The sequence below is a fragment of the Erythrolamprus reginae genome, chromosome 6 (assembly GCF_031021105.1).
Source record: "Erythrolamprus reginae isolate rEryReg1 chromosome 6, rEryReg1.hap1, whole genome shotgun sequence".
Lineage (NCBI taxonomy): Eukaryota > Metazoa > Chordata > Lepidosauria > Squamata > Dipsadidae > Erythrolamprus > Erythrolamprus reginae.
Window position 1 is genome coordinate 93,272,252 of NC_091955.1, and position 108,314 is coordinate 93,380,565.

At 42.4% G+C, this 108,314-nt stretch overlaps 3 protein-coding genes across 7 annotated transcripts in view; 2 read left to right on the top strand and 1 right to left on the bottom strand.

The window, feature by feature from the left end:
• ITIH5 (inter-alpha-trypsin inhibitor heavy chain 5) overlaps positions 1–28,853 on the top strand; it is a 43,748-nt gene extending 14,895 nt beyond the window's left edge. For both annotated transcript variants that reach the window (XM_070754425.1, XM_070754426.1), the window contains exons 6-14: positions 25–194; positions 8,773–8,889; positions 15,634–15,805; positions 16,601–16,910; positions 19,933–20,489; positions 20,947–21,000; positions 21,751–21,867; positions 24,108–24,485; positions 25,916–28,853. In XM_070754425.1, coding sequence (XP_070610526.1) covers positions 25–194; positions 8,773–8,889; positions 15,634–15,805; positions 16,601–16,910; positions 19,933–20,489; positions 20,947–21,000; positions 21,751–21,867; positions 24,108–24,485; positions 25,916–26,214 — 2,174 coding nt within the window. In that variant the 3' untranslated portion in view covers positions 26,215–28,853. The remainder of the gene's footprint in view (positions 1–24; positions 195–8,772; positions 8,890–15,633; positions 15,806–16,600; positions 16,911–19,932; positions 20,490–20,946; positions 21,001–21,750; positions 21,868–24,107; positions 24,486–25,915) is intronic.
• A 3,389-nt stretch (positions 28,854–32,242) lies between these two features.
• LOC139169076 (store-operated calcium entry regulator STIMATE-like) lies at positions 32,243–63,383 on the bottom strand. 3 transcript variants are annotated; one of them, XM_070754881.1, is made up of 8 exons: positions 62,926–63,383; positions 60,218–60,266; positions 57,807–57,902; positions 56,950–57,071; positions 43,665–43,777; positions 39,870–39,953; positions 36,049–36,162; positions 32,243–32,775 (listed from the first exon to the last, which is right to left on the bottom strand). In XM_070754881.1, the coding sequence occupies exons 1-8, from the start codon at positions 63,071–63,073 to the stop codon at positions 32,683–32,685; spliced, it is 819 nt and encodes a 272-aa protein (XP_070610982.1). In that variant the 5' UTR covers positions 63,074–63,383; the 3' UTR covers positions 32,243–32,682. The 3 variants fall into 3 exon arrangements, with proteins under 3 accessions (XP_070610982.1, XP_070610983.1, XP_070610984.1); XM_070754882.1 differs by lacking the exon at positions 39,870–39,953 and having other exon boundaries at positions 62,926–63,150; XM_070754883.1 differs by lacking the exon at positions 36,049–36,162 and having other exon boundaries at positions 32,599–32,775; positions 62,926–63,150.
• A 3,413-nt stretch (positions 63,384–66,796) lies between these two features.
• On the top strand, positions 66,797–99,153 carry SFMBT2 (Scm like with four mbt domains 2). 2 transcript variants are annotated; one of them, XM_070754427.1, is made up of 21 exons: positions 66,797–66,881; positions 74,490–74,645; positions 78,047–78,144; positions 79,954–80,194; positions 81,399–81,487; positions 82,567–82,813; positions 84,010–84,107; positions 84,998–85,099; positions 85,985–86,132; positions 86,500–86,582; positions 87,303–87,429; positions 87,977–88,093; positions 89,113–89,155; positions 91,228–91,295; positions 92,436–92,575; positions 93,123–93,232; positions 94,632–94,807; positions 95,620–95,801; positions 97,786–98,013; positions 98,169–98,294; positions 98,766–99,153. In XM_070754427.1, the coding sequence occupies exons 2-21, from the start codon at positions 74,537–74,539 to the stop codon at positions 98,904–98,906; spliced, it is 2,673 nt and encodes an 890-aa protein (XP_070610528.1). In that variant the 5' UTR covers positions 66,797–66,881; positions 74,490–74,536; the 3' UTR covers positions 98,907–99,153. The 2 variants fall into 2 exon arrangements, with proteins under 2 accessions (XP_070610528.1, XP_070610530.1); XM_070754429.1 differs by having other exon boundaries at positions 78,050–78,144.
• The last annotated feature ends 9,161 nt before the right edge of the window (positions 99,154–108,314 follow it).

The following is a 108,314-nucleotide window of genomic DNA, read 5'->3' on the forward strand; positions in this document are numbered from 1 at the left end:
TGCTATGTTATGCTCCCTCAACAGATCACCCCACTCCACCCCCTTCAACTGTGGTTGGCCAGACAAAGACCTTGGCTAAAGTAACCTTCAGCCCCAGCTTGATCGTACAAGCCAAGATTTCAAGGAATGGCATTCTAGGAGATTTTACCATCCGATATGATGTCAACAGAGAACTGAGTGTTGGGGAAGTCCAGGTACGTTGGGGAAGGTCCTTTGTCCCATTTCTATCTCTCCTTCCCTGGGGAGGAACTCCAGGCCCACCAATGCTTTTTGTTGGGTGTGGGAGTAACCTCTCTAGCGGTAGCCCTCAATTCACAGCCATTTGTTTAGTGATCGGTGGAAGCTACAACAGCACCGAAAAAATGAACTTATGACCACTTTCTACACTTAACGACTGTTGCAGCATCCTCATGATCAACATTTCTTTTTTTTCTTTTTTAATAAATTTTTATTATTATTTAAAAACAAGACACAACACGCATACATAAAAATACAAAACAAAACACATAACAAAAAAAGGAGCTACAATCGCTCCGCTCAGAATAGAAGTCTACATATTAAGAAAAGAAAAGAAAAAAGAAAGAAGAAAAAAGAAAAATATATCTACTTCTTTTCTCTATTTAAATACACTTCAGAATAATACATTTATATAACCTTGAATTCATTGAGAATTTCTTTTATTCAACCAAATATAGACCCTATCCCAGATTTTATAGAATTCCAACTCTTCCTGGTTCTTCAAGAGAAGAGTTGAAGATCAACATTTCTATACTTCTATAAGAGTTTTGACGGCATGTAATTAACCGATTTTTCCGGATGGATCCCCATTTAGGATTCCAGATTTAGGGACTTGCTGATATTCAAGATTTGGCGGATCAAATCCCTGAATTTCCTCTCCTCCCAATCATTTGGGGAAAGACTTTGCTTTTTTCCTGTGAAAACGTTTCGCTTCTCATCTAAGAAGCTTCTTCCGTTTGGAGCGAATGGTGGAGGATGGAAGGGTTTATGTTCCTTGTTGCAGTCATCTGGTCGTTAGTACTCTCTCTAAGAACCGCTGAGGCCCCTTGGAGGTTTAATTTGCCCTCAAGGTCATATGCTGCAATGTCCTGCCTGTCAATGACTACTTCAGCTTCAACCGCAGCAACACAAGAGCACGCAACAAATTCAAACTTAATATTAATCGCTCCAAGCTTGACTGTAAAAAATATGACTTTAGCAATCGAGTTGTCGAAGCGTGGAACTCATTACCAGACTCAGTAGTGTCAACCCCCAACATTTCTCCCGTAGACTATCCACGATTGACCTCTCCAGAGGTCAGTAAGGGGCGTACATAAGTGCACTAGTGTGCCTTTCGTCCCCTGTCCAATTGTCTCTCCTTATCTCATATCTCATACAGTGGTACCTCGAGATACGAGTTTAATTCGTTCCGGACCTGGGCTCTTAAGTCGAGCAGCTCTTATCTCGAACGACTTTTCCCCATAGGAATTAATGTAAATAATTTTAATTGGTTCCAGCCCTCAAAAAACTCACAAAGTTAGTCTAAATTATGCAGAAAGACATGTTTTTAATGAAGAAATGTACATGTACATATAAATGAATAATGAAGTTTCTTTCACTTAACTTGTAAACTTTCTTAAACTTTTAAATTTACATATGTTCAACTTCTCTGCCACCCAATCCTGTAGGACAGAGGTCCCCAACCCTTTTTGCACCAGGGACCGGCTTTAAGCGATCAAGAGAGGAATGGGTGAATGAATGGATGGAGGGTGGGAAGGAAGGAAAGAGGGAAGGGACAGGAACAGAGGAAGGAAGCAAGGAAACTTATGAAAGGGGAGAGTAAGAGAGGAATGAGTGAAGGGAGGGAGGGAGGGAAGAAGGTGGGAAGGAGAAAGAAAAGAAGAAATAGAGGAAGGGAAGGTAAAAGAGAGAAAGAAAAAGAGCAAGAAAGAAAGAAAGAAAGAAAGAAAGAAAGAAAGAAAGAAAGGGGGAAGGGACAGGAACAGAGGAAGGAAGCAAGGAAACTTATGAAAGGGGAGAGTAAGAGAGGAATGAGTGAAAGGAGGGAGGGAGGGAAGAAGGTGGGAAGGAGAAAGAAAAGAAGAAATAGAGGAAGGGAAGGTAAAAGAGAGAAAGAAAAAGAGCAAGAAAGAAAGCTGCAAGCACCCCCCCGAGCCCCCCAGGCTGGCTGCAACCTTTTAAAACACGCGCGCCGCTTCGCAGCTGTCTCCTGAAGCCGAACGCGGAAGTTAGTGTTTGGCTTCAGGAGACAGCTCCTTGGCGCTTGTATCTCGAATTTGGGCTTGTAAGTAGAACAAAAATATCTCTCCCCTCGCAGCTCTTATCTCGAGTTGCTCTTAAGTAGAGCAGCTCTTATGTCGGGGTTCCACTGTATATCTTTTCTCCCTTTCATATATCTTCTCCTCTACTTTTATATCTTTTCTTTATATATAATACTTCATGTCTATTCTCCTCAATATGTATTGTGTATTGGACAAAATAAATAAATAAAGGGTCACCTAAATATTGCGAATGGGTGTGGGCAGTCATGGGCTCCTTCCGCCCCCCCATGTGGGGGGACGGCATCCGACCAGTGGAAATGGCCTGGGAATGACACGACCGATGGATTTTCGGCCCGAAAATAGTATGATGGATCAATTCCCGGCGAAAATCATTTGTACTCATGAGATTTTGGCTATTTTCACCATTTTTGGCTCTGCGCATGCGCAGAAGCAAAAATGTTGGTGAACGTAGCCGAAATCTCATGAGATTTGGCTTGCTGAGCATCCGCAGAAGCCAAATCTCATGCAGGGCATGTGGTATGTGAAGTAGACCCAGAGACAGGGTTTTGAGCAATCGGTACTTTTATTCAGCTCAGAGAACAAGTGACAGCTCAGCAAGGTAAAGTGACAATTCAGCGAGTACCGACTGGCTCTGCAGGGAGAAACCGCTTCTTTTATACTTTTGCGGTTCCCGCCAAAGCGAGAGCCGGCCGCGTCTGAGCCAATCAGGAGCGACTTCCTGCTTGGGCTCAGACAGCGCTGGAAAAGAGGAACAAACTATTTACAGCGTTACAAGGTAGCCATTCCAGGATACAACACCCCTCCCCTCATAGTTGGACTCATCCATCAAGAAAGCCACGTGACGAAGTCGTCCAATCGGTGAGGCCTTCGAGGCTCTCGCGCTGACCTGCGCAGTCCAATTTCTCCTTCGCCACTGACTGTGGAGGATGGCTCGCCGCTGCTCTCCCGGTGCGGCGGACTTGGCCTGGCGGGCCCAACGAAGGCCTCGGAGGACGAGGATGGCTCGGCGTCGCTGGATGGTTCCCCCTGGCCCGATAAGTCTCTTTGCGTGTTTCTTAGTTCGGGCAATGTACTAAAGTCTGTTGAAGGGGGAGAGTCCAAGTCAGCGGGTTGTTGCAATTGGTTTTCAGTTCGTTTCCGAATGTGGTCTATGTGTCGTTTCCACAAACGACCATCCTCCAGTTTAACAATATAAGTCTTGGGTGCGTTTTGCTTAACAATAATTCCCTTCATCCAGTTTACATTTCCATCAAAACATTTTACATATACATTTTGACCCAAATACATTTCTCTTTCTGGTTTCATGCACATTTGGTTATTATTCACACAGAACCTTGGATTTAACCTGTCTAATGGTGACCTCAACTTTCTCCCCATCAATAACTCTGCAGGGCTTACATGTGTGTGCGAGTTAGGGGTAATGTGCTGGGTTAATAAGAATTGGTCCAAGTTCTGTTGCACATCTCCAGGGCCTGACCTGTGCAATGCCTCCTTTGCCACCCTTACGTAACGTTCTGCCAACCCGTTAGCCCAGGGCGAGTAAGGCGAGATGAGGGCATGCCTGACCCCTAGGCCATCTAGGAATAATTCGAATTGCCTGGCTGTTAGTTGTGGTCCATTGTCAGACACTAATAGATCAGGGCAACCATGGGATGCAAACAGTCTGCTCAATACCTTGATAGTGGCACTTGTGGTTATGTTGTTCATTGCTATTATTTCCAACCATTTGGAGAAAGCATCAACCACTATTAGGAAGTACTGAGACCCCACTGGGCCAGCAAAATCAATGTGGATCCTAGACCAAGGGCCAGCAGGCTGTTCCCACTCAGCCGGAGTTGTTTTGGGGGGACTGGGCCTTGACTCTTGGCACGGGTCACACTTTGAAACCCAACTTTCAATATCAGCATCTAGTCCTGGCCACCATAAATGCCCCCTTGCTAGGCTCTTCATCCTGACAATCCCAGGATGGCCCACGTGTAACATTCTGAGTACCTTTTCCCTTAGGCGTTTGGGGATGATCACTCTATCCCCCCACAGCAAACAACCTTTTACATATGATAATTCAAGCCTTTTGTTCTTAAAATCACACAATTCAGGTTTAACAATATCATTTTGCCATCCCTTTAGAACACAGTTCACCACTTGTTTAAGGATTTGGTCTTGCTGCGTGTGTGCAGCTACCTCTTTTGCTGTGATTAGTGGGTTTTCCTCGAGTTCTATCATTAGCACATCTGTGGCAGGAACAGGGTCTTCTACCAAGTCTGCTATGGGGCATCTGCTGAGGCCGTCTGCATGATTGATTTCCTTCCCCCCCTTGTGGGTGAGCTCATACTGATACCCTGAGAGGAAAAGGGCCCATCTGATTAGTCTTGGAGACATAAAAGGTGGAGTGGGCTTGTTGGGGGCTAGCAGGCCTAGTAGGGGTTTGTGGTCAGTGACTAGCTCAAAGCTTCTTCCAAAAATGTAATTGTGAAACTTCTTTACCCCTGCCACTAATGCTAGAGCCTCCTTGTCTAACTGGCTGTAATTCCTCTCCGTGCTGGTCATGGTTCTTGAAAAAAATGCTATTGGGGCCTCTGTCTTATTGGGTAGAACGTGAGCTAAAACTCCTCCTATGCCGTACGGTGAAGCGTCGCACGTGAGCCTAATGGGTAGTGAAGCACTATATTGGACTACTACGCTTTTAGAAGTTAATAAGTTTTTTATTTGGCAAAAAGCTTCACGTTCAGTTTTCCCCCATGTCCAGCGGGCTTCCTTCTGGAGTAAACGATGGAGAGGCTCTGCTACTGTTGCCTTCTGCTTTAAAAAAACGGAATAAAAATTAAGGAGGCCCAAAAATGCCTGCAACTCACCCTTATCTTGTGGCTCTGGGGCTTCTCTAATTGCTCTCAGCTTCTCTGATGTGGGGTGGATACCTTCTTTATCTATCTTATACCCAAGGAATTCAATACTGTCAGTTCCCCAGACACATTTATCAGGCTTGATTCGTAACCCTTTGTCCTGTAGCCTCTTAAGTACTTCCCTTATTCTTTTGTTCACTTGTTCCTGGTTTTCCCCTGCAATTAAGATGTCATCAAAATATGGAATTGCCCCATTTACCCCTGACAATAGGCGTTCCATGATGCTCTGGAATATTCCTGGGGCTATGCTTACCCCAAACTGTAACCTCGTGCATTTGAAAGCCCCCCTGTGCGTTACAATCGTTTGAGCGTTTGCTGTTTGTTCATCGACCGGAAGTTGCTGGTAAGCCTGCGCCAGGTCGATCTTTGCGAACCTTTTCCCCTCCCCCAGGGAGTGTAAGAGTTGTTGCACAACCGGAATGGGGTAGGGGTGGTGTTGGAGTGCCTTATTCAGGGTTGATTTGTAATCAGCGCAAACTCTTAAGGAGCCATCTGGCTTCAGGGGTGTCACTATGGGAGTTTCCCATGGCCCCTGTTCCACAGGGACTAAGATACCTTGACTAATGAGTTTGTCCAGCTGTATGTCTAGCTTGGGGAGAAGCGGAAGGGGGACCCTGCGAGGTTTCAGTCTAACCGGTGGGACCTTGGGGTCAATAGAGAAAGATATAGGGGGTCCCTTATACAATCCCAAGGTGGGGCTGAACACTTCAGGGAACTCTTTCACAAAGTTAGGCATAATATCACAGTTTACATTACACACACCCGAAATTTCGATCCCCAACGGTTCCATCCACGCTAGACCTAGCAGGGAGTGTTTGGCCCCCGTCACAATAAGTATGGGAAGGGTACATTTAACATTCTTAAATGCAATAGGTACATTTGCTGTTCCCAGGACCGAGATTACCCCCCCTTGGAAGTCTCTGATCACCAACGAGGTTTGAATTAGGTCAGCCTTAGACACATTAGGCATATATAGCTTAAATTTTTCCCAGGGCATGATGGTATATCTCGAGCCCGTATCCAGCTCCATTGAGCAAGGCTGGTTATTTAGTAACAATGAGATAACAATTTTAGCCCCCTTTTTGGCTGCCGTGTTATTCACGGAAAATTGAGAGTTACCTCTATTGTAGTCTCGGTTAGCGGTGGAGTAGTTCCTTTGACCCGAGTTGCGGAACGGTCTCCTTTCTCGCGATTGGGGGGGGTGGTTTTGAGGTCGCTGGTATTGTTGTGTGGCAAACGTTTCTTCTGGTGCCGTTGCCCTGCATGCGATGGCGATGTGGCCTCTCCGGTTGCAACGGTGGCAAGTAGCATCTCGGAAAGGGCATCGATGGCGCTGGTGATTTCCCCGGCAGCCCGCGCAGGGGGCTGGGTGAGTAGCTCTAGGGTGTCTCGGCTGGTCTTGCAGGAGGAGGCAGTTGTCCCCGTTGCTAGTTGGCTGGCTGCGGTCGTCTGTTCCCATGGCGCTGGGAGACTCGGCGTCGATTTTGGCAATGGTTTCTCGCCTTCCGTGCTCTTTTAATTCTCTTGCCGCTGCGTCGGCTGCTTCCGCGGTTTGCGCTAATTTAATCACGGTTTGTAGAGTCGGCTCTTCTTCGGTGAGGAGTTTATTTCTCACTGAGTTGCTCTTCATGCCGAAAACCAAGGCGTCGGTGAGGCGAGCTTCCGGGTCTTGAAACTTGCATTGAGCAAGTACCGTTCGAAGCCGCGTTGTGAATTGGCTGATCGACTCGGTTTCTCTCTGAGCCATCATGTGAAATTGATGCCGGTAAACCATGGCTGGTCTGGTTGGTTTGAAATGGCTCGCTAGTTTCTGTTGAAGGACGTCCCACGCTGTGGCTCTTGCTTGTTCTGGTTCGGTGAGAGTTTGGGCGAGTCTACGGATCTCTGCGCCGCAGTAGTTGAGAAAAATAGCCCGTCTGCGATCGGCTCCGGCGTCCTGCATTCCCGCCGCCTCGAGGAATATCTCGAAGGTGGCCATGTACTCGTCCCATGTCATTTTCTCGGAATCGAAGAGTTCTGGAGCCTGGCCGATCTGGATTTTGTCCATGTTGCACGCGAAGTTTCTTCCGTTCGTTCGTCGCCAGTGAAGTAGACCCAGAGACAGGGTTTTGAGCAATCGGTACTTTTATTCAGCTCAGAGAACAAGTGACAGCTCAGCAAGGTAAAGTGACAATTCAGCGAGTACCGACTGGCTCTGCAGGGAGAAACCGCTTCTTTTATACTTTTGCGGTTCCCGCCAAAGCGAGAGCCGGCCGCGTCTGAGCCAATCAGGAGCGACTTCCTGCTTGGGCTCAGACAGCGCTGGAAAAGAGGAACAAACTATTTACAGCGTTACAAGGTAGCCATTCCAGGATACAACAGTATGCACAGGTCAGGAGTTTATGTGCCTGTGCCAGCCACTGAGGACCATCCAGGCAGCACGGCAAGTGGCTGCCCAATACTGGGTGTGGGACCTTCTTGGAACGGAGTCTACGGAGAGGGGCGGCATACAAATCTAATAAATAAAATAAATAATAAATAAACTGTTGAAAGGACTGTATTGTAAACAGGAGATAGGTGCAGGGGGGTTGCTAAGGGTTCACAGGGGCTTGGGAAAACTTCTAGCTAAGATTCTGTGCAGTTCGAAGAACTCCCAAATCCCACTCCTGGCTGGCCCCGCCCACCCCACTCCGCCCCTCTCAGCAGTTGCCAGGCAGCCATTTTGGATGAAGAGCACGTGTGGAGGCCCTGAGAGGGCGAAAAACGGGCCTACCGGAAGTTTGGGAAGGCCGTTTCTGACCTCTAGAGAGCCTCCGGAGCCTGGAGAGGCTGTTTTCAGCCTCCTGGAGGCTCAGGGAAAACTTCTGGAATCAGGGGAGGGCAAAAATACCCCCCCCTACCCACTGTGGTGCAGGAGGCCAAATAGGCCACGCCCACCATGGCCATGCTCACTTAGCAACCAGGCAGAGAACCCCTTGCTAAAAACGTTGAAGTGCACCGCTGCATAGATGGTGTCATATCGCTCCCTATAGATGGCCTCTTTGACCAGGCGGAGGTTCCTACTTGCCGCCGTTATTGGTGTGGTTGTGTGTGGAGCTCCCGGTGACCGGTGGGAACACGTGCACGTTCGGTACATATGCGCACCCGTCAAAGTGAGATTTCCCTTCTGCGCATGCACAGAAAGCAAATCTTGTGAGAAGATGCGCGGGCTGGTGAGATTTCGGCAATTTTTGGCAGAAAAATCACCGAAAATCACCAAAATCTCACACAGGTGCACTCTGCACATGCACAGAAGCAAAATTTCAGTCCGATGCGTGTGCCCGCCCATTTATTACCTGAAGTTGTGTGTGCAGCTCCATTTTCGCTACCAATGCAATGGCATCGGCCACACTGGTAGAAACCCAATACTGTCTTTGACCCCTCTTTCAATGGTCCTCTCTAACCAGAATGTGGACTTTGGTGCCTTGAAAAGAATGACTGTTGAATCCTGTCCCCATGCGTTTGTTCCCATGAGTTGTGCCGTGCATGTGCGAAGTGGCAGTGTTGATTGCGAATCCCCATAGACATCTCTCCGTTTTTTGTTATCTCACCAGGTTTTGGATGGCTACTTCGTGCACTATTTTGCCCCCAAAGATCTCCCTCCCCTGCCGAAGAACATTGTCTTTGTCCTCGACCGAAGCGCGTCCATGGTGGGCACCAAAATGAAGCAGGTGAGGAACTTCATTGATCTATGAATCATGAATCCATTCATTTATTTATTTATTTATTTGTCAAACAATTATGGGGTGGTGTTCTGCCAGCGTGTTTCAACCGCCTGTAATTACAGGGTAATTAGTCCAGGAAGACACACACCACACGATAAAAGGAAAACCCAAAAGTTTTTATAAACAGAAAAACAGAAACAGCTCCCTTTTTAAATGTCAAAGGGATTTTCTGGTACACACAAGGCACAGGTTAAATGCAGTTCAATTGCTCACCCAATAACTGGGAAATGGAGTCCAATTCTAAAGTCCAGAGAGTCCACACACAATCTTGAACAGCACAAAAACCATGATCTTGACAAAACAATGAATCAGATAAGCTGCCATGAGGCTAAAACACGAGGCTGCACTTTTATCTGTAGCACTAATTACAGCAGCCCCACCCAACCACAGGTGGCCTCATTTTCTCTTATAATAATCCTTCAGTTGTTGCCTCCTATGTATCACTCTACGCATGAGTGGATGTGTCATTAATTCTTGTTCAAAATCCAAGGATGATACAGATGATTGATTTCCTCCTGAGCTGTCTGCCAAACTCCCTTCTTCCCTGTCACTCACGCTTCCTTGGTCAGAGGAGGCTTCATCGGCAGATTCCATCGGGAACAAAACAGGCCTGCGGCATGTGGATGTTTCCCCCACATCCACCTGCACATTCCTTGGGGCAGGAGCTGGGCCAGAGCTAACCACAACAGGTGGTAATTTGTACAAATAAGTTAAGTTTAAGTTTTATTAGATTTGTATGCCGCCCCTCTCCGAAGACTCAGGGCGGCTCACAACAACAGCAATACAATATACAAAGTACAAATCCAATATAAGTTAAAAGCATTTTAAAACCCATAAATATTTTTAAAAACGATCATTACTACACAATCACACCATTCTCATATATTACAGTCAGAAAAAGGTGGTGCTTGGGGGACACGATAGTTATTCCCCCCATGCCTGGCGACATATTTTTATTGACATGGCGACAATAAAATGTTAGATAGAAAACGTTAGACTTTAGGTTGGGGTTAGTTTTGCCTCACTTTAGACCAGGTATCGTGTCCCCTCAGGATGCTCGAGTACCTCAGCAACATCCCTGATTGGCCAGAGCGGGAACTGTTTGGAAGCGGGAATTTAAAAGCTTCCTATTGGCTGCCACGTCTGACAGCCGGCTATAGAAGTGCAGGTTGCTGGCTGTTTCTACTGAGCTGTTGCTAGTTGTCTTTTGCTGTTACTCTGTTAGCCTCAATAAAGGCTTGTCGGTTCTTGATTCATGTTGCCTCAGTTATTGTGTCCTCACCAGGTGGGGGTTTCCGCTACCGCTGCTACCATATGCACAATCCCAGCGACTGGTTAGGTCCCACAGAGTTGGTCTCCTCTGGGTCCCGTCAACTAAAAAATGTTGTTTGGCGGGACCCAGGGGAAAAGCCTTCTCTGTGGCGGCTCTGATCCTCTGGAATCAGCTCCCTCCAGAGATTAGAACTGCCCCCACCCTCCTTGCCTTTCGTACACTCCTTAAAACCCACCTCTGTCGTCAAGCGTGGGGGAATTGAAACATCTCCCCCTGCCTATGTAGTTTTTTGTGTATGATATGACTGTATGTATGTTTTCATATATTGGGGTTTCTTGTTTTTTAGACTTTTAAATGTATTATTGTTATTTTAGATTCTAACTATTAGATTTGTCATTATATATTGTTTTTATCATTGCTGTGAGCCGCCCCCGAGTCTACGGAGAGGGGCGGCATACAAATCTAATAAATAATAATAATAATAAATAATTTCAGGTCTCTGGCAAGCACGCGCACGTCCAAGCGAGATTTTGCTTTTGCACATGTGCACGAAGCAAAATCTTTTGAGGGGACACATGCACGCATGAGATTTTGGCATATATATTTTATTTTGCTTCAGTTCTGGAGACCTCACCTACAAAAAGATATTTACAAAATTGAACGGGTCCAAAGACGGGCGACAAAAAGGGTGGAAGGTCTTAAGCATAAAACTTATCAGGCAATTGTAACGGCCTAGGGGGAGAAGAAATCTTAATTCCCCCATGCCTGGCGGCAGAGGTGGGTTTTAAGTTGGTTCCAGAGGGTCAGGGCCACCACAGAGAAGGCTCTTCCCCTGGATCCCACCAAACAACATTGTTTAGTTGACGGGACCCGGAGAAGGCCAACTCTGTGGGACCTAACTGGTCGCTGGGATTCGTGCGGCAGAAGGCGGTCCCAGAGATATTCTGGTCCGATGCCATGAAGGACAAAACCAGACAGTGATAGAGGTGCAGATGACAGACTCAACGATTCCTCTCCATTGTGTTACAATCAAATATTACAATTTGTTGAGAATCAAGAGGCAGGATTGCAAGGGGCTACAACCAGGGATCCCATGGACTGCCAGTTGTGCATTGCTATTTTACAATTTGGGGTGACTTGGAAAGGAGTGAACCCTGCCTCTCCCCCCCTTCTTGAAGATCTCCTGAGCTTTGGAACCAAGCCCTCCCCACCTGCCATAGGTCTTGGCCTGCCCGCTCCAAGAAGCTGAGATCACTTCGCAGACACAGACTAAGAAGCAGTGACATTTCCTTTTCACAATCCCTCCCTTGTTACCCAATGTGGGTTGAAAGGATGCCCACAAAACTCAAGCCCAATCTGTTCCAGCAGAAGACAAGGCTCAACTGTTCAAGCTCCGACCCATAGCAGGCTTCCTACGAACTTCTCGGCTGGCAAGAGTGATCTCATTCTGGGGTAGTTCCAGGTTCAGCTCCCCCTTTGCCATTTCCACTGGGCACCGAGTCAGTCTTTAGCTTGGGATGTTTGTGAACTCCGACCTAACGTCTGCAGAGGGAAAACCCATTGAAGGTGTCTGGATATATACATAGAAACATAGAAGATTGACGGCAGAAAAAGACCTCATGATCCATCTACTCTGCCCTTGGTCAGGTTGTAAAAACATGTTGCAAGGTGCCAGAATAGAAGCTTTATTTCCTAACACCATGGGAAATTTTCCTTTTCCCATGGTCTTAGGCGACCCCTGTGAAACAGTTGTTTGACCCCTAAAGGGGTCCCAACCCCCAGGTTGAGGAACACTGATCTAGATAGTACTTGACTGATTTAAAACAGTCCATTTAGTGACAACAGCACTGAAAAAAGCATCTTATGCACTTTTAAAAACGCACTTAAGACCATTGCATAGCATCCCGCAATAATGGGATCAAAATTCAAATGCTTGGCAACTGGCAGGCACTTGTCAGTTGCAATACTCCAGGCTTACATGGATTGTATTGTTCATATTGTTAGAACAAATAACCCGTGGAACAGCTTGCTTACAGAAGATGTGAATATTCCGACACTGGAAGATTTTAAGGAGATGTTGGATAATTATTTGTCTGAAGTGGTATAGGGTTTTCTGCCTGTGCAGGGGGCTGGACTAGAAGACCTCTATGGTCCCTTCCAACTCTGTTACTCTATTCTATTCTATTCTATTCTAATCCATTCTATTCCATTCCATTCCATTCTATTCCATTCCATTCCATTCTATTCCATTCCATTCCATTCCATTCCATTCTGTATTTCTATTCTGTTCTGTTCTATTCTATTCTGCAAACTTCTGACAAGCAATGTCCATGGACAAACCAGGTTCACTCAACAACCGTGCTAATAACTTAACAATTACAGTGATATCCTTTAAAAATGCAGCAAGTAAGGTCGTAACAGTGGAGCAAAACTCACTTAACAACCATCTCACTTAGCAATAGAAATTTAGGACTCAATTGAGGTTGTAAAGTCAATTACTACCAGTAGTCGAATCTATTGATTCAGTTTGCTTATTTTTAATGAAAGATAACATTTGCTTAGGTTTCTTTTTTCCTTTTCCTTTTCCTTTTTTTTTTGGAGCAGAAATCTGGCAAGTCACTCCAAAACCAAATTTGGCCAGAGACCCCAAAGTTTTTGGCTTACAGATAATGGAAAATATCGCAGCTGTTCCCTCTTTAACAATAGGACCAATGGGGTTGGAAACAACAAGTAATTCGTGGCCATCTAACTACCACAAGTATGAATTTTAATCGAAAGAAATGGCCTGGGTCTGGGGTCGAGGGGTGGGTGGTTCCCCTTTATCTCATGTGGACTAGAACTAAAAAAAATGTATAAATAAAACCTTGGCCTTAATAGTTCTCGGATGTGATGGCAAGGCCACCAGCTGGAAGACTGACTCTGAATTCCACTGGGGTGGATAATGTATTTAATCATGATGTTCCTAACTTCCGTGCATAATTACAAGGGAATAAAATCTTTGCAATCTTCTCCGAATTGATTCATTTAAACTTAATATTAACCGCTCCAAACTTGACTGTAAAAAATATGACTTCAGTAACCGAGTTGTCAAAGCGTGGAACTCATTACCGGACTCCATAGTGTCATCCCCAAATCCCCAACACTTTACCCTTAGATTATCTATGGTTGACCTATCCAGATTCCTAAGAGGTCAGTAAGGGGCGAGTACAAGTGCACTAGAGTGCTTTCCGTCCCCTGTCCTATTGCTCTCCTATATCTCCTATACCTTTCTTCTCTTCCTATATCTCTTCTTCTATTCTTTCATTATGTTCTATTACTATACCTTCTTTTCTATTCTTTCTTAGATATATTTATAACCTTCATCATGTATTTTACTATGTGTATATAGATATATACCCACTAAAACCCTCATTGTGTATTGGACTAAGTAAGTAAGTAAGTAAGTAAGTAAGTAAGTAAGTAAGTAAGTAAGTAAGTAAGTAAGTAAGTAAATAAATAAATAAATAAATTTCCTTATGGAGCTCTCTTTGTCTAACATTGCTGATGTGTAGGTGAGAATAGGCCTTTGAATCATGGTTGTGCTTATGTGGGTGCATAGATCTTTTTGCAAAAAATAAATGAACTAAAGTTGTCATGAATCCATGATGTTGAAAGCAGAATTTAAGAGTTTAAGTTAAGCAAAATTGTTTTGTCTCTGAAATGTAAGCTAAATTGGGATGGAATTCAAGCCGATAAGAAAAGTGCTGAGATGTTGTTTTGTGAGGATATGAGAACATGAACCAGCTGCTGTGGCCTAGGAGTAGAGCTCTTACCTCACATATAGGAGGTTGTGAGTTCAATCCTAGGTAAAGGCAGATGTACGGTTGGACAGGGGGTTGGACTAGATGACTAAATGACCTGCAAGGTCCCTTCCAACTTTATTAATTGAGAAATGAATCAATATTTTATTTATTTATTTTATTTATTTATTTTTATTTATTTATTTTGTCCAATACACAATACATATTGAAGAGGATAGACATGAAGTATTATATATAAAGAAAAGATATAAAAGTAGAGGAGAAGATATCTGAAAGGAAGAAAAGATATATGATATATGAGATAAGGAGAGACAATTGGACAGGGGACGAAAGGCAGGCTAGTGCACTTATGTACGCCCCTTACTGACCTCTTAGGAACCTAGAGAGGTCAATCGTGGATAGTCTAAGGGAGAAATGTTGGGGGTTAGGGGTTGACACTATAGAGTCCAGTAATTAGTTCCATGCTTCGACAACTCGATTGCTACCATTAGTTACCATTAGAAATGTAGCTAAACAATGTTTGAACGATGTCTCCTTTTGAAGATAACTCTTGTTTCTTTAAACTAAGTAAAATTCATAGCATAGATAGTAATGTATCGCTATAGAAAGGAATGTGTTGTTACCCACCTCACCAGAATAGTTGACAAGGAATGGGGTTTTTCTTTGTAATCAAGGTATATTAATCAGCATCTCGCTTCTGTATGGCGTTGCTCCATGAAGGGGACCCAATGCTTTTGGCCAAAAACATTTAACATCTCAGACATTAACACCCTTGAAAATGTCCAAAGATACTTCACCAGAAGAGCCCTTCATTCCTCCACTCGAAACAGAACACCCTACGAAACTAGACTTACAATCCTGGGTCTTGAAAGTTTAGAACTACGACGCCTTAAACATGATCTAAGTATTGCCCACAAGATTGTATGCTGCAATGTCCTGCCTGTCAAAGACTACTTCAGCTTCAACCACAACAACACAAGAGCACACAACAGATTCAAGCTTAATATTAAGCACTCCAAACTTGACTGTAAAAAGTATGACTTTAGTAATCGGGTTGTCGAAGCGTGGAGCTCATTACCGGACTCTGTAGTATCATCCCCTAACCTCCAACATTTTACCCTTAGACTATCCACGGTTGACCTCTCCAGATTCCTAAGAGGTCAGTAAGGGGTGTACATAAGCGCACTAGAGTGCCTTCCGTCCCCTGTCCTATAGTTTCTCCTATATCTCGTATTTCTTCTCTACTATATCCTCTATAACCTTCATTGTGTATTGTTGTGTATTGGACTAACGAACTAACTAACTAACTAACAAAATAAAATAAAATAAAATAAAATAAAATAAAATAAAATAAAATAACATAAAATAAAATAAAATAAAATAAAATAAAATAAAAAAATAAATAAATAAAATAAAATAAAATAAAATAAAATAAAAATAATAAAATAAAATAAAAAATAATCAAAGAGAATAAAACTATTCTGTTCTCTTTGCCCAAACGTTTTGTCTGGAATTATTTTTATAAAAATTCAGCAACCAATGTCACAGGGCTGTAACCAGCCCATTGTATGAGCCACAACAACATTCTCTTACTGCCTTCACTCCATTTCATTCCAGACCAGAGATGCCTTGTTCACCATCCTCCATGACCTCCGGCCTGGAGACCACTTCAACATTATCGGCTTCTCCAATGAAATCAAAGTCTGGAAAGAAGAGCAGTTGGTACCTGTAACTCCTGAAAATATACGAGATGCAATCTTCCACATCCATCTCGTACCACCTAATGAAGGTAATCTTATTACTGATTGATTGATTGATTGATTGATTGATTATATCTCTCCTTCATAGAAACATAGAAGATTGACGGCAGAAAAAGTCCTCATGGTCCATCTAGTCTGTCCTTATACTATTTCCTGTATTTTATTTTAGGATGGATATACAGTATGTTTATCCCAGGCATGTTTAAATTCAGTGACTGTGGATTTACCAACCACGTCTGCTGGAAGTTGGTTCCAAGGATCTACTACTCTTTCAGTCAAATAATATTTTCTCATGTTGCTTTTGATCTTTCCCCCAACTAACTTCAGATTGTGTCCCCTTGTTCTTGTGTTCGCTTTCCTACTAAAAACACTTCCCTCCTGAACCTTATTTAACCTTTTAACATATTTAAATGTTTCAATCATGTTCCCCCTTTTCCTTCTGTCCTCCAGACTCTACAGACTTAGTTCATGAAGTCTTTCCTGATATGTTTTATGCTTAAGACCTTCCTCCATTCTTGTAGCCCGTCTTTGGATCCGTTCAATTTTATCCATATCTTTTTGTAGGTGAGGTCTCCAGAACTGAACACAGTCTTCCAAATGGGGTCTCACCAGCACTCTATATAGCGGGATCACAATCTCCCTGCTTGTTATGAAACTAGGTTACAACACCTTGGTCTCTTCAGCCTTGAAAGATCAAACAATATGCTTAAATTGTGCAATCGATGGGCCACTACCAGAGTGGCGCACCGGACTGCAGCGGTAGGAACTGCTGGTTGCAATCTGGCACTGCTAACCTCACCTTTATTTCCATGGCATTGTCACAGGTACCAATATCAACGATGCTCTTCAAACCAGCGCAAAAATCCTGAACGATTACATCACCCAGAACGAAGCGGAATCACGAAGCGCCTCCTTCCTGGTGTTCCTGACCGACGGGCGCCCCACGATGGGGGAGACCCAGACAAGCAAGATCATCCACAACCTCCAGGAGGTCATTCGCAACCGGTTCTGCATCTTCACTATTGGCATTGGGAATGATGTCGACCACCACTTGCTGGGCAGGTTGGCCCTAGAAAACTGCGGGATGATGAGGTTGATCCCGGAGAATGAAGACGCTGCCACACACCTTAAAGGGTTGGTGAGAAAAAAATCATTCCCTGCCATCTCTCGTGCTGGGTCCAGTGAAGGGCTACCAAAAATTTTACTACCACACTGTGTGGGGCATGGCTTATTGTGTGGGTGTGACCAGGTGGGAGGCCATGTGACCAGGTGGGAGTGGCTTGACAATCATGTGACTTGACCAAGGATTTTCCAAGAACCTCAAAACAATCCCCATCTCAATGAACTCAAAATGAGCTGGTCATTTAATTCACCCACATCCTAGAAGTGAGCAGCTATAGAACAGTAAAATTTATTGATTTATTGATTTATTGATTCAATTTTTATGCCGCCCTTCTCCTTAGACTCAGGGCGGCTTACAACATGTTAGCAATAGCACTTTTTAACAGAGCCAGCCTATTGCCCCCACAATCCGGGTCCTCATTTGATCCACCTCGGAAGGATGGAAGGCTGAGTCAACCTTGAGCCGGTGATGAGATTTGAACCGCTGACCTTCAGATCTACAATCAGCTTCAGTGGCCTGCAGTACAGCACTCTACCTGCTGCGCCACCCCAGCTGTTATATGACAGAATGACAGAAACTTCTCACTTAGAATTTGGAAAGCACATTTTCAGCATTGTCATAAAAGTGCCTTCATGATTAACATGGCCACTCACAAAATAATCACTTACTCAAAGGCAACAATCTGAAGGGTTCCTTGCTACTTTCACAGCCTAAGTGAATATCCCAAATGCTCCATTCCACATCACAGTCTTAACCCTCCTTCCTGCAGACTCCCAAACAAACGCAAGGTTTCTGGCAAAATATTAGGTTTCAAGCATTATTTATTTTATTTTCTAGAGCAGGGGCAACTGTAAGACTTGTGAATTTCAACTCCCAGAATTCTCCAGCCAGCTATGGAGACCTCTGTTCCAGAGAATACTCTAGCCATTCGGAAAGGAGGAGGAAGCAAAACCCAGATCACATAGAATTAATTCCAGATCTTATCAAATAATTCCCTCAACACTGTCAGACTTTCTGCTAAATCTGCACTTCTATTCTACTAGTTTTTCTCATCATTCCTATCACCCATTTCCTCCCATGTTGTCTGTATGACTGTAACCTGTTGCTTATATCCTAAGATTTTTATTAATATTCCTTCTTTATTGCTTATTTGACCCCTATGACAATCATTAAGTGTCGTACCACATGATTCTTGACAAATGTATATTTTATTTTATGTACGCTGAGAGCATCTGCACCAAGACAAATTCCTTGTGTGTCCAATCACACTTGGCCAATAAAATTCTATTCTATTCTATTCTATTCTCTCCTTATACTTTTCCTAGACACTTTTGTTCGTAGCAGAATCGCTGGCTTTGGGGTTTTTAAATGCTTTCGGGAAGAACGCAGAGGCTGCCCAAAGAAGACGCCCTGCATTTTCTTTCAACAGCTCTCGGATGGAGCTCCATTTTCGCTAGCCGACTGTGTTCCCCCACAACTGGGCAACAGCCCAACCTTGGCTGGGCCCACTGATGACTTGCTACCAGAACATTAAAGTGCTATGTTCCGGTAGCAATTTTCAGGGGATGCACATGTAGGTGCGCATCCTCAATGCACGCATGAGATTTGTACATGCACAGCAAGCTCAAATCTTGCATAAGACTCTCACGTGATTGAGATTTCGGTGATTTTTGTCGATTTTTTGCTTCTGAGCATGTGCAGGAGCAAAAATATCACCAAAAATCACCAAAATATCGCTCGCGTGCACATCCTTACACAAGATTTCAATTGCTGCACATACGCAGAAGCCAAGTCTCGCAATGATGGGCGCACCGATTCCTGATAGATGTGCATGCTCTTGAGACGGCACACCCTTAGCGCTGAAGGTGGCAGTCCTTCGATGGTCCCGACCCCCAGATTGTGCACCACTGCCTTAGGACCTGCGCTCATGTTTTCAAGAGTTTTTTTAAAAAAATATATTTTTATTGATTTTGTAAGTATGGTTACATAAAACAAACATAAAACAGTCCACAGTGCATGTGCCCATCACCCGACCGACAATAACCATCACCACCACCATAGAAACATAGAAGTCTGACGGCAGAAAAAGACCTCATGGTCCATCTAGTCTGCCCTTATACTATTTTCTGTATTTTATCTTAGGATGGATATATGTTTATCCCAGGCATGTTTAAATTCAGTTACTGTGGATTTATCTACCACGTCTGCTGGAAGTTTGTTCCAAGGATCTACTACTCTTTCAGTAAAATAATATTTTCTCATGTTGCTTTTGATCTTTCCCCCAACTAACTTCAGATTGTGTCCCCTTGTTCTTGTGTTCACTTTCCTATTAAAAACACTTCCCTCCTGAACCTTATTTAACCCTTTAATATATTTAAATGTTTCGATCATGTCCCCCCCTTTTCCTTCTGTCCTCCAGACTATACAGAGGGGTTGCGAGGGGTTCAAATATTTACTAGTTTATATATATATATATTTCCTTGGCTCTACTTTGCATTTGTTATTATTGAAAGAGCGATTGGAGTTTATTTTTCACATTTTCATCACAGATTCTACTCAGCATATAATCTTTCACCTTATTCCATCGTACCATCAGCTTCTCCAGTTTATTTTCATCAAAGTTGTTTAATCTTATTTCCATGATTTCAAAATGAATGTGATCCACCATGTACCAGTACCAGTTCTGTAGTGTCCATTTTATAGACTCTTTCCAACCCAATACCACTACCGCTAGAGCGCTTTCCAGTGCTGCAATTTTTATTTCTCTAAAATCTCTTAGTTCTCTTTGTTTAATTAATATCGCTATTTCTTTTGTAATTGTCCAATTAATATTTAACATTTTATTTATTTCGTTCTGCATTTCCTTCCAAAATTTCTGAATTTCTACACACTCCCAGAACATATGCATGAAAATTCCTTTCTTTTGGCAACCGTGCCAACAATTACCTTTCTCTTTCCCCTGGAAGTGTGCAAGTTGTGCTGGTGCATAATACCATTCATGTTTTCAAGAGTAACCAAACGTGTCTCTTGCAGATTCTATGATGAGATCGGTACCCCACTTCTGTCAGACATCCGGGTCGATTATCCCGTCGACAGCGTGGAGAAAGTGACGCAGCATTTCTTCCCCAACTACTTCAACGGTTCCGAAATCGTCATCACGGGGAAACTCTTCAACAAGACCGCCCACAGCTTACACGTAGAAGTGACCGCCAGCAACAGCGACAAGCGCGTCGTGCTGAAAACCGACGTGGCCATCGATCTTTCAGGGCACAACCTCCTTGAGGCGAGTTTTGTTGGTCCGCGGGACTCTTCCACCGATCAAAACTACATCGAGCGGACCTGGAGTTACCTCACGATCAAGGAACTCTTGAGCTCCTGGTGGAAGAGCGACAACCGCAAGGAGAAGGCCTTTCTGAGGGAACAGGCCAAGAACTTGGCCCTGGCTTACAATTTCGTCATGCCCTTCACCGCCCTGAGGATGAAGACCCTCCCGTTTCAGGTGGAACCCCCAATGGAGGTCCACGCTGGTCCTTCAACCGAAGGCATTGGAGAAATCGTGCAGGGCCTTCAAGGCCACCAGGTGCCCTCAGGTAAGGACCACCTCAGAAGAGTCTGCAAGCTACCAAGTGGGAGGCACCTTCATTGTGTATTGGACAAAATAAATAAATTAATTAATTAAATTAATAAAGATTGCCAATGGAGGGAGACCTTCCCAGCCACCTCCTGACCAGCAAACTCAATGGGGGAATTTGGATTCACTTAACAACTACAGCAAAGAAAAGTTTGCAAAATCGGGTGCAGGTACTCTATGTGTTGACTCATTTAATGACCTCATTGCTTGGCGACGGAGGTTGCCCAGTCAGAATCGTGGTCTTAAGTTGAGGACTCTACCTATATGGACACCGTTGTAAATAACTTGTTTAACATGTAAACAAACCATGCTTCTTTCCTGGGGGAGGCATCATTGTACTTTGGCCTGGGGAGGTAGGTGGGCTATGCAAGTTTGGGTCACTTGGTGTAAAGTCACTTGCCTTCGTCTTGTTTCAGGCTCTATTCCTGAAAAATCAGAGGAGCCAAAAATCAATGTAACTAAAACTTCAGGTAAGTGGTCCAAGATCCTGAACTACTGAATGGTCAAAGCAAATTGATAGTAGATAAGAGCCTTTTTCTTTCTTTCCTTCTCTTTCTTCCTTCCTTTCTTTCTTTCTTTTTTCTTTCCTTCTCTTTCTTTCTTTCCTTCTCTTCTTCCTTTCTTTCCTTCTCTTTCTTTCTTTCTCGCTTCCTTCTTTCTTTCTTTCCATCCTTCCTTCCTCTTTCTTTTTCTTTCCTTTCCTTTTTTCCTTTCATTCTCTTTTTCCTTCTTTTCTTCCTTCCTACCTTTCTCTCTCTTTCCTTTTTTTCATTCATTCATTCATTCATTCTCTATATCTTTTGTTTTTCTTTCATTTCTCCCATCTTTCTTTCTTTCTTTCTTTCTTTCTTTCTCTTTCTTTCTTTTTTGTTTTTCATTCATTCAATTTCTTTTGGTTTTTTTCCTTTCTTCCTCCCATCATTTCTTCCTCCCATCTATCTATCTATCTATCTATCTATCTTTCTTTCTTTCTTTCTTTCTTTGTTTCTTTCTTTCTCTTCCTTTATTCCTTGCATTGTTCCTTCCTTCCTACTTTCCTTCTTTTCTTTCCTTTTTCCCTCTTTCTTTCATTCTCTCTTTCTCTCTCTCTCTCTTTCTTTCTTTCATTCTCTCTTTCTCTCTCTCTCTCTCTCTCTCTTTCTTTCTTTCTTTCTCTATTCCAAATCTGTTAATCTAAACTAATGTTTTCCTTCCTGTTTTGTTTTTAATTGTCTCTCCAGCGGATGGGGACCCTCATTTTGTCATCGATGTGCCTCGGAACAAGCTGACCATCTGCTTCAATATCGATGGGGAACCTGGGGATATCCTCAGATTAGTTTCGGATCACAAACACTCAGGTAGGGTATAACTAGGGTATAACTATAGCTAGAAGTATAACAAGCAGGAAGAGGGAGATTGTGATCCCGCTGTATAGAGCATTGGGGAGACCACATTTGGAATACTGTGTTCAGTTCTGGAGACCTCACCTACAAAAAGAGATTGATAAAATTGAACGTGTCCAAAGACGGGCTACAAAAATAGTGGAAGGTCTTAAGCTTAAAACATATCAGGAAGGACTTCATGAACTCAATCTGTATAGTCTGGAGGACAGAAGGGAAAGGGGGGGACATAATCGAAACATCATTTAAATATGTTAAAAGGTTAAATAAGGTTCAGGAGGGAAGTGTTTTTAATAGGAAAGTGAACACAAGAACAAGGGGGCACAATCTGCGGTTAGTTGGGGGAAAGATCAAAAGCCACATGAGAAAATATTATTAGTAGATGCTTGGAACAAACTTCCAGTAGACAAGGTTGGTAAATCCACAGTAAATGAATTTAAACAAGCCTGGGATAAACATATATCCATCCTAAGATAAAATACAGGAAATGGTATAAGGGCAGGCTAGATGGACTATGAGGACTTTTTCTGCTGTCAATCTTCTAGGTTTCTTATGTACTATTCTACTGGTGGCAGGCCAAAGTCTTCAACTCAAAACGATGGCTTCGGCCTGACGGTATGGGAACCCCAGAGCTGATGGGACTATTGACTTGTTCTGTCAAGAGAGTTGAGTAAAAGTTTGGCCTGGCCTGAAGCAGTGGACGGAAAGGTTAAAAAAAAGGGGGGATGATTTTCCACCTCCCAATCTGTTTAATAGGACAGGGCAAAGTTTATAGTCAGCTTGGGACAATTTCAAACAAGCCTCGGAAAAAGGAAGCAAATATTAAATGGCGTTTCCTCCACTGTTGGTTTGAAGACCCGCAATTGTTGTCCAACTGTGTCAAGAACAATACGTCTGTTTCTAGGAGGCAACAGTGGCCGCATCAAAAATAGGAAATTGCTAAAGATCCGTTGGAAATGCACAACAAGCCAGACTAAACTAACGTGCGTTGTTTTGTCATTCGGCGGGTTGTGGGAACTCAGCCATTGTCTTACCATGGGAAACAACAGATCATCCGACTCTGTCCTGTTATGATACAATTTGTGGCTCTTTCCTTTGCATTTTTTAAAAATAAAGTTCCTTACCATACTGACAAGTGTAGCATGCAAACAGGGGGGTAAATGGCAACAGATTGTGTATAAAAACTCTGGTCCAAAATCATCCAGCTTGCTTTCATGGTTTGAGGTGGTTCTAGAACTCACTGTCTCCTGGTGATTGGACCATGATCACTCAGATGGCTTTCATGTTTAATGCAGGACTAGAACTCACTGTCTCCTGGTGATTGGACCAAAGTCACCAAGTTGGCTTTCATAGCTAAATCGAAACTATAACTCACTGTCTCCTGGTGATTGGACCATGGTCGCTTAGATGGCTTTCAACGCTAAGGCAGGACTAGAACCCATTGTCTTCTAGTTATTCATTCAAGGCCACTCAGGTGGCTGTCATGGCTAAGGCAAGACTAGAACTCTCAGTCTCCTGGTGATTGACCCAAGCCATGAAAGTTAACCAAGCTGACTTTCATATATAATTTACTTATTACTTATTTACTTACTTACTTACTTACTTACTTACTTACTTACTTACTTACTTACTTACTTATTTGATTTCTATGCTGCCTTTCTTCTGTGACTCAGGGCGGTTCACACCTTGTAGAATTAAAAGTTAATACCACATTCATACATCATCCATCACACACTCATTCATTGGGTGGGGCAAGGTGTTAAAATTTCAGTGGCCCCAGGCTTTAAAAGTTTAAAAGCAGGGAGGGTGGGGGCAATATGGATTTCTGAGGGGAGCTCACTCCATAGGGCCAGGGCCATCACAGAGAAGGCTCTTCCCTTAGGCCCTCTCAGGAAACATTGTGGGACCTGACTGGCCGCTGGGATATATGAGGCAGTAGACAATCCCATAAGTAATCTGGTCCCATGCTGTGCAATGTGCGACTAGAACTCTCAGTCTCCTGGTGATTCATTCAAGATCGCCTACTTGGTTTCCAAAGCTAAGGTGGGACTAGAACTCACTGTCTCCCGATGATTGGCCCAAAGTCACCCAATCTGCTTTCATACCTAAGGCAGGACTTGAACTCAAAATATCTTGTTTTCCAGCTTGGTTCCTTAACCACTAAACCAAACTGTTTTACATTTTTGCTTGACCCTTAGGAGTGACCGTCAACGGTGAGCTAATCGGGGCACCTGCACCACGTAATGGTCACAAGAAACAGCGGACATACTTCAAGAGCATCACAATTCTCAGCAACAAACCTGAAAGATCCTACCTGGAAATTTCTCCCGCCAAGGTCATCTTGGATGATGAGAAGAGGCTGGTCTTTCCCTGTGACCGCAATGCCGTGGTGGCGGGCAGGAATCTACAAGTGTCCATCGTGGCCCACGCCAACGTCACTGTGGTCCTACGAGACTCCATCAGTTTTGTCATTCTGATCCACCACTACAAGAACCCTGCCCGGTTTCAGAAGAACCACTTGGGTTTCTACATCTCTAATGGTCAAGGACTTTCAACAGCTTCCCACGGGCTGATAGGTAAGGGAGATCTCTGTTCTGACCTGGACTTCCTGATTTATTTATTTGTTTGTTTGTTTTGTCAAGTACGTATAAGATATAAGAATGTTTATATACATGATACTAGTAAGAGGGAAACATTAGGACAGGGGACGGAAGGCACGCTGGTGCACTTATGCACGCCCCTTACTGACCTCTGAGGAATCGGGAGAGGTCAACAGTGGATAATCTAAGGGTAAAGTTTTGGAGGGTTAGGTGATGATACTACAGTTTGGTAGTGAGTTCCATGCATCAACTACTCTGAAAAACAGCCCAACAGGCTTACCAGAAGTTCATTTCCAAACTTCCGCTAAGCCTGTTGGGCCTGTTTTTCACCATCCACAGGCTCCAGAGGCTTTCCTGAGGCCTGGGAAGGGTGAGAAACGGCCCAACAGGCCTACTAGAAGTTCATTTCCAAGCTTCCAGTAGGCCTGTTGGCCCTGTTTTTCACCATCCACAGGCTCCGGAGGTTTTCCTGAGGCCTGGGAAGGGTGAAAAATGGCCCAACAGGCCTACTAGAAGTTCATTTCCAAACTTCCGGTAGGTCCGTTGGATCCATTTTTCACCAACCACAGACTCCTGTGGCTTTCCAGAGGCCTGGGGAGGTAAAAAACAGACCAAGAGTCCTACTAGAAGTCCGGTGGTTTCAGTGAGGTTTGCGTGCATGTGTGGGTGAGGCAGCATGGGCTTGTTGGTGTTGTATTATGGGTGTGGGTCCATGCTCGAGCACTAGTGTACACGCACGCCCTTTTGGCACTCGAGCAAAAAAAAAAAGGTTCACCATCATTGCACAAAATTATCGCCTGACAACGATGGAAATCCTGGTCCTAGTTTAGTCATAAGCTGATAGCTGCCAAGAGTCTCATTAATTCACTTGCTCACAAATTTATGGGACCGCCTCCTCCCTCATACCTCACTGCGGCCACTAAAGGCCCACAGAGTCGTCCTTCTTCAGGTCCCGTCCGCCCAACAATGTTAGTTGGGGGGACCTCGGGGAAGAGCCTTCTCTGTGATGACTCGGACCCTTTGGAAACAACTGTCCCCAGAGATTCACACTCTTCCCTACTAGTCTTCCGGAAAGCCGTCAAGACCTGGCTTTTCTGGTAGGCCTGGAATTAGGATTGACTTAGTACACATGGTTTTTTTTAATGATATAGTAGTTTTTATGGTATTGTACATTTTATCGATGTTTTTATTGCTCTTATAATTGTATTGTATCTTTAACTGTTGTTCGCTGCTCAGAGTCCGTTTTGGAGCAAGTGGCATATAAATGCAATAAATAAAATAAATAAAATAATATCTACGGAGTCTACGGAAAGATGCGGCATACAAATCTAATTAATAATAATAATAATAATAATAATAATAATAATAATAATAATTCCTCTCTTTTTTGGGGGTTAATTTTGCAGGCCAGTTCTTGCACCAAGACGTTCAGCTGCTGACCGAGCCGTTCTCAGAAAAGTGCAGCCCGGACGACTGCCAGGAAATAAATTCCGGGAACTCGAACTCGGAGCACGCCCTCAAGTTGAAAGGGCGTTTGGTGCCGGTGGTGTGGAAGCAGAGAAAGATCAACAATGGCAAACAGGAAGTGGATTGCTGGTTCGCCAAAAACAATGCCGAAAAACTGATCGACGGGGCCTACAAAGACTACTTGGCCTCCCATCCCTTTGACACAGGGACTAGCACCTTGGTGGAAAACAGACTTTGAAGAGAGGAAAAACTCCCTTGCTCTCCTCAGGGAAGAATTTCTTCTTGCTCTCAAGAGAACTTTTGTGTTTTAATTGGGCTTCATTGTGCTGAAGGAACACACTTTTTTAAAAATACAGGTAGTCCTCGATTTACGACCCACGTTTGAGCTCAGATCTCTGTTGTTAAGGGACTTTTGCCTCGTTTTATGGCCTCTCTTGCCAGAATTGTTAAACAAATCAGTGCAGTGGTTAAGTTACTAACACGGTTGTTAAGTGAATACGACTTCTCCAAAAACTTTGCTGGTCGGAAGGTCCCAAAAGCAGATCACATGATTCCAGGACTCTGCAACCGTCATAAATGTGAGTTAGTTGCCAAGGGTCAGATTTTTTTTATCACGTGACCACTGGGATGCGGCAGTGGTCGCAAGTGTGAAACACGGTCATACGTCACATTATTCAGTCACGTTGTCACTTCAAACCGGTCACTAAGTGAATCGTCGTAAGTTGAGGACTGCCTGCATTTCTCTCAGCCTCGACTTACGAGCACAACATTTCTGTTGTCAGTGAGACGTTTCTTAAATCAGCTTCGCCCCATTTTACGACCTGTTAAGGAAATCATTGACGTTGTTAAGTTCATAACACGGTTGTTAAATAAATCCCGCACCCCCATTGACTCTGCTTGCAAAGGTCGCAAAAAGGGATCATAAGTATCCCGGTCATAAATAGGAATCATTTGCCAAGCACCTGAATTTTGATCACATGATAGAAACATAGAGACATAGAAGACTGACGGCAGAAAAAGACCTCATGGTCCATCTAGTCTGCCCTTATACTATTTCCTGTATTTTATCTTACAATGGATATGTGTTTATCCCAGGCATATTTAAATTCAGTTACTGTGGATTTATCTACCACGTCTGCTGGAAGTTTGTTTCAAGCATCTACTACTCTTTCAGTAAAATAATATTTTCTCACGTTGCTTCTGATCTTTCCCCCAACTAACCCCAGATTGTGTCCCCTTGTTCTTGGGTTCACTTTCCTATTAAAAACACTTCCCTCTTGAATCTTATTTAACTCTTTAACATATTTAAATGTTTCGATCATGTCCCCCCTTTCCCTTCTGTCCTCCAGACTATACAAACTGAGTTCATTAAGTCTTTCCTGATACGTTTGATGCTTAAGACCTTCCACCATTTTTGTAGCCCCTCTTTGGACCCATTCAATTTGATCAATCTCTTTTTGTAGGTGAGGTCTCCAGAACTGGACACAGTATTCCAAATGTGGTCTCACCAGCGCTCTATATACAGCGAAATCATAATCTCCCCCTTCCTGCTTGTTATACCTCTAGCTATGCAGCCAAGCATTCTACTCGCTTTCCCTATGGCCTGACCACACTGTTCATCCATTTTGAGACTGTCAGAAATCACTACCCCTAAATCCTTCTCTTCTGAAGTTTTTGCTAACACAGAACTGCCAATACAATACTCAGATTGAGGATTCCTTTCCCCCAAGTGCATTATTTTACATTTGGAAACATTAAACTGCAGTTTCCATTGCTTTGACCATAGAGAGGCTTGATCATAGAGAGGCTTTCAAAGGTTGTAACTATGAAAAATGGTCATAAATCACAATTTTCAGTGCCCTTGTAACTTTGAACGGTCACTAAATGAATCATTGTAAGTCGAGGACCACCTGTAGTTCTTTATTTGCAAACAGCTGCTTGACAATTGCTTAACCAAAGACATCACCATAAGGGACTGTAGCTAAAATCTAATGTATGATTATTATATAGTGAAGAAATTGTTCTTGAAAAGTCACTCATTTGGAACAGGCAGATAGAGGGAACAGCATGATAAAAGTTGCACACAATCTTTTTTCTTTTTCTTCATATTTGTACTGTTTGTGTAGTGTGCGAGTGAGTACTCCTAGTGGGAAATTACGCTCAGATATTAAATGGTAATCAAACAAGGAAGCTATTTTCATTTCAATGGAGACCCATTAAGAATGTAAATTATCTTCTCCGTTGTATTGTAAATACTGTTGTACTGTAAATTTGTTAATTTGTTGGAATCGTGTGTTTCCATTCACACAACTTTCTAAACTCGGCATTCTCTGGCTTAGCCCATTACCCAGTACCTACTGTATTTTTCGGAGTATTAAGACCCACCTTTTTCCTCCTTAAAAGAGGTTGGAAATTTGGGTGCATTTTATACTTTTTTCCCCCAGCCCTGACCTAGGTGCTAACAATCTTCCCAGCTTACTACTCACTCCAAAGAATGTTTTTTTCCAGCCCCAAGTTTTTGCAGGCTCGTTTTCATTGCTACTCCTTTTGAAAATGGCTTTTTCAGACCTAACCAGGGGATAAAATAACGTGCTGAAGCTGACCAGACTAAGGTCACTAGCTAGATGAATACCTGGTAGGAAGATTCCCCCCGCCCTATTTTCCTCCCCCAAAACTAAGGTGCGTCTTATACTCCGGTGTGTCTTATATTCTGAAAAATACAGTATGTTGTATTGTAATGCAGCAGGATGGATATGGATGGATATCACACATACACTCACAAATTTAACAGTTTGCAGAAAGTAGCTGCCTTAATATAGGAGTAAAATTTTTGAAATAGGGTGCTAATTTTGAAAATAAAAATAAGATTTCTTTTTATATTGATGAAATACGTGCAGTTTTCTGACCAGCATTGGGATGTGCGATTGTATGGGTAGATTTATGGGTTTTATATACTGCTCAAAAAAAATAAAGGCAACACTTAAACAACAGAATATAACTCCAAGTAAATCAAACTTCTGTGAAATCCACTTAGGAAGCAACACTGAAGGACAATCAATTTCATCTTGTTGTCGGCACATTCAACTTTGTACAGAGCAAAGTATTCAATGAGAATATTTCATTCATTCAGATCTAGGATGTGTTATTTGAGTGTTCCCTTAATTTTTTTGAGCAGTGTATTATTATTAATGCTGTAATTTGATTTTATAGTTTTATTGTGTTATTGTTGTAAGCTGCCCTGAGTCCTTCGGGACCTGGCTGCATACAAATAAATAAATATAAGGTAATAGTATAATAATATAATATAATAAATATAATATAATATAGTAATATAATATAATATAATATAATATAATCTCCCATGGTACCACTTAGAATAGGGTTACATCGCGCAATTCTAACACAACTGTTCTCTATTAATCTCTTCCAAAGTGGGTGCCAAATTTCCTGGGTTTGTTATTACTTTTGAAAGAAACTGAATCTTGCAAACATGTCCAATAGTCTCATAAATGCACACTGTATTCTATGTCACCATTCTAAAATTAGGCTACCAAAAGAACTGAAGTAGTGTTGCTCTTTTTCCATTCCAAAGTCACTGTTGTTTGAAATGGGTCAAAAGTATCCGATTCAATATCTGCCAGATTGGTGTTTCTCAACCCTTCTTTAAAGATGGGTGGTCTTCCGTTTCCAGAATCCCTCAACCATCATTGTTTGCTTTTTTCACTAGAATCAGGCTTGGGGTGGGGGTAGGGGTGGACACCCTCATTTTAGACCTGAGATACAAATATTCAATAGAGATTGGATTAGGTTGGATTGGATTGGGGTAATGTAGAGTGGAGTGGAGTGAAGTAGGATAGAATGGAATGGAATGGAAAGGGTCTGGAACAGAACAGAACAGAGCAGAAGAGTTCTGTCATGACCACCATCTTGACTTTTTTGACCACTCCAGAGAGGTGCTCAGAGCTCAAATAAAATAGAAAGCAAAATGGAACAGCAGCCAAATAAACCATGTCATAAAAAATAGAGAGAAACATTTGAAAAGCACAGAAAGAATTTAAAGTCTGCCACTCCCTTGCTTGTCTCTTTAGCAAAACAAACACAGCTAATGTATTTTTTAAAAATAATTTATGTCTAGGCTTCCTGTTTAAATTGAAAAAGAAAAAGAAACTCCTTGCAAAGCAATTTAGCTCAAAGATCAAACTAAACCTAGCCAAGCAAACAATTGGTAATGAGGTAAAAGAGTTGCTCATTTAAACAACAGCCGTTTCCCAAGGCTGAAGAATGAGCTAAAGAATTCCACAAGGAGTGGCTGCGGGTTCAAGAAAGGTAGCCAATGGCATATGTCAATAAAGAGCTCTTGGTATTAAGTAGGTCAATTCAAAAATGCAGTAATTTTAACATCCACTCTAAAAAAAGCAAAATGCACACTGTAGGGGAAGGGTAATTTGTAAAAAGTTTTGCCTCTTCCTTTTTGCTCATTACAGAGGCTGAAAAAAGAGATTTTGTTCTTTAAAAAAAGCATATAAGTCTGGATTTTGTTATTTCCCTTGTGGTTATAAAGTGACCACAAATCCCATTTTAGAAACAAGGGCTCCACTAATCAAACTTAGCTCGGTGTTTCTTAAGCTGAGCAACTTTGCGATGGATGGGTTTCAAACTCAATATTCCCCTGGCAATATTGTCAAGCTATGAGTATTCTTACTATCTATATTAATAAAAATGTAAATGTATCTTTGTTAGGCAGGGCAAATCTCAAAAAATACTTTACTGATTGCTTTGAAATTTTGACACAGCGTTCCATTCGAACACAGCCCATATGATATGTCTATATTATACAGATATCGCACCTGTGACAGGTTAAAACTGGCCAAAAACATAGAATTCCCTGGTATAAAACAGAGGAGGTGTGTTTTGATTGGCTGGTGAAAAGATAGGTAGTTGCTTTGCCTGGAGACTGGTGACAAACATAGCAGGCCGGTTTTGATTGGCTGCTGATCAACTGCCATGCTGATTAACTGCCACAGGAAAGTATCTTACAGAAAATTAAGGAACCAGGTTTGGCTGCAAATCATGGGGTTTGCCACCCATGCTTGGGTTGAACCAAGAACCCTGTGAAGTAGGCCAGTCTTATTGTATTTTGGCAGATGGGTCAGGCCAATTTCTTAATCCTGGGCGGGAGGGACAGGGAGGGAGAGAGAGTGATGTACAAATGTCAGCTTGGATTGAACCAAGAACCCTGCGAGGTAGGCCGGTCTTATCATATGGAAGATGGGTCAGGCCTGTCTCTTAAACCCAGGATGGGGACAGGGAGAAGGGAGATCTACAAATGTCACCCTACTCTCTAATATTATTCCCCTCAAACTGTATAATATAATTGAACAGGGGGTTGGACTAGATACCACATCTTAGACATCAACACCCTTGAAAATGTCCAAAGATATTTCACCAGAAGAGCCCTTCACTCCTCCACTCAAAACAGAATATCCTACGAAAATAGACTAACAATCCTGGGCCTAGAAAGCCTAGAACTACGGCGCCTAAAACATGATTTGAGTATTGCCCACAAGATCATATGCTGCAACATCCTACCGGTCAATGATTACTTTGGCTTCAACCGCAACAACACAAGAGCATGCAACAGATTCAAACTTAATACGAACTGCTCCAAACTTGACTGTAAAAAATATGATTTCAACAATCGAGTTATCGAAGCGTGGAACTCATTGCCAGACTCAATTGTGTCAACCCCTAACCCCCAACATTTTTCCCTTAGACTCTCCACGATTGACCTCTCCAGGTTCCTAAGAGACCAGTAAGGGACGTACATAAGTGCACTGGTGTGCCTTTCGTCCCCTGTCCAATTGTCTTTCCTTTCTCTCACTTATCATATATATTCTTTCTTTCATATATCCTCTCCTCTAAGTTCACTTTACCCTTATATATCTTACTACATGTCTATTTTTCTTCCTATGTATTTGTGTATTGGACAAATGAATAATTAAAAAAAAGAACACCTCCAAGGTCCCTTCAAACTCTGTTATTCTGAATAAATTGAGAAGGAGGTTCAAAAATTTAAACGTGCACATTTCTTTCTTTTCCACTTAACCAGATTGAGCCACCGCAACGCATGGCCTGGCACAGCTAGTAAAGCTATAAAATAATTTTATAATTACTTTAGAATTATCATAAAAATAATAATAATTATAAAATAATTTTTGATTTTTGAAAGCAGAGCTCGGAAAAACACACTGCAGCAATAGCTTCCATAACCGTTTGAATATGAAATATTTATTATTCTTACAAAATGGGAATTAAAAAAATGTGTCAATAAGACCAAACAGCAAGGGTCATTTTTAAATACAGTCTTTGCAACAGGATTCTATTTACAAGTGATTTGTGCTTTTGTGAATCGTTCAGGTTTGCACAAGGCAAATTCAATTTGATTCTCATTTTTTCTCTTTCTTTTTCTTCCCTTCCTACTTTATTTTTTTATTTTTGTTTTTTAAAAAAGTGCTACAATGCAGAATCAATCCGAAATTAACACCAACTGGCCAGCCAGAATAAACAGTCCATCTAGCAGGACAATACACAACCCCCAAAAACCACAGTTTTAAGCCCCTCAAATAACCCAGCGCCATATTACAAAATGCAACAGGCCACAGGTGTAAACCACCATATGTGTCAGTGGTTCACGTTGTACAGTCTCTCAAGTGAAATTTGTTTTCTTTTCAGGAAGAGACGCTAAGAGATCTACGTCACTCCTGGAACTGTCAAAATCCAAAGTGGGACAAAGGAGGACCTGTGGAGGAAAGGGAGAAAAAGTATTCAAAAATTAATTTCACGGTAGTATTTAGAAACATAGAAGATTGATGGCAGAAAAAGACCTCATGGTCCATCTAGTCTGCCCTTATGCTATTTCCTGTATTTTAGGAGAGAGAGCAATAGGACAGGGGACGGAAGGCACTCTAGTGCACTTGTACTCACCCCTTACTGACCTCTTAGGAATCTGGATAGGTCAACCATAGATAATTTAAGGGTAAAGTGTTGGGGGTTTGGGGATGACACTATGGAGTCCGGTAATGAGTTCCACGCTTCGACAACTTGGTTACTGAAGTCATATTTTTACAGTCAAGTTTGGAACGGTTAATATTAAGTTTGAATCTGTTGTGTGCTCTTGTGTTGTTGTGGTTGAGGCTGAAGTAGTCGCCGACAGGCAGGACGTTGCAGCATATGCACTTGTACTCGCCCCTTACTGACCTCTTAGGAATCTGGATAGGTCAACCGTAGATAATCTAAGGGTAAAGTGTTGGGGGTTTGTGGATGACACTATGGAGTCCGATAATGAGTTCCACGCTTCGACAACTCAGTTACTGAAGTCATATTTTTTACAGTCAAGCTTGGAGCAGTTAATATTAAGTTTGAATCTGTTGCGTGCTCTTGTGTTGTTGTGGTTGAAGCTGAAGTAGTCGCCGACAGGCAGGACGTTGCAACATATGATCTTGTGGGCAATACGTAGATCATGTTTAAGGCGCCGTAGTTCTAAGCTTTCCAGACCCAGGATTGTAAGTCTAGTTTCGTAGTGTATTCTGTTTTGAGTGGAGGAGTGAAGGGCTCTTCTGGTGAAGTATCTTTGGACATTTTCAAGGGTGTTGATGTCTGAGATGCGATATGGGTTCCAAACGGATGAGCTGTATTCAAGGATGGGTCTGGCAAAGGTTTTGTAAGCTCTGGTAAGCAGTGTGAGATTGCCAGAGCAGAAGCTACGTAGGATTAGGTTTACAACTCTTGAAGCCTTCTTGGCTATGTTGTTGCAGTGGGCTTTGGCACTTAAATCTTTGATGGATGTTTCTATGTTTTTAACAAGAAGAAGACTGCATACAAAGGGAGATCCAGTTGCAGCATTGATCCCTGTAAACACTTTTTAAAAAAATATAATTTATTGATTTATTGAAAGGGGAACGGGGGACAGGGAGTACAAATAATAAGAGGGATGGGAAAAGGAAAAGTATACATATCCACTTAGCATCTGTAGTATATATAATTTATTTTATATCGGTTCATAGTATTAGACTAAACCTATTCGTATTACATTCATGATTTACAGTTGCAATGAACAGAATCATATGTCCGAATATATTCCATACCTTATGTTACTTAATGTTTGTCAATTCAAAGTAGTGGACTGTAAATAGCCTTATTGCATTCAAAGTTTTAAACTGTATAATTTTTTATCTAATGCATATTATAATTTGAAGTGGGATTAGTAAAAGTATTATAGTTATTAGTAGGTATGTGAAGAGGTGGGAGTTGGGTAGGGGAACGGACGGGTAATGGACGGGAAGGGTAGTACCTGCAGAAATAGCAGCCGTTGGTGTTTAGTGACTTGTTGTTTGTGGTGTGTAGTGAATGTAGCAGATAAAGATAAATTGAAGTTGATTTGTTAGTATTTATGCATGTACTGTATATCAGTAGGATTAAACGTTTTGAAGGATGTGAAGACTCGCAGTGTGTGTGTGTGTGTGTGTGTGTGTGTGTGTGTGTGTGTGTGTAGAGGCAAGGAAAGCTCCGATAACTATCTCCCAACCAGGTTTTGCCCTTTGTACATCTGCAAACAGAGACAGCCAGCTGCTGAGTACACATTACTTTGTCTGCAATCAACAGAGAACAAAGCCTGGTTGGAAAAATAAGGCAGATCCCCCCCCCCCTTTGAGCCTTTGAGGTGCTTAGAGGAGATCCCAAATAGAGGTGGATGCATTTTGCTGAGCTTGGGGGCTTTCCTGAAGATTACTTCTGCGCCACCCCTAGCCATCCTCGAATACAGCTCATCTGTTTGGAAGCCATATCGCATCTCAGACATTAACATTCTTGGAAATGTCCAAAGAGACTTCACCCGAAGAGCCCTTCTCCACTCGAAACAGAACAACCTACGAGACTAGACTTTCAATCCTGGGTCTTGAAAGCTTAGAACTACGACGCCTTAAACATGATCTCAGTATTGCCCACAAGATCAAATGCTGCAATGTCCTGCCTGTCAATGACTACTTCAGCTTCAACCACAACGACACAAGAGCACACAACAGATTCAAGCTTAATATTAACCGCTCCAAACTTGACAGTAAAAAATATGACTTTAGTAATCGGGTTGTCGAAGCGTGGAACTCATTACCGGACTCTGTAGTGTCATCCCCTAACCCCCAACATTTTACCCTTAGACTATCCACGGTTGACCTCTCCAGATTCCTAAGAGGTCAGTAAGGGGTGTACATAAGCGCACTAGAGTGCTTTCCGTACCTTGTCCTGTAATCTCTCCTTTATCTTGTATTTCTTCTCTACTATATCCTCTATAACCTTCATTGTGTATTATTGTGTATTGGACTAACTAGATAGATGATAGATAGATAGATAGATAGATAGATAGATAGATAGATAGATAGATTATAGATAGATAGAAGATAGATAGATAGATAGATAGATAGATTATAGATAGATAGAAGATAGATAGATAGATAGATAGATAGATGATAGATAGATAGATAGATAGAAGATAGATAGATAGATAGATAGATAGATAGATAGATGATAGATAGATAGAAGATAGATAGATAGATAGATAGATAGATGATAGATAGATAGATAGATAGATAGAGAGAGAGAGAGAGAGAGAGAGAGAGAGAGAGAGAGAGAGAGAGATATGTCCTAAATTTTATACACTGCTAAAAAAAACCACTTAAAGATTTATATGTATATAAATATAAGCTGAGTATATGACCCTAGACAGCGGATAATTTAGTTAGATGGAGATATGGAATTTTAAATGAAGCTATAGACATAAGAGGTGTTATTAATGTTCATATTTGTACAATGTCTTATTCCAAGGTGGAGAAAAATTTCTGGTGTTTCACATCGAACATAAAAGGTTTTACATGTGTTTTATGTTAAGCATTGTTGTTGTATTTGTAGCCATATAATGTTTATTTTAAGGTGGAGAAAAATAAAGAAATTCTACCCGGGGGGGAAAAAACTGGGGGCATTTTTCCCCCTCTCCTGCCAACAGTCCTGATTGTGCTCTTACCTGGATATCGTCATCTTTCAAAGCCTCCGAATATTCTGTCACCCTGATTTCCACCCTTTCCTTCTCTTTGGGTTTTTTCATCGTCAAGCTGTCGACAACCCAGAACATAACAGCCTTAAAAGGAGAGGGTGAGAAAAAACAGAGAGAGGGGGAAAATGCTTGTATGTGCGTTTCTTGACCTTAGGCATTTTTATGATGGACGTGTCAAACCTGAAGTTGACCTGACTGAATCCATTTTGGAGATTCGGCGTTGTCACATTCAAGCTGAGGGATAGGTATATCACCTCAAGGCTCGACTACTGTAACGCTCTCTACATGGAGCTACCTTTGAAAAGTGTTCGGAAACTTCAGATTGTGCAGAATGCAGCTGCGAGAACAATCATGGGCTTCCCTAAATATGCCCAGGTCACACCAACACTCCGCAGTCTGCATTGGTTGCCGATCAGTTTCCGGTCACAATTCAAAATGTTGGTTATGACCTATAAAGCCCTTCATGGCACCGGACCAGATTATCTCCGGGACCGCCTTCTGCCGCACGAATCCCAGCAACCAGTTAGGTTGGCCTTCTCCAGGTCCCGTCAACTAAACAATGTCAGTTGGCGGGGCCCAGGGGAAGAGCCTTCTCTGTGGCGGCCCCGGCCCTCTCGAACCATCTCCCCCAGAGATTAGAATAGCCCCCACCCTCCTTGCCTTTCGTAAGCTCCTTAAAACCCACCTCTGCCGTCAGGCATGGGGGAACTAAGATAATCTTCCCCCCTAGGCTTCTACAATTTATGCATGGTATGTTTGTATGTATGATTGGTTTTATAACAAGGGTTTTTTTTTAGCTGTTGTAGTATTGGATTTTTACATTCTGTTTTTTGTCACTGTTGTTAGCCGCCCCGAGTCAACGGAGAGGGATGGCATACAAATCCAATAAATACATTAAATAAATAAATAAAATGTATGTACGCATATGGCATAGAGTAGTAGATGCTTGGAACAAACTTCCAGCAGACATGGTTGGTAAATCCACAGCAACTGAATTTAAACATGCCTGGGATAAACATATATCCATCCTAAGATAAAATACAACAAATAGTATAAGGGCAGACTAGATGGACCAGGAGATCTTATTCTGCTGTCAATCTTCTGTGTTTCTATGTTTCTATATGCATAGAATTATATAGTACATTCAGTAATAGTAAATAGTTAAGGAAATTGTATCTCTTTGAGGCAAGGAGAAGCCAGGCACGTTTAACCTAAATCCTTGACTTAAGTGACATCAAGTTGGCCACCTTTAAGCCTGTCATATGACCTTTAAGCCACCCCCCCCTTTCATTTGGTGGGTTAGCAAGATTTGATCTTTTGAAGCTTTTATGTTGCACATAACCTAAGAGCAGCTACCACCAGCCCATTGTTAAGTCCACAGGACCGGTCTTCTCCAGGTCCCATCGACAAAGCAATGTTGGTTGGTGGGACCGCAGGGGAGAGCCTTCTCTGTGGTAGCCCTGACTCTTTGGAATCAACCCCACCACCCCGAGATCCGCACTGCCCCCACCCTATTGGCTTTCCATAAGGTCCTGAAATCTTTCCTATTTTGGCCAAGATATGATTAACAGAGATGTTTGATAGTGTCATTGTAGTGGATTAGTTAGGGCTTTTTAAATTGTTTTATTAATTATTTGATTATTTCCTTTTCTTAATCTTGCTATAAACCATCCTGAGTCCCTGGTCTTCCTCTGCTGTTATGGTTTCTGGCAGGTTAATTTTATTCTTTGTTTGTTTTGTGCTAACTAGTTTAACGTCTGATTAACCGAAGCTTCGCCAACATTTTTGGTTTCCGTTGTTAATGTCATTTGTAGTCTTGTGATAGACCAAGGTAGGGTGTCGGCTTCCTGTTATTTTAATCATAATTTTGCCAACTTCCTGTCCAATAGCCTGACATCATTTTATACTGTACTGTTGGATGGGGGCGGGGGAGTTACTAAAGAGAAACATTAGGACAGGGGATGGAAGGCACTCTGGTGCACCTATGCACACCCTCTTAGGAATCAAGAGAGGTCAACGGTGGCTAGCCTAAGGGTAAAGTTTTGGGGGTTAGGTGAAGATACGACAGTCAGGTAGCGAGTTCCATGCATCAACTACTCGGTTACTAAAGTCATATTTCTTGCAGTCGCGTTTAGAGCAGTTTATTTTAGGTTTGTATCCATTGTGTGCTTATGTGTTGTTGTGTTTGAAAAAAATACGACTTCAGTAACCGAGTTGTCGAAGCGTGGAACTCATTACCGGACTCCATAGTGTCATCCCCAAACCCCCAACACTTTACCCTTAGATTATCTACGGATGACCTATCCAGATTCCTAAGAGGTCAGTAAGGGGCGAGTACAAGTGCACTAGAGTGCCTTCTGTCCCCTGTCCTATTGCTCTCCTATATCTCCTATACCTTTCTTCTATTCCTATATCTCTTCTTCTATTCTTTCATTGATATGTTCTATTACTATACCTTCTTTTCTATTATTTCTTAGATATATTTTACTATGAGTATCTCCTCTATAACCTTCATCATGTATTTTACTATGTGTATATAGATATATGCCCACTAAAACCCTCATTGTGTATTGGACAAAATAAATAAATAAATAAAATGAAGTAGTCGTTAACAGGAAGGACGTTGTAGCAGAGGATTTTATGGGCTATGCTTAGGTCATGTTTAAGGCAACATAGTTTTTAAACTTTCTAAACCTAGGATTCTGAGTCTAGTTGCATAGGATATTCTGTTATGAGTGGAGGAGTGGAGGGCTCTTCTGGTAAAGTATCTCTGGACATTTTCTAGAGTCTACTCTAGTCTAATCTATTCCTTATTCTTATTATTCTCTGTTCTTTCTATTCTATTCCTCTTCTATATTCTCTTCTCTTCTCCCTCCTTTCATTCCCTCCCCTCCCATTCCATTCTCAATAAAGATTCCATTCCATTCCTGTTCCTTTTTCTAATTGATTTCATTATGCAGAATTCCTGCTGAATCGAATGGCTGTAGGCATCTGTATTATTTATTTATTTTTTATTTTTTTATTTATTTTGTCCAATACATAATACACATTTAAGAGAAAGATATGTAATAATATAAGTAAAGAAAAGATATAAAAGTGTAGGTGAACATATTTGAAAGGAAGAAAAGATAAATGAGATAAGGAGAGACAAGTGGACAGGGGACGAAAGGCACACTGGTGCACTTATGCACGCCCCTTACTGACCTCTAAGGAACCTGGAGAGGTCAATCGTGGATAGTCTAAGGGAAAAATGTTTGGGGTTAGGGGATGACACTACTGAGTCAGGTAATGAGTTCCACGCTTCAACAACTCGGTTGCTGAAGTCACTTTTTTTACAGTCAAGTTTGGAGAGGTTAATATTAAGTTTGAATCTGTTGCGTGCTCTTGTGTTGTTGCAATTGAAGCTGAAATACTCATTGACAGGTAGAACATTGCAGCATATGATCTTGTGGGCAATACTTAGATCATGTTTCAGGCGACGTAGTTCTAAGCTTTCTAGACCTAGGATTGATAGTCTGCTTTCGTAGGGTATTCTGTTTTGAGTGGAGGAGTGAAGGGCTCTTCTGGTGAAGTATCTTTGGACATTTTCAAGGGTGTTGATGTCCGAGATGTGGTATGGGTTCCAGACAGATTATCTCCAAAGGAGTCACATTTTTCCAAGGCCAAAGAAAGGTTTTATGTCCCTTGTGACCATCGGATGACCAATGAAAAATCCCACATCCCCTCATGCCCTCCCAGGTTTTCAGCTCCCTTGATAAAAAGAATCATTTCCTCCCAAATCTTTCACTCACGTTGACTATAAAAGGAACCACAAGAACCACCAAGACCAGCTCCAGCTGAGGAGAAGGGATGTAATCCAGGAGGTTTTCCTGAAGCTGAGAGAGAGAGAGAGATAGATGGAGCCAGACGCCTTTTACAGGAGAAGAAATCTGGTCTGGGCTCAGCAGATCTGGGCCTGAATAATACCTGGACAACAGACCACCAGGAAATCAAAGGGGCCGTTGCTTATTTGGGGAAATTGAAAAAAAAAATAATGTGGAGGAAAGCAATGGCTAACCCCACGATGGTGAATCTGTGGCATGCATGCCATAGGTGGAATCTTCCCTGAAACCCCGGAGGCAAAAAAAAAAATCCCCCAACGAACAAACCGGAAGTTCAGAAAAACACACTTCTGGTTTGCCGTTGGGCTGTTCTTGGCACTTTGGACGGTTTCGGGAAGCTTCCCTGAAGCCTTAGAGTGCAAAAAAAAAAAAAAATAGCACGATGGGCAAACTGGAAGTTCGGAAAATGCACTTCCAGTTTGCCCATTGTGCTATTTTTTGCACTCGAAGGTAAAGTATATTTTCTGAACTTCCGGTTTGCCAGTTGTGCTGGGTGAAAAAAATTCGCAAACGGGCAAACTGGATTTTTAGGGAAACATACTTCCAGTTTGCCATGGTGCTGTTTTTCGCACTCTGGAGGGTGCAGGGAAACTTCCTGAAACTCCGGAGTGCAAAAAACAGCACAACAGGCAAACCGGAAGTTTGGAAAAGGCACTTCAGATTGTGCAGAATGCAGCTGCGAGAGCAATCATGGGCTTCCCCAAATATGCCCATGTTACACCAACACTCCGCAGTCTGCATTGGTTGCCGATCAGTTTCCGGTCACAATTCAAAGTGTTGGTTATGACCTATAAAGCCCTTCATGGCACCGGACCAGATTATCTCCGGGACCGCCTTCTGCTGCACGAATCCCAGTGACCAGTTAGGTCCCATAGAGTGGGCCTTCTCCGGGTCCCGTCAACTAAACAATGCCACTTGGCGGGACCCAGGGGAAGAGCCTTCTCTGTGGCGGCCCCGGCCCTCTGGAACCATCTCTCCCCAGAGATTAGAATTGCCCCCACCCTCCTTGCCTTTCGTAAGCTCCTTAAAACCCACCTCTGCCGCCAGGCATGGGGGAACTGAGATTCCCATTCCCCCTAGGCCTTTACAATTTTATGCATGGTATGTCTGTATGTATGATTGGTTTTTTTATATTAATGGGTTTTTAATTGTTTTTAGTATTGGATTATTATTGTACGCTGTTTTATGATTGCTGTTAGCCGCCCTGAGTCTTCAGAGAGGGGCGGCATATAAATCCAATAAATAAATAAATAAACACCCAGTTTGCCCTTTGTGCTATTTTTTGCACTCCAAGGCTTCAGGGAAGCTTCCCCAAACCCTCCAAAGTGCAAAAAAACAGCACAGCAGGCAAACCAGAAGGGTGTTTTCCCAAAATTCCAGTTTGCCAATTTGAGCATTTTTTTTCACCTACCAGGCTTCAGAAAGGCCTGTGCGCATACGTGTGGGGCAACGGTGTGTGTGTGTGTGCGCACATACATGGGGTAGGAAAGATATATGGGCACATGCATGCATGCTAGCACACCCACCCACACCCTTTTTGGCACACAAACCAAAAGCGGTTCACCATCACTGGTTTAATCTCCTGGTTGAGCAGAGGGCTGGACTAGAAGACCTCCAAGGTCCCCTGTAGCTCTATTGCGATTGATTGATCTTCTAGTTGTGCCAAAATACAGTGATACCTTGTCTTATGAACTTAATTGGTTCCGGGAGCAGGTTCGTAAGGTGAAATGTTCGTAAGATGAAATAATGTTCCCCATAGGAATCCATGGAAAAGCGATTAATGCGTGCAAGCCCAAAATTTACCCCTTTTTCAAGTCAAAGCCCCCGTTTTTGCGCTGGTGGGATTCCCCTGAAGCTCCCCTCTATGGGAAACCCCACCTCCGGACTTCCGTGTTTTTGCGATGCTGTAGGGAAATCCCAAAAGGGGAATCCAAGGATCGCAAAAACGGGCACTCCGCTGGCAACGGAAGTCTTTCAGTCATCCCATAGTCGTCCGGAGGTGAGGTTTCAAGGACTTCCGTGTTTTTGCAATGGTGCGATTTCGCTGGGGCTTCCCTCACTGGGAAACCCCACTTCCGGCCTTCCGTTGCCAGCGGAGTGCCCGTTTTTGCGATCCTGGAATTCCCCTCCTGGGATTTCCCTACAGCTTCGCAAAGTCTGGAGGTGGGGTTTCTCATGGAGGGGAATCCCAGGATCGCTTGCAACGGAAGTCAAGAGGCGGGGCATCCCAGCGACGGCGGGGGGGTCGTAAGGCGAAAAAAGTTCGTAAGAAGAGGCAAAAAAAATCCAAACCCCGGGTTCGTATCTCAAAAGTTCGTATGACGAAGGGTTCATATGATGAGGTACCGCTGTATTGCCAAATATGTATCTTTCTCCAAATATGTATCTTTCTCCAAATATGTATCTTGGAGAAAATAATGTATACAGTAATACCTCATGATACGAACTTAATTGGTGCAAGGAGGAGGTTCGTAAGATGAAAAGTTCGTAAGACGAAACATTGTTTCCCATAGGAAACAATGTAAAGTCAATTAATCCGTGCAACCAAAAAACCCCCCGCAAAAAACCGGCTTTCCGGCTGTTTTAAAAGGTGACAGCCAGCCTGGGGGGCTTCCCAGCACCCCCCCGAACCCGGGTTCGGGGTTCGGGGGGGTGCTGGCAAGCCCCCCAGGCCGTCTGCGACCTTTTAAAACACCCGCGCCGCTTCGCTGCTGTCTCCTGAAGCCGAACGCGGAAGTTCGGCTTTGCCGTTCGGCTTCAGGAGACAGCTGCGAAGCGGCGCGGCTCTTTTAAAAGGTCGCAGCCAGCCTGGGGGGCTTGCCAGCACCCCCCCGAACCCAGGTTCGGGGTTCGGGGGGTTCTGGCAAGCCCCCCAGGCCGGCTGCGACCTTTTAAAACACCCGCGCCGCTTCCCATCTGTCTCCTGAAGCCGAACGGCAAAGCCGAACTTCCGTGTTCGGCTTCAGGAGACAGATGGGAAGCGGCACGGGTGTTTTAAAAGGTCGCAGCCGGCCTGGGGGGCTTGCCAGCACCCCCCCGAACCCCGGGTTCGGGGGGGTGCTGGCAAGCCCCCCAGGCCGGCTGCGACCTTTTAAAACACCCGCGTCGCTTCGTAGCTGTCTCCCGAAGCCGAACGCTAAAGCCGAACTTCGGCGTTCGGCTTCGCAAGACAGCTGCGAAGCGGCGCAGGTGTTTTAAAAGGTCGCAGCCGGCCTGGGGGGCTTCCCAGGAACCTCCCGAACCGAACCCGGGGTTCAGCCAAATTTTGCCTCTTCTTACGAACTTTGTTCGAGTTACGAACCGGCGTTCGGGAGGCTTCTGGGAAGCCCCACCGCCCGGCTGTTACCTTTTAAAACAGCCGCGCGGCTTCCCAGCTGTCTCCGAACGCAGGTTCGTAACTCGAAAAAAGTTCGTAAGAAGAGGCAAAATTTTGCTGAACCCCGGGTTCGTATCACGAGTTGTTCGTAAGACGAGGGGTTCGTATCTTGAGGTACCACTGTATATCATTTTGGATACATGGATTTTGGATACAAATATTATCTTTCTCCAAATATGTATCTTTGAGGAAAGGTACAAATATGTATCTTTGAGAAAAAGATGCATTTCCCCAAAGGAGGCATTTAAATCCACGCGCTAATTTGCCCCTGAAAAAGTCAATAACGTTCCTGAGTAACAGAAGGTGGGAATCGGGTTCTTCTTCCTTACCTTCGTCCAACCGGGAATAAGTAAGACAAGACCGACCGCCGTCTTCTCAAAGGTCATTATCAGCAAATAGAGAAAACCCTGGGCAACCCAAGCAGCCGCCTGTGGTGGATCTCCTGAAGAGGAACAAAAAATAGAATTAAACCCATGAGTCTACGGAGAGGGGCGGCATACAAATCTAATAAATAAATAAAAACAAATGATTTATACACCCACTATATTAAGAAAATAGCCTCACAAATCCATGACTTTCTTTCACCACATGCCTCCAGGAGATTATAAAATGGCACTACTACTACTTTGCTATGGGTACTCCTTGATTTTCTAGTTTGTCTTTGAAGACGTTTCACTTCTCATACAAGAAGCGTCTTCAGCTCTGACTGGATGGTGAGGAACAGAAATACTCCTTGCAGACAGAGTGGGCCTCCTCAGGGTCCCATCGACCAAACAATGCCAGCTGGCGGGACCTAGGGGAAGAGCCTTCTCTGTGGGGGCCCCGGCCCTCTGGAATCAGCTCCCCCCAGAGATTCGCACTGGCCCCACCCTCCTCGCCTTCCAAAAGAGCCTAAAAACTCATCTTTGTCACCAGGCCTGGGGTTACCAGATCTTCCCCCTGACCAATGAATGTTTTTAGTATGATTGGTGAATGAATGGTAATGTAAGTTTTTAAAGTAGATGTTTATGGATTGTTTTTATGCATTAATTGGATTGATTTTATTATTGCCTATTTATGTATGTTGTGAGCCACCCCAAGTCCTCGGAGAGGAGTGACATCCAAATCCAAATCCAAATGAATGAACGAACGAACAAACAAACAAACAAACAAACAAACAAATAAATAAGTGAAACATCTTCAAAGGAAAAAAAATATAAGAAAGTCCAGTTCCCTCCTTGGAAAAAACCATCTTTGGTTAAATGAATGTTTGTAAGAACCGTTACCTATAAATGTTAGCAAAAACTTCAGAAGAAAAGGATTTAGGGGTAGTGATTTCTGACAGTCTCAAAATGGGTGAACAGTGCAATCAGGCGGTAGGGAAAGCAAGTAGGATGCTTGGCTGCATAGCTAGAGGTATAACAAGCAGGAAGAGGGAGATTATGATTCCGCTATATAGAGTGCTGGTGAGACCACATTTGGGATACTGTGTTCAGTTCTGGAGACCTCACCTACAAAAAGATATTGACAAAATTGAATGGGTCCAAGGACGGGCTACAAGAATGGTGGAAGGTCTTAAGCATAGAACGTATCAGGAAAGACATAATGAACTCAATCTGTATAGTCTGGAGGACAGAAGGAAAAGGGGGGACATGATCGAAACATTTGAATATGTTAAAGGGTTAAATAAGGTCCAGGAGGGAAGTTAATAGGAAAGTGAACACAAGAACAAGGAGACACAATCTGAAGTTAGTTGGGGGGGAAATCAAAAGCAACATGAGAAAATATTATTTTACTGAAAGAGTAGTAGATCCTTGGAACAAACTTCCAGCAGACGTGGTAGATAAATCCACAGTAACTGAATGTAAACATGCCTGGGATAAACATATATCCATCCTAAGATAAAATACAGGAAATAGTATAAGGGCAGACTAGATGGACCATGAGGTCTTTTTCTGCCATCAGACTTCTATGTTTCTATGTTTCTATCTTCTTTAGACACTTGGGCTATTTGAAATTTTTGTCACGTTCATTCGATGTGCTTAACCTCAATATTGTATTCACCCATTCTCTGGGTTCCCCCACCACCACCAAAAAAAGGTTAGCCAAAAAGAATTGACCTTGGTGCATGAAGCACTCAACGCCACATTGAAAACTAACCAAGGTTAACACAGAACAAATTCAGTATCTTCTTATGCAAACACTGTAAGTGCCAGATGCCTCTTACTCTAAAAAAGCTTCGCATTGCCTGCAAACTCAGCTGGTTTTTTTTTACACTCACAAATTTCTTAGAAAGGCTTTGATGATTTTCCAGACTGATGTGTTATTTTTTTTAAAAAAAACCCAGAAAACTCTCAGTTTAACAAGCCTCAGTCTGGCAGATTTTGGATGCAACAAATAAAATTTGTCCATAGGCAGTTTTATCTGCACAAATCCAGATAATGCTTAATATATTTTTTTTACACTCACAAATTTCTTAGAAAGGCTTTGATGATTTTTCCACACTGATGTATTTTTTTAAAAACATTTTTTAAAAAAACAACCACCAGAAAACTCTCAATTTAACAGATTTTGGATGCAGCAAATAAAATTTGCCCATGTGCAGTTTGATCTGCACAAATACAAGTATGGCCATAATTGAGGAATCAAAATTACTCTCGGTAAGTGAGACATTGGTTTTACCACCCTCGCCTTACCACCTTGCTAGGGTTGATAAATGAATCACTGCTGTTCTTAAGTTAGTCTTAAATTAGTTAAGTTAGGTTGTTAAGTGAATCTGACTTCCCCATGGGCGTATTTTTACAACTTCTGGTGGCAAGCTGTTCCACTGGTTAATTATTATTATTATCATTATTATTGTTGTTATTGTTATTGTTATTGTTATTGTTATTGTTATTGTTATTGTTATTGTTATTATTATTATTATTATTATTATTAATTAGATTTGTATGCCGCCCCTCTCCATAGATTCAGAGCGGCTTACAACAACAAAACAATACAAATCCAATATTTAAGAAAAACAATTTAAAAACCCTTAATATAAAAAACAATCATACATCTCATACACACCATACATAAAGCAGAGAGGTCCCAGGGGAATCAATTTCCCCATGCCTGACGACAGAGGTGGGTTTTAAGAAGTTTGTGAAAGGCAAGGAGGGTGGGGACAGTCCTAATCTCCGGGGGGGGGAGTTGGTTCCAGAGGGTCGGGGCCGCCACAAAGAAGGCTCTTCCCCTGGGTCCTGACAGACGACATTGTTTTGTCGACGGGACCCGGAGAAGGCCAACTCTGTGGGACCTAACAGGTTGCTGGGATTCGTGCGGCAGAAGGCGGTCCCGGAGATATTCTGGTCTGATGCCATGAAGGGCTTTATAGGTCATAACCAACACCAACATTGTCAAATTTGAATAATTGTCCTTTCAGGAAATTTCTCCTCAGTTCTAGGTTTGCTACTCGCCTTGATGTGTTTCCTTCCATTGTTTCCTATGTGTTGCTTTGGGGGACATTGCATGGGGGACAAAGGAAGCATTACAAAGACTCGTTGAAAGCCTCCTTCAAGTCCCCTGATATCAACACCACCTCCTGGGAAACCCTGGCACAAGATCGACCAACATGGCGCATGTCGATCCACCAAGGCTGCCAGACATCTGAGGACAGAAGAACAACCATAGCAGAAGAGAGGCGAGCACTCCCCAAAGCCAGAGCTGCAAATGCTGTGACCACAACCCATTAGATGTCAAGGTCCTCTTCAAATGCGATGGACGAACTTTATGGTTAACCTCTCCTCTTCTTCGGAGCAGTCCCATAAATATTGATAATGCTACTATCAATACTCGTGATGTAGAATCCCAAGCAGTTGTGGGTTTCGGAAAGACAGAACTGGTCTGTTTTCTCTCCTGGCCTGAATTCATGGTCCAGCTGAGTGAGAGAAATCTGGCATGGAAGAAATGTTATGGAAGAATCCGTTGTTATGAGTCAACAACAGTTCTTTGGTGGGAAGAAACTTTCAACCTCTTTAGAAAAAAAAACCTCCAGATGTTCTCTTTGGGGGAATACGGATAAGCCCTGAGATTTCCAAACATGACACATGCACTTTTAGAGGCATCTTCCTGGCTCCTTCGATCATTCCTCCACCCAAAGACATAACGTAGGAGTATCGGTGGAGCAGTCTGAAATCAGGCCATAAAGACTTTTGGGTTTCCTTCTATCGTGTGGTGTATGTCTTTCTGGACTAATTACCCTGTAATTATGGGCGGTTGGGACATGCCGGCAGAGCAGTAGGTCAGTGATGTCAAACCTTTTTTTTCCTCGGGTGCCGAGAGAGCGTACATGCATGCTATCGTGTATGCGCAAGTGCCCACACCCATAATTCAATGCCTGGGGAGGGCAAAACAGCTTTCCCCCTGGAGGTCCTCTGGAAGCCAAAAACGGCCTGTTTCCCAACTTCTGGTGGGCCCAGTAGGCTTCTCTTTCACCAGGCTCCAAACACCCTCCCACACCTTGCCTATCGAAAACTGAGGACAGAAACATCAATGAAAGACATTTTGGCATCCAGAGTTTGCAGAGACCTGGTGTGACTCGTTGCAAATGGCTCCAAGAATTCCTGTTGTCCGTCGTGCATGAAATTCTTAGCAAATGACTTTCCTTCATGAAGAATGTGATGGAGAACATTCCCAAGCAACGGCGTCTGTGGATGGAAGAGAAGGAGGAGGAGGAGGATGTGGCAATAGCTTTTGGAGCTTATTAATTTAAGAGAGGTGGCCAGGTCAATTTATAAATCCTTCCATTCCCCACTCTTCGGAGTGCTTCTTGTCCACCTCAGGTCATGTCAGATTCTGAGGAGCATGAACCAGGCCTGCGCGAGTGCCCACACCTGAGTGAGCCTGAGGAACCACTACAGGGGCTGATATTATTATTATTATTATTATTATTATTATTATTATTATTATTATTATTATTTTATTATTATTATAATGTCAGTACAACACAGCAAACGAGATCACTATGCTGGATTTCGTATTTCATCACCAGTCGGGCGCTTCCCAAGCACCTAGGACTGCGTGATGTAGTGGCGAATTATGTTTGCCGATCCCAGTAAAGCGGCCTTTTGCAATTGACAGATAGAGATTTTGTCAATTCCGATGGTTTTCAAATGTCCGCTGAGATCCTTTGGTACTGCGCCCAGCATGCCAAGTACCACTGGGACCACTTTCACGGGCTTGTGCCAGAGTCGTTGCAGCTCGATTTTTAGATCTTCGTATTTCACTAATTTCTCTAGCTGCTCAATTCTGCTGTCCCCTGGGATTGCGATGTCGATGATCCATACTTTCTTTTTCTCCACAATCACAATGTCTGGTGTGTTATGCTTCAGAATTCGGTCAGTCGGAAGTCGGAAGTCCCACAGTACTTTTGCTTGCTCATTTTCGACCACTTTTTTGGGCTTATGATCCCACCAGTTCTTTGCTACTGGTAAATGGTAGTTCCGGCACAAGTTCCAGTGGATCATCTGTGCCACAACATCATGTCTATGCTTGTAATTATTATTATTATTATTATTATTATTATTATTATTATTATTATTATTATTATTTAGATTTGTATGCCGCCCCTCTCCGAAGATTCGGGGCAGCTCACAATTATTACTACTACTATTACTATTACTACTACTACTACTACTACTACTAATACTAATACTACTACTACTAATTGGATTTGTATGCCTCCCTTCTCTGAAGACTCAGGGTGGTTCACAGAATACAAAAAACAATATGAAACAAATCTAATAATTAAAAATTACTACTAAAATCCCATATATAATTGCCCCCACCCTCCTTGCCTTTCGCAAACTCCTTAAAATCCACCTCTGCCGTCAGGCATGGGGAAATTGATTCCCCCAGGCCGCTCTGTTTTATGCATGGTTTGTCTGGGCCAGGCGAACCTGGGAAAACGCCCTCCTCGCCACAGCAGAAAGATGGTGTTCTAATGTCAGCTGTGGATCGAGGAGGACGCCCAAGTTGCGGACCCTCTCCAAAGGGGTCAATAATCCCCCCCCCCGGTAATAGACGGAGAGATGGAATTGTCCTTGGGAGGCAAAACCCACAGCCACTCCGTCTTGTCAGGGTAGAGTTTGAGCCTTCGACCCCCCAACCCATCCCAATCTCCTCCTTTCCCAAATAAATTGCTTCCTTTTCTTCTCTGTTTTGTTGTTCTTTCACTCTCTCCTAATCTCCTTCCATCTGGCACGGAAAAACCCTTGGAGGGGAACGAGTGAGCCAACTGAAACAAAAATAATAATAATAATAATAAAAGAACCCAACAAACCACAAAAGCTTTTAGAGGCTCCCAGCTGTTCGGCTAAGTCTTTCCAGATGTGGGTTCTGACTTGCACGGAGGCTGCATCTCTTAGCAAAAAGGAGGAACCGCCCACCTGCAGCAGGGTTGGCCTTGCTCTGGCATGCAAGTTCTCAACTCAGCCAAACCAACCAACAAACAGGCCAGCATGAACGTAACATCCAGGATGGAGGTTTCTGAGGACACGAAGAACAGCCCTGCAGAACAAGGATTGGGCCGATGTGTATCTATCTACAGTGAAGGGTTGCAAAAACTTTTCCTAGCACACTGTGGGCGTGGCTTATTTTGAGGGTGTGGCTTGCCAGCCATGTGACCAGGCAGGAGTGGCTTGATGGTCATGTGACAGGGTGGCTTAAAGCTGGCCAACTTGACGTCACTAATGTCAAGGGTTTGGGTTAGGGTACCTGGCCTCTCCTCGCCTATAACAGATACAATTTCCTTCTCTATTTACTCTTACTGAACATCCAAAATATACTCTTTAATTCTATATATATATATATATATATATATGCCCTATGTGTACATACATAATACATACAGGCACACAAAAATATACCATTATCTACTATATAAAGTGTATGTACACAAACACACGCACAGTTCTTCTAAAATTATACACATTCAACTTCATTTACTGCGATAGGAAAAACATACCCAGAGCCGGGGGGGGCTACAGCCCAGGTGAGGGGGGGACACAGTGGGGTAGTGAAAATGGAGCTCCATCCTAGAGCACCCAATTTACACTGAAAGATGTTGAAAGAAAATGCATGGCGTCCTGCATAAGCCACGCCCACATTGTGATAGTAAAAGGTTTCACTGCCCAGAGCCCAGAAAGGGGAAAAAGAAACAAATTAAAAATTTTCTACCTGTTCTGCATACCTGACTGTACCTGCAAGAGTCCATTACTCTGTCTGTCTGTCTGTCTGTCTCTCTATCTGTCTGTCTGTCTGTCTATCTACCCATCTACCCACCTACCACCTACCCACCTACCCACCTACCCATCTACCCATCTACCCATCTACCCATCTATCCATCTACCCATCTACCACCTACCCACCTACCCACCTACCTACTTATCTATCTATCTATCTACCCACCTACCCATCTACCCACCTACCACCTACCCACCTACCCACCTACCCATCTACCTACCTACCTACCTATCTATCCATCTATCCATCTATCCATCTACCCATCTACCCATCTACCCATCTACCCACCTACCCACCTACCTATCTATCTATCTATCTATCTATCTATCTATCCATCCATCTACCCATCTACCCATCTACCCACCTACCACCTACCCACCTACCCACTTACCCATCTAACTATCTAACTGCCTACCTACCTACCTACCTACCTATCTATCTATCTATCTATCTATCTATCTATCTATCTATCTACCAATCTACCCATCTACCCACCTACCCACCTGTCTATCTGTCTGTCTGTCTGTCTGTCTGTCTGTCTGTCTGTCTCTCTCTCTCTCTCTCTGAATTGTTGCAGTTGTTAAATAAATCATTTGGTTGTTAAGTGAATCTGGCTTCCCTCCATTAGATTGGTTTGTTGAAAGTCGCTCCGTAGCACAGGAGGTTCTCAACATATGACCATAATTGAGTCTAGAATTAGCCGGTTTTTAACTGGATCTATATATGGCTGCACCCTTCTTTACAACCTTAGGCCAACCTGGCAGTCATTAAGCAAATCCCATTGTTCAAGTGGACATTGTCATTAAGTCACTAGTCATAAGTCGAGGACTGCCTGTAGGCAAACAGCACAGAGTTGTGTGGCACCAATCTTTATAAATAAATAAATAAATTTATAAATACATGCATAAGCGCACTATAGTGCCCACGCTCCCTGTCCTATTTTCTTCTTTTATCATTACTTTCTACTTATGTTATGCTTATACAAATTACAATCCTATACTTGTTTGACAAAATAAATAAATAAATAAATAAATAACATCAATCAACAATCACAGCCTAAATTTTTAAAGAATGACTTTAAGAAATGCTTCAGCCCGTAATGAATTTATTAAATTTGTTAGATGCCGTAAATTCCCAGGGTTGAGTTGCAAGAGAGCCAAACCGATTCTTCCCTGGGAATTGAGTAACCAAACAATATCTTGAGCTGGAATAGAATTCACCTAAATCCACAAATCTGGAAGAATTTATTTTTCTAATTGGGTTTCTATCCAAGATAGAAAGGAGCTTCAAATTGGAAAATGTTAACGGTGGTGGGGAGATGGATTTGTCCTCGGAGAATATACAAGGTATTTTTAGTCAGTTCCATCTGCAAACTGTTTATTAGTTGGGCTTAAGAGAAGGAGAAAATTATCCAGTAAATGATTTTAAGGTTTTTAAAAGGAATGCTGCTGTTTTTTTTCTTTTTTATGCCAAAATACAACCTATACCAATGGCTTACAATATATAAAAACAACAAATACAAAAAACAGCACAACAGGCACACCGGAAGTTTGGAAAACCCACCTCTGCCGCCAGGCATGGGGGAATTAAGACTTTTTTCTCCCCCTAGGCCGTTACAACTGTATACATGGTATGTTTGTATGTATGTTTGGTTTTTACATATTAAGGGGTTTTAATTTGCTTTTAGTATTGGATTTTATTGTATATTTTCATGATTGTTGTTAGCTGCCCCGAGTTTTCGGAGAGGGGCGGCATATAAATCCAATAAAACTAAACTAAACTAAACTAAAAACGGATTTCCAATTTGTCCATTGGGTGTTATTTTTTGCATTCTGGGGCTTCAGGGAAGCTTTTCTGAACTCTCTGGACTACAAAAAAACAGAAATGGGTTTTCCAGTTGCTTCCCTGGAGAATCCAGAGGGTGAAACAGCTTTTTCCAAGGCCGAAAATTTGGCCAGAGTGCGCATGCCAGAGCTGACATAGTGCAACATCTCGCTTGCCGTCCAATATGGCTCCACGTGCCATAGGTTCGCCCTCACTGATCTATGCCAGCGGTTCTTAAAACTGCCTGACCCAATTATCCTATTTGTTGATTACAAATACAGTGGTACCTCATGATACGAACTTAATTGGTTCCAGGAGGAGGTTCGTAAGGTGAAAAGTTCGTAAGATGAAACAATGTTTCCCATAGGAATCAATGTAAAAGCAAATAATGCGTGTAAATCCTTCAGGAAAATCCCAAACTTTAGAAGGGAGGCGAACAGAGGGCAGGGAGGAGCAGCTAAAGGGGGCGGGTGGAAGAAGCAAGGCTAGGCTAAAGGGTGAGTGGGAAGGAAGAAAGGCAAGGGGGCGCCCCTCCCTTTTCTTTCTCCAAAAGACACCCGTTCAGTGCCTCTGCAAGCACTCCGTTCTCCTACTTTTTAAAATGCAAAGTCTTTCCCCCTCCAAGCCGCCCCTCCCTTTTCTTTCTTCAAAAAAGGGGGGGAAAAGAAACCCCTTCATCCCAGCAGCAGCCGCTTGGGTTCGTAAGGTGAAAATAGTTCGGAAGAAGAGGCAAAAAAATCTTAAACACCGGGTTCGTATCTCAAAAAGTTTGTTAGAAGAGGTGTTCGTAAGATGAGGTACCACTGTAATTATTTATTAGATTATTATTATTATTTATTAGATTTGTATGCCGCCCCTCTCCTCACCACCCACCCACAGATACCGCCAGACAGTTGTTTTACACTAGTATCTCATCAGCAGCTCTCACAACTGTTGCCATATCACAAACAAGTCATTACAAACGATTCCACTAAGCCCAAAGTATGCCAAATTATACCCACTTTGAAACGAGCGGGTGCAATTTGGGTGTGTTTGGCTAAGCCTCGACACCGAGTGGATGGCATATAATTTGAGAGGCCTAACGGTAGTTATTGCTGGTATTTTGTTTATGCACAATCCTGCGAGGGTGGGGACTGCACAATAGAACCAAGCAATAGGAAATGTAGAAACTACAAGTGCTCTGGGACTTTGGGATTCAAACAGACCAGCACCTGCCACCTAACACCCCCAGGCTTAACCATAAAAGTCTGGGAGAGAGGAGGTGGTCCAGGGAAGGCCGTCCGTCTTCAACGCCACCAGTGAGCCCTCCGATGCTATTGTACCTTATGATTCTTGATGGAATGATTCTTGTTTTTTTATGTACACTGACAGCATACGCATGACAAATCCTTTGTGTGTCCAATCACATATGGCCAATAAAGAATTCTGTTCTGTTCTGTTCCTTTCTGTTCCGTTCCGTTCCCTTCTAATTCTAATTCTAATTCTATATTCTTTCATTCCATATTCTCCTCTATATTCTATTCTGTTCTATTCTATATTGTCTCTGTTCTGTCCTTTTCTGTTCTGTTGTGTTCTGTTCTATTATATTCTATTCTTATTTTATTCTATTCTATTCTTTTCTTATTCTATTTTTATTCTATTCTTATTCTATTCTTATTCTATTCTATTCTTTATTCTATTCTTATTCTATTCTATTCTTATTCTATTCTTATTCTACTCTATTCCATTCTATTCTTTCTATTCTATCCCATTCCATTCCAATTCTAATTCTAATTAGAATTCTAATTCTGTTCTATATTCTTCCTTCCATATTCTCCTCTATATTCTATTCTGTTCTTTTCTATTCTATATTCTGTTCAGTTCAGTTCAGTTCTATCCTATTCGCAAACACTTGCTAACGTGTAGTGTGGGGGGGGGGGGGGGTTGCAGCAATTTTGACAGCCGTGAGGAAAAGGCCAGCGAATGACCATTTTTTACAACTGTTCATATAAAAGAAAAAGAGAAAAGAAAAAAAACAGAGCTGAGAAGGTCACTTCCATTTAAAGAGAAAATATTTTGCTTGCCGCTTGGACGGAGAGCGTGGGGAGGGAGGGAAGGAGAGAGAGAGAAATATTAGAGATTTATGACTCCCTTGAAGTAGACGAGAACAGAATATGAATTATTGGAGTCCCCCAGACTGGCACACTACCAGCATTGTGGAGAGTGGAGTCCCCGTATTCAACCCAACCGATGTGGTACAAAACCAGGTGAAGGTGAATTCTACTCCTGCCTTAAGCATGAAAGCAGGCTGGGTGACTTTGGGTCGATCCCCAGGAGACGGGGAATTCGAGTCCAGCTTTAGGAATGAAAACCGTCTCGGTGACTTTGGGCTAATCACTCTGTCTCATCCCAAACTCCCTCGCAGGGTTGTTGTGGGGAAATCTGAAGGGGAAGGGAGTACAGTGATACCTCGTTTTATGAAACCCTGATCCTACAAACTTTTCGAGATACAAACCCAGGGTTTAAGATGTTTTTGCCTCTTCTTCCGAACTATTTTCATCTTACAAACCCGCCGCCACTGGGATGCCCCGCCTCCGGACTTCTGTTGCCAGCCGAAGCGCGGGGATTCCCCTGAGCCTCCCCTCACTGGGAATCCCCGCCTCCGGATTTTGCAATGCTGCAGGGGAATCCCACCAGGGGAATCCCACCAGCGTGAAAACGGGCGCTTCGGCTGGCAAAAGGGGTGAGTTTTGGGCTTCCACGCATTAATCGCTTTTCCATTGATTCTTATGGGAAACATTGTTTCGTCTTACGAACTTTTCACCTTACGAATCTCATCCTGGAACCAATTAAGTTCGTAAGACAAGGTATCACTGTAATTATGCACACCTGCCATCTTGACTTACATATAAAGCAATGAAGGTGGGGTTTAGCTGCTCCAAATCCTCGGAGAGGGGTGGCATACAAATCTAATAAATAATAATAATAATAATAATAATTATTATTATTATTATTATTATTATTATTATTATTATTACTTTTATCTAATGTTTTTTTTAAAGGAGGGGGAAATCCAGCCAATAATCTCTCTGTCTATCAAAAATGCCAAAACTGAAACTGAATATGTTCTATATCCATCCACTCCTCCTCCTCCTCATCCTACCTCCATCCATCCATCCATCCATCCATCCACTCCTCCTTCCTTCCATCGCTTCTCCTTCCTCCTCTTCTTCCTCTCTACCTCCATCTCCTCCTCCTTTTCCTCCTCCTCCTAGACAGCCCATCGGTTGACCTTTGCTACCAAAAAGCTGCAGTCCTAAAGAGCAACAGCTGTGGAATCGGTCCACAATAAAGCAAAGCAGGAGTCACTTTTTAAACCTGGAGAAAATTCACTCAACTCAACAATTCAACTTTCATACACCAGAGAGAGTCTAGGAAAACGTCCTGATATTCTGTGGTCCCTTTCTGGCCAATTGCCTTGGTCAGAATTTTTAAGGAAAATTTAGACCTGCAAAGTTATCCCTATCTGGTAGGAAATGCTGCCCCCTGGTGGGGCTTTACTAAAATACGAATCCTGAAATACAAAATCCCAAAGGGGGGGGGGAACCGAGAAGGGGGAAAAAGTGATTTATATTGGATGACCTCTTCTGAAATTTAAAATGTTAAGAAATACTTTAAAAAAATAGTGAACAGTGCAGTCAGGCGGTAGGGAAAGCAAGTAGAATGCTTGGCTGCATAGCTAGAGGTATAACAAGCAGGAAGAGGGAGATTGTGATCCCGCTGTATAGAGCGCTGGTGAGACCACATTTGGAATACTGTGTTCACTTCTGGAAACCTCACCTACAAAAAAGAGATTGGTAAAACTGAATGAGTCCAAAGACGGGCTACAAAAATGGTGGAAGGTCTTAAGCATAAAACTTATCAGGAAAGACTTTATGAACTCAATCTGTCTAGTCTGGAGGATAGAAGGGAAAGGGGGGGACATGATCGAAATATTTAAATATGTTAAAGGGTTAAATAAGGTTCAGGAGGGAAGTGTTTTTAATAGGAAAGTGAACAAAAGAAGAAGGGGGCACAATCTGAAGTTAGTTGGGGGGAAAGATCAGAAGCCCCGTGGGAAAATATTGTTTTACTGAAAGAGTCGTAGGTGCTTGGAACAAACTTCCAGAAGACGTGGTTGGTAAAACCACAGTCGCTGAATTTAAATATGCCTGGGATAAACATATATCCATCCTAAGATAAAATACAGGAAATAGTATAAGGGCAGACTAGATGGACCAGGAGATCTTTTCCTGCTGTCAATCTTCTATGTTTCTATGAGCTTTGCCCCATTTTAAGACCACATTTAAGTCACATTTTTCAATGCTGTCGTGACTTTGGATGGTCGAACAGTTGTAAGTTGAGGACTCTCTCTGAATTTAAGACTGCAATTGAGTTCCATCATTAAAGAATTTCCTGCCATTTGTTGTTTTCGCTGTGTTTTTCAGTAGTTGCCTTGCAATCCCTGAAGAGGCAAATTTGCAGCTGCAGGGGTAGCCGGGGACTCACCGTACTCGCCAAAGACAAGGTAGGTCCACTGGCACCGCGCCATGATCCACGAGACCGTTTTCACCCCGAGCCAGATCAACAGCATTCCCAAAGTGGCATCCAAGATGAAATTCATCAGATAACTGTGGCAAAACCAGGAGAGAAAACTCTTGTAGAGAGCCAGTCTGGTCCAGTGGTGAAGGACCAGGCTAGAAACCAGAAGACCATGAATTCTAGTCCCGCCTTAGGCATGAAAGCCCTCTGGGTGACTTTGAGCCAATCACCAAGAGACTGTGAATTTTAGTCCCGCCTTCGCCATGAAAGCCATCTGGGTGACTTTGGGCCAATCACCAGGTGACAGTGAATTCTAGTCCTGCCTTAGCCATGAAACCAGCTGGGTGCCTTTGAGCCAATCACCAGGTGACAGTGAATTCTAGTCCCGCCTTAGGCATGAAAGCCAGCTGGGTAACTTTGAGCCAATCACCAGGAGACTGTGAGTTCTAGTCCCACCTTAGGCATGAAAGCCAGCTGGGTGACTTTGAGCCAATCACCAGGAGACTGTGAATTGTAGTCCCGCCTTCGTCATGAAAGCCTGCTGGGTGACTTTGGGCCAATCCCCAGGTGACTTTGAGTCCTAGTCCCACCTTAGCCATGAAAGGCAGCTCAGTGACTTTGCGCCAATCACCAGGTGACAGTGAGTTCTAGTCCTCAAGAAAGCTGGCTGGGTAATTTTGGGCCAATCACCATAGAGACTGTGAGTTCTAATCCCGCTGTAAGGATGAAAGCTGGCTGAGCAACTTTGGGCCAAGTTTAAAAGTTTAAACTTTAAAGGTTCGGGTTTAAAGGCACAATTCTTTATACGCAAAAGCCAAACTCACAGAGAGCAGGGGTCACTTTCCGTCAGGTCGGACAGGAAGACGTTGGCAAAGTGGATGAAAAGAGCCCCAATGGCTTGCTTGGAGGTGTCATAAAACCTTCAGAGGGTTTGGGTTCGAGAGACAAACAGCGCTTTAAAGACTTGGGAGAGAGGATTTCAATTAATCAAACAGAACACCAAAGTCCTCGACTTACGACCCCAAGTGGGCCCAACATCTCCGTTGTTAAGTGAAACTTGGGTTAAGTGAGCTTCGCTCCCTTGTGTGACTTTGCTTGCCCCCATCACTAAGTGAATTAATGAAGTGGATAAGTTAGTAAACCTGGTTTGTTTACTGGCTCCCCCGTTTGACTGAGCTCGTTGGGAGGTCACAAAAGGGGATCTCACATGGCCTTGGGATGTTGCGACCGTCATAGGTATGAACCGGTTGCCAAGCATCTGAATTTTGACCAGGTGACCATGAGGATCTATCGCTATATCTCAATCCATCCTTCTCCCTGCCAGATAAACAGACAGACACACAAACATCATATTCTCTATATCAGTGTTTTTCAACCAGTGTGCCGCAAGACATGGTCAGGTGAGCCATGGGGAAATTAGCGCAGGAGATTTGAGCCACGAAGAAGGAAGTTAAGCTTCCGGTCTCGCAACTTTTTGCTCCAGCTCGCAGCCGACCGCCCTGCCGCTGCCCCGCGGCTACTGCCAAATGCCACTGTTGCCGGTGTGGTGTATGAGAGAGAGAGAGCAAGAGAGACAGAGAGACAGAGAGAGAAAAAAAGAGAGAGAGTGGGAGAGAGAAAGAGAGTGAGTGAGAGAGAGAAAGCGAGAGAGAGAAAGAAAGCAAGAGAGAAAGAGAGAGAAAGAAAGCAAGAGAGAGAGAGAAGGAGAGGTTGGTTGGTGGTGTGCCCCAGGATTTTATAGATGTTAAAAAAGTGCCGCAGCTCAAAAAAGGTTGAAAATCACTGCTCTATATCATCCATCCATCCATATTTCTATGTGTATATGTGTATGTGTATGTGTAATGTATAAGTGTATGTGTGTGTATCTCTATCTCTGTCTACCTACCTACCTATCTATCTATCTATCTACCTACCTACCTACCTATCTATCTACCAACCATCCATCCATCCATCCATCCATCCATCCATCCATCCATCCATCCATCCATCCATCTATCTATCTATCTATCTATCTATCTATAATCTATAATCTATCTATCTATCTATCATCTATCTACCATCTATCTATCTATCTATCTATCTATCTATCTATCTATCTATCTATCTATCTACCATCTATCTATCTATCTATCTATCTACCAACCATCTATCTATCTATCTATCTATCATCTATCTATCTATCATCTATCTATCTATCTATCTATCTACCATCTATCTATCTATTATCTATCTATCTATCTACCAACCATCTATCTATCTATCTATCTATCTATCTATCTATCTATCTATCTATCTATCTATCTATCTATCATCTATCTATCTATCTATCTATCATCTATCTATCTATCTATCTATCTACTATCTATCTATCTATCTATCATCTGTCTATCTATCTATCTACACACATACTGGTGTGTGTGTGTATATACAGTGTTCCCTCGATTTTCGCGGGTTCGAACTTCGCGGATAGCCTATACCACGGTTTTTCAAAAAATATTAATTTAAAAATACTTTGCGGGTTTTTTTCCCTATACCATGGTTTTTCCCACCCGATGACGTCATACGTCATCACCAAACTAATAATTTTTGCAAATAAATAACAAAAAAAAAATTATTGTTAATAAATAATTATGTTTATAAATATCAGAATCACTAAGTGTCTTATTCAATGGTGAGTACCAGTAATAATGGTGAGTAAATGGTTGTTAAGGGAATGGGAAAGGGTAATTTAGGGGTTTAAAGTATTAAGGGAAGGCTTGTGATACTGTCCATAGCCAAAAATGGTGTATTTACTTCCGCATCTCTACTTCGCGGAAATTCGACTTTCGCAGGCGGTCTTGGAACGCATCCCCGGCGGAAATCGAGGGAACACTGTACTGGTATACATGCACACATACATATACATACTGTATGTGTGTGTGTGTATTTTGTGTGATTTTTTTGTTGAGTAAGAGTGGGCTACCTGATGAGGGCAAATAAGCCCGAAATAGATCTATAGTAGTCTCCCTTCTTTTTCATTCTCTCTCTCTCTCTCTCTCTCTCTCTCTATCTCTCTCTCTCTCTCTCTCTCCATACATACATACATACATACATACATACGATATATACATATATCCTTATCGCCCTATCAATCTCCGTTCCACCCTCTCTCGTCCTTCTATCGTACCTATCTACCATATCTATCTACCATCCATCCATCTATCCTTCTATCTATCCTTCTATCCATCTAGCTCACCATATTCTCCAAGATCGTCTCTCTTCTTTGGGCTCCTTAAATCGTTTGACTGTGAAAAGTAAAATAAATAAATAAATTGAAAATACGATAAATGGAAAAATGTATTTAGCAATAATCTTCCCTGGTTGAGCCTTAAATATGTCACATTCGGCGTGTTCATAGGCCTTCCAGAGACCCAGAAATCAGGATACGACATGAATAATCTCCACTCGCCTGCCCAGCCAGCAGTTTGAAAGCAGGGAAATGTGAGTAGATAAATAGGTACCCAGTGAAGGGCTGCAAAAATGTTTAACACCACACTGTGTGCGTGGCTTATTTTGTGGGTGTGGCTTGCCGACCATGTCAGCAGGTTAAATTTTGGGGGTTTTCCTGCTTAAAATGCAAACAGAAAGATGCTAATTCTCGTGTCCAAGTCATAGAATTTCTGGGCCTCTCTGGTAAGTCACTATGTGACCGCTATGCTGGCTGGTGGGAGGGAAGGATGGAGGGATGGAGGGATGGAGGGATGCAAGGATGGGTAGAGGAAGGATTCTGGGAGTTGAAATCCACAAGTCTTAAAGTTGCCAAGTTTGTAGGTCTTTGATCTACATTTATCTACATATCCATCCATCGACCCATCGATCCATCCCTCCCTCCCTCCATCCTTCCATCCTTCCATCCCTCCCTCCCTCCATCCTTTCATCCATCCATGAATCGGTGTACAAAATTTAAGGCTTCTATGTATTGTTGTATTGAAAGTTTTAAGAGATCAAATGTGGCTTTTCAGTGGGCAAGACAGCCCAGGGTGCCTGTTTCTCAGGCCCGTCCGTAGTGAAAAACAACAAAAGCCGCAAACTTTTTTCCCGCTTCCTCGGTGCGTCAAAGGCCTAGCAGGCCTCCCTTGTCCTATTTGGCATCTCGGCTCGGCAACAACGCAAGGCTGCGCTGGGTTTTCTGTGGGGCAGCTGCTCTGGCGTCTTTCCCCATTGTTTCACACCCACTTGGCCATCTGGAGAAGCCGAGCTGAATGGGAGACGGGAGGAGGGGAATGAGGTCCCTGGGGCTGGGTGGAAGAAGCCCTGCAGCCTCCTTCATGTCTGGAACTATTTGTCTGTCTGTCTGTCTGTCTGTCTGTCTGTCTGCCGATCTATCTATCTATCTATCTATCTATCTATCTATCTATCTATCATCTTTCTATCTATATTTCTATATCTTTATCTATCTATCTATCTATCTATCACCTTTCTATCTATATTTCTATATCTCTATCTATCTATCTATCTATCTATCTATCTACCTACCTACCTACCTACCTACCTATCAATCAATCATCTATCATCTATCTATCTATCTATCTATCTATCATCTAGCTATCTATCTATCTAATTATATATATACATAATCTATCTATCTATCTATCTATCTATCTATCTATCTATCTATCTATCTATCTATCATCTATCTACTATCTATCTATCTATCATCTATCTATCTATCTATCTATCATCTATCTATCTATCTATCTATCATCTATCTATCTATCTATCTATCATCTATCTATCATCTATCTATCCATCTATCTATCATCTATCTATCTATCTATCTATCTATCTATCTATCATCTATCTATCTATCTATCTATCATCTATCTATCTATCTATCTATCTATCTATCTATCTATCTATCTATCATCTATCTATCTATCTATCTATCATCTATCTATCTATCTATCTATGTATCATCTATCTATCTATCATCTATCTATCTATCTATCTATCTATCTATCTATCTATCTATCTATCTATCTATCCTTCTATGCTGCCCGATTTTCTTGGATCTATCAAAGAAGCAAGCCCAAAATGTATCTTTTTCTTTTATGTACACTGAGAGCCTATGCACCAAAGACAAATTCCTTGTGTGTCCAATCACACTTGGCCAATAAAGAATTCTTTTTCTTCTAGAATTCTTTATTGGCCAAGTGTGATTGGACACACAAGGAATTTGTCTTTGGTGCATAGGCTCTCAGTGTACATAAAAGAAAAGACACATTTGTCAAGAATTATCAGGTACAACACTTAATGATTATCATGGGGGTCAAATACGCAATGAAGAAACAATCAATATTAATAAAAATCTTAGGATACAAGCAATAAGTTACAGTCATACATTCATAAGTGGGAGGAAAAGGATGATAGGAATGATGAGAAAAAGGTAGTAGAATAGAAGTGCAGATTTAGTAAAAAGTCTGACAGTGTTGAGGGAATTATTTGTTTAGTGGAGTGATGGCGTTCGGGAAAAAACTGTTCTTGTGTGTAGTTGTCTTGGTGTGCCGTGCTCTGAAGTGACGTTTTGAGGTTAGGAGTTGAAACAGTTTGTGTCCAGGATATAAATTTTACTATTTTGCCTACTATGTTCCACCTGAAACACACTTAATTACCCATCATTTCTGTACACAAAATGCCCATTTGGTGTCACTCTGTTCAAGTTCAATACGCCAGCACACAACAGATATAAACTCAAAGTAAACTGCTCCTTCCTGTCGATGACAGGAACAGAAGAAAGAAAGAAAGAAAGAAAGAAAGAAAGAAAGAAAGAAAGAAAGAAAGAACGGCAAAGTCAAAGGAAAGGAAGAAGAAAAGGAGCAAAGAGAAAGAGAGACACAAGAAGAAGCAAGAAAGAAAAAGAAAGGGAAAAAGAGAGAGTGAAAAAGGAAAGGGAAGCCAACTCACGCATCAGCGTGCTGAAGGCGACCAGGGCCAGCAGCGCCTGCACAAAGACCCCGAAGCGGTCGAGCAGAGCCCCGGGGCCGCAGCCTTGCGGGCGGATCCTGACGCGCGTCAAGTTGGGCGCCGGGAGGTCGTCGGAAAGTAGCGCCATCCCGAAGGACCGAAGACGAGCTCGCAGCAGCAACAGCAGTCGCCGCAACGGTCAGACGCAGCTGCGGGCTGGAGACTCGCTGACCCGGGGAGGGGCTAAGGACGCTACCCGGGTGGGGGAGGGGGCGGGTCGGAGGGAGGGGACCCCGCCCGCGGGGCGGGGGAAGAGTTGGGGCTTGTAGGGTTGCGGGGTTGGGGGGGGGGCGGTCCCTCTCCATCGAATCCCCGGTCTGGGGGCGCCCAGAGGGTTAGGGTTACAATAAAGCTGGAGGGGACCTTGGAGGTCATCTAGTCCAGCTCCCTGCTCAAGCAAGACCTCAAACCTGGCGACTTTAAGGCTGGTGGACTTCAACTCCCAGAATTCTCAAGCCAGCTATGGTGGCTTGAAAGTTCTGGGAGTTAAACTCCACAAATCTTAAATTTGCCAAGTTGAAGACCTCTACCCTATACCAAGGGTCCCCAAACTTGGTGACTTTAAGACTTGTGGACTTCAACTCCCAGAATTCCTGAGCTGGTATGATTAGCTCGGGAATCCTGGGAGTTGAAGTCCACAAGTCAAAGAAGAGGCAATTTTGGCTACCCCTGCCTAGACCAGAGGTAGGTAAAATTGGCTCTTCTATGACTTGTGGACTTCAACTCCCATAATTCTTGAGCCAATCATGCTAGCTCAGGAATTCTGGGAGTTAAAGTCCACAAGTCTTAAAGTCGCCAACACGTCTTAAATCATGCTGGCTGAGGAATTCTGGGAGTTGAAGTCCATATGTCTTAAATCATGCTGGCTGGGAGAGTCTGGGAGTCGAAGTCCACACATCTTAAAGAGGCTATTTGAAAAACACCCATCTAGGCATTAAGGAATTATCAACTTCATCTTTTAAATTGTCCCCTCTAGCCATTTTCAGCATCTCTCTCTATGCTATCTTTCACCTTCAGGGGTCTTAGTTCTTACTCTGGAATGATGTAACCAGTTTTATGACTTATTTGTCTTCTGATGGCATCTCCATACTTTCTGTCTAGCTAGCAAAGCACTTAAGGGAAATTTTAATTTATAATAAGAATGTACAATGTAAACGACATGACCCAGAGGACCAGGAAGAGGAGCCGAAGGGCTAAATTATGCGCAAACATGCTTCCAATAACCGAGAGGTTTGTAATGCATGTTTAAACAGAACATTATCTTAACTTAATATTCTGAGGGGCGTTTAGCTGAAAAGCTAGATTTAGGCTTTACAAGGTGTCCAGCAAACCTGGAAAACAGGGAAATCGGGGAATTATCAGGGAAATCGGCAGTTTGGGAATACAGTATATTATATTACAGTATATTATATTACAGTATATCATATTATATTACTGTATATTATATTATATTATATTATATTTTTATATGTCGTCACTCCCAAAGGACTCTGGGCAGCTAACAATCGGAGTAAATACAACAATAAAAACAGTTAAAATCTAATAATAAAAATTAATAATAACAATAATATAAAAAACATACATACTTACAATCAACCTAATTCCAGGCCTGCCGAAAAAGCCAGGTCCTAATGGCTTTCTGGAAGACTGGCAGGATGGAGATAATGCGGATCCCTGGAGGCAGTTGGTTCCAAAGGGTTGGAGCCACCACAGAGAAAGCTCTTCCCCGAGGTCCCGCCAGCTGACATTGCTTGGCAGACGGGACCTGGAGAAATCCAATTCTGTGGGCCTTTACTGGCCACAGCAAGGTATTAGGGAATTATCAGGGGATTCGTGAAAAAAACAGGAATAAATCAGGGGGGGAAAACTGTATTAAAATGTTTAAAAGTCAGGGGGAAATAATTTTTTAAAAACCCAATGGATTGCGCTGCCTGGCAGAGTCAAGCAAAAATGAGCATAACTGTGGCAACAACTTGCTTCCTCAGCTACCAATATTTCTCTGCTATTAACAAAAATTCTATGCTGTTAACAAAAAATCATTAAAAACACAAGATAGCTTAGTATCATTATTATCATCATCATCCTCTTTTAATGACCCCATAATCCCTTTGCAGGGTGGAGTCTGGACAACTGAATGTGTCAAACGGGTGCAGAAGTGGGTGAGAAATGAATCTATAGAAGGCCTGATGTTGATGGGAACTTGGGAGGGATGATTTTAACAAGGGAACAGATGCATTCTTTCAAGTGGTTCAAGGTCATCCTGGGCCCACCCACCTGGGCGGAAGCGGAAGGAGGACTGGCCACACTGGCACAATCTGAGTGGGCAGCGTGACAAGTTTGTTGGTGGGGGAGACAAGGAATGTGAACTTTCAAGTGGGGGGGGGAACTCAGATTCGGCTTTCCCAGTGTAGGTGCCAGGACGGCTCTGGAAATAAATTGGAACTTTGAGGAGTTGTTCGACTTGGACTCTGATTTCGTTTGGATGCTACCTGGAACCTTAATAGAATGGAGCTGGCCAGATACCCTTCCTTTTGCCAATGGGGACTTTTGTTCAGCAGCTATAGCAGTGATGGTGAGCCTGTTAGCATTCTACACCAGGAATTCTATTCTATTCCGTTCCGTTCCATTCCATTCTATTCTATTCTATTCTGTATTTCTATTCCATTCCATTCCATTCCATTCCATTCCATATTTTCTATTCTGTTCTGTTCTATTCTATTCTATTCCATTCTGTATTTCTATTCCATTCTATTCTATTCTATTCTATTCCATATTTTCTATTCTGTTCTATTCTATTCTATTCCATTCCATTCATTCTATTCTTTCTATTCTTTCTATTCTATTCCATTCCATATTTTCTGTTCTGTTCTGTTCTATTCTATTCTATTCTATTCTATTCTGTATTTCTATTCCATTCTATTCTATTCTATTCCATTCCATTCCATATTTTCTATTCTGTTCTATTCTATTCTATTCCATTCCATTTATTCTATTCTTTCTATTCTATTCCATTCCATTCATTCTATTCTTTCTATTCTATTCCATTCCATTCCATTCCATATTTTCTGTTCTGTTCTATTCTATTCTATTCCATTCTGTATTTCTACTCTATTCTATTCTATTCTATTCTGTATTTCTATTCCATTCTATTCTATTCTATTCCATTCCGTTCCATTCCATATTTTCTACTCTATTCTGTTCTATTCTATTCTATTCTATTCCATTCCATTCCATTCCATTTATTCTATTCTTTCTATTCTTTCTATTCTTTCTATTCCATTCCATTCCATTCCATTTCATTCCAGCGGTGTATAAATCTAAGCGCTATTGCCAAGGAGGGCATCCGAACCCGCTTAGAACCGGGTCGATTCCCCCATCGCCGAGGTGTGCCCGCGCTACCTTTTTCTCAGGTGCGCGCTCACTTCTTAGCCACCCACTCGCCAGAACTCCACGGGAGATCGGGGCAAAGCGTGGATCTCCCGCCGCCCCCCCCCCCCCAAAAAAAAATTGTTTGAAATCCCGCTTTCTTAACGCCCACGCGTGGCGCGGAATCCTCTCCCGCCGGCTGGGCGCATTCCAACTGGGGTGGGTGGGAAGGTTTCCCTTTTTGGGCGCAAAGCAACGGGCTGCCCAAGGAGGCACGCGCGCTCCCCTTCACTCTCACTCTCTCACTCTTACTCTCATTCTCACATACAGCCACGCGGGGAGTCCATCAGACAGTCCCCCCAGCCGAGGCAGGCACACACATGCGCAGTGCGCGGATGCCATGTTGGAAGGAGGGTGTCGAGAAGTGGAAGAGGAGGGGAGGCGAGCGCGCGCAAGGGGGGTTCTCCGGTTTTTCTGGGGTTCCCTCGCCGCCGGAGGGCAAGAAAGCGAGAATCGCCAACTTCGCGCAGGTAAAGTCAAAGGCTGGCCGCAGAGGGAAAGCCGAGGCCACGACGCAGGACGCGAGATCTCGGGATCTTCCCTCTCCCTCCTTCTCTCTCTTTTTTCCCCCCGCGATCTCCTTTTTTTTTTTTTTCTTTTTGGCACGGGTTTATGAATAGCGGGAAGGGGCGATCCGGAGCGGCTCTCCTCGAAGGGGGCTTTCGGGGGTCCGCCTGCCTTTCCTGCAGGAGGTTTCCACCCACCCACTCCCGTGGGGTTCGGGGTTCCCCTAGAAAAGCGAGGCTGAATCCGCCTCGCCGGACGCGCAAGCAGCCCGTTTTGCGCAGGAGAACCGCGGGCGCCCCTTTGGTTCCTCCGCCCCCCACTCCCCGCCTGTCTTCAGGGTGGGTGGAGAGTTAGACCCGATCCGGAGCTGGCGCGCCCAAATCCACGCCTTCAGATCCCGATTTTGGAGACTGTGCGGTGACCTCGCGCGGATTTGGCTAGCCAAAGGAAGGGGGAAGGAGACATTAATAATGATGATGATGATGATGATGATGATGATGATTGATGATGATAATAATAATAATAATAATTTATTAGGTTTCTTTGCCGCCCCTCTGCGGCTCACAACAACAACAGTAACAATATGACAAATCTAATATTTAAAAAATATCTAAAACCCATCATTAAAACCATACAACACAAGCATACCATACCTAGATTATATAAGTCTGGGGGCGGGGGTATCTCAATCCCCCCATGCCTGGCGATACAGGTGGGTCTTACGCAATTTATGAAAGACAAGGAGGGTGGGGGTAGTTCTAATCTCCGGGGGAGTTGATTCCAGAGGGCGGGGCCGCCACAGAGAAGGCTCTTCCCCTGGGGCCCGACCTAATCGGCCGCTGGGATTCCTGCGGCAGAAGGCGGTCCTGGAGGTATTCTGGTCCGATGCCATGTAGGGTTACAAACCTATAAAGGAGCGGGGTGGGTGGGGTTGGGAGTCCGCAGCCCCTCCCTAAAGGGAAGACAGTATTGGATCGCTTCTGGCCTGCCGCGCATCTCTGGCGTCTTTTTTTTTTTTTTGGCGCAAAAACGACCGGGGATGCGTTGAAGGTGCGCTTCGGTGGTCTCTTCTGAAGTGACGGGTGGGGTGGGGGCTTTCCCTCCCCCAGACAGACCCACCTTCTTTCCATCCTAAGATAAAATACAGGACATAGTATAAGGGCAGACTAGATGGACCAGGAGGTCTTTTTCTCCGGTCAGTCTTCTATGTTTCTGTTTCTCTAGCGTCGTGTAAACGCGACGCCTACACGTGCACAAACGCATTCAGTTCAATTTCTGCTGGGCCCGCAAGAGCGAGGATCGGGACCGTATGGCGGGAAGTCGCAAGTTGCGATCCTAAAGCGCTTGGAAGCTTCGCCACGCTTTATTTTTTTCTTCAGGGGCGGATCCGATTGATTTGCATACCGGGACTTGTTCCAACGTTCTGGTGCCAATGGGCGTAACCGCGCTTTAGCGAAAGAGGCAAGTTACTCGGCCGTGTTACTCGCGAGTTACTGCTCCCCCTCGTTGTTTTACGTAGAAGCAGCAGGGACGAGTTCACACGACCCGCAAGGGCTAGAGTGACTCGGAGCAAGTTGGGAAGAACTCAAGTTTTTGCATTAGGCTGTGATGCCCATTAAGACCAATTTATTCTTAGGAACGCAAGAATGTGCCTTTTGGTTCAAAGGCGGGTTTAGACGTCTCGTGTGAACAGCTGAATCGGGACAGGGTGGAATCTTTACTGCCGCCTTTTCTGTTTCGAGCATGATCTCTAATGCAGATTTCAACATTTCAGTAGTCTGTGCGCCTCTTCCTTTCCCGTGCTTATCCCAAATACTCGACACGCATCGTCGTGCCAGCGCTGTGACTCGGAACCGTATTCACACGACGCCCGCTAAACGCTTGGGTTTGGCCGGGTGTCTCAACTCAAGCAATTGCCTTCATTCAGATGCATATAAAGTCGTGTGAATCCAGGCGAGATCTCATTGCTTCACAGGATTTGGGGTGGGTTAATAAATAAATCAAACGGACCAATTTTGGGCCCCTCCAATTGGGAATAAGTACCCCTTCGATTGGGAGTTGACTTTCATGTAAATCCAGGTTGTAGGAGAATCCAGCGCCGGAATGGAATGGAATAGAATAGAATAGAATAGAATATGAATCTTTATTGGGAATGGAATGGAATAGAGTGGAATAGAATAGAATATGAATCTTTATTGGGAATGGAATGGAATACAGTGGATTAGAATAGAATAAAATAGAATAGAATTAGAATAGAATATGAATCTTAATTGGGAATGGAATGGAATAGAATGGATTAGAATAGAATGGAATGGAATAGAATGGAATGGAATAGAGTAGAGTAGAATATGAATCTTTATTGGGAATGGAAGGGAATAGAATAGAATAGAATGGATTGGAATAGAATAGAACAGAACAGAACAGAATAACAGAATTGGAAGGGGCTATTCTATTCTATTCTATTCTATTCTAATCCATTATATTCTTTAACGTTGGTTCTTGGGAACGCTAGAACTGCAAATGAGGCCGAGCCCGACGATCCAAAGGTTACGGGACCGTTTTTTATTCTTTCCATTTCTGGGAAACGTGTTTGAAAGGGGGTGGGGGGTTGGGCGTCCGGGCCTCCTGTGCGCATCCGTAAAAATTGCGGGGGGAAACGCGCGGGGATCGCGTGGAGGAAAAGAGATCGCTGGCTGCCGACCGAGGGGATGACTAGCTGTGTTCACACAACCCGCATAACCCGCAAGATCCACGCGTCTTCTCACTCTGCCCAATAAACCGCGCTGAGCAGGCTTGGGAAAGAAAGAAAGAAAGCCGCTCCAGTCCCGCAATAAAGCAAGCCGGCCCGTTCCCGCAGGCGTAGGAAGACTTCTCGTTGCGTTGCGCCCTTTAAGGTTGACAAACAAGGATTGGTGGCTTTTTAACAAATAAATCGGGGCGATTTATTCCAGACGCGCGCGAGCGGGCGGGCGCGGCGTGGATTTGGTGGCGCGATTCCGCGTCTGCAGCCGACCGGGGTTTCCTACGGGAAGGCCGCGTTGGCTTCCAGGTTCTCCGAGCGCGTCGGAATGCAGGGTTCCACCCAGGCTCGTCTTGGAGAGGCAGCTTCGGCTTCTCCGGGTTGGGTCTCCGAGGGGAGGAGCAAGACGGGCTTGACCAGGGACGGGAAAGGGGCCGGAGGAGCCAGCGGAGGTTTGGATTGCGCTCGTCCCCGCCGGCGCTTCTCTTCTCTCTTTCGCTCCCTCCCTCTCTCTCTCTCTCTCTCTTTTCTTTCTCTTTTTTCTCTCTCTTTCTCCCCACGCACTCTGTTTCCCTCTTTCTCTTTTCTCTTTTTCTCCTCTTTTTTCTTTCTCTCTTCTCTCTCTCTTTCTCTCTCTTTCTCTCCCTCTTTGTCTCTCTCTCTCCCTCCCTCCCTATCTTTTTCTGCTTTGCTCTCTTTCTCTTTCTTTCTTTCTTTCTTTCTTTCTATATCTCTCTCTTTTCTTCCTCTTTTTTCTCTCTCCCCCCTCTCTGTTTCCCTCTTTCCCTTTTCTCTTTCTCTACTCTATTTTCTCTCTCTCTCTCTTTTTCTTTCTCTCTCTTTTCTCTTTCTATCTCTCTCTCCCTCTATTTCTCTTTTTTCTTTCTATCTTTTTCTTTGTCTCTCTTTTCTCTCTTTCTTTCTCTCTCTTTTTTTCTTTCTAGCCCTCTTTCTCTCCCTCTCCTCTCTCTCTTTTCTTTCTTTCTCTCTCTCTCTCTCTCTCTTTGTCTCTCTTTTTCTCTTTCTCTTCTCTCTCTCTCTTTCTTTCTCTTTTTGTCTCTCTCTCTCTTTCTCTCTTTTTCTTTTTCTTTCTTTTTCCTTCTCTCTCTCTCTCTCCCCCCCTCTCTGTCTGTGTGTGTGTGAGAGAGAGAAGTGTCTGTGTGTGTCTCTCTGTGTGTGGTCCAAATGTGGAGTGGGAATCTTTCTCAGATTACAGATCATTTAGAAAAATTAGCCAGAAAGTATTGGAGACATGTGCTAAGGGTGTGTGTGTTTGTGTATGTGTGTGTGGACACTAGGCATTCACAATGTGCCAATCTACAGTAGTGGCCAAAATTGTGGAAATCTTTTGGGGAGAGTGTATTTTTTAGAAACATAGAAGATTGAAGGCAGAAAAAGACCTCATGTTCCATCTAGTCTGCCCTTATACTATTTCCTGTATTTTATCTTAGGATGGATCTATGTTTATCCCAGGCATGTTTAAATTCAGTGACTGTGGATTTACCAACCACATCTGATGGAAGTTTGTTCCAAGCATCTACTCCTCTTTCAGTAAAACAATATTTTCTCATGTTGCTTCTGAACTTTCCCCCAACTAACCTCAGATTGTGTCCCCTTGTTCCTGGGTTCACTTTAAGTGTTTTTCTTCCCTCCTGAACCTTATTTAACTCTTTAACTTATTTAAATGTTTCGATCATGTCCCCCCTTTCCCTTCTGTCCTCCAGATTATACACTGAGGAGGGATGATTGATTATTAAATATGGATTGACTATGGAATATTGGTAAAAGATATATTTACTTATTGTTTAATATTAGGATGTATGATTCGTAAAATTGGATTAGAATTTTAGAACTATAGAATTACATAGGTAAAATTAATGGAAGAAATATATGATAAGCCAGTTGTTTATGATATGTACTGTATCATTTTATGAGTTTGCATTATGAATTTAAAATATACTTGGAAATGTAGAAGATTGATGAAAGCTAATAATAGTAAATGCTAAGTGACTGAAAATTAATTGAGCTTTGAAATATTGAATGAAATTATAGAAAAGTATAATTTATGGAAATATGTGCAGTGTGCATAGGGATTTTTTCATAGTTTCTTTTTATAGTCCGGCCCTTCGGACAGTGAACTGGCCCCCTGTGTAAAAAGTTTGGGAACCCCTGCTATACAGATTGAGTCCGTTAAGTCTTTCCTGATAAGATTTATGCTTAAGACCTTCCACCATTTTTGTAGCCCGTTTTGATGACTAATAATACCACTTAACTACTTACTTATTTGATTTTTATGCCGCCCAACTCCCTAGGAGCTCTGGGTGGCTTACAACCAAAACTATAACATCCGAATATTACTAAAGCCCTATAAAACAACTTTTAAAAATTAAACAGTGAGATCCATGCATACCATTTATGGCTGGAACTCACTGGTTACCCCCATAAGATCAACGCCCCCAGGCCTACCGGAAAAGCCAGGTGTTTACAGCTTTCCAGAAGGCCAGTAGGGTGGGGGGTAGTCTGGATCTCAGAAAGTAGCTGGTTCCAGAGAGCTGGGGCCACCACAGAGAAGGCCCTGCAACGCAGGTCTGCTAGCTGACATAGTTTAGCTGATGGGACTGAGAAAAGACCGACCCTGTGGGCACTTACCGGTTGTTGGGAGCTATGTGGTAGAAGGCGGTCTCGAAGATAGTCTGGCCCTAAGCCATGTAGGGCTTTAAAGGTCATGACCCCCACCTTGAATTGCATCCGGAGAAAGATTGGGAGCCAGTGCAGTCCACGGACGGTGTAATATGGATGTACCTAGGTAGCCCCAGAGGTAGCCCCAGGTAGAGCATATTGCAGTAGCCTAGCCATTAGGTGACCAGGGCCTGAGTGACTGTGAGAAGATGAAACTGGCTTCCTCCTTGACTTTGCTTATCAGAAAGTCGCAGGTGATCTTCGGACCCAGCAGTGGTCGTAAATATGAATCGATTGCCCAGCATCTGTATTTTGAACATGTGACCAAAAGTCGTAACTGTGAAAAAGGGTCATAAGTCACATTTTTCAATGCTGTTGTAACTTTGAACCAGTCGCTAAATCAAAGGCCTTCAAGCATGGTCACTTTAAGACTTGTGGACTTCAACTATGCTGGCTGGAGAATTCTGGGAGTTGAAGTCCACAAGTCTTAAAGTGGCCAATTTTGAAGGCCTCTGCACTAAATGAATTGTGGTAAGTCAAGAACTAATTGCAGACTCTTGGAATTCAAGTCTTACGTCTGTTAATAGAGAAGCTCTATACAGTGGTACCTCGAGATACGAGTTTAATTCGTTCCGGACCTGGGCTCTTAAGTCGAGCAGCTCTTATCTCGAACGACTTTTCCCCATAGGAATTAATGTAAATAATTTTAATTGGTTCCAGCCCTCAAAAAACTCACAAAGTTAGTCTAAATTATGCAGAAAGACATGTTTTTAATGAAGAAATGTACATGTACATATAAATGAATAATGAAGTTTCTTTCACTTAACTTGTAAACTTTCTTAAACTTTTAAATTTACATATGTTCAACTTCTCTGCCACCCAATCCTGTAGGACAGAGGTCCCCAACCCTTTTTGCACCAGGGACCGGCTTTAAGCGATCAAGAGAGGAATGGGTGAATGAATGGACGGAGGGTGGGAAGGAAGGAAGGAAAGAGGGAAGGGACAGGAACAGAGGAAGGAAGCAAGGAAACTTATGAAAGGGGAGAGTAAGAGAGGAATGAGTGAAGGGAGGGAGGGAGGGAAGAAGGTGGGAAGGAGAAAGAAAAGAAGAAATAGAGGAAGGGAAGGTAAAAGAGAGAAAGAAAAAGAGCAAGAAAGAAAGCAAGAAAGAAAGAAAGAAAGAAAGAAAGGGGGAAGGGACAGGAACAGAGGAAGGAAGCAAGGAAACTTATGAAAGGGGAGAGTAAGAGAGGAATGAGTGAAGGAAGGGAGGGAGGGAGGGAGGGAAGAAGGTGGGAAGGAGAAAGAAAAGAAGAAATAGAGGAAGGGAAGGTAAAAGAGAGAAAGAAAAAGAGCAAGAAAGAAAGCTGCAAGCACCCCCCCGAGCCCCCCAGGCCGGCTGCAACCTTTTAAAACACGCGCGCCGCTTCGCAGCTGTCTCCTGAAGCCGAACGCGGAAGTTAGCGTTTGGCTTCAGGAGACAGCTCCTTGGCGCTTGTATCTCGAATTTGGGCTTGTAAGTAGAACAAAAATATCTCTCCCCTCCCAGCTCTTATCTCGAGTTGCTCTTAAGTAGAGCAGCTCTTATGTCGGGGTTCCACTGCATTCTGTCCCCCCTTGATCCATTTGTGAACTATGTATCAGCAGCGCCTTGGACAGTTTGAGCTTCCTAAGTTGGCGCAGAAATAACATTCTGTGTTGTGCTTTTTTGATGACGTTTCTGATGTTAGGTGACCATTTTAGGTCTTGAGAACCTAGAAATTTGAAGGTCTCTACTGTTGATACTGTGCTGTCTAGTATTGTAAGAGGTGGTAGGATAGGAGGGTTTCTCCCAAAGGTCATAATTTCTATGGTTTTGAGTGCGTTCAGTTCCAGATTGTTCTGGTTGCACAAGGCTAGTTGTTCAACCTCCTGTCTGTATGTGGTTTAAGTGTTGTCTCAAATGAGACCGATCACTGTTGTGTCACGTAGTTATTAAACAAATCCAGCTTTATGTGACCTGGTGGATGGAATGCAGTGACAGTCATAAATACAAGAATTGGTTAGGGCATCCAATCCAAACCTCCCCAGCTTTTGGATTCCCAAAGGAAAGAGCAAAAGGATTTTACAATGAGAAAAGTTTCTTTTAAGTCTCTTGTTTTTATTTCTACAGGAATGTCATTCTCTGGGATGAAGAACAAACCGACTTTGGCCTGAGTGATGGAGAACGGGACATCTCTGGTCCTTAAGATGGACGATTCGCATCACCTCCTTTGGGAAAAACCTCCCATCCCAGCAGCTAACGGCAACAAAGGAGGCTTTCATTCAGGTGGTTTTGAAAATGTTTCCCTTTCAATGTTGCACTAGAGTGCCTTCCGTCCCCTGTCCTATTGCTCTCCTATATCTCCTACACCTTTCTTCTATTCCTATATCTCTTCTTCTATTCTTTCATTGATATGTTCTATTACTATACCTTCTTTTCTGTTATTTCTTAGATATATTTTACTATGAGTATCTCCTCTATAACCTTCATCATGTATTTTACTATGTGTATATAGATATATACCCACTAAAACCCTCATTGTGTATTGGACAAAATAAATAAATAAATAAAAATAAATCTGCCATGAGGCTGCCCTGGAAATTTATCCGGAAGCTTCAATTGATTTAAAATGTGGCAACCCACATGGTTTGGTGCAAGTCTTAAACATTCACATGTGTGTGTAAATTTCTGTGCAAATGTCTTGCAGCAGCTGTGTTTTGCCTCTGATTCAAGGTGCTTTTGTCACCTTTTAAGCCCTACGTGGCCTCATTCAGATATTGATCAAATTGAACGGGTCCAAAGAGAGGCTACAAAAATGGTGGAAGGTCTTAAGCATAAAACTTATCAGGAAAGACTTAACATTTAAATATGTTAAAGGGTTAAAGAAGGTTCCGGAGGGAAGTGCACTGGCTGCCGATCAGTTTCCGGTCACAATTCAAAGTGTTGGTCATGACCTATAAAGCCCTACATGGCTTCGGGACCCAGGGGAAGAGCCTTCTCTGTGGTGGCCCTGGCCCTCTGGAATCAACTCCCCCCAGAGATTAGAACTGCCCCCACTCTCCTTGCCTTTTGAAAGCTTCTGAAGACCCACCTATGTCGCCAGGCATGGGGAAATTAATATACCCCTAGCTACTATGGTTTTATGTATGGATTCTTAGGTTGTATGATTGTTTTTCCCTTTTATAATGAGGGTTTTAAATTGTTTTTTAATTAGATTTGTACACGTTGTATCGTTGTTGCGAGCTGCTCCGAGTCCTCGGAGAGGGGCTGCATACAAATCTAATAAATTATTATTAATTAATTATTATTATTAATAGGAAAGTGAACACAAGAACAAGGGGCACAATCTGAGGTTAGTTGGGGAAGATCAGAAGCAACGTGAGAAAATATTATTTGACTAAAAGAGTAGTAGATGCTTGGAAGAAACTTCCAGCAGACGTGGTTGGTCAATCCACAGTCACTGAATTTAAACATGGCTGGGATAAACAAAAAATACAGGAAATAGTATAAGGACAGACTAGATGGACCATGAGGTCTTTTTCTGCCGCCAATCTTCTCTTTTTCCATGTTTCAAAGTTCTTGGAAGGATGGCCTTTTCCCAGTTATTAAAAAATAATAATAATCTCACACTGTCTTTGAAAAAGGCACAGCGTGAAACTCCATCTCAATCTATTTATATATCCTTATCCGGTCGGAAATTGACAAAGTGGCCCAACAGTTCGCTTGAAATATGCCCTTTTTGACACTAACCTGTTTGCAAACGGCACTTGTTCCATTCCTAAAAATAATAAACGGCGCTAATGGGGATTTTTTATAGATGTATCTTTTAGCAATCCCGTCTGGGGAAGTTTTTGCTCCGGGCACTTTTCTCTCGACAACCTTTTTAAATCCTCCAGGGAGCCGCGATGATCAATGTTTTCCTTGAGTTGAATGGGAAGCATGGATTTTAAAAGCTTAGCAAAGCACATTGCTCAAAGCTGAGTTGATTTAGTTCTGTGTTTCCAAAGATGAAAATTAAACAGCCCAAACTTGAAGCTTTGGCTGTCTACAGTTGACCTCACTGCAGTGAAGGGCTGCAATTTCTTTTAATACCACACTGTGGGCGTGGCTTATTTTGTGGGTGTCGTTTGCCAGCCATGTGACCAGGTAGGAGTGGCTTGACGATCATGTGACCAGGGGTCATGTGACTGGGTTAAAGGTGGCCAACTTGACGTCACTCACGTTAAGAGTTTGGGTTAGGGTGCCTGGGCTCTCTTTGCCTGAAAGAGAAACAATTTCCCTATCTATTTACTATTACTGAAGATCCAAAATATACTATTTAATTCTATGTATATATGCCAAATGTGTACATACATATTACACACAGGCACACAAAAATATACATTATCTACAATATAAACTGAATATGTTCTTCTAAAATTATATACATTCAACCTCATTTACTGCGATAGAAAAAATATACCCAGAGCCCAGAAAGGAAAAAACAGGGGGGGAAAAATCAAAATTTTTCTACCAGTTCTGCGCGCCTGATCAAAAGTTTGCTACTGGTTCTTCTTTTTAAAAATTATTGTTGTTGTTGTTGTTGTTATTATTATTATTATTATTATTATTATTATGTCAATACAACACAGCAAACGAGATCATTATGCTGGATTTTGTATTTCATCACCAGTCGGGCACTTCCCAAGCACCTAGGACTGCATGATGTAGCGGCGAATTATGTATTATTATTATTATTATTATTATTATTATTATTATTATTATTATTATTAATTAGATTTGTATGCCGCCCCTCTCCGTAGACTCGATCCCAGTAAATTATTATTATTATTATTATTATTATTATTATTATTATTATTATTACTATTATTATTATTAATACTACTACTACTACTATTACTATTACTATGTTTTATTTATAATCATATATACACATAACACACAAAACAAAGACATTTAAAAACATTGGACATTTTTATAGCAAATCTGTATTACAATTTTTATTGTGCTCACACTCTATTACACAACTATTTTTACATATTTATTGTAAACCGTTTTTTAATACAATGATCTTATTTTATATATCTAATCCTATATCTATTTCCCTCTTAACTCATTTATCACCAAGAAATTACAAAGAAAGATTAGAGAAGTGGCAGGCGATAATATTTGCATGATGGGTGATTTTAAACGGAATAGTCAATGATGAAAAGTTTACTACCAGTTCTACGTACCTGACCGTACCCATAGGAGCCCATCACTGCCTCACCCCATTCCTAAGAGGGGCGTGCTTAAGCGCACCATTGTGCCTACCATCCCTGTCTCACTGTTGTCAGTCTGAAGCCATCGTTTTGAGTTGGACAGCAAATTCCTTCCAGAGATTCAAGGTCATCCTTTGTTCAGCACCAGCCAGAAGTACAAGGGAGGATTGTGGACATTGAGAGAATAGGAGTGGTCCAAGTGATGAACTTGTGGATATGGGGACAAGGGATGAACCTTAACCTGGGTAGAGAACTGTAGGAAAAGTTAGTACCAGGTTGACTACAGTTCATATCCAATAATGCTCTGTTAATAAATTGGAACTTGGAAGCTTGGAAACGACTCTGGGCAGCGTAAACACCATTCAAAGCCTTCAAACCATAAAATAACTATTTTTAAAAAATTATAATCCTCATTATTGTTTAAAGCAGATGAAAGCTCCAACCCTGAAGAGGCTGGCTTCAGTTGGGATGAATACCTGGAAGAGACAGAATCTACAGCAGCCCCACACTCCTTATTTAAGCATGTAAGCACATGGCCAGAACGGTAGGGTTTCTAGTCCTCATTGAGATTTTAAGAAATGTGATCCAGTGTCTGACAGGCAGCACGGTTCTGTTTATTTAAAAGAAATTTCTGTGGAATTCAGGATATCCGTGGGCTGCCTGAAATGGACTACAATTCCCATTATTTCTGATCATTGCCAGAACGGTAGGGTTTCTAGTCCTCATTGAGATTTTAAGAAACGCCATCCAGTGTCTGACAGGCAGCACAATTCTGTTTATTCAAAAAGAAATTTCTGTGAAATTCAGGATATCTGTGGGCTACCTGAAATGGACTACAGTTCCCATTATCTCTGATCATTGGCTACTGGCTACTGATATTTGAAATTGTAAAGTTTCTAGTCTTGGTTTAAATGGGCAGAAAATTGGAAGAGGAGCAGAGGAGCTCATTTAAGGACTTAGGGGGAAAAAACCTTAAATTAACTGGATAGAAGCCAATTTTTTTCTGAAACTGCTCAACTATGAAATTAAGGCAGAGAAAGATAAAGAGACACACATATTCAACTGAAGTCTGCAAATTAGTGAAAAACGCTTTGGGAGGTTTAGCTTGGGAATCTTTAGTTTGGTCAAAGAGACAGTTGAAAGGCATCTAGCAGGCGTCACGGGGAATTGATTGTGGCGGTGCTAAAACTCAAAACTCTCTAATAAAATAGAGCAATGTGTTTGAACAATAAAGAAGACCTTATTAATATAAAGAAAAATATTGTATTGGCAGTTCTGTGTTAGCAAAAACTTCAGAAGAGAAGGATTTAGGGGTAGTGATTTCTGACAGTCTCAAAATGGGTGAACAGTGCAGTCAGGAAAGCAAGTAGGATGCTTGGCTTTATAGCTAGAGGTATAACAAGCAGGAAGAGGGAGATTGTGATCCTGCTGTATAGAACGCTGTTGGGACCCCATTTGGAATACTGTGTTCCTTTCTGGAGACCTCACCTACAAAAAGATATGGATAAAATTGAACGAGTCCAAAGACGGGCTACAAGAATGGTGGAAGGTGTTAAACATAAAACGTATCAGGAAAGACTTCATGAACTCAGTCTGTATAGTCTGGAGGACAGAAGGGAAAGGAGAGACATGATCGAAATATTTAAATATGTTAAAGAGTTAAATAAGGTTCAGGAGGGAAGTGTTTTTAATAGGAAAGTGAACCCAAGAACAAGGGGGCACAATCTGAGATCAGTTGGGGGAAAGATCAGAAGCAACGTGAGAAAATATTATTTTACTGAAAGAGTAGTAGATGCTTGGAACAAACTTCCAGCAGACGTGGTTGGTAAATCCACAGTAACAGAATTTAAACATGCCTGGGTAAACATAGATCCATCCTAAGATAAAATACAGGAAATAGTATAAGGGCAGACTAGATGGACAATGAGGTCCTTTTCTGCTGTCAATCTTCTGTTTCTATGTTTCTAAGAATAATAATTAGAAGTGGAAAGAATATTATCATATAAAAGTAAAGAATGTTGTTGTTGTTGTTGTTGTTGTTATTATTATTATTATTATTATTATTATTATTATTATTATTTTCATGTAAAATGACCCAGACAATATACTTGAATACTTATGTATGTTAAAGAAAAAATGTATAAATAAAAATTTAAAGGAAGAAAAGTAAAAGAAATGTTGAACTCAATTGGGGTTGAAAGTCAAAGGTCCTCTTTATTGCTTCGCAATGTAGTTACTCAAATTTAATCCACGCTACAGATGGCTGACCTTTCTCCCCCCCCTTTTCTGCCTTCCAAAAATGACACTTACTCCTTGTGGTCTCCTTTCCCCAGGTGGAAATCAGCCTTCAGAGCAGCTTGCAGCCTGGTATGAAACTCGAGGTGGCCAACAAGCACAGCACGGACACCTACTGGGTGGCTACTACCATCGCCACCTGCGGCCAGCTGCTGCTGCTGCGTTACTGCGGCTACGAAGATGACCGCCGCGCTGACTTCTGGTGTGATGTGATGACCGCCGACCTTCACCCTGTGGGCTGGTGCACGCAGAACGGGAAAGTGTTGAGGCCCCCGGATGGTGAGTCTGAAGCGGTGTTGCGGGCAGGGGTGGACTACTGCCCAGACGGGGGGGGGGGGAACGCAGTGGAGTAGCAAAAATGGAGCTCCACCCCAGAGCACCCAATTTGCAATGAAAGTTGTTGGGGGAAAATGCAGGGCGTCCTGCATAAGCCACGCCCACAGTGTGGTAGTAAAAATTTCGGTAGCCCTTCACTGTTTGCGGGTCTCAAATGGTGTGATGGACCGCCTGAAGATAGGCAGCTCCAGTGGTGGGCTCCTACGGAAATGGTCAGGAACACAGTTCTGGTAACAAAATTTGGAGCTCCACCCCAGAGCACCCAATTTGCACTGAAAGATGTTGAAAGAAAATGATTTAGCTTTACTAGATAAATGGTCAAAGCAATGGAAACTGCAGTTTAATGTTTCCAAATGTAAAATAATGCACTTGGGGAAAAGGAATCCTCAATCTGAGTATTGCATTGGCAGTTCTGTGTTAGCAAAAACTTCACAACAAAAGGATTATGGGGCAGTGATTTCTGACATTCTCAAAATGGGTGAGCAGTGTGGTCGGGCGGTAGGAAAAGCAAGTAGGATGCTTAGCTGCATAGCTAGAGGTATAACAAGCAGGAAGAGGGAGATTGTGATCCCGCTGTATAGAGCGCTGGTGAGACCACATTTGGAGTACTGTGTTCAGTTCTGGAGACCTCACCTACAAAAAGATATTGACAAAATTGAACGGGTCCAAAGATGGGCTACAAGAATGGTGGAAGGTCTTAAGCATAAATCGTATCAGGAAAGACTTAATGAACTCAATCTGTATAGTCTGGAGGACAGAAGGAAAAGGGGGGACATGATCGAAACATTTAAATATGTCAAAGAGTTAAATAAGGTTCAGGAGGGAAGTGTTTTTAATAGGAAAGTGAACACAAGAACAAGGGGGCACAATCTGAAGTTAGTTGGGGGAAAGATCAAAAGCAACATGAGAAAATATTATTTTACTGAAGGAGTAGTAGATCCTTGGAACAAACTTCCGGCAGACGTGGTTGATAAATCCACAGTAACTGAATTTAAACCTGCCTGGGATAAACATATATCCATTGTAAGATAAAATACAGAAAATAGTATAAGGGCAGACTAGATGAATCATGAGGTCTTTTTCTGCTGCCAGTCTTTTGTGTTTCTATGTCCTTCAAGTAATCCCATCTTCCTCTTCTATTTTCAAGCCATCAAAGAGAAATATTTGGACTGGACGGAGTTCCTCATACGTGATTTGACAGGCTCAAGAACAGTGCCGGCAAATTTACTAGAAGGCGTAGGTATTGACTTACTTTCTGTTCTCAAGGGCTGCTGTGTTTATGGTGCTGTTTACTATGGGTTTCACCCCCAGCACAAAGCCAAGGACAGGAGACAGGTAGGCCTCAGCTTACAACAGTGTATAAAAGTGTGTATAAACTCATGCATGGGATAGAAAAGGTGGATAGAGAAATTCTTTTCTCTATCACACAATACTTGGATGAGGGGGCCCTCCCTAAAGCTCATAGGTAAGAAAGCGAGGACAAACCAAAGGAAATATTTCTTCACCCAGAGGGTTGTTGGTTTATGGAATTCACTTCCAGAAGAGGTTGTGACAGCTGTCAGCCTGGATAGCTTCAAGGCAGGATTAGACAGATTCATGGATGCCAAGTGTATTGGTGGTTATTGAAACGGATGTCCATGTGCCGCCTCTATGTTGGTTGAGCCAGGCAGGATTCCCTTGGGTCCCATTTATTTGGGGTCAAGGGAAAGGGAGGGTCTTGCCTTCTCTTTCTGCTCAAGATCCCCATGGACAATTGGTGGAACACTGTGGGACACAGAATGCTGGACTCGATGGGCTTTGGCCTGATTCAGCAAGGCTCTTCTTAGGTTCTCTCTGCCTTTCTCCTTCCTTCCTTCCTTCCTTCCTTCCTTCCTTCCTTCCTTCCTTCCTTCCTCTCTCTCTCTTTGAGTTGAGCCAGGCAGGATTCCTTTGAGTACCATTTGTTGGGGGTCAAGAGAAAGGGAGGGTCTTGCCTTCTCTTTCTGCTCAAGATCCCCATGGACAATTGGTGGGCCACTGTGTGACACAGAATGCTGGACTCGATGGGCTTTGGCCTGATTCAGCAGGGCTCTTCTTATGTTCTAACAGTTCGTTTTGGGACCGTTCAAAGTTACAACACTGCTGAAAAAAGTGACTGGCGACCATTTTTCAGACTTCACAGCCATGTCAACATCTCTACAGTCCTGTGATTCAAAATTCATATTTAGGGGGGTTGCAGTCTCCTGGGGTCACGTGATCCCCTTTTGCGACCTTCCCACCGGCAAATTCATGTTCCGTGAAGTTTAAAATCGGGCGTGTTGCTTCTGTCCAAACAGCCTCTGCGAGGGAAAAATGCTCTAGACCTCATTACCCTGGACTCCTTAATAGAGCTACAGGACGGCCAGAATCCCTTCCACTTCTGGATAGTGAGCGTGGTTGAGAATGTCGGCGGACGATTGTGCCTCCGCTATGCAGGATTGGAGGAAACGGACTCTTGTGACCAGTGGCTGTTCTACTTGGATTGGAGACTTCGACCAGTGGGCTGGTGTCAAGAGAATAAATACCAGCTGGAACCACCTGCAGGTAACAGAAATTACTATCTTTTTGCCTGTCATCTGTTCATCTGTCCATCCATCCATCCATCCACCCATGAAATCCATTCATCCATCCTTCCATCCATCCATCAATGAAGTCCTCCATCTCATCCATCCATCTATCCATGCATAAATCCATGCATCTATCAACGCATCAATCCATGCATAAATGCACCAACATGCATCCATAATCCCATCCATCCATATTACCTTAGTCTGGCCAGCTTCAGCACATAATTAAGATGCACTGGAGTATAAGACGCATCTTAGTTTTGTGGGAGGAAAATAGGGAAAAGAATCTGCTTATCAGTTATTCATCTGGTTAGCGTCCTTAGTCTGGTCAGTTTCAGCACATTATTTTATCCCCTGGTTAAGGACTTAATTTTTTTTTTATTCTGAGAGAGTAACAATGAAAGAGCTTGCAAGCCAGTAAGAGCTGGGAACATCATTAGCACCTGAAAAGAAACAGTCTGAGTAAGTAGAGCAATGGAGAAAATCCTGCAAAGACTTAGGGCTTGGAAAACACTCTTCTTTGCAGAGAGTAATAATGAAAGAACTTGCAAGCCTGTAAGAGTTGGGAACATCGTTACCACCTGTTTAGGGCTGGAAAGAAACTTACTCAGAGCAAGTTAGAGTAATGAAAAAAACACTGCAAAGACTTAGGCCTTGGAAAACATTCTTTGCAGAGAGTAACAGTGAAAGAGCCTGCAAGGTAAGAGCTTAGGAGATTGTTAGCAGCTTGTTAGGGCGGGGGGGGGGGAAGCTACATTCAGAGTATAAGATGCACCCAAATGATCAACCTCTTTTGGGGAGGAAAAAGGTGAATCTCATACTCCGAAAAATACAGAAATACCTGCAGTGAGTCACTTCCCAGCTGTGGCAAGGAAAGTCATAAAATGGGGCAAAACTCACTTAACAAGGGTCTCACTTAGCGACAGAAATTTGGAGGGGGGGTGTCAATTGCCGTCAATCGAGGATTACCTGTATCAGCATGCAGAATCATTGAATTTATCCATCTGGCATAATCATTTGTCGAAGTTCACAGTGGGTTTTTGTTTTAATAGATTTTTTTGAAACAAAAAACAAATAAACACAGACAAAAAATAGACGCGTAATATAATACATACAACCAGTTTACGGAAACTTGTGCCTTTTGAATTAATGTTGTTTTGGGGGGGGGGGCAGAAATTTCTTCGCTGAAGACTGCGTCTGAATGGCAGACAGCCCTAAACTCGGCTCTGAGTGAGGCAGAAAACCGGTCCCTTCCCATGGAAGTGTTTAAGGTAAACCTTAATAAACCCTGATTTCTTCTCTGAACCATTTGGCTTGCTGCCCTGCCATCCTTCTTTTTAGATTTGAATCAAGCAAGGAGGAATTTAGCACTGGGAATGGGAGATATTCTTCTTCTTTTTTTTCTTTCTTTCTCTCCCTCTCTCTCTCTCTTTCCTTCCTTCCTTCCTCTCTCTCTCTCCCCCTCCTTCTCTCTTTCTCTCTCTCTCAAACACATATAAAGGATCCAATCTTGGCATCTGTTTACCAAGGTTGTACACACACAGAAATGTTTAGATTGAGGTTAGTTGTGAATAACTACTCAGCCACACAGAGATATACTAACTTGAATTAAAGTTTACATTGAGAAATCACATCTTCAGATAAACAGTACTAAAATCATATGCATAATAGTCAGAATAATAATCCAAATATTATCAAGTATGTTGTCTTTGTTACCAGTTGTCTTTAAGCAAAAATATCAAGTCTAAACACATTTTAGCTATAATACATGACTACAATACAGAGAGATTGCAGAGAAACTGCAGAGCATATATACCATGAATAGCCATTAAAAGTGAGTAGCCAGACAAAGAGAAACAGAGAGGGTGACTCAGAGAAATAAGCTATAAACCTGACCTCCCTCTTGTGGCAGTCTGCAACACCTGCAGCCAATATATTGCCAACCCAACAGTTATGGACAGAGTCCTAACATAACCAATATGGCGAGAAAAGTCGTAAAATAGGACAACAACTCTTTCCCTCCCCCGGTCTCTTGCTTAGCAGTTGAAATGTTATGCTCCATTGCGATTCATAAGTCGAGGACTTCCTGAGTAGGTTGCCCCTAGCAGGTTGGACCAAAGTCTTGGCTGGCATATGAAGTTCTCGCCTTGTTTTTCCCCAGGATCATGCCGATTTGAGGAGCCACTCGTTCACGGCGGGGATGAAGTTGGAAGCAGTCGATCGGCGAGAACCAGCCGCAATTTGCCCAGCGACTATAACTAAGGTGAGGAATCCCAAATGGGATTGAGAATTAGAAATCAACTTTCCCCCAAATAACTAAGTATTAATATTTATTTATCTTTTAATGTTCCATCCAGTCATAAAACCTCCCCCAAATTTTATAATAATCGGAATCTTGCTTATCTTCCATTGTCAAAGTCAATCTATTCATTTCTGCACAGTTCATAATTTTCCTCAAAACTTCCCTTTGAGTTGGTACCTTATTCAATTTCCAGTTTTGTGCATACATAATCCTTGCAGCCGTAACTATGTGTATAATTAAATATGTCTCTTCTTTATTAAAAAAAAAATTAGAAATCAGATCTTCCACAGTCAAGGCAAGGCATAGAATGGAATGGAATGGAATGGAATGGAATAGAATAGAATAGAACAGAACAGAATAGAATAGAATTCTTTATTGGCCAAGAATGATTGGATACACAAGGAATTTGTCTTGGTGCAGATGCTCTCAGCGTACATAAAAGAAAAAGATACATTTGTCAAGAATCATGTGGTACGACATTTAATGATTGGCATAGGGGTCAAATAAGCAATGAAGAAATATTTCATTTGCACAACTATTCCATTTTATTATTATTATTATTATTATTATTATTATTATTACTATTATTATTTATTGGATTTGTATGCCGCCCCTCTCCGCAGACTCACACAACAGCATGTGAAATTGACTGTCAATCAGTGTTGCTTCCTAAGTGGACAGTTTGATTTCATAGAAGTTTGTTTTACTTGAAGTTATATTCTGTTTTTTAAGTGTTCCCTTTATTTTTTTGAGCAGTGTAGTTTCAGCCTTGAATTATTTGCAAAAATAATAAAAGCAGGAAACAAGCAAATAAACAAACAAAAAAACTTCGCTTGCTTCCGATAGGTTTTCAACCACCATTTCGTGCAAGTTACTCTGGACGACCTCCGGCCTGAACCAGGCAACGCGTCGATGCTTTGCCACACCGATTCCTTGGGCCTCTTACCGGTGCAGTGGTGCCTTAAAAATGGAGTGCATCTCACCTCTCCCAAAGGTTTGTCTTGGCATTGAACGTTGTTAGCCTGGCTTTGGGGTGGATTTTGGCATAATCAGGGGAATGACTTTCCTCCAGAAAATGTGAATTCCAGGCGCTGACCACTCAATTGCTGAAATCATATTTTCTGCAGTCTAGTTTGGAGCGATTTACATTTAGTTTGTATCTATCACGTGCTCTTGTGTTGTTGTTGTTAAAGGTGAAGTAGTCGCCAACAGGGAGCACATTGTGATGTATGATTTTATGAACAACAGTTAAGTTGTGTTATCCTTGAGAGTGGGGTGCTGTCTTGCTGTCTTACTTCTGCCTTCGCCTGAACAAAATGAGAGAAAAGAATGTTTTGTTTGTTTCCTGGGATTTCCTGCAGGTTATTCTAATCCGGATTTTGACTGGGCGGATTACCAGAAGCAGTGCGGGGCGGAGGCGGCTCCCGAAGGCTGCTTCTCAAATGTAAGATCTGGTTTTCTTTTCACTGCATCGTGATCCTTCTCCTCCCGGGCCCGTTGCCATGAATGGTCTTACTTGTTCGTTGTATGTATTCTGACCCAAAGAAACAGCACTTTTGTAGAAAGTGAAAGTCAAAGAGGTTGGAGTCACTTCCTTCCTTCCTTCTCTTCTTTCTTTCCTTTCTCTCCTTCCATCCCTTCTTTTCTCCCTTCCCTCTTCCTTCCATCTCTTCTTTCCTCCCTTCCCCCTTCCTTCCTTACTTCCTTCCTTCCTTACTTCTTTCCCTTCTTTCTTTCTTTCCTTCCTTCCGTCCCTTCTTTTCTTCCCTTCCCTTCCCTTCCTTCCTTCGGCCGTTCCCTCTTCCTTTCTTCCTTCCTTCCCTTCTTTTTCCTCCCCCTTTCCTTCCTTCCTCCCTTCCTTTCCTCCCCTATTCCTTCCTTCCTTCCCTTCTTTCCTTCCCTTCTTTTTCCTTCCCTTCTCTTCCCCTTTTCCTTCCTTCCTTCCTTTCTTCTTTCCTTCCTTCCCTCCTTCCCTCTTTCCTTCTTTCCTCCCTTCCTTCCATCCCCCCTCCCTCTTTCTCTTCCGCCCTCCCCTATTTCCCTCCTTCCACCCTGCCTCCCTCTCTCCCTCTTTCTTTCCTTCCAAGAACCCAGGTGACTGTCCAGATGCCTTCCAACCCTGTTATTTTATGTTCTATTTTTGTTTTCTGTTTATTCCATTTAGGCTTTCTGTAATAGAGCTTTTAGGAAAAACATGATGCTTGAAGCAGTGAACCCCCAGAATCCAGCAGAGATCTGCGTGGCATCTGTCACTTCCATAAAAGGCCGGCTAATGTGGCTGTCTTTTGAAGGTACACTACCAAACTGCCTATAAGGCAAATCCTATCCTACTTGACTGATGCTGAACTCCTGAAACTAGTCTTTCTTTCTTTCTTTCTTTCTTTCTTTCTTTCTTTCTTTCTTTCTCTTCCTTTCTCCCTCCTTCCCCTTCTGTCCCTTCTTTCCTTCCCCTCTTTCTTTCCTTCCTTTCCTTCCTTCCATCTCTTCTTTCCATCCATTCTTTCTTTCCTTCCTTCCTTTCTCCCTCCCTCCCTCCCTCCTTTCCACCCTTCCTCCCTGAGACCTGTCACAGTCGAAATATGTTGATTGATATGCGTGTTGCTTGATAGGATTGTATGGTAGGTTTTACAATGGGGTTTTATTGATTTGAATTCATTCATTCATTCATTTCATTCCATTTCTATTGCCACCCAACTCAACCAAGTGACTCATACGTTATGATTTATGAAGCACATTTAAAGCTGGAGAGGATGTGTATGTATCTCTGCTTGTCCTTTTCTTTTTGCTACCAAATTGCTGCCTTTCTGGTGTTTCTAATGCATTGTAATGCATTGATAGGTCTACCTCGTGCACCTTCTTCTGAATATATAGTCGACGTGGAATCAATGGACATCTTCCCTGTGGGCTGGTGCGAAGCAAATGGTTACAAGCTCTTGGCACCACATAAAAACCCTGGTAGGTACTTAGTAGAGTGTTGTGACCCATCTGAATTCCGCTCAGCTGATCACGGATTCTGAGGATCGAGAGATGAGTGTGGGTTGGTATCCTAGGCCGGTGTATTTGGCACCTGAGTCTGATAGGGAGAAGGTCAGAGAAGATGTGGGGTCAGAGGCCGAAAGCCAAACAGGGCCTGTTACACCTCCAGAGGTGCCCATGAGTGACTCAGGAAAAGAGGCTTTTCTTGATGCAAGAGCGCACAGGAGCATCAGCAGACAGGAATGGCTGAACAGAAAGAGGTCTATGAGTGAATAGCTCTCTAGAACAATTAGCTACGCCTTCTAGCTATTTAAGGGCTAGTTTTATGACAAGCGAGTGCAGAAGTCAACTGTATAATGTAGGTGATGGATGATCAGAGTTGGATGTAGGACTAATTAGGTTATTAGGATGAAATTAGCAACCCAGAAGAAGGAACTTATCGCCGGGTTGCCTGCCAACTCAAAGCAAGTGAGTAAAAATGCTAGCTATGTGATCAAAGGAGAAATAGCTATGAACTGGATATCTGTTCTCGGACGATCATCAACTGTCACAGAAAAGACGATCCTTGCTCGTCGCTGCATTTTAAAAACCTCCCTGCTTTATAAATATTACAATTCTATGCTTAAAAACTGTAAACTCCGTGTGTGTGTGTGGATCTATTTCTCGAAGGGCACAAGAACATAGAGTAAATTTCAATTGCTAAGTCGATAAATCAGTAATCTGGTTGTTAAATTAATCCGGATTTTACAACCTTTTACAACTGGGTTACTGATTTATCGACCACAGAGATTCACTTAACAATTCTGGCAAGAAAGGTCCTAAAAAGAGGCAAAAACTCACTGAACAAAGGTCTCATTTAAAAACAAACATGTTGGGCTTGATCGCAGTCATAAATTTGAAAAGGGTGAGAGAATATTTAATTTTCCCGCAGGGAATCAGGAATCATTTGCAAACAGGCATTTGCCAGATTAACCCTTGACCCTGTTCTCATTTTCCAGGGCAAAGGAAGAGAAAGATTGCAATCGTCCAACCGGAAAAGCAGTGAGTACACCTTTAAAATGTCAATCACAGCACAATTTTGTCATCTAAATAAAACTGTTGTTCTTAGATAGAAAGCACCTGGCTATATTTCAAGTGACCCCCTATGATATCCCGTAATTTTCAGAGTATAAGATACACCTTTCCCCCCTTAAAAGAGGTTGAAAATTTGGGTGTGTCTCTGAATGTACCTTTTTCGAAGCTTTTTTTCCAGCCCTAACGAAGTGCTAACAATCTTCTTCATTCTTCCAGGCTTGTTTTCATTGCTACTCTTTCCGAAGAATGCTTTTTCCATTCCCAAGTCTTTGCAGGCTTATTTTCATGGCTACTCCTTCCAAATAATGCTTTTTCCATCCCTAAGTGTTTGCAGGCTTATTTTCATTGCTACTCCTTCCAAATAATGCTTTTTCCATCCCTAAGTGTTTGCAGGCTTGTTTACATTGCTACTCCTTCCAAATAATGCTTTTTCCATCCCCAAGTCTTGGCAGGCTTGTTTACATTGCTACTCCTTCCAAATAATGCTTTTTCCATCCCCAAGTCTTTGCAGGCTTATTTTCATGGCTACTCCTTCCAAATAATGCTTTTTCCATCCCTAAGTGTTTGCAGGCTTATTTTCATCGCTACTCCTTCCAAATAATGCTTTTTCCATCCCCAAATTTTTGCAGGCTTATTTTCATCGCTACTCCTTCCAAATAATACTTTTTCCATCCCTAAGTCTTTGCAGGCTTATTTTCATTGCTACTCCTTCCAAATAATGCTTTTTCCATCCCTAAGTGTTTGCAGGCTTATTTTCATTGCTACTCCTTCCAAATAATGCTTTTTCCATCCCTAAGTGTTTGCAGGCTTATTTTCATTGCTACTCCTTCCAAATAATGCTTTTTCCATCCCTAAGTCTTTGCAGGCTTATTTTCATTGCTACTCCTTCCAAATAATACTTTTTCCATCCCTAAGTCTTTGCAGGCTTATTTTCATGGCTACTCCTTCCAAATAATGCTTTTTCCATCCCTAAGTGTTTGCAGGCTTATTTTCATTGCTACTCCTTCCAAATAATGCTTTTTCCATCCCTAAGTGTTTGCAGGCTTGTTTACATTGCTACTCCTTCCAAATAATGCTTTTTCCATCCCCAAGTCTTGGCAGGCTTGTTTACATTGCTACTCCTTCCAAATAATGCTTTTTCCATTCCCAAGTCTTTGCAGGCTTATTTTCATGGCTACTCCTTCCAAATAATGCTTTTTCCATCCCTAAGTGTTTGCAGGCTTATTTTCATGGCTACTCCTTCCAAATAATGCTTTTTCCATCCCTAAGTGTTTGCAGGCTTATTTTCATCGCTACTCCTTCCAAATAATGCTTTTTCCATCCCCAAATTTTTGCAGGCTTATTTTCATCGCTACTCCTTCCAAATAATACTTTTTCCATCCCTAAGTCTTTGCAGGCTTATTTTCATTGCTACTCCTTCCAAATAATGCTTTTTCCAGCCCTAAGTCTCTGCAGGCTTATTTTCATTGGTACTCCTTCCAAATAATGCTTTTTCCAGCCCTAAGTCTCTGCAGGCTTATTTTCATGGTTACTCCTTCCAAATAATGCTTTTTCCATCCCTAAGTCTTTGCAGGCTTATTTTCATGGTTACTCCTTCCAAATAATGCTTTTTCCATCCACAAGTCTTTGCAGGCTTGTTTACATTGCTACTCCTTCCAAAGAATGTTTTTTCCATCCCTAACAATGGGATAAAATAATGTGCTGAGGCTGACCAGGCCAAGGACACTAGCCAGATGAATACCTGGCAGGCAGATTTTTCCTCCCCTATTTTCTTCCCCCAAAACTAAGGTGACTCTTACACTTCGGTGCATCTTATACTCCGAAAAATACACTGGGTCGTCTTCAACTCAATGAATGGTTGTCTTTCATATAGTGACCATTCGAAGTTACAACGTGTGCTAAGGCCATAAATCGGATTGATCATAGAGTTGCCTTAATAGTCAATACCTGTGAACAATCACTGAATGGATCAGTTGAAATATGAGGAGTGTAGTTTTGTAATCTGAATGGGTTGTTGTTGTTTTTGGGTCCTCTATTAGGTTACCGGCAGGAGTGCCTATTGTGAAAATTCAAAATCCTCACTGCATTCCCCAGATGGACATGACGGGTGAGTTTGAGGGGGAAAAGATAATCCGTTTTCTAATTTAGAGCTGAAATACCACCACTTTAAAAGGAGTAAAGAGATCAATCAAGACCTTTAACATAGATGGACTTCAGCTCCCAGAAATACTGTCAGTCTGGATGGCTGAGGGATTCTGGGAGTTGAAGTCCATCCATCTTAAGGAAATAATTATTTGGGGTTCTGTTGACTTAGGTAATTGAAATCCTTCTCTTTGTAGAGTTAATTAAGATGCTCTCCTGCTTATTTATTTATTTATTATTATTATTATTATTATTATTATTATTATTATTATTATTATTATTATGTCAGTACAACACAGCAAACGAGATAACTGTGCTGGATTTCATATTTCATCACCAGTCGGGCACTTCCCAAGCACCTAGGACTGCGTGATGTAGAGGTGAATTATGTTTGCCGATCCCAGTAATGCGGCCTTTTGCAATTGACAGATGGAGATTTTGTCAATTTCGATGGCTTTCAAATGTCCGCCGAGATCCTTTGGCACTGCGCTCAGCGTGCCAAGTACCACTGGGACCACTTTCACTGACTTATGCCAGAGTCGTTGCAGCTCGATTTTTAGATCTTCATATTTCACTAATTTCTCTAGCTGCTTCTCCTCCATTCTGCTGTCTCCTGGGATTGCGATGTCGATGATCCATACTTTTTTTTTCTCCACGATCACAATGTCTGGTGTGTTATGCTTCAGAATTCGGTCAGTCAGAACTCGGAAGTCCCACAGTAGTTTTGCTTGCTCGTTTTCGACCACTTTTTCGGGTTTATGATCCCACCAGTTCTTTGCCACTGGTAGATGGTAGTTCGGGCACAAGTTCCAGTGGATCATCTGTGCCACAGCTTGTAGTCAGTCATAGACATGATGCTGTTGTTGTTGTTGTTGTTATTATTATTATTATATTTGTACACACAAGAAACTGGTTATAAAAGAATAAACTTGCAAGTCCCGAGACCCACACAGCATGATCCAAGAGAGAGAGAGAGCTTGCTTCTCAACATGAGACAGTTCTGCTCAGCCCAGAGAGATTTTTCAAACATGGACAAAGCATTCTAGAAACCACGTGTCTGCAATTTCTACAAAGATGGAATTGGTTTCTGGTTTCTTCTCTGCAGGGCCCATCAATGGAAGATATAACTGCCCCGTGCTCTTCATCAACCATCGCTGTTTCTCAGGCCCACATCTCAACAAAGGCAGATTGGCAGAATTGCCGCGGTCCGTTGGGCCAGGGAAATGCGTCTTGGTTCTTAAAGAGGTAAGGATTGTAAAATGTATCCTGGGCCCTGCTAGGATTGGGAGGATCCTGGTGTTCTGAGCAGAGGTGGATGTTGGAGTAGCGTTTTTCAGAAGCTAGCCCCCCCCCCCCCCAAATTAGACCCTCAGCCAGCCACTGACCACGACATCAGGAACCGTAGTCCTCGAAGATAATTGAAGAAATTTGCACTGAATGGCTGCTGTTTTAATTTCTGGTGAGTGTTGTGATGGGCTTACGGCCAGCTCCTCTGGTAACAGAATTTGAACTGGATTCAGCTGGTTCCATCTGAACATCGGAGACCTGTGTGACTATCGGAAGATTCAGACAGTGATGGGGAAGAAGAGATGGAAGTTGAAGGTGCTGGAGAGATAGAGGTGGAGGCCCTTGCAGTGCCTGTGGAACCCCCAGCTAGGGCCTTGTCTGGGTCAGATGAGGAGGGGGTGATTGATGATCCAATTTTTTTTTAATTAATTGGACTTATATGCTCTCTGGCACATCTTCACACCTTCATGACCAGTGTTGTTGTGGTTTTTTTTGCTCTGCTCAGATTCTTCGTATGGTGATCAACTCAGCCTACAAACCCAGAAGCCTTTTGCGAGAGTTGCAACTTGTCGACGACCCCAGGTGGAACTTTCAGGAAGAGAATCTCAAAGCAAAGTAAGGGCTGTTTCTAAAAGGAAGAAAAACCAGACTGTTTTTTATTTAAGAATAGAGAATAGGGTAGGGTAGGGTAGAGTAGAGTAGAGTAGAGTAGGGAAGGGTAGGGTAGGGTAGGGTAGGGTAGAGTAGAGTAGGGAAGGGTAGGGTAGGGTAGGGTAGAGTAGGGTAGAGTAGAGTAGAATAGAACAGAACAGAACAGAACAGAACAATAAGAATAATTTCTTAGATTTGTATGCTGCCCCTCTCCGGAGACTCGGAGCAGCTCACAACAATTACAATATAACAAATCCAATAATAAAAAGACATCTAAAAACCCTTCATTAAAACCATACAACACAATCATACATGCATAAACTATGTGGGGCCAGGGGTGTCAGTTACCCCATGCCTGGCAAAAAGGTGAGTCTTCAGTAACTTACAAAAGGTAAGGAGGGTGGGGGCGGTTCTAATCTCCGGGGGGAGTTGATTCCAGAGGACCGGGCCACCACAGAGAAGGCTCTTCCCCTGGGGGCCGCCAACCGACATTGTTTAGTCGACGGGACCCGGAGAAGGCCAACTCTGTGGGACCTTATCGGTCACTGGGATTCGTGCAGCAGAAGATGGTTCTGAAGGTATTCTAGTCCAATGCCATGTAGGGCTTCATAGGTCATTACCAACACTTTGAATTGTGACCGGAAACTTATCGGCAGCCAGTGCAAGCTGCAGAATGTTGACGAGATGCGGGCAAATCTAGGAAGCCCCACTATAGCTCTCGCAGCAGAATAGAATAGAATAGAACAGAACAGAATTCTTTATTGGCCAAGTGTGATTGGACACCCAAGGAATTTGTCTTTGGTCCATACGCTCTCAATGTACATAAAAGAAAATATACATTTGTCGAGAATCATGAGGTACAACACTTAATGATTGTCATAGGGTTCAAATAAGCAATCAGGAATAGAATAGAATTCTTTATTGACACACAAGGAATCCGTCCAATGCTGTCAATGTACATTGGACATTATTTAAGAATCTGTGTCTATTAAAAAAAGGCTCTCTCGCTCTCTCTGTGTGTATGTGTATGTATATATTATTATTATTATTATTATTATTATTATTATTATTATTATTAATTAAATTTGTATGCCGCCCCTCTCTGCAGACACAGATATGTATGTATGTATGTATGTATGTATGTATGTATGTATGTATGTATGTATGTATGTATGTATGTTCCAGAATAACCCTGGAATGCCTTGAGCAGATGACTTAATATTTGGAAACAAATACTATGGGGATAAGACACCCGTAGCACTCCTGTTTGTGTGTGTGTGTTTGTGTTTGTGTGTGCATGCCAGCATAATTCTGGAACGCTTCAAACAATTTCAACCCAACTTGTTGCAACTCACCATGACAGATACCGAGGGAAAACGTACAGGGCGATGGTCAAGATAGTCCGTACGTCTGACCAAGTCTCCGATTTTTGCCGGAAGGTGTGCACGAAACTGGAATGCTGCCCCAATTTATTCGGCCCTGTTCCGGTCTCCGAAAATTGCCCTGAAAACTGTTCCAGTCACACCAAAACAAAATACGGTAAGGGCACATGGCTGCTTTGGGACAAAACTTGGTTTGGTTTTAGTTTGTGTTGAATGTTCTTTCTACTGAGCCATTGGTTCCCAAACTTGGCAGCTTTAAGACTTGTGGACTTCAACTCCCAGAATTCTGGGAGTTGAAGTCCACAAATCTTAAAGCTGCCAAGTTTGGGAACCATTGGATTATGATTGGGATAATCTAGAACGCTGCAAATAAATCAAATTTGGTGTTGGCATTTGCTGATGGAAGTCCATTGCTAACAATATGGGATTGACTCTGGAGAACAACATTGGGGAAAACAGCAGGATTCCTTGGATACTGGATGAGGAAAGAAAGATTATCTATCTATCTATCTATCTATCTATCTATCTATCTATCTATCTATCTATCTATCTATCTATCCCCCCTATCTATCTATCTATCTATCTATCTATCTATCTATCTATCTATCTATCCATATCTCTCTCTCTCTTTCTCTTCTATTCCATTCTATTCTATTCCCCTATATTCTATACTATTCTATTCCATTTCTCCTGCATATTCTATTCTTTTTTAAGCAGTGTTTACACTTTTTATTTATTTATTTGTTTTGTCACGTACCTATTGGTGGTATACAAAGATATAATATTTATATACATGATATTAGTAAAAGAGAAACATTAGGGCAGGGGACAGAAGGCACTCTGGTGCACTTGTGCAGGCCCCTCTTCTATTCCATTCTATTCCATTCAAACAATCACTAAACGAATAATTGTAAGTCCAGCTCTACCGATAGAATCCAATGGTTTGATTTTTTTTTTTTACCTCTCCAGCATACTATTATGGAAAACGGAGGAAAGTCGGTCAGGCTTCCCCCAGTGAAGAAAACACATACAGCTTGGAGAGTGGACACAACATATGGTCGGATTACAGTAAGATTCAGAAATCAGGTTTTACACCGAAGAAAAGGTATCCTTCTTCTGCAGAAGATCTGAATGGAGTGGGATCATCCGAGGTGAGCTTCTATTGTAGAAACTATCCACACATAACTAAGACGCCTTAAACAAGATCTAAGTATTTCCCACAAGATCATATGCTGCAACATCCTGCCTGTCAGCGACTACTTCAGCTTCAACCACAACAACACAAGAGCACACAACAGATTTAAACTTAATATTAACCGCTCCAAACTTGACTGTAAAAAATATGACTTCAGTAACCGAGTTGTCAAAGCATGGAACTCATTACCGGACTCCATAGTGTCATCCCCAAACCCCCAACACTTTACCCTTAGATTATCCACGGTTGACCTATCCAGATTTCTAAGAGGTCAGTAAGGGGCGAGTACAAGTGCACTAGAGTGCCTTCCGTCCCCTGTCCTGTTGCTCTCCTATATCTCCTATATCTTTCTTCTACTGTATTCCTATACCTCTTCTTCTATTCTTTCATTGATATGTTACTATATCTTCTTTTCTATTATTTCTTAGATATATTTTACTATGAGTATCTCCTCTATAACCTTCATCATGTATTTTACTATGTGTATATAGATATATACCCACTAAAACCTTCATTGTGTATTGGACAAAATAAATAAATAATAAATAAATAAAACATCGGATGGAATAGGTCAGAATGCTTATGGAATAGAATAACAGGAAGGGTCTTTTGGTCCAACCCCCTGCTCAGGAAGGATTCTGGGAATTGAAGTCCACATGTCTTAAAATGGCCCAGTTTGAAAAGCCGTGATTATAAAGGAAGGCTATTTCTCTGCCTTGGCTCCTCTTTAATGGAATAACCTCTCTTCAGCATCTAGCTGTTAATAGCTGTAATTAGATTAAATCTGTTTGATTTAATGGAAATTAGTGCAAAACGGTGCTCTCTCCCAGGGAACACTTGGTGTTGCCCTCTGGGTTTTTGTCGGGAAATTAGTTCCATCCGATTACCTTTCATCCTCCTTATTAACAGCTATTTATTATTAATTATCACATTGTAGGTGGAAGAGAAGCGGTAGTGTGCTGATTTCTCTTAATGTGGTTTTCTGCTGGGAGCCCTTTGTTTAATTTGGGAGTGTCAAGTGTGGAAATCAGGAAAGGCAGGCATTGATTGATTGATTGATTGATTGATTGATTAATTGATTGATTGATTGATTGATTTAGACTTCTTTCTTTCTCTTTTGTTTTCTTCCTTTTTCTTTCTTCCTTCCCTCTTTCCTTCCTTGTTTCTTGTTTCTTTCTTTTTCGTTCTTTTTCTTTCTTCTTTCTTTCACTTTCTCTTTCTCGCTTTCCCTTTTCTCTGATTGTGAGGTGTGAGCAGTACCTCTAGGCCACCGCACCACTCAAGAATCTGAACTACTAAATGGTCAAAGCAAATTGATAGTAGATAAGATAAGAGCATTTTTCTTCCTTCCTTCCTTCCTTCCTTTCCATCTTTCTCATTGTGCCGAGAGAGGGAAATATTTGCCCCTATCTCTGATCAAACGCACAGCCTCCTGATTGTGTGGTGTGAGCAGTACCTCTAGGCCACTGCACCACTCAAGAATCTGAACTACTAAATTGTCAAAGCAAATTGATAGTAGATAAGATAAGAGCATTTCTCTTTCTTTCTTTCTTTCTTTCTTTCTTTCTTTCTTTCTTTCTTTCTTCCTTCCTTCCTTCCTTTCCATCTTTCTTTCTCTTTCATTTTCTTCCTTTTTCTCTTTTTTCTTCTTTCCTTTCCTTCCCTTCCTTCCTTCCTTTCTTCTTTCTTTCTTCTTTCTTTCTCTTTCTTCCTTTCTCTTTTTCTCTGATTATGAGGCCACCACACCACTCAAGAAACCAAACTATTAAATGGTCAAAAGCAAATTGATAGTAGATAAAAGTCACGGGAATTCAAGGTGGGCTGGATTTAGCTCTCTCGTGGGCATCCACAGACTCAAGACTGATGACACATTTGACCCCACCATCTCCTCCAGGGAATATTCAAATACAATCCATCAATTCGATTCAATTCCCTGGCAGGAGAGTGACAAGGAAGAAGCGGATACCGCCTGGAGCGAGGAAACCAGCCCAGAATTGCAGGATGATCTCACTGATGTCTCTTCAGAGGACACCCCTCTGGCCATAGCAATGCCCACAATGAAGTTACGTAGCAGCAGAGGCTCCATCCGTGTGGCTCGGCCTGAGAGGGACAGGCAAGTCCAAAAGGGCCTTTCCTTCCTGCGGGTCAAAAGTGAGAGAACCAGGCAGGTAAGTGGGTGGAGAGCCATGCCTTACTTTTGGATGGGTCTGTAACATTCGAACGACTTCAAAGAAACCCCTTGGAAATCTATTTTATTTTGTTTCATTTATTTGTTTTATCAAATGCATATTGGTGGTATGACCCCCATTTTGCTTCATTGCAGATCAAGCAGGCTGTGGAAGAGAAGCTCATCCTAGAGAGGAACCCGTTGGAATGGACAGTGACCGATGTGGTGCAATTCCTTCGGCTGACCGACTGTGCGCCTCTTGCCAAGATCTTTCAGGAACAGGTTCGTCCTTCCTTCCTTCTTTCTTTCTTCTTTCTTTTTCTTTCTTTCTCTTTTTCTTTCTTTTTTCTTTCTTCATTCCTTCCTTTTTCTTTCTCTCTCTCTCTCTTTCTCTTCCTTCCTTCTTTTTTCTTTCTTTTCTTCTTTACTTTTTTCTTTCTTTCTCTTTCTTCCTTTCTCTTTTTCTCTTTCTCTTTCTCTTTTCTTTCTTTCTTCATTCCTTCCTTTCTCTTCCTTCCTTCTTTCTCTTTCTTTTACTTTTTCTTTCTTTCTTTCTTTCTTTCTTTCTTCTTTCTTTCTTTCTCTTTCTTAATTTTTTCTTTCTCTTCCTCTTCCTTTCTTTTTTTTCTTTCTTTTTCTTCCTTCCTTCCTTCCTTCCTTTTCTCTTCCTTGCTTCCTTAAAGACTAGGGTTTTTTTAAAAAAAAATGTAAAAATAAGTTTAAAATATTTTTTTTAAACCCTCCTTTTTGCAGGATATTGATGGACAAGCCCTTCTCCTGCTCACACTCCCGACGGTCCAGGAGTGCATGGAATTGAAACTTGGCCCAGCCATCAAACTGTGCCACCAGATTGAACGGGTGAAGCTGGCTTTTTATGCACAGTATGCCAATTGACATATCTACCCTCTGCAGATTTTCTGTCCCTGGTTTCTTACTTTTTAAAGGCCTGCAATTCCTTTTTCTTCTCAGCGCTTGGTATTTGGAAACAGGGAAGTCTCAGTGTATGCCTAGAAGCACTCACAAAACAAACCCAATGAAGTTCTTGACCTTAAGTCAGAAATATTTTAAGGTGCTGGGCACCGTTGTATAATCAAAAGCAGGCACGCAACCAGCTCTTAATAAAAGTTTTAAATTCACCAAAGCTTGCAAGATTAACTCGTGCCTGAGGTCCTTAGTCATCCTAGCCCCAATAAAACCAATGATGATACTTTTCATTCAATATATCTGGAAATAATTGACTGCTTCAAACCAAGTCTTCATCGGGCATCCCTAATATCCTGCAAAGTATGTCCATTTTAAGGTTTCTGCCTTTAACAACTGAAGAGGGCCCATGAGGAATTAAGAGAGTTGGAAGGAGCAGCAATAATAATAATAATAATAATAATAATAATAATAATAATAATAATAATAATAATAACAACAACAACAACAACAACAACAACAACAAGAGTTGGAAGGGACCTTGGAGGTCTTCTAGTCCAACCCCCTGCTTAGGCAAGAAATCCTGCACTACTTCAGACAGATGGTTATCCAACATCTGCTTAAAAACTTCCAGTGTTGGGGCATTCACAACTTCTGGAGGCAAGCTGTTCCACTGATCAACTGTTCTGACTGTCAGCAATTTTCTTCTTAGTTCTAAGTTGCTTCTCCCCTTGTTTAGTTTCCACCCATTGCTTCTTGTTCTAACCTCAGGTGCTTTGGAGAAATGTCGTTTGGCGGGACCCAGGGGAAGAGCCTTCTCTGTGGCGGCTCCGACCCTCTGGAATCAGCTCCCTCCAGAGATTAGAACTGCCCCCACCCTCCTTGCCTTTCGTAAACTCCTTAAATCCCACCTCTGCCATCAAGCGTGGGGGAACTGAAACATCTCCCCCTGCCTATGTAGTTTTTTGTGTATGATATGACTGTATGTATGTTTTTATATATTGGGGTTTCTTGTTTTTTAGACTTTTTAAATGTATTATTGTTATTTTAGATTCTAACTATTAGATTTGTCATTATATATTGTTTTTATCATTGCTGTAAGCCACCCTGAGTCTACAGAGAGGGGCGGCATATAAATCTAATAAATAATAATAATAATACCCACAACTTTTGAAAGCAATCAGGCTGGAGTTTTGAGGATACTTTAAAAATTAATTCGAGGGAGAAATTAAGGGTCCAAATACAGTCCGTGTTTCTAGCTTTTTGATAGGGGTGTTTACTTTTTATGGAGAATTCAATTCAATTCAATTTATTAGATTTGTATGCCGCCCCTCTCCGAAAACTCGGGGCGGCTCACAACAACGATAAAAACAATATTATAATGGCACAAATCTAATATTATAAATAACTAAAAACCCTATCATAATTAAAAACCAAACAGCACATACATACCAAACATAAATTATAATGAGCCTGGGGGAAAGATGTCTCAAATCCCCCATGCCTGGCGGTATAGGTGGGTCTTAAGTAGTTTACGGAAGACAAGGAGGGTGGGAGCAATTCTAATCTCTGGGGGGGGTTGATTCCAGAGGGCCGGGGCCACCACAGAGAAGGCTCTTCTCCTGGGGCCCGCCAGACAACATTGCTTAGTCGACGGGACCCCGAGAAGGCCAACTCTGTGGGACCTTATCGGCCGCTGGGGTTCGTGCGGTAGCAGGCGGTTTTGGAGAAGGAAGCAAATTGAAGGAAAGGAAGCATTCTCCTATTTGAGCAGGTTAAAAGGATGCAAATGTCAATATCCAGAATTCTCAGCAGTCGCTACCTTGACTGGAGACTTAATGGTCTTCAAAACTTCAAATGGAATAGTTGGAGTGAGGCAGTGGCCTATTAAAGATGCATTATTTTTTCCTAGAATTTAACTTTTACTCTGCTTTTGGATCTTTGTTTAAAATACTGTACCTTTGAAAACCCAAGGCAGCGTATTTGCTCACGTAGCAAAGAATTGGTTGGGATTAAACTTGGGGGCTTTTAAAAAATATTCGTAAATATGAAGGGATGGGCTGGTTTAGGATCATTTTTTTAAAAAAAGCAAAAAGAAAGCAAATTGTTCATTTTACCATGTAACAACAAAAACAAACAGTTAAAACCAGTTGTTGTTTTTTTAAAAAAATCTTTGTACAGGATTCTATGTCTGTAAATAGAGAGACACAAATCTATCTGATATGATTTTATGTAAATAAAGGGGAAGGTCTATATATGCAGAGTTATATTTTAATTTTTATTCAGACCGAATTTTTACTTGGAAGAGGCATACGCTCAGTTGTTAATAAAGTCCTTCAAAAGCATCTGTGTTCCTTGTTCTCTCGTTTTCTTCCCTTCATTGCCAAATACAGTGGTACCTCTACCTAAGAACGCCTCTACTTACGAACTTTTCTAGATAAGAACCGGGTGTTCAAGATTTTTTTGCCTCTTCTCAAGAACCACTTTTCACTTACAAACCCGAGCCTCCGAAACTGTAACCAGAAAAGGGAGGGAGAAGCCTCCATGGGACCTCTCTAGGAATGTCCTGGGAGGAAACAGGGCCAGAAAAGGCGGGGAGAAGCCTCTGTGGGGCCTCTCTAGGAATCTCCTGGGAGGAAACAGGGCCTCCACCCTCCCTGTGGTTTCCCCAATAGCACACATTATTTTCTTTTACATTGATTCCTAAGGGGAAAATTGCTTCTTCTTACAATTCTACTTAAGTCCTGGTCATGGAACAAATTAAGTTCATAAGTAGAGGTACCACTGTATATATATATATTTCATTGATGCACAATAATATACAATATATCAAAATATTACACGGGGCAAAACCCGAACTCAGAACAATCTACATACATATACCCATGAAAATCTACGAAAACACACACACACACACATATATATTTTGCCCAAAATCAAAAGCCATGTTTTGGCAAAACACACACATATATATATATATATATATGTATGTATGTATGTATGTATGTATGTATGTATGTATGTATGTATGTATGTATGTGTGTGTGTTTTGCCAAAACATGGCTTTTGATTTTGGGCAAAAAGGCACCCGACTGAGCAATGAGTTTGCTTAACGGCCATCACATTTACTTAAAGATTACAAGAAAGAAGGAAGGAAGGAAGGAAGGAAGGAAGAAACCAACAGAAAGAAAGAAAGGAGAAAGGGAAAGAGAGAAGGAAGGAAAGAGAAAGAAACAATCCAACAACCAAAAAACCCCAATCTCTTGTAACAACAGAAGTGGAAGAAGGAGTTATTCAAAGCAATTCAGAGCACAATCGCATTTGAAACAGGAATTTATTTTTTCATGGCTTGCTTGGAAGGGGATGTAAAAAATAAGTCTTCCTTTGTTTCTGGATCTTGTTTCTTAATTCCTTAGCCGTCACTTGCTTCTCAGCGGGGCAAGGACCTCACACAGTAAATTGTTGCCTTGAGAATAGTGATTTAATCTCTCCACATCCTGAATGTCGAGGGATTCTGGCATTGCTCAGATCCAGCTGTTCAACATCTGTCACTGTATGGGGGGGCTGAGGAAAGAATGATGCTTCAGGGGCAACATAAACCTTCCACCCTTTATTTGTCCTCACTTTCCTACCTATGAGCTTTAGGGGATGCCCACTCATCCTAGTATTGTGTGATAGAGAAAAGAATTTTTCTCCAACTTTTCCATACCATGCATGATTTTATACACTTCGATCAAGTCACCTCTTAAAATGCTGTCTTTCAAGGCTGAAGAGACCAAGAAAAGTGAAGGTGAAGGCTGAAGAGACCAAGAATGGTGAGACCCTTTCTCTTTCCTGCACAAAGACAAAAGACCACCAGATTCCTATCCTGGCTTGTCCAATAGAAGATCATTCTCACTTGAACCATAAAATGTATTTTTGGAGTATAAGATGCACTGGAATATAAGATACACCTTAGTTTTTGTGGAGGAAGATAGGAAAAAGGATCTGCCTACCAGGTATTCATCTGGCTAACATCCTTAGTCTGGTCAACTTCACTTTATTATTTTATCCCCTGGTTAGGGGTTTAAAAAAACTTTATTTGGAAAGAGCAACAATGAAAAAACTTGCAAGCCAGTAAGGGCTGGGAACATCATTAGCGCCTGGAAAGAAACATTCGGAGCAAGTAGAGAAATGGAATAAACCCTGCAAAGACATAGGGCTTGGGAAATATTCTTGGTAGAGAGTAACAATGAAAGAGCATGCAATCTGGTAAGAGCTGGGAACATTGTTAGCACCTGGTTAGGGCTGCAAAGAAACTTATTTGGAGCAAGTTAGAGCAATGAAAAAAACCCTGCAAAGACTTGGGGCTTGGAAAACATTCTTCGCAGAGAGAAAAAGTGAAAGAGCCTGCAAGGTAAGAGCTGGGAAGATCCTTAGCAGCTAGTTAGGGCTGGGGGGGGGGGGGGGGGTTTCTACATTCAGAGTATAAGACACATCCAAATTATCAGCCTCTTTTAGGGAATAAAAAGGTGTGTCTTATTGTTGTGGTTAGCTCTGGCCCAGCTCCTGCCCCAAGGACTGTGGATGTGGGGGAGACATCCACATGCTACAGGCCTGTTTTGCCCCCCCCTTGGTGGAATCTGCTGATGAAGGCTCCTCTGACCAAGAGGACATGAGTGACAGGGAGGAGGAGAGTGTGGCAGACAGCTCAGAAGGAGATCAATTATCTGTCTCCTCCTTGGATTCGGAACAAGAGTTAATGATACAGCCACGCATGCGGAGAGCGATGCATAGGCAGCAACAACTGAGAGATTATTATCAAAGAAGATGAGGCCACCTGTGGTTGGGTGGGGCTGTGGTCATTAGTGAGGCTGCTATAAAGAGCAGTCTGTGGGTTTGGCCATTGTGGAGGATTATCTGATCCTTGTGTTTTGTGGCTGCTTTACTAACTTGGACCTTTTGTGTGCTGATTTTTCCCCGCTTTGAAACTAAACCAGAGCAAAGTGTGTTTCACTTTGTGAAAGAAGAAGGACTGTGAATTACCTCACAGCTGCAAGCTAAGTATCACAGAACTGATAAGGGACTTGTACAAATGACCAGTTTGTTTGGAGACGAGTGCTCTTGGCTATACCAAAAGAGGGCTTGGTTTAAGTGAATTTTCATTATAAAGAACATTGTTTTGAATTTTCAAACGTGTGTGTGTCTGAAATTTGTACCTGTGAATTTTTGGGAGAAGTCTACCAGAGAGCCCGACAGAACACTTATACTCCGAAAAATACGGTATGCCCCCAACAACTTTCCCTGTTTCCTCCTGAAATGGAACCCCTGTCCCAGGTTTAATTTCACCAACTCTTAGATTTCGGAAATGTTGCAACACATATCGTGTTGCCTGCTCACTTCCTCAAGTAAGACCAAGGGAATTATATTTACGGCAGACTTGACAAGGGCATCCCGATGAACCCAAACTGTTTATAGAAGAGGGGATTCAAAACACACACAATCCTGAGCCCCATTAATCTGAATGCAAAATACAGACATGTACGTGCTGTAAATTTCCCCCCAAGGGGAATATTTTAGCACAGAGGAATGGAGGAGGAAAAATTTGGCTTAAGAACTAGGGAAAGGTTAGATGTCAAACTCAAGGCTGAAAGCATTCGTTTTGCTCGTATAAAACCCATCCTAACAAAATAATGCAGAACATTTATTTATTTATTTATTTATTTATTTATTTATTTATTTATTTATTTATTTATTTATTTATTTATTTATTTATTTATTTATTTATTTATTTATTTATTTATTTATTTATTTATTTATTTATTTATTTATTTATTTATTTATTTATTTATTTATTTATTTATTTATTTATTTATTGGATTTGTATGCCGCCCCTCTCCGCAGACTCGGGGCGGCTAACAACAGTAATAAAACAGCATATAATAATAATCCAATACTAAAAACAGTTAAAACCCCATTATTATAAAAACCAGACATACATACAGACATACCATGCATAAAATTGTAAAGGCCTAGGGGGAAAGAGTATCTCAATTTCCCCATGCCTGGCAGCAGAGGTGGGTTTTAAGCAGCTTACGAAAGGCAAGGAGGATGGTGGCAATTCTAATCTCTGGGGGAGTTGGTTCCAGAGGGCCGGGGCCGCCACAGAGAAGGCTCTTCCCCTGGGTCCCGCCAAGCGACATTGTTTAGTTGACGGGACCCGGAGAAGACCCACTCTGTGGGACCTAACTGATCACTGGGATTCGTGCAGCAGAAGGCGTTCCCTGAGATAATCTGGTCCGGCGCCATGAAGGGCTTTATAGGTCATAACCAACACTTTGAATTGTGACCGGAAACTGATCAACAACCAATGCAGACTGCGGAGTGTTGGTGTAACATGGGCATATTTGGGAAAGCCCATGATTGCTCTCGCAGCTGCATTCTGCACGATCTGAAGTTTCCGAACACTCTTCAAAGGTAGCTCCATGTAGAGAGTGTTACAGTAGTCGAGCCTCGAGGTGATGAGGGCATGAGTGACTGTGAGCAGTGACTCCCGGTCCAAATAGGGCCGCAACTGGTGCACTGGCAAACGCCCCCCTCGCCACAGCCATAACTGTTAGTATCCTACACTGGACTTATAACCAATGTTAGAATCTTAAAGTGAAAAAAACCCCAGAGTATATATCTCTGACGGTCAGAGCGATCAACCAATGGAACTGCCTGCCAGGGGAGGTGGTGAACTCCCCAACTCTGGACTCCTTCAAGAGGAGATTGGACTTCCATTTGGCTGGGGTGCTGTAGGGTTTCCTGCTCAGGCAGGGGGTTGGACTCGGTGACCTAACGGTCCCTTTCAACTCTATTAATAAATAAATAAAATAAATAAATAAATGTGGTAGTGGTGGTGGTGATGATGATGATGATGATGATGATGATGATGATGATGATGGAATGAACCTTGGAAGTCTTCTAGTCCAACCCCCTGCTTAGGCAGGAAACCCTACACTACGTCAGACAGATGGTTATCCAACATCTTAAAAATATCCAGTGTTGGAACATTCACAACTACTGTAGGCAAGCCGTTCCACTGATTAATTGTTCTAACTGATTGGACACACAAGGAATTTGTCTTGGTGCAGTGCTCTCTGTGGACATAAAAAAAGAAGATGCATTTGTCAAGGATCATGCGGTACAATACTTTATGATTGTCATGGGGTCAAATAGGCAATGAAGAAACAATATTAATAAAAATCTTAGGAAGAAGAAAGAAAGAGAGAGAGAGAGAGAGAAAGAAAGAAAGAAAAAGAAAGAAAGAGAGAGAGAGAAAGAAAGAAAGAAAGAAAGAAAGAAAGAAAGAGAAGGAAAGAAAGAAACCAGAACACAATTTTATAGCAGCCAATATCCAGATAAGCAGTAATTTACACCAGACAAACAATCAAGCAGAAAACAATACTTTAATGAAGGAACTATTCAAGGAGAAAGTCACATTCCACTAACACTAGCAGAGTAAGCCACCATACATAAAAACACAAGGAGCAGACCACACATGCATTTGCACTGAAGATGTTACCTCATCAAGTAACAAAATGCTCCACAACCAAACAAAGTTTTGAAAACCCCAAGAACTTCATACTACAATCTCTTTCTGCAACTGATGCTGGAAATCTTGTGCTACCAACACACTACGTTGCGCCGCCGTCTTGTGGCAAAAGTCAGAATAACACCTGCATGTGTACATGATTATCTAAAATTGACTGCTCCCTATTCTGTAAGGGGCACACATTGTGCCTACCATCCCTCTGTAAGGGCGCACATAAGCGCACCATTGTGCCTACCATCCCTCCGTAAGGGCGCACATAAGCGCACCATTGTGCCTACCATCCCTGTCCATCCCTGTCTTCTTTTATCATTACTTTCTATCATTACTTTTCTAATGTTTGGAACTTTAGCTTTACTAGATAAGTGATCAAAGCAATGGAAACTGCAGTTTAATGTTTCCAAATGTTTCCAAGTGTAAAATAATGCACTTGGGCAAAAGGAATCCTCAATCTGAGTATAGTATTGTATTGTCAGTTCTGTGCTAGCAAAAACTTCAGAAGAGAAGGATTTAGGGGTAGTGATTTCTGACAGTCTCAAAATGGGTGAACACTGCAGTTAGGCAGTAGGGAAAGCAAGTAGGACGCCTGGCTTCATAGCTAGAGGTATAACAAGCAGGAAGAGGGAGATTATGATCCCGCTGTATAGAGTGCTGGTGAGACCACATTTGGAATACTGTGTTCTGTTCTGGAGACCTCACCTACAAAAAGATGTGGATAAAATTGAACGGTCCAAAGACGGGCTATATAAATGGTGGAAAGTCTTAAGCATAAAACTAATCAGGAAAGACTTAATGAACTCAATCTGTAGAGTCTGGAGGACAGAAGGAAAAGGGGGGACATGATCGAAACATTTAAATATGTTAAAGGGTTAAATAAGGTTCAGGAGGGAAGTGTTTTTAATAGAGAAGTGAACACAAGAATAAGGGGGCACAATCTGAGGTTAGTTAGGGGAAAGATCAGAAGCAACATGAGAAAATATTTTACTGAAAGAATAGTTCATGCTTGGAACAAACTTCCAGCAGACATGGTTGGCAAATCCACAGTAACTGAATTGAAACATGCCTGGGGATAAACATAGATCCATCCTAAGATAAAATACAAGGAATAGAATAAGGGCAGACTAGATGGATCAGGATTGCCGTCAATCTTCTATGTTTCTATGTTATGTTTATTCAAAACACCATCCTATAACTGTCTGACGAATATAAATAAATAAATATGTGATGGCAAAGACGGTGGCCCTTGTTGAGAAGATGCCTGGGCCCCTGTTCAACCTTTATCTACTCAGCGGATCTGTAGAGTCTCTACGTGCAGAAGGCAAGAGAGAGGCAGAGAAGGAGTAGGCGTGGGCACCATACACTTCCTTTTCCTCCAGCAACCTCACGTGAGTGGGAGTTTCATAGGAACCAAAGCAAAATCTGTTCAGGTATGTTTTTCTAACCACAGACACCCACACAAATCTCGTCTCCTTAACCAGGGGAGGGGGCTGAGGTGTCCTCCTGCTTCTTCGGCCGAGCTGATCTCCAGGCAGAGGGGACCCCATGAATAGGCCTTTTAGTCTAGCTACCCCAGAAAAGAGCTAGTTTGAGGTCATGAAGCTGGCCTAGGGAACTAGGAGATATGAGTTCTAGTTCTGCTTTAGGCGTAAAACCTGGGTGGGTGACTTTATTTTTTATTTATTTTATTTATGTATTTGCCAAGTATGTATTGGTGGTATACAAAGATATAATGATATGAGCCGGGGTGGCGCAGCAGGTAGAGTGCTGTACTGCAGGCCACTGAAGCTGACTTGTAGATCTGAAGCTCA

Excerpts from the sequence above, each read along its gene's own strand:
- LOC139169076 (XM_070754881.1), bottom strand. The coding sequence starts at position 63,073 with ATGGCGCTACTTTCCGACGACCTCCCGGCGCCCAACTTGACGCGCGTC. Across the intron at positions 36,163-39,869 it reads TGGTTCCTTTTATAGTCAAC|GCTGTTATGTTCTGGGTTGT; the intron begins GTGAGTGAAAGA and ends TCTCCTTTTAAG. Across the intron at positions 32,776-36,048 it reads TGAAAGATGACGATATCCAG|GTCCTCCTTTGTCCCACTTT; the intron begins GTAAGAGCACAA and ends TTTCCTCCACAG.
- SFMBT2 (XM_070754427.1), top strand. The coding sequence starts at position 74,537 with ATGGAGAACGGGACATCTCTGGTCCTTAAGATGGACGATTCGCATCAC. Across the intron at positions 92,576-93,122 it reads GCGTCTTGGTTCTTAAAGAG|ATTCTTCGTATGGTGATCAA; the intron begins GTAAGGATTGTA and ends TGCTCTGCTCAG. Across the intron at positions 93,233-94,631 it reads GAAGAGAATCTCAAAGCAAA|ATACCGAGGGAAAACGTACA; the intron begins GTAAGGGCTGTT and ends TCACCATGACAG.